Consider the following 144,179-nt stretch of genomic DNA (forward strand, 5'->3'; position numbering starts at 1 on the left):
ATTATGATAGACACCATGATAGTACTTAAGGGTTAAAGCATGTGTCTTGTATACTGTGTGAGGACTATGTTTGTATACAGGTATGTGTGTGTATACACAGTATGTTATAATAATGTGTGAGTGTATGTATATAGGTAAGTATATATAGTATTCATATATGTGTATATATGGCTTATATATGAATGTGTATATATGCTATAATAATGTATATGAGTGAGCCGCTTATATGTAGCGAACTCATGGTGGCTATGATCCACCGCACTCCTTACGCCATCGGACCCCCTCCCTATTTACGGCTTGCCCCCCACGCACCAGCGCTCTCCCCCCCCCCCCATACATGCGCTTCAGCACCCATGCGCCTTTCCCCGCCCTTACGTCTGCCTGTGCCCATGTCCCGCCTTCCCTTGCGGTGCTCGTCGATAGACAAGTACTGGGGGGGGGGGAGCATTCCTCACCACTCAGCTTCATGGCTGGGCGGTAAGGAAAGCCCCCTCTCAGAGTACAGCGCAATAGACGCTACTGTGAGGAAGGGGCGTTCCTGACTGTCAGAAACGCCCTTCTGACGCTGAATAGCTACAGTAATGGCACCGATAGCTCTTCACCGGTGGCACAGAATGGGAAAGCTGAATTGAGTGCACTGTCGGCTTTCTAGCGGTGTATTAATCCGCCTGTGCCCCAAATGGTGAAAGGTCCTCTTTAAGGATTAGGTGCAACAGTGAGACGCAGTGTTTTTCATTGAGCTTTTGTCCCCAGCGCCCCGTTATCCTCCTGCCTGTGTCTGTTCAGTCTCATGGCCTTATTTCTGGAAATCCTGTATCTGATTGGTTTCAGTGGTCACATGAGGTGCAGGACTCCCAGCAAGGAGGCGGCGGCATGAGACTAAATGGACACTGGCGGCAGACAATGGAGCAATGGGGACAGGTGAAGGCGCTTTTTATTGATTTATTTTTTATTTTACACCTCCCTCCCAGCACATGAGTTGCTCCAATTCCTGGACAAATCTTTAAAGGATTTATCCAACTTTATAATATTGATGGTCTGTCCTTAGGATAGGCCATCAATATTACATCTGTGATGATACAACAGCCAGGACCTCTGCAGATCAGCTCTTCCAGGACAGTGTGGCTACAGGTAATGGTAACATTTCTAGGAGCCATGCTGATCACTTTCCATACAGTGCGTAGCAGTGGGTTTAGGTAGTATGTTGTTGCACATTGTATGGCAGGTGAGCTGCATGGCTCCCGACATGTTATTACCTTTAACCACCCTGTCTCAGTATCGTTGGTCTGCAGGGGTCCTGATGGTGGGCCCCTAGAAACAATTCCACTGGTGGGCCCTAGACACCCCAGTCCGACCCTGCCTTCTTGTTATTATGCTGATCTTCCTTCTAATTGGTAATTATATCTTTATTTTAAAGACTCGTTCTCCAAAAGAAAAAGCTTCCCAGCCCAGTACACAGCCCGAAACAGGAGTGCTTCTGGCTCAGCCTTCATTATCGGTAAGACTTCCATTTGTGCTTTGTTGTTTTCATCTAATTGCTATTATTTTTTTCAATTAGTTAAGTTTATTTATCACATATCATTTTGCTATCACTTTTATTTTGTAGAGCTCAAGATCACCTATTTTATCTATCGCAATGTCCCCCAATATGACATTTTCAGATATGAAGCAGTCAGACTTCAGAGAAGAAAACGAAGCTTTGTGTGGCTCTCCTAAACCGGTATTTTTTTAAAAATTATTATTATTATTTCATTTTTAAAGCTCAGGAGCTTTAGGGGGCTCATAAGCACTGGTATCAGTATGAAGGTTGCAGTTCCATCTGGCCCATAAGCCAAGGAGTCCCACAGATTACTCTAACTACACTGTGAGGGAGGACAGATTGGTCAGGGAGAGAAGTGAATGTATAGTATCTGCACCAATATCTCTATAGCGCCTTATGGGCAAATTCTTTTGTCTCCGCCTGCAATTATTTATTTTTCAATATAGTGAATGCACTCTGTATACTTTTTATTATCTATGAATATTAAAGGTTAAGTTTTAGTTCAATTTTTTTCCTCCTGATACTTTATGTGACCACATGTGAAGTATAAGAGTAGTGGTAGTGTGCTAGGACCATATGTGAAGTATTATTATTATCACCGTATATACTCGAGTATAAGCCGACCTTTTCAGCACATTTTTCATGCTGAAAAAGCTCTCCTCGGCTTATACACGAATCAGGGTCCACAGAGCACAGAAAACTGGAAAGACCTGGAAGGGGGAGGTCCATTAGTGCTACTGCTCTGTGATTGGTTTATCATGAGGTCACGTGACTGTGATGTCATCAAAGGTCCTGTAGCCACTGGTATGTAACATCTGCAGATAAGGTTGATGTCTAAATCCTAGTAGCTCCGCCCACACCAGAGTCTGATCACATGGTCATGACTAGAGATGAGCGAGTACTGTTTGGAACAGCACGCTCCATAGAAATTAATGGATGCACCTGGTACTTCCGCTTTGACGGCGGCCGGCCGCTTAACCCCTCGCGTGCCGGCTACGTCCATTCATTTGTATGCGAGCGTGCTGTTCGGATTGGCTGATCCGAACAGTACTCGCTCATCTCTAGTCATGACGTCATCAGAGGTCCTTTAGCACACTAGGATTTAGCATCTACCATGCAGATGAGTGGCCAGGATTCATTGTGTCTCATGGAAGATGTCTGTTGTATGGAGGAGAGGAAGCTACAGTAAAGTGACACACATGGGTGCCTTCCTTTAGTTACTCTGCCTATTAATGTCAGGCATTTAGGGTTATTCATTTAGTTTCTGTAACTCCATTTGCCTTACATTACTAATAGTTAACCCCATCATGTCCCTCATAGTAACCCCTGTGTGCCCCATATAAGGCTTACCAATATGCGAGACACATGAGGGTACTAATGAAGGACCTTAATTATGAAGATACCCAATTATTATTAATAATTTATTTTAAAGGGAGTCTCTATAATTGACCCTGATTCCCCATTAACAGTCTGTAATTCAATGTCACAATCTTCTCCGCAGTCTATCTGAATATAAGGAGTCAGGTGTTTCTTTTTCCATGGACCATCACCTTTGTGATAGGGGACATTTTTTGCGCTAAGGTTTCATGAGGCGTAATGGGCATGCAATACAGTACATTGTATCAATGTGGCCTATAGTCCAGTTGATCATTTTTTTGTTATTTGACCACTAGATTGGTTGGACTACGGGCCTAAGGCATCGGTCGTAATTAGCCTACTCCTTAATTAATGTCTTAGTTCCCTCTTTGTGGTCAGAGGCTATAAATGATCCCTATAGACATATTTTTTGGGGTTACGGATTTTTCACTCCATTTTATTTACATAGCTTTTTTTTTCTTCAATAAAAAGGTGTATTGAGTGCTGAGATTGTGAGTAGTTAACTAGACATTATTAGTTGCAATACGATTTTTCAGTGTACCTCCTGATCCAAGACACCATTGTATCATTTGGTTCATGGTAATAGGGGGGTACAGGCTAATTGCACTGGGCATACAATTCAATTCACTAGTGCACTAAGGGGCTAATGTCTGTTGCAGTCTCCCAACACAGGATGCGATCAATGGACATTAAACTGTCACAGAGATCGATTACAAACTGATTCTTTGTCAATGGGAACTGAGACAGAATCAGTCTGTGACAATTCTCTGTGACCGTTTAATGTCCATTGCTGTCATTCTCTGACTGAAGACAGCAATAGACATTAGCAATGATAGTGTGAATGCCCCTAACACTCGGATAAGCTATTCTTAACCAGTTGTTTGTATAACCGCCTACTTAGTTGACATACCTATGTTGTATCAACTTATTATTAATGGTTACATTTTATATTTACAGTCCTATGAAAAAGTTTGGGCACCCCTATTAATCTTAATCATTTTTAGTTCTAAATATTTTGGTGTTTGCAACAGCCATTTCAGTTTGATATATCTAATAACAGATGGACACAGTAATATTTCAGGATTGAAATGAGGTTTATTGTACTAACAGAAAATGTGCAACATGCATTAAACCGAAATTTGACTGGTGCAAAAGTATGGGCACCTCAACAGAAAAGTGACATTAATATTTAGTAGATCCTCCTTTTGCAAAGATAACAGCCTCTAGTCGCTTCCTGTAGCTTTTAATCAGTTCCTGGATCCTGGATGAAGGTATTTTGGTCCATTCCTCTTTACAAAACAATTCAAGTTCAGTTAAGTTTGATGGTCGCCGAGCATGGACAGCCCGCTCTCAAATGATCTGAAAACAAAGATTGTTCAACATAGTTGTTCAGGGGAAGGATACAAAAAGTTGTCTCAGAGATTTAACCTGTCAGTTTCCACTGTGAGGAACATAGTAAGGAAATGGAAGACCACAGGGACAGTTCTTGTTAAGCCCAGAAGTGGCAGGCCAAGAAAAATATCAGAAAGGCAGAGAAGAAGAATGGTGAGAACAGTCAAGGACAATCCACAGACCACCTCCAAAGAGCTGCAGCATCATCTTGCTGCAGATGGTGTCACTGTGCATCAGTCAACAATACAGCACACTTTGCACAAGGAGAAGCTGTATGGGAGAGTGATGAGAAAGAAGCCATTTCTGCAAGCACACCACAAACAGAGTCTCCTGAGGTATGCAAAAGCACATTTGGACAAGCCAGCTTCATTTTGGAAGAAGGTCCTGTGGACTGATGAAACAAAGATTGAGTTGTTTGGTCATACAAAAAGGCGTTTTGCATGGCGTCCAAAAAAAAGAGCATTCCAAGAAAAACACTTGCTACCCACTGTAAAATTTGGTGGAGGTTCCATCATGCTTTGGGGCTCTGTGTCCAATGCCGGCATCGGGAATCTTGTTAAAGTTGAGGGTCGCATGGATTCCACTCAGTATCAGCAGATTCTTGAGAATAATGTTCAAGAATCAGTGACAAAGTTGAAGTTACGCCAGGGATGGATATTTCAGCAAGACAATGATCCAAAACACCGCTCCAAATCGACTCAGGCATTCATGCAGAGGAACAATTACAATGTTCTGGAATGGCCATCCCAGTCCCCAGACCTGAATATCATTGAACATCTGTGGGATGATTTGAAGCGGGCTGTCCATGCTCGGTGACCATCAAACTTAACGGAACTTGAATTGTTTTGTAAAGAGGAATGGTCCAAAATACCTTCATCCAGGATCCAGGAACTGATTAAAAGCTACAGGAAGTGACTAGAGGCTGTTATCTTTCCAAAAGGAGGATCTACTAAATATTAATGTCACTTTTCTGTTGAGGTGCCCATACTTTTGCACTGGTCAAATTTCGGTTTAATGCATATTGCACATTTTCTGTTAGTACAATAAACCTCATTTCAATCCTGAAATATTACTGTGTCCATCAGTTATTAGATATATCAAACTGAAATGGCTGCTGCAAACACCAAAATATTTAGAACTAAAAATGATTAAGATTAATAGGGGTGCCCAAACTTTTTCATAGGACTGTATATTATCGAGTCAGGCCTTTTTTTTCTGTGACATTACACTTTCTAGCTATTAGTAAATCTGGGCCAGGATGTTATTAAAGATGCTCCAGAATTGTTATTTCACGCGGAGTACAAGTATTTACTACAACAAACATGGCAGGAGAGCTACATGGTGTACTATTTCTTTACTAGTCCTAATACAAAATGGATTTCTCCTTCTGTGTTTGCATAAAAGTCACATTAATATCTTTTTATTCACTTTCTTAATAGGATCAACAACTCAACAGAATGCAAGCAAATGATTTTTTTACCAGTTTTATTCAGAATTTAGGTAAGTTAATTCCTCCTGTTAAATTTTAAACAAAAATGTTGTCATGCTAAAGGGACGATAAATGAATATTTTCTGTTTTAACTGTTGTTGCTTCTTTTTTTGTTATTATAAGGTTATTTTTATCTCTATTACTTTGTGCTACTGATTCCTTAGTTTAAAATAAATGAAGTAGAATCTCTCCAAAAGACCATCTCTCTATCCAGATCTGCTCTCCTGTGACAGATTTTATTGTACTTTAAGTTTGAATTTGACCTGACATGACATTCTCTGACATAAATACATCATTATATGCTTCCATTGCATCCCTGTTACAGAGGAGATTTCCTGATGGTGGGTTGGGCTAAAGGCTAAATTTTGATATTTTACAGGCGGTTTAATTTGTTTTTCTATAATTACTTTTTGATTACTATTTTATTTGAATAAGTGGGATGACCCAACCTGTGTTATCCCAATGTACCTGTGTACACAAGTTTCAGATGATTGTTACTGATCATTAGTTCCCTATACAGTAGCAGTGATCTGCGTACCAATGATGGGAATCTTGCAGTAGCGCATGTGCCTATATATATATCCTTTCCCCAATGCTACAGGAAAAAAAGAAAAAAAAAACTTGTTACCTAAGCATTTAAATGTCCAGGGAAAGAATCCCATAGTTTCTTGGGTGGCTTGCATGTTCCAAAGTGTGTCATTTTGGCATACGTTTTTAGATGTTTATCTAAGTTTAAGATTTTTCTAGTTTTTAACAAACTTTATTTGGTTGACAGATCTGACCACAGATTGTAAAGAAAGTCAAATGCCAAGTGTTAAACAAACATCTCGGGTCCATCCACTCGTAAATGAGGTGCGGCAAAATGAGTTACACCTACCTTCTACTACTATACCAGACAGACTAGAAGATTTTCTGGAGGCTTCAAAAGGTACAAAGATACTTCAGGGGGATGAAGATGGTACAACGGCTATGCCACTTATTGATGATCTGCACAGTCAAATGCTGAGCAGTTTAGCAATCCTGGATCATCCTACCTCATCGATGGACACATCCGAATTGAACTTCTCTCCAGAAGGAGACCCATTAGGACTGGACACATCTGGGCCTCATCTTGATAGCATGGATTGGCTTGAGCTATCTGAGCATCCAGCTATGAATCTGACTCCACTCAGTACAGCAACACCAAGTGTCTTTTCTACAGAGTTTTTGGACAGCCATGACTTACAACTACAGTGGGACTCTGGTTTGTAATCTACTGTTGTGGATGTTAAGATTTAAGAAACAGACTGCACTTTTCCTACATTTCTTCTAAATTTCTCTGCCAAGTTAAGTGTCAGTTAAACACACTGCATCAAGTGACAATAGTACAGGATGTCAAGCAATACAGTACTTAGCTACCATATCAGAAACCAGTCTCAAATAACATCATATTCAGCAGAATGAGAACAGTGTCACTGAATGTCTTAAAGAATTTCTGGATTTTATTCTTAGGTATGGTTTAATTTTTTTCATAACCTACCATTTATTAGGTCACCAATAGAAATGAGTAGGAAAATTCCTTTAGGCTAAGACCCCACGTAGTGGATGGCTGTGGGAAAGACATTGGATTTTTTTTTTTTTGCAGTATTTTTCGCAGAAAGTCCACAGTTTCCTCTGCAGACTTTCTGCTTCTATTATACCTATATGGAAGACTCCAGTGATTCCATAGGTATAAGTGACTTACTGCAATTTGCAAAAACATTTACTCTGCAAATTTTTTTTACTGCAATATGTGGATGGGACTAGCAAGAATGTAAAATGCAGCATTTTAAAAAAATTAAAAAAAATGACTGACCCTAAAAGTCACCAATAGCAAAGGAAAAAGCTGTAAAAATGCATATTTTATAATGAATTTTGTATTTAACTATTGAGATTAAGCTAACATTTGCCCCAGCATTAAAAAGGCCAGGAAAAGTGCTGAAAAAAACACTGCAATTTCCTGTGTGTGAAAACGCAAAAAAACTTGACAGTACGGCTAACATTTATGGAAACTATTTGGTCACCAGAAAGTCTTTCTTCACTTGATAAATAATATATAGAGGAGCTGATAATGTCTAGTTTTCCAGGCATCTGATGACAATATACAAATATTTTGCTTCAGTGCCATTCAGAGTTGTCCCCCCAAAATCCATATATTCATGGCAGGTATAAGAAAATTATGACTGGTTATAATTAGTCATTTAATGTACGTATTCCATTGCCAAACATACTATATATGTTTCCTGGTATTCCAAGTACTGCTAATAAGTGTTTAATTATTATTTTTCATGTTGATGCCAAATTACTTTTCTTTTGCCAAAGACCTTTACCTACATGGACTACTTGTTTTATAGCCATATTATCACACTTATAATTGCCCAATTGGACAGGATGGCTTACACTAGATTCACACTAGCATTGGGGTTTACATTCTTCGGGTCTGCTTTGGGAACCAAAAAAAAATAATGTTACATAGACTATATTGGGGTCCTCCTGGTTTCTGCCCGAAAAATGAAGAGAGAAAAGTCCTGCTTGTAGGACTTTTATCTCCCTATTTTTCAAGCAGGATAAGGGACGGCATCCAGGTCACTCAACGCATGTGTGACTGAAGCCTTACTCATGCCACATTATATTCTTATTCTGCTAATACTGACCGTTATCAGTCTGGTTGAGATGCAGGATAACTATTAATTTTTTTCCATGCTACATGTATATGGATATATTTGCTTGGCACCATTACAAATGCTGAGTATCTGGAATTTTTCATTCCTGTAATAAATGCATTAAATAAATGGTTCAGAAGGGGTAATGTGTCTCATAAGTGAGAGACGGTACAGGGACTTAGACGACCATGAATGTTCTGCTATGAATTATGAGTAAGAAATACAAATAAAACCTTATTGAAGAAAAAGAGGAATTTGCTCCTAATGCACCGTTTGGAAGGAAGCTCTCTATAGATGAATATGTTGTCTTCAAAGAAACCAAGGGCATAATATGAAAATCTGAGCCAAGCCAAAATAACCTCCAAAAGGAAGAGGGTCCCATCCACAGGCAGCTATTTTGATGTTCTTGCCTCTCATGAGTGTAGAGCAGGGGACTGGATGTCTGTGTGAGAGGTCTCAATATAGTCAGAAGGAGTAATGTGTCTCATTAGGGAGAGACTGGTACAAGGACTTATAAGACCATGAATTGACCTGCTAAGAATTCTGGGTAAGGAATATACAAATTCACCCTCATTAGTGAAAAGGATAGTTGTTCTAGCTTGGTTATTATTTCAAAATGATACCTTTTAGGTTTCATAAAGAAAAAAAACAAACAAAAACATTCATTAATCTATAACTATATTATGTTCCAAAAGGTGGCACAGGAATGAATTTCCTCTTTTTCTAACATTAGGAATTTTATTAGAATAAGTCCTACAAAGTATCAACAATGAAGAGTGAACATGGCAAAGGGAAGGACAGTTAATGGATGGGGTGGCAGGGAGAACAAGAAATGGCAGGTGGGAACAGGGAGTATCCTAGGAGAAGGAGAGAAACAAAAGCTCTGTCACAGCAGAGTCAAATACGTAATGCAGAAACAAGAATACCTCATGTCATGTTGAAAGAGAAGAAAGAATGGTAACAAGAGAAACAGAGGAAAGAAAAAATCAAGAGGACACAGAGGGGAAAACTGACTAAAATTCAGCAGAATAGTAAAAGTAGGTCCATGCTGCGTATGCATAAGACCTCCTGAAGCCAAGACAGCAGAGAGGGGAGTAACAGGGATTTCCACAGTCTAGTGGTAACGGATCTTGCCGCTACTAATAAGCCTAATAGGTACAATTTGGGGTACACTTCCAGGTGTGTTTCTTAAACTGACGCTGGAAGATATAGAGGAGCAGGGTCATTTTCCAAAACCATGCCAGTGACCATCTGAATAATATGACGGACACCTGACCAAAAAGGGCATAGGAGTATAGCCCCACCAGACGTGTGTCATAGTGCCCCAGTCGATGTGACATCCCCAGCATCAGTCCAAAGTGGAGGGATAGATCTCATGAAGGACAGAGGGGACTCTGCACCATCTAGAGAGGATCTTATAATTTGTCTCCTGCACTTTGCAAGATATAGAGAACTTATGACATGCTTGGAAAGCCGAAGACCACACGTCTGGGGGGAACAAGACCCCCAAATACCCTGAATGCTGGTAAGCAGTTGGCGGAATCCTCCATGAGCATGCCATAGATAAGCAAGACTCTACGGATTGGAGCACTAGATGAGGCACAAACACCCTATGAAGATTGTGAGAGGTAGAATCTAAGGGTGGGTTGATCCACAGTGTGAAAGAGAAGTGAAGTGCGGTCAGGAAGTCTGGGCTGCCTGAGAGTGGAGTTGTAGGGCCATCATTACAAAAGGCGTGTCTGGCGTGTGATATAAGGGAGCACATGAGTCTTACTGTCTGACCAAAGGCGTTTATGAAGCCATGGAAGAGCAGTGAGAGGGAGTGGGCTCAGGGACCCCTCCAGGGTACTCCAGAGTTTAGAGTGTGCTGAGTGGTGCCAATCAAGAATGCGAGCTGTGACTGCGGCCAGGAAGTAGTGAGAGCAATCTGGGACCTACAAACCCCCTTGCCATTTAGACCTAACAAGAGTAGTTTACGCGATTTGTGGGGGCTTTGATATAGGAGAGATACCGGAAGCTGTTCTGTACAGTTGATAGGTCTGAGGGCCGACTGTTGGTCCCCCACCCATCAGGTATTTAATGCCTATCCTGAGATAGGCCATAAAATACTTAACCCTAGACAACTCCTGTTAAATGCTGGTTTGCTTACAGTTCTTGGCATACAAATGTGCAGGATGTGTCTAGCATGGGTAGTTCCTAAACGATTAGATTAAAATGAATTGATCTTCACACGGAACTAACATGTGGTTCACAATCCTAACAAAGAGGAGTTCTTCATAAACTAAAGCAAGTGCGAGGAGGGAAAGACGCATCACTACAGTCTTCCCTGCAAACATGCTTTTATTTCCTAATGCTGGAAAAACAAAGTAGACAAACATGTGAGTGAAAGAGAGTGTGTTGAACTTAATGCAAGTTATCTGTTTTTGTGATTAAAATCACCATCTGGTTAGTTCAGAGGTCCATTCTACTCTGTCAAATATGCTTTTCAGCTCATGTCATGGACACTCCATGAGTCTGTACCATTAAACTACAATACGTGTCACTGCTGTGCTCAGCCATATGGATATCATGCAACTAGGCCTGTGATGGCAAACCTTTTAGGGACCGAGTGCCCAAACTGCAACCCAAAACCCACTAAATTATCGCAAAGTGCCAACACGGCAATTTAACCTTAATAGTGTGTGGATCCACAATTGCGGACAGTTACGGATCCACAAATTGCATTCATGTAAATGGAGCTTTACAGAGCTTTCAATAATAAAAACAACTTTGTACTGAAAGGTAAAGGTCTCTGCATTTGGTACTTTTGAACAATTAATGTTCACTATTTAAATCGCACAGATCTGTATTATAGTGACCTTGCAATGTTATTATAGCATGTACTATTATCACATGTCTGCTATAAAACAGACACTGTATGATATAAATAGTGAGGGGACCCCAGACTGTACAGTCTGCCCTACAGTGGCCTTTAGACAGTACAATCTGCCCCACAGTGACACCCCCCCCCCCAGATAGAATTATATGCTCTACAGTAGTAACTGTAAGTCTGTTGCAGTAAAGGAAATAATTATTTGATCCGTTGCTGATTTTGTAAGTTTGCCCACTGACAAAGACATGAACAGTCTATCATTTTAAGGCTAGATTAATTGTAACAGTGAGAGAATATCAAAAAATAAAATCCAGAAAATCACATTGTATACATTTTATGAATTTTTTTGCATTTTGCATAGAGAAATAAGTATTTGATCCCCTACCAACCATTAAGGGAGCTTGCACACGGAGTTTACGCTCACTCATTCTGAACGTAAAACTCGTTCAGAGTGAGTGGCGTAAAAAAAAAAGATCGCATTGACTTGAATGGGTGCCGGCATACGCACGCTCCCCATTGAAATCAATGAGAGGCTTTTTTTTTTAATCTATTGCTTTCAATGTGATACGCGTGTATGTCACAGACTTAACCTCTCCCTGTTGCCACTACAGCGCCGTAATGATATCATGCCACCACGGCACCCACAACTACGTAACGGTAGCTTCCGGTGGCTACCATTCAGTACTCACACCTACCACCGAGGTGTGGGAAAAAGCGGTTTTCACTGCTGTTATCAAGGAAATGGGCGGTTGTATTAATATCTGACGAGCTATACAGCAATAGTCTCCTGAGGAGCTCTGCCAATGCAAAGCGAAACGCGTTGAGACGTAGTTGTGGGTGCCGTGGTGGCATGATATCATTATGGCGCTGTAGTGGCAACAGGGAGAGGTTAAGTCTATGACACCCCTGTGTATATGTCCTCTGGTCTATTTAACTGCATGACCATAGCAGCATCTAGTTGGGTCAAGTGATAGTTTGTTGCAGAGGGCGTCTCTAGTTCATCAATAGAGGGTCCATCTGTGATTATGTTGCAACAGGCTTTCTAATACAACTCAACATTCATTGAGTTGGTTTACAGCTGCGAGATAAGTAGCAGCTACGGTGTTACAGTGTTTTTTGCATCAATGTAATGGGCTAGAAGTCATCTCTTTGCCATTTGAAATACAGCCAGCTATTGGTGCAATATTAGTCATCTCTCCTAGGGCAAACTTTAGGACTGAGGAATACCAAAGATTTGGGATCCCAGGTATATGTTGCTTTTGGGTTTTGGAGGTCTTTTTAGAATGGGAATGGTAGAATAGTATGTCATTCCGAACATCGACCAAAAAAGACACCAATACACTATCTGGAGAGAATATTTTAGTAAATTTAATATATTTATACCCAGGATATACATTTTTTTAACGCATATCAATAAAAAATAATTATTTTATTATTTTTGCCATTTTTTCACATAGAATTGGATTACTTAAGGGTTCATTCACACAGAGAAAAATTGAGCTCTTTGGCATTAACTCAACTCACCGTGTTTGGAGGAAAAGAAATGCTGCCTATGACCCAAAGAACAACTCTGACCATTCTTGACTGGCCCAGCCAGAGCCCTGACCTAAACCCAATTCAGCATCTCTGGAGAGACCTGAAAATGGCTGTCCACCAATGTTCACCATACAACCTGATGAAACTGGAGAGGATCTGCAAGGAAGAATGACAGAGGATCCCCAAATCCAGATGTGAAAAACTTGTTGCATCATTCCCAAGACGACTCATGGTTATACTAGCTCAAAAGGGTGCAAATACTCAATACTGAGCAAAGGGTCTGATTATTTAGGACCATGTGATATTTCAGTTTTTCTTTTTTTTAATAAATTTGCAAAAATATCTACATTTGTTTTTCAAGATGGGGTGTTGAGTGTACATTAATGAGAAATAAAATGTACTTTTTTGATTTTAGCAAATGGCTGCAATGAAACAGAGTTAAAATATAAAGGGGTCTGAATACTTTCCGTACCTACTGTACATGTACGTGATTAGGCGTGAGGAGGTGTATGGAAAGTGCTCAGGAGCTGATGCTGGCTATATAATACAGCTAGCTAAGGCGGCGTGCACACTACCATCAGTGTCCGACAGGTAGTGTCTGCTGCTAATGTCCGTTCAAAATCTTGCACGGACATTAGCAGCAGACACTACCTGTGTCCGTGACATTTTGGATTCATTTAAATGGAGATCGGGTGCGTTGTTTTACACTCCGTGCCTGTCCTTAAAGGGATTCTACCATTAAACTATTTTTTTTTCTAATGAACACGTCGGAATAGCCTTAAGAAAGGCTATTCGTCTCCTACCTTTAGACGTGGTCTCCGCCGTTCCGTTCCGTAGAAATACCGGTTTTAACTGGTATGCAAAAGAGCTCTCCGCAGCAATGAGGGCAGGTCCCAGTGCTGAAAGGCCGATGAGCGCATCCCCATTGCTGCCCGAGAGCTCTTTCCTGCGCCGCCTCCTTCTTCTGCAGCAACTCCGCCTCTTCTGGCTTCTCTTGCTCTTGTAGTTCTATAGAGGAGCATAGAGAGGCCACCCCAAAATGGCTGCCGGCCGGCTCCTGTATTGAACTGCAAGAGCAGCTACCCAAAAATGGAGAGCTCTTTTGCATACCGGTTAAAACCGGTATTTCTACGGAACGGTGCGGCAGAGACCACATCTAAAGGTAGGAGACAAATAGCCTTTCTTAAGGCTATTCCGACGTGTTCATTAGAAAAAAAAGTAGTTTAATGGTAGAATTCCTTTAAGTGTCCGTTCCTAAAGATGTCCGACTTTTCAAACGGACTGCAAAACCCGACATGTAGGTTTTTTCTGTCCGCTTGAAAAGTCGGACATCTTTAGGAACGGACACTTAAGGACGGGCACGGAGTGTAAAACAACGCACCCGATCTCCATTTAAATGAATCCAAAATGTCACAGACACAGCTAGTGTCCGCTGCTAATGTCCGTGCAAGATTTTGAATGGACATTAGCAGCAGACACTTCCTGTCGGACACCGACAGTAGTGTGAACGCCCCCTAACAGCTATGATCGGTGCTGACACCGATTGAAGCTATTATCACTTAATATGCCGTGGTTAAACGCAACCGCAGCATCTAATGTGCGCAGGCACCATCTTTAACCAGTTGCTACCCTCCGGAACGTCATTTGAGGTTGGCAATTGGTTGCCAAGACAGTTTGGTATGTATGACTTTTTGATTACTTTTAAGAATGTGGCTATTTATAGGTACCATACCTATGAACTATTGGCTATTTTTAGGTCGTACCTATGAACTATTGGCTATTTTTAAGTCGTACCTATGAACTACTGGCTATTTTTAGGTGCCGTCCGTACCTCTAAACTACTGGTTATCTATAGGTAGTACCATGCCTATAAACTTAAATGAACTGCAGATGTATCATATTTATCCCAGTAAATTTTCACTTTATTAAGACATTTATGTTACAATGAATATGGCTAGTCTTCCTCGCATTGCGGACATCCACTCTATAACAATCTTAATGTAGTGTGGAACAACAAGAAAACCAAGTTGTCAATTTTTTAGACTTTTCCCCAAATCAAAGTGGCAAATCAGACATTTCTCCATTTCCTTGCACACACAGCTCTGCTCTACTGCCAACCATCCCTCCAGCTACTCTTCCTGTCACACACACAGCTCTGCGCTACTGCCAACCATCCCTCCAGCTACTCCTCCTGTCACACACACAGCTCTGCTCTACTACCAACCATCCCTCCAGCTACTCCTCCTGTCACACACACAGCCCTGCGCTACTGCCAACCATCCCTCCAGCTACTCCTCCTGTCACACACACAGCTCTGCTCTACTGCCAACCATCCCTCCAGCTACTCCTCCTGTCACACACACAGCCCTGCGCTACTGCCAACCATCCCTCCAGCTACTCCTCCTGTCACACACACAGCTCTGCTCTACTGCCAACCATCCCTCCAGCTACTCCTCCTGTCACACACACAGCTCTGCGCTACTGCCAACCATCCCTCCAGCTACTCCTCCTGTCACACACACAGCTCTGCGCTACTGCCAACCATCCCTCCAGCTACTCCTCCTGTCACACACACAGCTCTGCGCTACTGCCAACCATCCCTCCAGCTACTCCTCCTGTCACACACACAGCCCTGCGCTACTGCCAACCATCCCTCCAGCTACTCCTCCTGTCACACACACAGCCCTGCGCTACTGCCAACCATCCCTCCAGCTACTCCTCCTGTCACACACACAGCTCTGCTCTACTGCCAACCATCCCTCCAGCTACTCCTCCTGTCACACACACAGCTCTGCGCTACTGCCAACCATCCCTCCAGCTACTCCTCCTGTCACACACACAGCTCTGCGCTACTGCCAACCATCCCTTCAGCTACTTCTCCTGTCACACACACAGCTCTGCTCTACTGCCAACCATCTCTCCAGCTACTCCTCCTGTTACACACACAGCCCTGCGCTACTGCCAACCATCCCTCCAGCTACTCCTCCTACACTGGCCAATCAACGCTAGTCAATGCATTCCTATGAGAAAAAGTCAGCTTGCGCATATCGCAAGCTAACAGGGATCCCAACAAGATAGAGCCCCAAAGAGCTGGATGAGTATCATTCCCTCCTAAATAAAGGTAATCCCTAGCTAACCCTGCCTGTAGATCTGTTCCTGTCTCACAGTCACATAGTTCACAGTCCCAAATTAATCGAATGTTAAATCCACCATACGTCTAAATTGGAGGTCACCTGATTTTGGCAGCCAATGTACTGCCTCCATTGTCGCAGTTCCTGTCCCACCTCCCGTGCGCAGTTAATGGTGCAAAAAACGCGCCAGGGAAGGTGGAAGGGGATACAAATTTTTACTGCCTTTGCGGCCTTGTATTCGATTGTAATCGAATACCTCGAACGGCCTGATATTCGATCAAATATGTATTCGACCGAACGGTGTTCACTCATCTCTAGTAACTATAAATAGCCACATCCTACTTTTAATGCTATTTTTATGAGGAAGAGAGGTGACCAAAATTCTCTAATCTGGATATTGTGGCATATATTCTTTGCAGCGTTCACTAGTTTTGGATAGTGTGGACTTAACACACATAATGACACCTTATGTGTTTGTTTACATTATGTGTGTTTTAAATTAAAATGTGGAGTTTTTTTGAACTGTAATTTTTATTGAAAGGATTTTTTTTATAAAATACAATACTGTATAACAAAAGAGTTGAAAACATAAAAAACAAGAACATGAAGCAATGCACATAACGTTAATTAGACTGAGAAAGTATACACATCACAAAAAACCTGAGAGTGGAAATGAGGGGGTGGGGGAGGAAGGGAAGGGGAAGGAGTCAGAGACCATTCAAAATACAGTATGCGTCCCAAGATGACCATATAGCCTGGAACGCCTCAACAGTATGGTTAAGTGTGGCCGTCAAGTTCTCCATACTACGGACATCCTTAAATCGGGCTACAAGATCAGAACCAGAGGGAGGAGAGGCACTCTTCCATCGAAGAGCGATGAGCGTTTTGGCTGCGGTACAGAGATATAGAAACAATTTAGAGGTCTGTTTACCCAGATAAGCAGGGGGGAGATTAAGGAGATAGATGAGGGGGTCTAAAGGGACACCTTGGATAAATAGAGCGTCCGTAAGTGACTGCCAGCCAGAAAGGGTGGATCCCTGGACAGTCCCAAAAAATATGATACAGAGTACCTGCCCGGCAACGCCAACACAGGGAAGAGATGTTAGGGTTAAGGGAGTGGAGCAAGGCTGGGGTATGGTACCAGTGCATAAGTAGCTTGTGCTGGGTCTCCCGGAAAGTAACACAGGTGGATGATTTAGCTGCACGGGACCAGATAATTTGCCATTGGTTCAGGGAGATCTGCCTGTTCAAGGCCCCAGACCACCTCTCCATACATTTATGCAATATGGGGCCCTGATGTCCAGAGGAGGAAAGGATACCATAAATACTAGAGATAAGGCCTGCAGAAGAGGTGCACGCACGACAGAGTTTTTCAAAGACAGTCGGTGGGGACACCTTCAGAGAGCTGAACTGAGTAAAAACAAAATGGACAATCTGCTGATAATACAACCATTCAGTGGCGGGTAGATGCAGTTCTGAAACAAAATACTCAAAGGGCCTAAGCACCAACGTCAGCGGGTCTATTAAGTCAGCGACACGGAAAAGGCCTAGCCTACTCCATGGTCGCACCAAAGCTGACGTAAGTCCATCCGGTAGGAGGGGGTTGTACAAAAAGGAAATCATGGACGAACACTGGGAGGGCCAGGGGAAAGATTTTAGAGCAGGTAATCCAAATGGCCCTAGTGAAGCGTATAGGACCCAAAAGGGGAATGGATGGAAGGGGGAGGAACGGGACCACAGAATCGCATTGGGATGTATCGGAGCCAACCAGAGTTTCTCTATCTCAACCCATTTGGTATAAGCCTGCGGGGCTGTCCAAAATGGCAGGCAGCGCAAGTGAGCAGCCCAATAATAATGCAATATGTGTGGAACCGCCAATCCCCCCTCCTCCCTACCAGACAGCATCAACGAACGAGGTATGCGGTGATGCTTGCCATTCCTTGGCGGTACCACACATATTGCATTATTATTGGGCTGCTCACTTTAAAGATGGAATTTTGAAGGGAGCGCAATTCAGAGTGAGGGACTGTGACCGGAAGAGTTTCAAAATAGTAGAGGAGCTTTGGGAGGAGGGACATTTTGACCGCATTAATACAACCTATAAGCGAAATATGGAGGGGGCGCCATTTGTCCAAGAGGCTTCTCAGTTCATTAAATAGGCTAGGGTAATTAACTGAATAGAGGGTGGAGTAAGAAGAGAAAAGCTGGATCCCAAGATATCGGAGAGAGCATTCCCGCCATTGAAAGTCAAAGTTGGAACGAAACAGTTGTAAATCAGCAGTAGGAATATTAAGGGGGAGGGCTTCAGTTTTGGTGGGGTTACTTTATAACCGGAGAAATCTCCATAAATCTTAAGGACCTGGAGAAGGTTAGGGAGAGAAATATGGGGATTTGTAAGGGTTAGGAGGCCTAAGCTCAGTGTCCTAGCTGTCATGGAAATCCCTCAGACCTGGAGATCTCATTGTGGGGGATCCGAGGGGTGGCAGGGGACGTGATCTGGTCGCTGAACCACCTAGTTGTCAACTGTGTCTTGGCTGTATTACATAGACCTAGAAGTATTCCTACAGGAAAACCGCATGGTGAATACCATAAAAACAAAATCTGGAATAAAACTGTAATTGTCATCTTTTTTTCCAGATTCCCAATATGGTGCCATTGTGTAGTACATTATGAATATTAAATTAGTTTGTACATTATGAAGAACAATTTGGCACCCATAAGTTATGCTATCCTAATGATACCCAAAGGGTGCTGTATATGTGAGAAAGGACCTTTCATATTCTCTAACAATGTGCATGTTATATACTCATGCTCAACGATTTGCCATGCTTTATATGTATTTGCAAGGAACAAGGGGTGACACAAGGAACAAGGTGACACACAGAAAGCAGCAAATCGTGTATGGTTACCATGGCTCAGACTTGAAGAGTCTTTTATAACTTCTAATATCGAATGTGTCATATGATGATCTGTCAGCTTTCACAGTATCTGCCCCAGTTTCAGAATTCTGTTAGTTTCAGTACTAATTAGAGATGTGCGAACAGTGTTCTATCGAACACATGTTCGATCGGATATCACGCTGTTCGCCATGTTCGAATCGAATCGAACACCGCGTGGTAAAGTGCGCCATAACTCGATTCCCCTCCCACCCTCCCTGGCGCCTTTTTTCCACCAATAACAGCGCAGGGGAGGTGAGACAAGAACTACGACAACGGTGACATTGAAAAAAATAGTAAAAACCCATTGGCTGCCGAAAACATGTGACCTCTGATTTAAAAGAACAGCGCCGCCCAGCTTCGAGTCAGAGAGAGCTTGCAATTCACCGGAGACGGAGGTTTCCGTCCATGTAGCTAGGGATTAGATTCTGGTAGGCAGGGATAGAATAGGATAGGAAGGAGAAGACAACCAACAGCTCTTTTAAGAGCTAAATTCCAGGGAGAAGCTTGTCAGTGTAACGTGGCACTGACGGGCTCAATCGCCGCAACCCAGCTTTCCACAGTATTGAGGATCCTGAATGGAATACACTGAAAGTGTATTCCCGTATACCCTATGTACCCCCGATCCATGTTCCAACGGTGTTCCCCCTCACCTCCACCCCAGAAACTAACTTGAATACACTGTAAGTCCCCTAACAATAGAATTGGGGCTACATACACCCTCAATTCTTGCTACAGCCATATAGTGCCAGGGTCTGACTGGGAATTCAAAGAATATATTGGGGCTACATACACCCTCAATTCTTGCTACTGCCATATAGTGCCAGGGTCTGACTGGGAATTCAAAGAATATATTGGGGCTACATACACCCTCAATTCTTGCTACTGCCATATAGTGCCAGGGTCTGACTTGGAATTCAAATAATATATTGGGGCTACATACACCCTCAATCCTTGCTACTGCCATATAGTGCCAGGCAGGGCCGGCTCCAGGTTTTTATGGGCCCTTGGGCGACAGAGCCTCAGTGGGCCCCCTTGTAAAGGAGGCAGGGAAGTCGAGACACTGTGCGTTACAGATGAAGCAAGTGACGTCACCAATGTCATACCTCCCAACTTTTAAAGAATAGAAAGAGGGGAAAAATGTGCGGCGCGCTCTGCGCGCAGCGGCAAATTTGGCTCCACCCACTCATTCATTTATCATGTGCTCCCACAGAGTATAATCCTCCTACTGTCACCCGTAAATGACATGCCCCCCCTCCATCTCTCCCCCAGTTTCATATACACCTTTCCTCTGCCCCAGTTTCATGTCCCCCCCCTCCACCTCTGTCCCGCGTTTCATCACATTCTCCCCCTTCATCTGCCCACAGTTTCACGTCCCCCGTCTCTGCCCCAGTGTCATGCTGTTCCACCCCCCCCCCATCTGCCCCAGTGTCATGCCATTCCCCCTCCCCTTCATTTGCCCCCCAGTTTCATTGGGCCCCCTCCTTCTCTGTCCCCAGTTTCATGCCGTTCTCTCCCCTTCATTTGCCCCCCAGTTTCATGGGCCCCCTTCATTATGTTCCACCTTAACATAATACAAAACAAACACTTACACTCACACTCACCTTCCATCGCTCCCCCGACGCTCCTCTCTCCGCTCTCTCACTCCAGTCACATAGCGATTAAAGCAGGAACTGTGAACACCAGAGGCTCTGTGGTGCCAGGGTCTGACTTGGAATTCATAGAATATATTGGGGCTACATACACCCTCAATCCTTGCTACTGCCATATAGTGCCAGGGTCTGACTTGGAATTCAAAGAATATATTGGGGCTACATACACCCTCAATTCTTGCTACTGCCATATAGTGCCAGTTTCTGAGTGGAAATTCAAAAAAAGATATAGGGGCCTGCTTTCCAACCTCAATTCTTTCTACTGCCATATAGTGCCAGGGTCTGACTTGGAATTCAAAGAATATATTGGGGCTACATACACCCTCAATTCTTGCTACTGCCATATAGTGCCAGTTTCTGAGTGGAAATTCAAAAAAGATATAGGGGCCTGCTTTCCACCCTCAATTCTTTCTACTGCCATATAGTGCCAGGGTCTTACTGGGAATTCAAAGAATATATTGGGGCTACATACACCCTCAATCCTTGCTACTGCCATATAGTGCCAGGGTCTGACTTGGAATTCAAAAAATATATTGGGGCTACATACACCCTCAATTCTTGCTACTGCCATATAGTGCCAGTTTCTGAGTGGAAATTCAAAAAAGATATAGGGGCTTGCTTTCCACCCTCAATTCTTGCTATTGCCATATAGTGCCAGGGTCTGACTTGGAATTCAAAGAATATATTGGGGCTACATACACCCTCAATCCTTGCTACTGCCATATAGTGCCAGGGTCTGACTTGGAATTCAAAGAATATATTGGGGCTACATACACCCTCAATTCCTTCTATTGGCATATAGTGTCAGGGTCTGACTGGTAATAGAAAAAAGATATTGGGGCTTTCATACCATCCTCAATTCTTGCTATTGGCATATAGTGCCACTTTCTGACTGTTAATTCCCAAAATATATTGGGGCCTTCATACAACCCTAAATTGTTGCTATAGGCATATAGTGCCAGTTTTGGAGTGTGAATTCCCCTAATATATTGGGGACTGCATCCCCCCCTTAAGTTGTTGATATTCGCATAAAGACCCAGGTTCTGAGTGTTAATCCCACCAAATAAATTGGGACCTGCATACACCCTCAATTTATTGGTATTGGCATATACATCCAGGTTCTGAGTGTGTTTAAGCAAGGAAAGCATATTAAAATGCACAAGGCTCCCGGAAAGGGACGTGGACGAGGCCGCGGGCGAGGTCGGGGGAATGGTTCTGGGGAGCAAGTTAGTGGTGAAGCCACAGGGCGTCCCGTGCCTACTCCTGTGGGGCAGCAAGCATTGCGCCGCTCCACAGTGCCAGGGTTGCTTGCCACATTAACTAAGCTGCAGGGTACAAACCTTAGTAGGCCCGAGAACCAGGAACAGGTCTTGCAATGGCTGTCGGATAACGCTTACAGCACATTGTCCACCAGCCAGTCAGCCTCTGCCTCCTCTCCTCCTCTTACCCAACAGTCTTGTCCTCCTTCCTCCCAAAATTCCCAATCTTCCCAGAACAATAACCCAAACTGTCCCTGCTCCCCAGAGCTGTTCTCCCTTCCTTTGACTGTACCGCAACCTGCTCCTCCATTTCATGATTCCACGGACCTAACAGATGAGTATCTGTGTCCAGATGCTCAAACACTGATGTCTCCTCCATCTCCGTTCGATTTGGTGGCGGATGACCAGCAACCCACCCTCATCGACGATGATGAGACGCAGTTGCCATCAGGGCAGCCAGTTGACATGCGCATTGTGCAGGAGGAGGAGATGAGACAAGAATTGGAAGAGGAGGTGGTGGACGATGAGGACACTGACCCCACCTGGACAGGGCGGATGTCAAGCGGGGAAAGTAGTGTGGATGTTGAGGCAGGTGCAGCACCAAAAAGGGTAGCTAGAGGCAGAGGTCAGCAGCTTAGGCAAACCCAGGCCACACCCGGATTCTCCCAAGATGTTCCAGTTTGTACCCAGCCCCGAAAAACTCCCACCTCGAGGGCACGTTTCTGGAAGGTGTGGAGTTTTTTCAAGGAATGCGCCGAGGACAGATATAGTGTTGTCTGCACAATTTGCCTCTCGAAATTGAGTAGGGGCTCTGAGAAGAGCAACCTGTCCACCACTTCAATGCGCCGTCATTTGGAATCCAAGCACTGGAATCAGTGGCAGGCAGCAACGGCAGGACAAACGTCGCCCGCCGTTCACGCCACTGCCTCTGCCTCTGCTCAAAGTGCTGGCGATGCACTCGAGAGGACGAACCAGGACACCACTTCATCTGCCTCCGCCTCTTTGTTAACTTCTCCCTCATCCTTCCCTGTTCCTGTCTTATCTCCTTCTCCTGCACCATCAAAGGCACCATCAGGCGCTTCTTTACAACAACCCACCATCTCTCAGACATTGGAGCGGTGGCAGAAATACACCGCTAACCACCCACACGGGCAAGCCTTGAACGCCAACATCGCTAAACTGCTGGCCCAGGAGATGTTGGCGTTTCGGCTTGTTGAAACTCCCGCCTTCCTGGACCTGATGGCAACTGCGGCACCTCGCTATGCCGTCCCTAGCCATCACTACTTCCCCGGTGTACCGTCCCCGCCTTGCACCAGCACGTGTCACTCAACATCAGGCGGGCCCTTAGTACCGTGCTTTGCACTAAGGTCCACTTGACCACCGACACGTGGACAAGTGCATGCGGACAGGGACGCTACATTTCACTGACGGCACACTGGGTGAATGTAGTTGAGGCTGGGACTGCTTCCCAAACTGGCCCGGTGTACCTCGTCTCCCCGCCTAACATTCCTGGCAGGGACACGGGAAGAACACCCTCCTCCTCCTCCTCCATCTCCACCGCCTCCTCCTCCGCTGTTAGATTGACCCCAGCTACGAGTTGGAAATGTTGCAGCACTGGCGTTGGTAGACGTCAGCAGGCCGTGCTGAAGCTGATCAGCTTGGGGGACAGACAACACACTGCCTCCGAGGTGAGGGATGCCCTCCTCGATGAGACGGCAATATGGTTTGAGCCGCTGCACCTGGGCCCAGGCATGGTCGTTTGTGATAAGGGCCGGAACCTGGTAGCAGCTCTGGAGCTTGCTGGACTCCAACTTGTTCCATGCCTGGCCCACGTCTTCAACCTAGTGGTGCAACGTTTCCTAAAGAGCTACCCAAATGTTCCGGAGCTACTAGTGAAAGTGCGGCGCATGTGCGCCCACTTTCGCAAGTCGACAGTAGCCGCTGCTAGCTTAAAATCACTCCAGCAACACCTGCATGTGCCACAACACCGGCTTTTGTGCGACGTCCCCCACACGCTGGAACGCAACGTTTCAGATGTTGAGTAGAGTGGTTGAGCAGCAGAGATTTGATGGAATACCAGCTACAAAACCTTAGGGTGCCACAAAGTCAGCTGCCTCAGTTTCTCATCCATGAGTGGCCATGGATGAGAGACCTTTGTGACATCCTACAGGTGTTTGAGGAGTACACAAGGAGGGTGAGCTCTGAAGATGCAATGGTGAGCCTTACAATCCCGCTCTTGTGTGTGCTGAGAGAATCCCTCATTGACATCAGGGATAACTCAGATCACACAGAGGAATCAGGGATAGCATCCGATCTGTCACAGCTGGAGAGTAGGTCTACACATCTGTCCGCTTCATCGCGTTTAATGGAGGAAGAGGAGGAGGAGGAACAGCTGTCCGATGATGTGATGGTGATACAGGAGGCTTCCGGGCAACTTCGATTCATCCCATTATTGCAGCACGGATGGGTAGAAAGGGAGGATGAGGAGGAAAAGGAGATTGAACTTTCCGGTATGGCCAGAGGAGTCATGCCAACTAAAACTGGTGCAGACATGGCTGAGTTCATGTTGGGGTGCTTTACAACTGACAAGCGTATTGTCAAAATCATGGAGGACAACCAGTACTGGATCTTTGCTATCCTTGACCCCCGGGATAAAAACAACATCTCCTCTTTTATTCCGGTAGAGGGGAGCGCCAATCGCATCAATGCTTGTCACAAGCAATTGGTGCAGAATATGATGGAGGTGTTTCCAGCATGTGACGTTGATGTGATGTCCCTCTCCCTCCATCTCTGCCCCCAGCCTTGACATTGCCCCTTCCTCTATCTCTGCCCCCAGCGTTGATATTCCCCCCTGCCTCCATTTCTGCCCCCAGCGTTGACATTCCCCCCTCCCTCCATCTCTGCCCCCAGCATTGGCATTCACCCTCCCTCCATCTCTGCCCCCAGTATTGACATTCCCCCCTCCCTCCATCTCTGCCCCAGCATTGACATTCCCCCCTCCCTCCATCTCTGCCCCCAGCATAGACATTCCCCCTCCCTCCATCTCTGAGCCCAATATTGACGTTTCCCCTCCCTCCATCTCTGCTCCCAGCCATGACATTCCCCCCTACCTCCATCTCTGCCCCCAGCATTGACATCCCCCCTCCATTTCTGCCCCCAGCGTTGACGTTCCCCCTCCCTCCATTTATGCACCCAGCGTTGACATTCTTCCTCTCTCCATCTCTACTTCCAGTCTTGACATTCCTCCGTCCCTCCATCTCTGCCCCCAGCGTTGACATTCCCCCTCCCTCCATTTCTGCCCCCAGTGTTGACATTCCCCCTCCCTCCAGCTCTGCCCCCAGCCATGACATTCCCCCTCCCTCCATCTCTTCCCCCAGTATTGACATTTCCCCCCTCCCTCCATTTCTGCCCCCAGCATTGATATTCCCCCCTCCCTCCAACTCTGCCCCCAGCGTTGACATTCCCCTTTCCCTCCATCTCTGCCCTTAGCATTGACATTCCCCCATCCCTCCATCTCTGCCCCCAGTATTGACATTCCCTACTTCCTCCATCTCTGCCCCCAGCATTGACATTCCCCCCTCCCTCCATCTCTGCCCACAGCATTGACATTCCCCCCTCCCTCCATCTCTGCCCCCATTTTTGACATTCCCCCCTCCCTCCATGTCTGCCCCCAATATTGACATTCCCCCTCCCTCCATCTCTGCCCCCAGCCATGACATTCCCCCCTCCCTCCATCTCTGCCCCCAATATTGACATTCCCCCCTCCCTCCATCCGTGCCCCTAGTCTTGACATTCCTCCCTTCCTCCTTCTTTTCCCCCAGTATTGACATTCCCCCTCCCTCCAACTCTTCCCCCAGCGTTGACATTTCCCCCTCCCTCCATCTCTGACCCCAGTATTGACATTCCCTCCTCCCTCCTTCTCTGCCCCAAGCGTTGACATTCCCCCCTCCCTCCATCTCTGCCCCCAGTATTGACATTCCCCCTCCCTCCATCTCTGACCCCAGTATTGACATTCCCCCCTCCCTTTATCTCTGCCCCCAGTATTGACATTCCCCTTTCCCTCCATCTCTGCCCTTAGTGTTGACTTTCCCTCTTCCCTCCATCTCTGCCCCCAGTATTGTCATTCCCCCCTCCCTCCATCTCTGACCCCAGTATTGAAATTCCCCCCTCCCTCCATCTCTGCCCCCAGAATTGACATTCCCCCCTCTCTCCATCTCTGCCCCCAGCATTGACATTCCCCCTCTCTCCATTTCTGCCCCCAGCGTTGACATCACCCCTCCCTCCATCTCTGCCCCCAGTATTGACATTCCCCCCTCCATCCATCTCTGCTCCAGTGTTGACATTCCCCCCCTCCATTTCTGCCCCCAGTGTTGACATTCCCCCTCCCTCCATTTCTGCCCCCAGTATTGACATTCCCCCCCTCCATCTCTGCCCCTGTCTTGAAATTCCCCCTTCCCTTAATCTGTCTCCAGCGTTGACATTCCCCCCAGCATCTCTGCCCTCAGCGTTGACATTTCCTCTCCCTCCATTTCTGCCCCCAGTATGACATTCCCCCTCCCTACATCTCTGCCCCCAGCATTGACATTTCCCCCTCCCTCCATCTCTGCCACCAGCATTGACATTTCCCCCTCCCTCCATCTCTGCCCCCAGCATTGAGATTTCCCCCTTCCTCCATCTCTGCCCCCAGTATTGACATTCCCCCCTCCCTCCATCTCTGCCCCCAATATTGACATTCCCCATCCCTCTATCTCTGCCCCCAGCCATGACATTCCCCCCCTCCCTCCATCTCTGCTACCAGCGTTAACATTCCCCCCTCCCTCCATTTCTGCCCCCAGTATTGACATTCCCCCCCTCCATCTCTGCCCCTGTCTTGAAATTCCCCCTTCCCTTAATCTGTCTCCAGCGTTGACATTCCCCCCAGCATCTCTGCCCTCAGCGTTGACATTTCCTCTCCCTCCATTTCTGCCCCCAGTATGACATTCCCCCTCCCTACATCTCTGCCCCCAGCATTGACATTTCCCCCTCCCTCCATCTCTGCCACCAGCATTGACATTTCCCCCTCCCTCCATCTCTGCCCCCAGCATTGAGATTTCCCCCTTCCTTCATCTCTGCCCCCAGTATTGACATTCCCCCCTCCCTCCATCTCTGCCCCCAATATTGACATTCCCCATCCCTCTATCTCTGCCCCCAGCCATGACATTCCCCCCTCCCTCCATCTCTGCTACCAGCGTTAACATTCCCCCCTCCCTCCATTTCTGCCCCCAGCATTGACATTCCCCCCTTCCTCCAACTTTGCCCCCAGCGTTGACATTCCCCTTTCCTTCCATCTCTGCCCTTAGCGTTGACATTTCCCCTTCCCTCCATCTCTGCCCCTGTACTAACATTCCCCCCTTCCTCCATCTCTAACCCCAGCATTGACATCACCCCTCCCTCCATCTCTGCCCCCAGCATTGACATTCCCCCTCCCTCCATCTGTGCTCCCAGTCTTGACATTCCACCCTCCCTTCAGTTCTGCCCCCAATATTGACATTCCCCCTCACTCCATCTGTGCCCCCAGTCTTGACATTCCCCCCTCCCTCCATCTCTGCCCCCAGCATTGACATCCCCCCTCCCTCCATCTCTACCCCCACCGTTGACATTCCCCCCTCCCTCCATCTCTGCCCCCAATATAAACATTCACCCTCCCTTTATCTATGCCCCCAGCCATGACATTATCCAATCCCTCCATCTCTGCCCCCAGCATTGACATTCCCCCCTCCCTCCATTTCTGCCCCCAGCATTGACATTCCCCTCCCTCCAACTCTGCCCCCAGAGTTGACATTCCCCTTTCCCTCCATCTCTACCCCCACTGTTGACATACCCCCCTCCCTCCATCTCTGCCCCCAATATCGACATTCCCCCTCCCTTTATCTATGCCCCCAGCCATGACATTCCCCCCTCCCTCCATCTCTGCCCCCATCATTGACATTCCCCCCGCCCACCATTTCTGCCCCCAGCACTGACATTCCCCCCTCCCTCCATCTCTGCCCCCAGTATTGACATTCCCCCTCCCTCCATCTCTGACCCCAGCATTGACATTCCCCCCTCCCTCCATCTCTGCCTCCAGCGCTGACATTTCCCACTCCCTCCATCTCTGCCCCCAGCATTGACATTCCCCCTCTCTCCATTTCTGCCCCAAGCGTTGACATTACCCCTCCCTCCATCTCTGCCCCAGTATTGACATTTCCCCCTCCCTCCATCTCTGCCCCAGTATTGATATTCCGCCCTCCATCTCTGCCCCCAGCGTTGACATTCCCCCTCCCTCCATCTCTGCCCCAGCATTAACATTCCCCCTCCTTCCATCTCTGCCCCAGCGTTGACATTCCCTCTTCCTCCATCTCTGCCCCCAGTATTGACATTTCCCCCTCCCTCCATCTCTGTCCCAGTATTGATATCCCCCCTCCATCTCTGCCCCCAGCATTGACATTCCCCCCTCCATCCATCTCTGCCCACAGTATTGACATTCCCCTCCTCCCTCCATCTCTGACCCCAGTATTTACATTCCCTACTTCCTCCATCTCTGCCCCCAGCATTGACATTCCCCCCTCCATCCATCTCTGCCCACCGCATTGACATTCCCCCCTCCCACCATCTCTGTCCCCATTTTTGACATTCCCCCTCCCTCCATCTCTGCCCCCAATATTGACATTCCCCCTCCCTCCATCTCTGCCCCCAGCCATGACATTCCCCCCCTCCCTCCATCTCTGCCCCCAGCGTTGACATTCCCCCCTCCCTCCATTTCTGCCCCCAGCATTGACATTCCCCCCTCCTTCCAACTCTTCCCCCAGCGTTGACATTCCCCCCTCCCTCCAACTCTTCCCCCAGTGTTGACATTCCCCCCTCCCTTCATCTCTGACCCCAGTATTGACATTCCCTCCTCCCTCCTTCTCTGCCCCCAGCGTTGACATTCCCCCCTCCCTCCATCTCTTCCCCCAGTATTGACATTCCCCCTCACTCCATCTCTGACCCCAGTATTGACATTCCCCCCTCCCTTTATCTCTGCCCCCAGTATTGACATTCCCCTTTCCCTCCATCTCTGCCCTTAGTGTTGACTTTCCCTCTTCCCTCCATCTCTGCCCTCAGTATTGACATTCCCCCCTCCCTCCATCTCTGACCCCAGTATTGAAATTCCCCCCTCCCTCCATCTCTGCCCCAGCGTTGACATTCCCCCCTCTCTCCATCTCTGCCCCCAGCATTGACATTCCCCCTCTCTCCATTTCTGCCCCCAGCGTTGACATCACCCCTCCCCCCATCTCTGCCCCCAGTATTGAGATTCCCCCCTCCATCCATCTCTGCTCCAGCGTTGACATTCCCCCCCTCCATTTCTGCCCCCAGTGTTGACATTCCCCCTCCCTCCATTTCTGCCCCCAGTATTGACATCCCCCCCCTCCATCTCTGCCCCAGTCTTGAAATTCCCCCTTCCCTTAATCTCTGTCCCCAGCGTTGACATTCCCCCCAGCATCTCTGCCCTCAGCATTGACAATTCCTCTCCCTCCATTTCTGCCCCCAGTATGACATTCCCCCTCCCTACATCTCTGCCCCCAGCATTGACATTCCCCCCTCCCTCCATCTCTGCCACCAGCATTGACATTCCCCCCTCCCTCCATCTCTGCCCCCAGCATTGACATTCCCCCCTTCCTCCATCTCTGCCCCCAGTATTGACATTCCCCCCTCCCTCCATCTCTGCCCCCAATATTGACATTCCCCCTCCCTCCATCTCTGCCCCAGCATTGACATTCCCACCTCCCTCCATCTCTGCCCCCAGTCTTGACATTCCCCCCTCCCTCTATCTGTGCTCCCAGTCTTGAAATTCCCTCTGCCCTCCATTTCTGCCCCCAATATTGACATTCCCCCCTCCCTCCATCTGTGCCCCTAGTCTTGACATTCCTCCCTTTCTCCTTCTTTTCCCCCAGTATTGACATTCCCCCTCCCTCCATCTCTGCTAACAGTATTGAAATTCCCCCCTCCCTCTCTGACCCCCTTGACATTCCCCCCTCCCTCCATTTCTGCCCCCAGCGTTGACATTCCCCCCTCCCTGCATCTCTGCCCGCAGCATTGACAGTCCCCCTCCCTCCATTTCTGCCCCCAGCATTGACATTCCCCCTCCCTCCATCTTTGCCCCCATTATTGACATTCCCCCTCCCTCCATCTCTGCCCCAGTAATGACATTCCCCCCTCCCTCCATCTCTGCCCCCAGCATTTACTTTCCCCCCTCCCTCCATCTCTGCCCCAGTCTTGAATTCCCCCCTCCCTCCATCTGTGCCCCCAGTCTTGACATTCCCCCCACCCTCCATTTCTGCCTTCATTATTGACATTCCCCCCTTTCTTCATCTCTGCCCCAGCATTGACATTCCCCCCTCCCTCCATCTCAACCCCCACTGTTGACATTCCCCCCTCCTTCCATCTCTGCCCCCAGCTTTGACATTCCCCCATCACTGCATCTCTGCCCCCATTGTTGACATTCCCCCCTCTCTCCATCTCTGCCCCCAATTTTGAAATTCCCCATCCCTCCATTTCTGCCCCCAGTCTTGACATTCCCCCCTCCCTCCATCTCTGCCCCCAGCATTGACATCCCCCCTCCCTCCATCTCTACCCCCACCGTTGACATTCACCCCTCCCTCCATCTCTGCCCCCAGCATTGACATCCCCCCTCCCTCCATCTCTACCCCCACCGTTGACATTCCCCCCTCCCTCCATCTCTGCCCCCAATATCGACATTTCCCCTCCCTTTATCTATGCCCCCAGCCATGACATTCCCCCCTCCCTCCATCTCTGCCCCCAGCATTGACATTCCCCCCTCTCTCCATTTCTGCCCCCAGCATTGACATTCCTCCCTCCCTCCAACTCTGCCCCCAGCGTTGACATTCCCCTTACCCTCCATCTCTACCCCTACCGTTGACATTCCCCCCTCCCTCCATCTCTGCCCCCAATATCGACATTCCCTCTCCCTTTATCTATGCCCCCAGCTTTGACATTCCCCCATCACTCCATCTCTGCCCCGTGTTGACATTCCCCCCTCTTTCCATCTCTGCCCCCAATTTTGACGTTCCCCATCCCTCCATCTCTGCTCCCAGCCATGACATTCCCCCCTCCCTCCATCTCTGCTACCAGCGTAAACATTCCCCCCTCCCTCCATTTCTGCCCCCAGCATTGACATTCCCCCCTTCCTCCAACTCTGCCCCCAGCGTTGACATTCCCCTTTCCTTCCATCTCTGCCCCAGTACTAACATTCCCCCCTTCCTCCATCTCTGACCCCAGTATTGAAATTCCCCCCTCCTTCCATCTCTGCCCCTATCATTGATATTCCCCACTCTCTCCATATCTGCCCCAGCATTGACATTCCCCCTCTCTCCATTTCTGCCCCCAGCATTGACATCACCCCTCCCTCCATCTCTGCCCCCAGTCTTGACATTCCCCCTCCCTCCATCTGTGCTCCCAGTCTTGACATTCCACCCTCCCTTCAGTTCTGCCCCCAATATTGACATTCCTCCTCACTCCATCTGTGCCCCCAGTCTTGACATTCCCCCCTCCCTCCATCTCTGCCCCCAGCTTTGACATCACCCCTCCCTCCATCTCTACCCCCACCGTTGACATTCCCCCCTCCCTCCATCTCTGCCCCAACATCGACATTCCCCCTCCCTTTATCTATGCCCCCAGCCATGACATTTCCCCCTCCCTCCATCTCTGCCCCCAGCATTGACATTCCCCCCTCCCTCCATTTCTGCCCCCAGCATTGACATTCCTCCCTCCGTCCAACTCTTCCCCCAGAGTTGACATTCCCCTTTCCCTCCATCTCTACCCCCACTGTTGACATCCCCCTCCCTCCATCTCTGCCCCCAGCTTTGACATCACCCCTCCCTCCATCTCTACCCCCACCGTTGACATTCCCCCCTCCCTCCATCTCTGCCCCCAACATCGACATTCCCCCTCCCTTTATCTATGCCCCCAGCCATGACATTCCCCCGTCCCTCCATCTCTGCCCCCATCATTGACATTCCCTCCTCCTTCCATTTCTGCCCCCAGCACTGAAATTCCCCCCTCCCTCCAACTCTGCCCCCAGAGTTGACATTCCCCTTTCCCTCCATCTCTACCCCCACTGTTGACATCCCCCCTCCCTCCATCTCATCCCCCAATATCGACATTCCCCCTCCCTTTATCTATGCCCCCAGCCATGACATTCCCCCCTCCCTCCATCTCTACCCCCACCGTTGACATTCCCCCCTCCCTTTATCTCTGCCCCCAATATAAACATTCCCCCTCCCTTTATCTATGCCCCCAGCCATGACATTACCCCCTCACTCCATCTCTGCCCCATCATTGACATTCCCCCCTCCCACCATTTCTGCCCCCAGCACTGACATTCCCCCCTCCCTCCATCTCTGCCCCCAGTATTGACATTCCCCCTCCCTCCATCTCTGACCCCAGCATTGACATTCCCCCCTCCCTCCATCTCTGCCTCATACGCTGACATTTCCCACTCCCTCCATCTCTGCCCCCAGCATTGACATTCCCCCTCTCTCCATTTCTGCCCCAAGCGTTGACATTCCACCTCCCTCCATCTCTGCCCCAGTATTGAAATTTCCCCCTCCCTCCATCTCTGCCCCAGTATTGATATTCCGCCCTCCATCTCTGCCCCCAGCGTTGACATTCCCCCTCCCTCCATCTCTGCCCCCAGCATTAACATTCCCCCTCCCTCCATCTCTGCCCCAGCGTTGACATTCCCTCTCCCTCCATCTCTGCCCCCTGTATTGACATTTCCCCCTCCCTCCATCTCTGTCCCAGTATTGATATCCCCCTCCATCTCTGCCCCCAGCATTGACATTCCCCCCTCCCTCCATCTCTGCCCCCAGTATTGACATTCCCCCCCTCCCTCCATCTCTAACCCCAGTATTGACATTCCCTACTTCCTCCATCTCTGCCCCCAGCATTGACATTCCCCCCTCCCTCCATCTCTGCCCACAGCATTGAAATTCCCCCCTCCCACCATCTCTGTCCCAATTTTTGACATTCTCCCCTCCCTCCATCTCTGCCCCCAATATTGACATTTTCCCTCCCTCCATCTCTGCCCCCAGCCATGACATTCCCCCCTCCCTCCATCTCTGCCCCCAGCGTTGACATTCCCCCCTCCCTCCATTTCTGCCCCCAGCATTGACATTCCCCACTCCTTCCAACTCTTCCCCCAGCGTTGACATTCCCCCCTCCCTTCATCTCTGACCCCAGTATTGACATTCCCTCCTCCCTCCTTCTCTGTCCCCAGCGTTGACATTCCCCCCTCCCTCCATCTCTGCCCCCAGTATTGACATTCCCCCTCCCTCCATCTCTGACCCCAGTATTGACATTCCCCCCTCCCTTTATCTCTACCCCCAGTATTGACATTCCCCATTCCCTCCAGTTCTGCCCTTAGCGTTGACTTTCCCTCTTCCCTCCATCTCTGCCCTCAGTATTGACATTCCCCCTCCCTCCATCTCTGACCCCAGTATTGAAATTCCCCCCTCCCTCCATCTCTGCCCCCAGCGTTGACATTCCCCCCTCTCTCCATCTCTGCCCCCAGCATTGACATTCCCCCTCTCTCCATTTCTGCCCCCAGCGTTGACTTCACCGCTTCCTCCATCTCTGCCCCCAGTATTGACATTCCCCCCTCCATCCATCTCTGCTACAGCGTTGACATTCCCCCCTCCATTTCTGCCCCCAGTGTTGACATTCCCCCTCCCTCCATTTCTGCCCCCAGTATTGACATCCCCCCCTCCATCTCTGCCCCAGTCTTAAAATTCCCCCTTCCCTTAATCTCTGTCCCCAGCGTTGACATTCCCCCCAGCATCTCTGCCCTCAGCGTTGACATTTCCTCTCCCTCCATTTCTGCCCCCAGTATGACATTCCCCCTTCCTACATCTCTGCCCCCAGCATTGACATTCCCCCCTTCCTCCATCTCTGCCACCAGCATTGACATTCCCCCCTCCCTCCATCTCTGCCCCCAGCATTGACATTCCCCCCTTCCTCCATCTCTGCCCCCAGTATTGACATTCCCCCCTCCCTCCATCTCTGCCCCAATATTGACATTCCCCCTCCCTCCATCTCTGCCCCAGCATTGACATTCCCACCTCTCTCCATCTCTGCCCCCAGTCTTGACATTCCCCCCTCCCTCTATCTGTGCTCCCAGTCTTGAAATTCCCTTTGCCCTCCATTTCTGCCCCCAATATTGACATTGCCCCCTCCCTCCATCTGTGCCCCTAGTCTTGACATTCCTCCCTTCCTCCTTCTTTTCCCCCAGTATTGACATTCCCCCTCCCTCCATCTCTGCTACCAGCATTGACATTCCCCCCTCCCTCTCTGACCCCCTTGACATTCCTGCCTCCCTCCATTTCTGCCCCCAGCGTTGACATTCCCCCCTCCCTGCATCTCTGCCCGCAGCATTGACAGTCCCCCTCCCTCCATTTCTGCCCCCAGCATTGACATTCCCCCTCCCTCCATCTTTGCCCCCATTATTGACATTCCCCCTCCCTCCATCTCTGCCCCCAGTAATGACATTCCCCCCTCCCTCCATCTCTGCCCAAACGTTTACTTTCCCCCCTCCCTCCATCTCTGCCCCAGTCTTGAATTCCCCCCTCCCTCCATCTGTGCCCCCAGTCTTGACATTCCCCCCACCCTCCATTTCTGCCTTCATTATTGACATTCCCCCCTTTCTTCATCTCTGCCCCAGCATTGACATTCCCCCCTCCCTCCATCTCTACCCCCACCGTTGACATTCCCCACTCCCTCCATCTCTGCCCCCAGCTTTGACATTCCCCCATCACTGCATCTCTGCCCCCATTGTTGACATTCCCCCCTCTCTCCATCTCTGCCCCCAATTTTGAAATTCCCCATCCCTCCATCTCTGCCCCAGTCTTGACATTCCCCCCTCCCTCCATCTCTGCCCCCAGCATTGACATCCCCCCTCCCTCCATCTCTACCCCCACCGTTGACATTCACCCCTCCCTCCATCTCTGCCCCCGGCATTGACATCCCCCCTCCCTCCATCTCTAACCCCACCGTTGACATTCCACCTCCCTCCATCTCTGCCCCAGTATTGAAATTTCCCCCTCCCTCCATCTCTGCCCCAGTATTGATATTCCGCCCTCCATCTCTGCCCCCAGCGTTGACATTCCCCCTCCCTCCATCTCTGCCCCCAGCATTAACATTCCCCCTCCCTCCATCTCTGCCCCAGCGTTGACATTCCCTCTCCCTCCATCTCTGCCCCCTGTATTGACATTTCCCCCTCCCTCCATCTCTGTCCCAGTATTGATATCCCCCTCCATCTCTGCCCCCAGCATTGACATTCCCCCCTCCCTCCATCTCTGCCCCCAGTATTGACATTCCCCCCCTCCCTCCATCTCTAACCCCAGTATTGACATTCCCTACTTCCTCCATCTCTGCCCCCAGCATTGACATTCCCCCCTCCCTCCATCTCTGCCCACAGCATTGAAATTCCCCCCTCCCACCATCTCTGTCCCAATTTTTGACATTCTCCCCTCCCTCCATCTCTGCCCCCAATATTGACATTTTCCCTCCCTCCATCTCTGCCCCCAGCCATGACATTCCCCCCTCCCTCCATCTCTGCCCCCAGCGTTGACATTCCCCCCTCCCTCCATTTCTGCCCCCAGCATTGACATTCCCCACTCCTTCCAACTCTTCCCCCAGCGTTGACATTCCCCCCTCCCTTCATCTCTGACCCCAGTATTGACATTCCCTCCTCCCTCCTTCTCTGTCCCCAGCGTTGACATTCCCCCCTCCCTCCATCTCTGCCCCCAGTATTGACATTCCCCCTCCCTCCATCTCTGACCCCAGTATTGACATTCCCCCCTCCCTTTATCTCTACCCCCAGTATTGACATTCCCCATTCCCTCCAGTTCTGCCCTTAGCGTTGACTTTCCCTCTTCCCTCCATCTCTGCCCTCAGTATTGACATTCCCCCTCCCTCCATCTCTGACCCCAGTATTGAAATTCCCCCCTCCCTCCATCTCTGCCCCCAGCGTTGACATTCCCCCCTCTCTCCATCTCTGCCCCCAGCATTGACATTCCCCCTCTCTCCATTTCTGCCCCCAGCGTTGACTTCACCGCTTCCTCCATCTCTGCCCCCAGTATTGACATTCCCCCCTCCATCCATCTCTGCTACAGCGTTGACATTCCCCCCTCCATTTCTGCCCCCAGTGTTGACATTCCCCCTCCCTCCATTTCTGCCCCCAGTATTGACATCCCCCCCTCCATCTCTGCCCCAGTCTTAAAATTCCCCCTTCCCTTAATCTCTGTCCCCAGCGTTGACATTCCCCCCAGCATCTCTGCCCTCAGCGTTGACATTTCCTCTCCCTCCATTTCTGCCCCCAGTATGACATTCCCCCTTCCTACATCTCTGCCCCCAGCATTGACATTCCCCCCTTCCTCCATCTCTGCCACCAGCATTGACATTCCCCCCTCCCTCCATCTCTGCCCCCAGCATTGACATTCCCCCCTTCCTCCATCTCTGCCCCCAGTATTGACATTCCCCCCTCCCTCCATCTCTGCCCCAATATTGACATTCCCCCTCCCTCCATCTCTGCCCCAGCATTGACATTCCCACCTCTCTCCATCTCTGCCCCCAGTCTTGACATTCCCCCCTCCCTCTATCTGTGCTCCCAGTCTTGAAATTCCCTTTGCCCTCCATTTCTGCCCCCAATATTGACATTGCCCCCTCCCTCCATCTGTGCCCCTAGTCTTGACATTCCTCCCTTCCTCCTTCTTTTCCCCCAGTATTGACATTCCCCCTCCCTCCATCTCTGCTACCAGCATTGACATTCCCCCCTCCCTCTCTGACCCCCTTGACATTCCTGCCTCCCTCCATTTCTGCCCCCAGCGTTGACATTCCCCCCTCCCTGCATCTCTGCCCGCAGCATTGACAGTCCCCCTCCCTCCATTTCTGCCCCCAGCATTGACATTCCCCCTCCCTCCATCTTTGCCCCCATTATTGACATTCCCCCTCCCTCCATCTCTGCCCCCAGTAATGACATTCCCCCCTCCCTCCATCTCTGCCCAAACGTTTACTTTCCCCCCTCCCTCCATCTCTGCCCCAGTCTTGAATTCCCCCCTCCCTCCATCTGTGCCCCCAGTCTTGACATTCCCCCCACCCTCCATTTCTGCCTTCATTATTGACATTCCCCCCTTTCTTCATCTCTGCCCCAGCATTGACATTCCCCCCTCCCTCCATCTCTACCCCCACCGTTGACATTCCCCACTCCCTCCATCTCTGCCCCCAGCTTTGACATTCCCCCATCACTGCATCTCTGCCCCCATTGTTGACATTCCCCCCTCTCTCCATCTCTGCCCCCAATTTTGAAATTCCCCATCCCTCCATCTCTGCCCCAGTCTTGACATTCCCCCCTCCCTCCATCTCTGCCCCCAGCATTGACATCCCCCCTCCCTCCATCTCTACCCCCACCGTTGACATTCACCCCTCCCTCCATCTCTGCCCCCGGCATTGACATCCCCCCTCCCTCCATCTCTAACCCCACCGTTGACATTCCCCCCTCCCTCCATCTCTGCCCCCAATATTGACATTTCCCCTCCCTTTATCTATGCCCCCAGCCATGACATTCCCCCCTCCCTCCATCTCTGCCCCCAGCATTGACATTCCCCCCTCTCTCTATTTCTGCCCCCAGCATTGACTTTCCTCCCTCCCTCCAACTCTGCCCCCAGCGTTGACATTCCCCTTTCCCTCCATCTCTACCCCCACCGTTGACATTCTCCCCTCCCTCCATCTCTGCCCCCAATATCGACATTCCCTCTCCCTTTATCTATGCCCCCAGCTTTGACATTCCCCCATCACTCCATCTCTGCCCCGTGTTGACATTCCCCCCTCTTTCCATCTCTGCCCCCAATTTTGACGTTCCCCATCCCTCCATCTCTGCCCCCAGCCATGACATTCCCCCCTCCCTCCATCTCTGCTACCAGCGTTAACATTCCCCCCTCCCTCCATTTCTGCCCCCAGCATTGACATTCCCCCCTTCCTCCAACTCTGCCCCAGCGTTGACATTCCCCTTTCCTTCCATCTCTGCCCTTAGCGTTGACATTTCCCCTTCCCTCCATCTCTGCCCCAGTACTAACATTCCCCCCTTCCTCCATCTCTGACCCCAGTATTGACATTCCCCCCTCCTTCCATCTCTGCCCCCATCATTGATATTCCCCACTCTCTCCATATCTGCCCCAGCATTGACATTCCCCCTCTCTCCATTTCTGCCCCCAGCATTGACATCACCCCTCCCTCCATCTCTGCCCCCAGTCTTGACATTCCCCCTCCCTCCATCTGTGCTCCCAGTCTTGACATTCCACCCTCCCTTCAGTTCTGCCCCCAATATTGACATTCCCCCCTCACTCCATCTGTGCCCCCAGTCTTGACATTCCCCCCTCCCTCCATCTCTGCCCCCAGCATTGACATCCACCCTCCCTCCATCTCTGCCCCAGTACTAACATTCCCCCCTTCCTCCATCTCTGACCCCAGTATTGACATTCCCCCCTCCTTCCATCTCTGCCCCCATCATTGATATTCCCCACTCCCTCCATCTCTGCCCCCAATATCGACATTCCCCCTTCCTTTATCTATGCCCACAGCCATGACATTTCCCCCTCCCTCCATCTCTGCCCCCAGCATTGACATTCCCCCCTCCCTCCATTTAAGCCCCCAGCATTGACATTCCTCCCTCCCTCCAACTCTGCCCCCAGAGTTGACATTCCCCTTTCCCTCCATCTCTACTCCCACTGTTGACATCCCCCCTCCCTCCATCTCTGCCCCCAATATCGACATTCCCCCTCCCTTTATCTATGCCCCCAGCCATGAAATTCCCCCCTCCCTCCATCTCTGCCCCCATCATTGACATTCCCTCCTCCCTCCATTTCTGACCCCAGCACTGACATTCCCCCCTCCCTCCCTGCCCCCAGTATTGACATTCCCCCTCCCTCCATCTCTGACCCCAGCATTGACATTCCCCCCTCCCTCCATCTCTGCCTCCAGCGCTGACATTTCCCACTCCAGTATTGACATTTCCCCCTCCCTCCATCTCTGCCCCCAGTATTGACATTCCTCCCTCCCTCCATCTCTGCCCCCAATATTGACATTTCCCCCTCCCTCCATCTCTGCCCCCAGCATTGACATTCCCCCTCCCTCCATCTCTGCCCCAGCGTTGACATTTCCTATCCCTCCATCTCTGCCCCCAGTATTGACATTCCCCCCTCCCTCCATCTCTGCCCCAGCGTTGACATTCCCCTCTCTCTCCATCTCTGCCGCCAATATTAACATTCCCCTCCCTCCATTTCTGCCCCCAGCGTTGACATTCCCCCTCCCTCCATCTCTGCCCCCAGTCTTGACATTTCCCCCTCCCTCCATCCGTGCTCCCAGTCTTGACATTCCACCCTCCCTCCACTTATGCCCCCAATATTGACATTCCCCCCTCCCTCCATCTTTGCCCCCAGTCTTGACATTCCACCCTCCCTCCATCTCTGCCCCCAACCTTGACATTCCTCCCTCCCTCCCTGTCCCCAGCGTTGACATTCCCCCCTCCCTCCATTTCTGCCCCCAGCGTTGATATTCCCCCCTCCCTCCATCTGTGCCCCCAGCGTTGACATTCCCCCTCCCTCCATCTCTGCCCCCAGTATTGACATTCCTCCCTCCCTCCATCTGTGCTCCCAGTCTTCACATTCCCCCCTACCTTCATTTCTGCCCCCAATACTGACATTCCCCCCTCTCTCCATCTTTGCCCCCAGTCTTGACATTCCCCCCTCCCTCCATCTCTGCCCCCACCATTGACATTAACCCCCTCCCTCCATCTCTGCCCCCAATATTAACATTCCCCCTCCCTCCATCTCTGCCCCCAGCCATGAAATTTCCCCCTCCCTCCATCTCTTCCCCCAGCATTGACATTCCCCCCTCCCTCCATTTCTGCCCCCAGCATTGATATTCCCCCCTCCCTCCAACTCTGCCCCCAGCGTTGACATTCCCCTTTCCCTACATCTCTGCCCTTAGCGTTGACATTCCCCCATCCCTCCATCTCTGCCCCAAGTATTGACATTCCCCCCCTTCCTCCATCTCTGACCCCAGTATTGACATTCCCTACTTCCTCCATCTCTGCCCCCAGCATAGACATTCCCCCCTCCCTCCATCTCTGCCCATAGCATTGACATTCCCCCCTCCCTTCATCTCTGCCCCCATTTTTTACATTCCCCCTCCTTCCATCTCTGCCCCCAATATTGACATTCCCCCTCCCTCCATCTCTGCCCCCAGCCATGACATTCCCCCCTCCCTCCATCTCTGCCCCCAGCGTTGACATTCCCCCCTCCCTCCATTTCTGCCCCCAGCGTTGACATTCCCCCCACCCTCCAAGTCTTCCCCCAGCGTTGACATTCCCCCCTCCCTCCAACTCTTCCCCCAGCGTTGACATTCCCCCCTCCCTCCATCTCTGACCCCAGTATTGACATTCCCTCCCCCCTCCATCTCTGCCCCCAGCGTTGACATTCCCCCCTCCCTCCATCTCTGCCCCAAGTTTTGACATTCCCCCTCCCTCCATCTCTGACTCCAGTATTGACATTCCCCCCTCCCTTTATCTCTGCCCCCAGTATTGACATTCCCCTTTCCCTCCATCTCTGCCCTTAGCGTTGACTTTCCTTCTTCCCTCCATCTCTGCCCCCAGTATTGACATTCCCTCCTCCCTCCATCTCTGACCCCAGCATTGAAATTCCCCCCTCCCTCCATCCCTGCCCCCAGCGTTGACATTCCCCCCTCTCTCCATCTCTGCCCCCAGCATTGACATTCCCCTCTCTCCATTTCTGCCCCCAGCGTTGACATTCCCCCTCTCCATTTCTGCCCCCAGTGTTGACATTCCCCCTCCCTCCATCTCTGACCCCAATATTGACATTCCCTCCTCCCTCCATCTCTGCCCCCAGCGTTGACATTCCACCCTCAATCCATCTCTGCCCCAGTATTGACATTCCCCTTCCCTCCATCTCTGACCCCAGTATTGACATTCCCCCCTCCCTTTATCTCTGCCCCCAGTATTGACATTCCCCTTTCCCTCCATCTCTGCCCTTAGCGTTGACTTTCCTTCTTCCCTCCATCTCTGCCCCCAGTATTGACATTCCCCCTTCCCTCCATTTTTGACCCCAGCATTGAAATTCCCCCCTCCCTCCATCTCTGCCCCAGTATTGACATTTCCCCCTCCCTCCATCTCTGCCCCAGTATTGATATTCCGCCCTCCATCTCTGCCCCCAGCATTGACATTCCCCCTCCCTCCATCTCTGCCCCCAGCATTAACATTCCCCCTCCCTCCATCTCTGCCCCAGCGTTGACATTCCCTCTCCCTCCATCTCTGCCCCCAGTATTGACATTTCCCCCTCCCTCCATCTCTGTCCCAATATTGATATCCCCCCTCCATCTCTGCCCCCAACATTGACATTCCCCCCTCCCTCCATCTCTGCCCCCAGTATTGACATTCCCCCCCTCCCTCCATCTCTGACCCCAGTATTGACATTCTCTACTTCCTCCATCTCTGCCCCCAGCATTGACATTCCCCCCTCCATCTCTGCCCACAGCATTGACATTCCCCCCTCCCAACATCTCTGTCCCCATTTTTGACATTCTCCCCTCCCTCCATCTCTGCCCCCAATATTGACATTCCCCCTCCCTCCATCTCTGCCCCCAGCCATGACATTCCCCCCTCCCTCTATCTCTGCCCCCAGCGTTGACATTCCCCCCTCCCTCCATTTCTGCCCCCAGCATTGACATTCCCCCCTCCTTCCAACTCTTCCCCCAGCGTTGACATTCCCCCCTCCCTCCAACTCTTCACCCAGCGTTGACATTCCCCCCTCCCTTCATCTCTGACCCCAGTATTGACATTCCCTCCTCCCTCCTTCTCTGCCCCCAGCGTTGACATTCCCCCCTCCCTCCATCTCTGCCCCCAGTTATTGACATTTCCCCTCCCTCCATCTCTGACCCCAGTATTGACATTCCCCCCTCCCTTTATCTCTGCCCCCAGTATTGACATTCCCCTTTCCCTCCATCTCTACCCCCACCGTTGACATTCCCCCCTCCCTCCATCTCTGCCCCCAATATCGACATTCCCGCTCCCTTTATCTATGCCCCCAGCTTTGACATTCCCCCATCACTCCATCTCTGCCCCGTGTTGACATTCCACCCTCTTTCCATCTCTGCCCCCAATTTTGACGTTCCCCATCCCTCCATCTCTGCCCCCAGCCATGACATTCCCCCCTCCCTCCATCTCTGCTACCAGCGTTAACATTCCCCCCTCCCTCCATTTCTGCCCCCAGCATTGACATCCCCCCCTTCCTCCAACTCTGCCCCCAGCGTTGACATTCCCCTTTCCTTCCATCTCTGCCCTTAGCGTTGACATTTCCCCTTCCCTCCATCTCTGCCCCAGTACTAACATTCCCCCCTGCCTCCATCTCTGACCCCAGTATTGACATTCCCCCCTCCTTCCATCTCTGCCCCCATCATTGATATTCCCCACTCTCTCCATATCTGCCCCAGCATTGACATTCCCCCTCTCTCCATTTCTGCCCCGAGCATTGACATCACCCCTCCCTCCATCTCTGCCCCCAGTCTTGACATTCCCCCTTCCTCCATCTGTGCTCCCAGTCTTGACATTCCACCCTCCCTTCAGTTCTGCCCCCAATATTGACATTCCCCCTCACTCCATCTGTGCCCCCAGTCTTGACATTCCCCCCTCCCTCCATCTCTGCCCCCAGCATTGACATCCCCCTCCCTCCATCTCTACCCCCACCGTTGACATTTCCCCCTCCCTCCATCTCTGCCCCCAATATCGACATTGCCCCTCCCTTTATCTATGCCCCCAGCCATGACATTTCCCCCTCCCTCCATCTCTGCCCCCAGCATTGACATTCCCCCCTCCCTCCATTTATGCCCCCAGCATTGACATTCCTCCCTCCCTCCAACTCTGCCCCCAGAGTTGACATTCCCCTTTCCCTCCATCTCTACCCCCACTGTTGACATCCCCCCTCCCTCCATCTCTGCCCCCAATATCGACATTCCCCCTCCCTTTATCTATGCCCCCAGCCATGACATTCCCCCCTCCCTCCATCTCTGCCCCATCATTGACATTCCCTCCTCCATCCATTTCTGCCCCCAGCACTGACATTCCCCCCTCCCTCCATCTCTGCCCCCAGCATTGACATTCCCCCCTTTCCTCCATCTCTTCCTCCAGCGCTGACATTTCCCACTCCCTCCATCTCTGCCCCCAGCATTGACATTCCCCCTCTCTCCATTTCTGCCCCCAGCGTTGACATTCCCCCTCCCTCCATCTCTGCCCCAGTATTGACATTTCCCCCTCCCTCCATCTCTTCCCCAGTATTGATATTCCACCCTCCATCTCTGCCCCCAGCGTTGACATTCCCCCTCCCTCCATCTCTGCCCCCAGCATTGACATTCCCCCTCCCATCTCTGCCCCAGCGTTGACATTCCCTCTCCCTCCATCTCTGCCCCCAGTATTGACATTTCCCCCTCCCTCGTTCTCTGTCCCAGTATTGATATCCCCCCTCCATCTCTGCCCCCAGCATTGACATTCCCCCCTCCCTCCATCTCTACCCCCAGTATTGACATTCCTCCCTCCCTCCATCTCTGCCCCCAATATTGACATTCCCCCCTCCCTCCATCTCTGCCCCCAGCATTGACATTCCCCCTCCCTCCATCTCTGCCCCACCGTTGACATTTCCTCTCCCTCCATCTCTGCCCCCAGTATTGACATTTCCCCCTCCCTCCATCTCTGTCCCAGTATTGATATCCCCCCTCCATCTCTGCCCCCAGCATTGACATTCCCCCCTCCCTCCATCTCTGCCCCCAGTATTGACATTCCTCCCTCCCTCCATCTCTGCCCACAATATTGACATTCCCCCCTCCCTCCATCTCTGCCCCAGCGTTGACATTCCCCTCTCTCTCCATCTCTGCCGCCAATATTAACATTCCCCTCCCTCCATTTCTGCCCCCAGCGTTGACATTCCCCCTCCCTCCATCTCTGCCCCCAGTCTTGACATTTCCCCCTCCCTCCATCCGTGCTCCCAGTCGACATTCCACCCTCCCTCCATTTATGCCCCCAATATTGACATTCCCCCCTCCCTCCATCTGTGCCCCCAGTCTTGACATTCCCCCCTCCCTTTATCTCTGCCCCCAGTATTGACATTCCCCTTTCCATCCATCTCTACCCCCACCGTTGACATTCCCCCCTCCCTCCATCTCTGCCCCCAATATCGACATTCCCGCTCCCTTTATCTATGCCCCCAGCTTTGACATTCCCCCATCACTCCATCTCTGCCCCGTGTTGACATTCCCCCCTCTTTCCATCTCTGCCCCCAATTTTGACGTTCCCCATCCCTCCATCTCTGCCCCCAGCCATGACATTCCCCCCTCCCTCCATCTCTGCTACCAGCGTTAACATTCCCCCCTCCCTCCATTTCTGCCCCCAGCATTGACATCCCCCTTCCTCCAACTCTGCCCCCAGCGTTGACATTCCCCTTTCCTTCCATCTCTGCCCTCAGCGTTGACATTTCCCCTTCCCTCCATCTCTGCCCCAGTACTAACATTCCCCCCTTCCTCCATCTCTGACAACAGTATTGATATTCCCCCCTCCTTCCATCTCTGCCCCCATCATTGATATTCCCCACTCTCTCCATATCTGCCCCAGCATTGACATTCCCCCTCTCTCCATTTCTGCCCCCAGCATTGACATCACCCCTCCCTCCATCTCTGCCCCCAGTCTTGACATTCCCCCCTCCCTCCATCTGTGCTCCCAGTCTTGACATTCCACCCTCCCTTCAGTTCTGCCCCCAGTCTTGACATTCCCCCCTCCCTCCATCTCTGCCCCCAGCATTGACATCCCCCCTCCCTCCATCTCTACCCCCACCGTTGACATTCCCCCTCCCTCCATCTCTTCCCCCAATATCGACATTGCCCCTCCCTTTATCTATGCCCCCAGCCATGACATTTCCCCCTCCCTCCATCTCTGCCCCCAGCATTGACATTCCCCCCTCCCTCCATTTATGCCCCCAGCATTGACATTCCTCCCTACCTCCAACTCTGCCCCCAGAGTTGACATTCCCCTTTCCCTCCATCTCTACCCCCACTGTTGACATCCCCCCTCCCTCCATCTCTGCCCCCAATATCGACATTCCCCCTCCCTTTATCTATGCCCCTAGCCATGACATTCCCCCCTCCCTCCATCTCTGCCCCATCATTGACATTCCCTCCTCCATCCATTTCTGCCCCCAGCACTGACATTCCCCCCTCCCTCCATCTCTGCCCCCAGCATTGACATTCCCCCCTCCCTCCATCTCTGCCTCCAGCGCTGACATTTCCCACTCCCTCCATCTCTGCCCCCAGCATTGACATTCCCCCTCTCTCCATTTCTGCCCCCAGCGTTGACATTCCCCCTCCCTCCATCTCTGCCCCAGTATTGACATTTCCCCCTCCCTCCATCTCTGCCCCAGTATTGATATTCCACCCTCCATCTCTGCCCCCAGCGTTGACATTCCCCCTCCCTCCATCTCTGCCCCCAGCATTGACATTCCCCCTCCCTCCATCTCTGCCCCAGCGTTGACATTCCCTTTCCCTCCATCTCTGCCCCCAGTATTGACATTTCCCCCTCCCTCCATTTCTGCCTCCAGCGTTGACATTCCCCCCTCCCTCCATCTCTGCCCCAGTATTGACATATCCCCTCCCTCCATTTCTGCCCCCAGCGTTGACATTCCACCCTCCCTCCATCTCTGCCCCCAGTGTTGACATTCCCCCCTTCCTCCATTTCTGCCCCCAGTATTGACATTACCCCCTCCCTCCATCTCTGCCCCAGTATTGACATCCCCCCTCCCTCCATTTCTGCCCCCAGCGTTGACATTGCACCCTCCCTCCATCTCTGCCCCCAGTGTTGACATTCCCCCCTTCCTCCATTTCTGCCCCCAGTATTGACATTCCCCCTCCCTCCATCTCTGCACTAGTATTGACATTCCCCCCTTCCTCTATCTCTGCCCCAGCGTTGACATTCCCCCCTCCCTCCATCTCTGCCCCCAGTCTTGAAATACCCCCCTCCATCTCTGCCCCCAGCATTGATATTCCCCCCTCCCTCCATTTCTGCCCCAGTCTTTAATTTCTCGCCTCCCTCCATCTGTGCCCCCAGTCTTGACATTCCCCCCTCCCTCCATTTCTGCCCCAAATATTGACATTCCCCCTCCCTCCATCTATGCCCCCAATATTGACATTCCCCCCTCTCTCCATCTTTGCCCCAACCGTTGACATTCCCCCTCCCTCCTTCTCTGCCCCCAGCATTGAAATTCCCCTCTCCCTCCATCTCTGCTACCAGCATTGACATTCCCCCCTCCCTCCATCTCTGCCCCCAGCGTTGACATTCCCCCTCCCTCCATATCTGCCCCCCAGCGTTGACATTCCCCCTCCCTCTATTTCTGCCCCCAGTCTTGACATTCCGCCCCTCCCTCCATCTGTGCTCCCAGTCTTGACATTTCCCCTCCCTCCATTTCTGCCCCCAGTCTTGACATTCCCCCCTCCCTCCATCTCTGCCCCCAGTATTGACATCCCCCCTCCCTCCATTTCTGCCCCCAGCGTTGACATTCCACCTCCCTCCATTTCTGCCCCCAGTGTTGGCATTCCCCCTCCCTGCATCTCTGCCCACAGTAGTGACATTCCCCCCTCGCACCATCTCTGCTCCCAGTATTGACATTCCCCCCTCCCTCCCTGCCCCAAATATTGACATTCCCTCTCCCTCCATCTCTGCCGCCAGCCTTGACATTCCCCCTCCCTCCATCTCTGCCCCCAGTATTGACATTCCTTCCCCTCCATCTCCGCCCCTAGTCTTGACATTCCCCCCTCCCTCCATCTGTGCTCCCAATCTTGACATTCCCCCCTCCCTCCATCTCTGCCCCCAGCGTTGACATTCCCCCTCCCTCCATTTCTGCCCCCAGCGTTGACATTCCCCCTCCCTCCATTTCTGCCCCCAATATTGACATTCCCCCCTCCCTCCATCTGTACCACCAGTCTTGACATTCCCCCTCCTTCCATCCGTGCTCCCAGTCTTGACATTCCCCCCTCCCTCCATTTCTACCCCCAATATTGACATTCCCCCTCCCTCAATTTCTGCCCCCAGCATTGACATTCCCCCTGCCTCCATCTGTTCTCCCAGTCTTGACAATACCCCCTCCCTCCATTTCTGCCCCCAGTCTTAAAATTACCCCCTCCCTCCATCTCTGCCCCCAGAATTGATATTCCCCCCTCCCTCCATTTCTGCCCCAGTCTTTAATTTCTCGCCTCCCTCCATCTGTGCCCCCAGTCTTGACATTCCCCCCTCCCTCCATTTCTGCCCCAAATATTGACAATCCCCCTCCCTCCATCTCTGCCCCCAATATTGACATTCCCCCCTCTCTCCATCTTTGCCCCAAGCGTTGACATTCCCCCTCCCTCCTTCTCTGCCCCCAGCATTGACATTCCCCTCTCCCTCCATCTCTGCTACCAGCATTGACATTCCCCCCTCCCTCCATCTCTGCCCCCAGCGTTGACATTCCCCCTCCCTCCATATCTGCCCCCCAGCGTTGACATTCCCCCTCCCTCTATTTCTGCCCCCAGTCTTGACATTCCCCCCCTCCATCCATCTGTGCTCCCAGTCTTGACATTTCCCCTCCCTCCATTTCTGCCCCCAGTCTTGACATTCCCCCCTCCCTCCATCTCTGCCCCAGTATTGACATCCCCCCTCCCTCCATTTCTGCCCCCAGCGTTGACATTCCCCCTCCCTCCATTTCTGCCCCCAGTGTTGGCATTCCCCCTCCCTGCATCTCTGCCCACAGTAGTGACATTCCCCCCTCGCACCATCTCTGCTCCCAGTATTGATATTCCCCCCTCCCTCCATCTCTGCCCCAAATATTGACATTCCCTCTCCCTCCATCTCTGCCGCCAGCCTTGATATTCCCCCCTCCCTTCATTTCTGCCCCCAGCGTTGACATTCCCCCCTCCCTCCATCTCTGCCCCCAGCGTTGATATCCTCCCTCCCTCCATTTCTGCCCCCCAGCGTTGACATTCCCCCTCCCTCTATTTCTGCCCCCAGTGTTGACATTCCCCCTCCCTCCATCTCTGCCCCCAGTATTGACATTCCCCCCTCCCTCCATCTCTGCCCCCAGCGTTGACATTCCCCCCTCCATCTCTGCCCCCAGCGTTGACATTCCACCCTCCCTCCATCTCTGCCCCCAGCGTTGACATTCCCCCCTCCCTCCATTTCTGCCCCCAGAATTGACATTCCCCCCTCCTTCCAACTCTTCCCCCAGCGTTGACATTCCCCCCTCCCTCCAACTCTTCCCCCAGCGTTGACATTCCCCCCTCCGTTCATCTCTGACCCCAGTATTGACATTCCCTCCTCCCTCCTTCTCTGCCCCCAGCGTTGACATTCCCCCCTCCCTCCATCTCTGCCCCCAGTTATTGACATTCCCCCTCCCTCCATCTCTGACCCCAGTATTGACATTCCCCCCTCCCTTTATCTCTGCCCCCAGTATTGACATTCCCCTTTCCCTCCATCTCTACCCCCACCGTTGACATTCCCCCCTCCCTCCATCTCTGCCCCCAATATCGACATTCCCGCTCCCTTTATCTATGCCCCCAGCTTTGACATTCCCCCATCACTCCATCTCTGCCCCGTGTTGACATTCCCCCCTCTTTCCATCTCTGCCCCCAATTTTGACGTTCCCCATCCCTCCATCTCTGCCCCCAGCCATGACATTCCCCCCTCCCTCCATCTCTGCTACCAGCGTTAACATTCCCCCCTCCCTCCATTTCTGCCCCCAGCATTGACATCCCCCCTTCCTCCAACTCTGCCCCCAGCGTTGACATTCCCCTTTCCTTCCATCTCTGCCCTCAGCGTTGACATTTCCCCTTCCCTCCATCTCTGCCCCAGTACTAACATTCCCCCCTTCCTCCATCTCTGACAACAGTATTGATATTCCCCCCTCCTTCCATCTCTGCCCCCATCATTGATATTCCCCACTCTCTCCATATCTGCCCCAGCATTGACATTCCCCCTCTCTCCACTTCTGCCCCCAGCATTGACATCACCCCTCCATCCATCTCTGCCCCCAGTCTTGACATTCCCCCCTCCCTCCATCTGTGCTCCCAGTCTTGACATTCCACCCTCCCTTCAGTTCTGCCCCCAGTCTTGACATTCCCCCCTCCCTCCATCTCTGCCCCCAGCATTGACATCCCCCCTCCCTCCATCTCTACCCCCACCGTTGACATTCCCCCTCCCTCCATCTCTGCCCCCAATATCGACATTGCCCCTCCCTTTATCTATGCCCCCAGCCATGACATTTCCCCCTCCCTCCATCTCTGCCCCCAGCATTGACATTCCCCCCTCCCTCCATTTATGCCCCCAGCATTGACATTCCTCCCTACCTCCAACTCTGCCCCCAGAGTTGACATTCCCCTTTCCCTCCATCTCTACCCCCACTGTTGACATCCCCCCTCCCTCCATCTCTGCCCCCAATATCGACATTCCCCCTCCCTTTATCTATGCCCCCAGCCATGACATTCCCCCCTCCCTCCATCTCTGCCCCATCATTGACATTCCCTCCTCCATCCATTTCTGCCCCCAGCACTGACATTCCCCCCTCCCTCCATCTCTGCCCCCAGCATTGACATTCCCCCCTCCCTCCATCTCTGCCTCCAGCGCTGACATTTCCCACTCCCTCCATCTCTGCCCCCAGCATTGACATTCCCCCTCTCTCCATTTCTGCCCCCAGCGTTGACATTCCCCCTCCCTCCATCTCTGCCCCAGTATTGACATTTCCCCCTCCCTCCATCTCTGCCCCAGTATTGATATTCCACCCTCCATCTCTGCCCCCAGCGTTGACATTCCCCCTCCCTCCATTTCTGCCCCCAGCATTGACATTCCCCCTCCCTCCATCTCTGCCCCAGCGTTGACATTCCCTTTCCCTCCATCTCTGCCCCCAGTATTGACATTTCCCCCTCCCTCCATTTCTGCCTCCAGCGTTGACATTCCCCCCTCCCTCCATCTCTGCCCCAGTATTGACATCCCCCCTCCCTCCATTTCTGCCCCCAGCGTTGACATTCCACCCTCCCTCCATCTCTGCCCCCAGTGTTGACATTCCCCCCTTCCTCCATCTCTGCTCCCAGTATTGACATTCCCCCCTCCCTCCATCTCTGCCCCAAATATTGACATTCCCTCTCCCTCCATCTCTGCCGCCAGCCTTGATATTCCCCCCTCCCTTCATTTCTGCCCCCAGCGTTGACATTCCCCCCTCCCTCCATCTCTGCCTCCAGCGTTGATATTCTCCCTCCCTCCATTTCTGCCCCCCAGCGTTGACATTCCCCCTCCCTCTATTTCTGCCCCCAGTGTTGACATTCCCCCTCCCTCCATCTCTGCCCCCAGTATTGACATTCCCCCCTCCCTCCATCTCTGCCCCCAGCGTTGACATTCCCCCCTCCATCTCTGCCCCCAGCGTTGACATTCCACCCTCCCTCCATCTCTGCCCCCAGCGTTGACATTCCACCCTCCCTCCATCTCTGCCCCCAGCGTTGACATTCCACCCTCCCTCCATCTCTGCCCCCAGTGTTGACATTCCCCCCTTCCTCCATTTCTGCCCCCAGTATTGACATTCCCCCTCCCTCCATCTCTGCACTAGTATTGACATTCCCCCCTTCCTCTATCTCTGCCCCAGCGTTGACATTCCCCCCTCCCTCCATCTCTGCCCCCAGTCTTGAAATACCCCCCTCCATCTCTGCCCCCAATATTGACATTCCCCCCTCCCTTCATCTCTGCCCCCAGCGTTGACATTCCCCCCTCCCTCCATCTCTGCCCCCAGTATTGACATCCCCCCTCCCTCCATTTCTGCCCCCAGCGTTGACATTCCCCCTCCCTCCATTTCTGCCCCCAGTGTTGGCATTCCCCCTCCCTGCATCTCTGCCCACAGTAGTGACATTCCCCCCTCGCTCCATCTCTGCTCCCAGTATTGACATTCCCCCCTCCCTTCATCTCTGCCCCCAGCGTTGACATTCCCCCCTCCCTCCATCTCTGCCCCCAGTATTGACATCCCCCCTCCCTCCATTTCTGCCCCCAGCGTTGACATTCCCCCTCCCTCCATTTCTGCCCCCAGTGTTGGCATTCCCCCTCCCTGCATCTCTGCCCACAGTAGTGACATTCCCCCCTCGCTCCATCTCTGCTCCCAGTATTGACATTCCCCCCTCCCTCCATCTCTGCCCCAAATATTGACATTCCCTCTCCCTCTATCTCTGCCGCCAGCCTTGATATTCCCCCCTCCCTTCATTTCTGCCCCCAGCGTTGACATTCCCCCCTCCCTCCATCTCTGCCCCCAGCGTTGACATTCCACCCTCCCTCCATCTCTGCCCCCAGCGTTGACATTCCACCCTCCCTCCATCTCTGCCCCCAGCGTTGACATTCTCCCTCCCTCCGTTTCTGCCCCCCAGCATTGACATTCCCCCTCCCTCTATTTCTGCCCCCAGTGTTGACATTCCCCCTCCCTCCATCTCTGCCCCCAGTATTGACATTCCCCCCTCCCTCCATCTCTGCCCCCAGCGTTGACATTCCCCCCTCCATCTCTGCCCCCAGCGTTGACATTCCATCCTCCCTCCATCTCTGCCCCCAGCGTTGACATTCCACCCTCCCTCCATCTCTGCCCCCAGTGTTGACATTCCACCCTCCCTCCATCTCTGCCCCCAGTGTTGACATTCCCCCCTTCCTCCATTTCTGCCCCCAGTATTGACATTCTTCCCTCCCTCCATCTCTGCACTAGTATTGACGTGTCCCCCTTCCTCTATCTCTGCCCCAGCGTTGACATTCCCCCCTCCCTCCATCTCTGCCCCCAGTCTTGAAATACCCCCCTCCATCTCTGCCCCCAATATTGACATTCCCCCCTCCCTCCATCTCTGCCCCCAGCGTTGACATTCCCCCCTCCCTCCATCTCTGCCCCCAGCGTTGACATTCCCTCTTCCCCCCATCTCTGCCCCCAGTATTGATATCGTTCCCATCATCTCTGCCCCCAATATTGACATTCCCCCCTCCATCTCTGCCCCCAGCGTTGACATTCCCCCCTCCCTCCATCTCTGCCCCCAATGTTGACATTGCCCCCTCCCTCCATTTCTGCCCCAGTATTGACATAACCCCTCCCTCCATCTCTGCCCCAAGTAATGACATTCCCCCCTCCTTCCATCTCTGCCCCCAGTATTGACATTCCCCCCTCTTTCCATCTCTGCCCCCAATATTGACATTCCCCCCTCCCTCCATCTCTGCCCCCAGCATTGACATTCCCCCTTCCCTCCATCTCTGCCCCCAGCATTGACATTCCCCCCTCTCTGCCCCTGGCATTGACATTCCCTCCTCCCTCCATCTCTGCCCCCAATATTGACATTCCCCCCTCCCTCCATCTCTGCCCCCAGCATTGACATTCCCCCCCTCCCTCCATCTCTGCCCCCAGTTTTGACATTCCCCCCTCCCTCCATCTCTGCCTCCAGGATTACCTTCTCCCTCCATCTCTGCCCCCAGTATGACATTCCCCCTCCATCTCTTCCCCCAGTATAACATTCCCCCTCCATCTGCCCCCAGTATAACATTCCCCCTCCATCTCTGTCCCCAGTATAACATTCCCCCTCCATCTCTGCCCCCAGTATAACATTCCCCTTCCATCTCTGCCTCTAGGTTACTGAGACACACACACTCTCTACCCTGCATCTCACATCCCCCTCCTTCCCCTCTCAGTACCTTAGGACACACACCACAGGTCGCCATCTTCTTGCACTGTCCTGCTGGCACTAATACACGCCTCCCTAGTCAAGCTATGAGGGTCTAACTGAGTCAGTCAGGGGGCCGAATATGGCCCGCGGGTGGTACATTGCCCAGTTCTGGTCTAAGGCCTGGTTCACATCTGCCTCGGTAATCCGTTCAGGGGAGTCCACATGGGGACCCCCCCGAACGGACTACTGAACACATTGGCAAGCGGTGTGCAGTGAAAGCACACAGACCTCTTAGGCTGTATTCACACAGAGTAACGCCAGGCGTTTTTTGTGTGTTTTTTGCACATAGCGCCGCGTTTACGCCGCGTAGCGCCGCGTTAACGCCGCGTATACGCCGCGCTATTTAGCGGTGGCGTTGCCCGGCGTTAACGCGGCGTATACGCGGCGTTAACGCGGCGCTACGCGGCGTAAACGCGGCGCTATGTGCAAAAAACACACAAAAAACGCCTGGCGTTACTCTGTGTGAATACAGCCTTAGACTGTAATGGGGACTGTGTGCTTTCTACACGGTCTCCGCACGAGTCATGTGGACAGGAAAGTAGATCATGAACTACTTTTCTCACCCCATGTTCTGTGTGGAGACCGTGCGGAATTATAGTCTATGGGGTCCGTGTCATTTCACTGCACACTGCTTACCAATGACTGTCCTGTTTTTAAACTAAGGAAGGATAAAGCTGTGCATGCAGGACTTTTTCATTTGCCAATTTCTGTCAGACATTATAATGGAGTCTACTTCAGGTATTCCAACAGAAAAGTGAATGCTGCGGTCCATTCACACGGTGAAAAATAGTGAGGAATTTGGTGTGGAATTTCAGCGCCAAAAAAAAAGCCTCTTATTTCTAGGAGAAAAAGGAACTCATTGAAGTCAATGGGAGGCTTTTATTCAGCACTGAAATTTCTCACCAAATTCCTAACCATTTTCCTCCGTGTGAATGGACTCTTAGATAAATATGGGTTGTTCAATCAGTAACTATTCCTCTCAAACCCCATACACATTGCCAGACAACACTAGCAGCTGAGAACGGTAGAGGTTGGAGTTCAGTTCACACCTACACCAAAGTCTTAGTTTCTCCCCACAGAAACCTGTATGGCGGACCTTTCTCTCTGACGGTTTCAGTATAACAATGGCGGACACTATTATGTATTATGTATGGCGTACCTTTCTCTCTGACGGCTTCAGTATAACAACGGCGGACACTATTGTAGTCTATGGCGGTCTGCCGCTGTCCATGGGTAACTGCTCTTCTGGTGGTAGGGCTTTGCTGTCATTCGGGACCCGTCTGAACTATAGAGATCCTATCGCAGTGACTCTGCCCTGAACGTGTCTGACTTCTCTGTATCCTGACATCTGCCGCTGCACACTGGATCCTTAGCCAGCCCAGCTGTAAACCCGGCTATCACCTTGATTTTTAGAAGCTCATTTTTTCGCGGTTTGCTGCGCAACCTTCGGATGAACTGTGCTGCACCAGTACAAACTGCGCGGACACAGCGCGTGCAAGACAAAACAGTCAGACACGAACCACAGAACCGAAGCTTCACGCACACGAGCCTCTCTCCGCTGAACCGGAATGCAGCCCCCTAGAACCCAGAAGTCATGAGAGATGACTTGTAATGCAGATGCCATCAAAAGTAATGGAGGAAGCAAAAGAGAACCAAATCCTGGCAGTGTCTGATTTACAGTCCGTCATGAACTCCATTCTGTCGTACAACAACTTAGTTCATGCTGTGTCTGGAGCGGTAGTAAGTGAAGTCTTTAGGTTTGAGTGATAAGATGTGGATATTTATTGGAGGGGGTTTAAACTTTTCTGTACAGAACAGACGTTCTTCAAGACACACCTGTAGTGAACGGTGAAGATTGCAGCCTGTCATTTCAGTGCAAGTGACTGTACTATACAGCTATAAGTAGGAAACTCAGGTCATGTTCAGATAAGGCAAATCTGACATGTAGAGGATGGATCTGTGGCAGAAAAACTTTGCAAAGTCTTATTCAAAGTGCAGGTGAAGGAATTACAAAAACCATGTCCAAATACACGATTGGGAATTTATTATCCTAGCTGCACCAATTTTCTGGCACAGATGGGTGACAATGTGGTGCATCTTTGGTGCAAGATTAACACTAGTGTTGGGTTTCTGTATTTTGGTTCCACATCGGGACCTGAAAGATAGATATCTTATCCGCTTTAAAAAGCAGTGACCTGTTATCTATAAATTCAGAAGAGGGAAAAGTAATTTTTGCTGGACGTTTCTCTCCGTCGATTTAAGCGGAATCTTTGATGGAGAACAGCAAACGTTAGTGTGAACCTAGCGTAAGCTTACAATACTCAAATGTATATCTTTGGCCCAGACATTATTGCTCTGTCATTCAGTGTCTAGCAGTTGTCACCTCCTTCCTGTCCATCCACATCCTAAAACTCAACCTGGATAAAACAATGTCATCTTTACCCAACCTCCTGTAGCCCCCCTTCCTGACCCATCAGTAACAGTTGATGGCTCCAGTCTCACAAGTCTGATACCTCAAGATAACCATTGACTTTGCGCTGTCACACATTTAAACTCTTACTACTTCTTGCCACCAAAAACATCTTCAAAAACATATTTCTTATCTGCTCATTCCTCACTGGAGTCCATACTCTTATCACCTCCAGTCTAAACTACTGAAACATCCTTCTCTGTGGCCTCTCAGCTAATTATTATAACAAAAACCAAACCAGATGTTTCTCACCACTTGAACCAAAAAATCTTCTATATATGAACAGCTACCAGTCAGATGCACAGAGAAAACTCAGTGGACTCTCAAGAATGAGTAATTTGTAAGCAAAAAATAACAATAAAATTCCAGCATCATGAAAAATAAAATATAACCTTTAATCCATGTTCTAAAAGAAGGTTAAAACATCCACAATGTCAAGGATCCAAGAAAAAAGTTAGCTACGCGCTTTGGGGTAAAAGCAGTAACTAACGCATTACTCAGGTGAGTAAAGGGTTAGTTACTGCTTTTCCCCAGAAACGCATAGCTAACTCATTTCTTGGATCCTTAACATTGTGGATGTTTTAACCTTCTTTTAAAACATGGATTAAAGGTTATATTTTATTTATTTTTCATGATGCTGGAATTTTATTTTTATTTTTTGATTATAAGCTAATTATTATGCAGTTCCCAAGCTGTAGATTAATGTTGGCTGAACCTACTGCTTTCAACAAGTTCAGCTGACCATTTAAGTTGGTTGGATTCCCTCCAATGGCAAACAATTGGAAAGATGAGGATCAAGCACTTGGTTTTAACCTTTTCCCGCTCTGTGCTGTACTATTAAGTCGCGCTGAGCATATAAATAATGCTCAGTTCCACGCTGAGTATGGCGCTGTAATGCCACAAGTAAAGGAGTTGTACCATCAGCATTACTTCTGGCTCTCAGCTGTGTTACACAGCTGAGGCCTGAGACCAGCCGCCAGAGTCAGATTAACCCCCTGGATGTTTTGCTCAATAGCGATCACATGATCCAGGCAAAATTTCAACCACCACCAACCTCCCCGTTGCCCCTCAGACCATCCTGCAATAAAATCAATAATACAATCACGCATTCTGAGTTGTTTTGCATGGCAGCACAGACTGCAGTACATTGCACTGGGGATGTGTGATCAAGTCCCCTTGTGGGACATGAAAAAAAAAAAAACTGAAAAAAAAACAAAACCAATGACCGGGCCAATTTTCATTTCTTCATTTCCATTTTTCCCTTCCCAAATTTCAAGTGCTATAAAAAAATCACTGAGCGTTAATGTGCAAACTACCCTGCATCCTGAGGCTAAGGCCCACATTGCGGAAACGCAGCTTTTTTTTGTTGCAGATTTTGTGGCTTTTTTTGAGCCAAAGTCAAGAATGGCTACAAATGAAACGGGAAATATATAGTAAAACCGCAAAAACATCTGCAACAAAAAAAGCTGCATTTCTGCAACGTGGGGCTTTAGCCTTAAAGGGTTAAGTATGCTTGATACTTTATCATATAAGCAGATTGGCCCCCAAACCTGTTGACAGTTTTAAAAGATGCATTCATAAGTTTTAATAGCCATCCATTTAGCTGATCTCTAAACAGGCATTTGTTTGCACTGTGATCAGTGGGGTCAATTGTTTTAATTTTCAGTCCTAACGTTCAATTACACTTTGAAAAGTTTGACTGTAAAATAAACTTGTATGCCTTTTAATTCCTGCAATTCTTTTCATAGGGTAGCATGACTGCTATGTCGATCTTCTATCCATTAGACACTGCCCGGCTCAGATTGCAAGGTAATGTATAAAGTCATTATGTGTGGATTTTGCCAGGCCTCACTATTTCTTGTCAAGCCTATCTTGTACTTAACCCCTTAAGGACACAGCCTAAAACCACCACCTTATTTTTCAAATCTTGTAAAAAAAAAGAGAAAGAGACACTGAGCAATACTATATTGTAGATCAGTTTAGGAAATGAAAGCAAATAGAGAGATATAAACCAGACCAGTTGGCCTCTCATCTTTGGGTGTTGTAGGTCACAACAATAATAATGTGTAGGGGCAACACGGTGGCTCAGTGGTTAGCACTGCAGCCTTGCAGCACTGGAGTCCTGAGTTCGACTCCAGCCAAGGGTAAAACAGCTGTAAGGAGTTTGTATGTTCTTCCCATGTTGTGTTTTCCTCTCTTTCTCCAAAGACATACTGATAGGGAAAAATGTACATTGTGAGCCCTATATGGGGCTCACAATCTACATTAAAAAAAAAACAAAAAAAAAAAACAATAATGTGTGTAAATCAACCAAAGGCAAGTGTGGCAGCGGTGATCACTAAGTAACATTGGTGGACTGGGCAGTAGCAGGTTGAAGGAGAGCCGCGAAGGGAAAACCGCGCTCACTGGTCCAGACTCAATTTGACAACCGAAGAGTTTCACTCAGACTCTTCATTGATACAACATCACAATGCATTTTGGGCTCTAAACAGCCCTTTCTCAAGTGCAAATAACTGAGCCAGTCAGGCCAGATGCGTGCACTTGAGACAGGGCTGTTTAGAGCCCAAATGCGTTGTGCTGTTGTATCAATAAAGAGTCTGAGGGAAACCCTTTGGATGTCTCTTTGTGTCTGGACCAGTGAGTGCAGTTTTCCCTTCGAGCCCTTGTGATCCTCTTTCAACCTATTTTTCATATCTGACATGTATCACTGCAGTAATAATTTTGAAGCACTTTTTTGTTACACATTGTACTTCATATTGGTGGAAACATTTGGGCGATATGTTTTTTATTTAACTATGAAAAAAAGGAAATCTTGGAGAAAAAGGCTATTTTCAAAATATTTAAAATCATCTGCCTTTCACGAAAATGGTTATACTACCCAAATTACTTAATAAATCTAATTTATCATGTCTCTGCTTTATGTTGGCATCAAACCTTAAACACTCTTTATTTTTTTCATCGATTTTACAAATTTTCAAGAATTTTTCCAAAACCCATTTTTCAAGGGACTATTACCTTTGTAAATCACCCCATTCTCAAAGCTGAAGTCCTGAAATAATTTAAAACAGGAATGAAAACAAAACAGTAGTGAAATTTACACCCTTCAAGTTCTGTCACTTACACAATACAGGGCATTTAGTTCTAGAGTCACAAGGGGGTTAAAGGAGGGGTTTTTTTTTGTTATTTGTTCAATGCTCAAAGCAAAAATTAGGGGAGAAAGAGGGCAGCCCTGTCTGGTGCCATTATGAATAGGAAAGGAGGGCGAGGAGGCATGGAGGAGTTTAACCACCGCCGAGGGTGGGAGTAGAGTGCCTGGATTGCTGAGAAGAAGGGCCCAGAAAATCCAAGGGCCCTCAGTCTGGCTTGCATGAAAGACCAGTCAAGATGGTCAAAGGCCTTCTCGGCGTCCGGGCTTAAAAGGAGAGCCGGGATAGAGTAATAGTTGACTACCTCCACCAAGTCCACGGTCCTTCTGGTGTTATCAAAGCCCTGAGGGCAGAGGACGAAATCCACCTGGTCCTTGTGGACGAGGAGGGGGAGCCAAGCATTCAGTCTGTTAGCCAAAAGTTTAGTGAAGAGTTTTAGGTCCGTATTTAACAAAGCTATTGGGTGATAATTAGCACAGTCCTGGGGATCCTTACTGCAGCCATATATCTTATGTGCATTTTAGCTCTTTACTAATATAACGCATTTTAGCCTTAAAGGGGTTGTCCCATCTCAAGGATCCTATCTATACTGGTAGCTTATGTAAATTGAAGCCTTTTTCTAAATATATTACTTTAGAAATTCTGCTTTGTTTGCCTTTAATGTGACCTTATTCCCTATTGTTTACACAACGTTGCTATAACCACAGACCTGGGAGATAGGACAAGTGATCTCACTCACTCAGTGCTGGCAGGACAATACGTTCAGCTAATTGCACTTTCTGATAAAGCCTGGTCTGTTTTCTCTCTATGTAAATGCGCAGATAACATGGAGTCTGTTCTGTACAAGAATCTGCAGAATAGCTGACCTGCAGAAGTGTTGTTTGTCCCGTTCAGCAGGAGGAAAGGGGGAGGGAGGAAAATACAGGAAGTGAAAAGCAGACACTGTATACAGCGTAGCTGAAAGGCTGAGATCAGAGAACCCCTTTAAACAGTAATATATTTTAATCTCTCTGTATTCCAGTTTTCATAACTTCTTAATTTTTATTTCAATGTAGCTGTACAAGACATTGTACTTTGTGGGTACATTTTTTATTTTTTATCAATGTTATTACTTTTTGTTTTGGGGAGGTGAGATCAACAGAAAACATCATTTCTGGCATCTGAATTGTAAATTATTAATTAAAGAGACAGAAAGGAGGAGTTTATATTTAATTGAATGCTCCTAAGAGAATATTTTTAGTATAAAAACAATTACATACAATACATACAATTTGTCTTTTTTTTATTTTTTATTTACCATATTGGATGAAAAAAGGAAGTCTCGTAGCACGCCAGCTGTATTGATGGAAATTATTAAAGAAGAAGGACTGTAAGTAAAAACACATTTTGGGCTCAGCTAGTCCGATAGCTTCTGTTTCTAAAAGAGATATAATGGTTATATCAGATCTTTATTTAAACTGATAACAGTGAATCCTGGTACATCCCTTCAACTTATAATTGGGTCTGTTACAGATTCAGCATTTTTGACAACTAGTATAGCTGAATAATTGAATTAATGATTGTTTGGACTTGAAAAAAAAAGGCAATATTCTAAGACTTTTCAGCTATTGTTTACATTAGAAGACATTACCTATAAATCCAGAATGTAACTAATGTAAAGCCATGTCCAGTGGACGGGATATGCACAGGAGCGGTTTCTCAGAGGAGGAAGATGAGAATTGGTTGTATCCTAAAATATTTACTGTATGTGTGTAAATGGCCAACACATAACAATTTCAAGATCTGTAAGATTAGTTTAATTGGTTAGATATTTGTATGTATGTCAGGCTTTATGCACACTGTTTACACAAAGCTCTATTAGGACTGACAAGTGAACGGGCCTCTACTGTAACCTCCAACTGTCTGATTTTATGGTTTTTGTTTTGTTTTTGTCCTTTTTTTGATTTCTTTCAAATTTGTCAGAGGTGCAACAAGTTACATCCCCCTACATGCTCTACAGAGTCAATTTGTACACGAGTATTCTCTCCAAGAACCACTGATGTACATACAACTCCCAATGCAGCCTAGATGAAAGTGAATGGATACACTGCTGCTCTGTACTAGGTAGCAAAGTCTAACACTGCAGAACATATCATCTTACCTCATTGATGGACACATTTGACTTAAACTTCTCTCCAGAAGGAGAGACCATAAGACTAGACACATCTGGCCCTCTACTTGATGGCCTGGACAGACTTGAGCTAACAGAGCCTGCAAGTATGAATATGACTCCACTCAGTAAAGCAACAATGAATGGGTGTTAATAAATCAAGCAAATAATAAGGGGCAACACGGTGGCTCAGTGATTAGCACTGCAGCCTTGCAGCACCAGAGTCCTGGGTTTGAATCCTGCCAAGGGCAACATCTGCAAGGAGTTTGTATGTTCTCCCCGTGTTTGTGTGGATTTCCTCCCATATTCTAAAGACATACTGATAGGGGGAAAAATGTACATTGTGAGCACTACATGGGGCTCACAATCTACATAAAAATAAATAAATCAAATAATACAAAACCAATAATGTAAGACTTGCGCTGTCTCTTTGGTGAAGTATGTAGTAGTTTACATGGAATAATTTGTACTCTCTTTTGTTGTACATTAATACATTTGGTTGCTGCATCTCTAAAAACATACCAAATAATAAGCCATTTAGCATTTTGTAACTCTGCTGTAATTTTACCTTTTTATTTTTGTAGGTTATCAAAATGTTTATCTAAGTTTAAGATTTTTCTAGTTTTTAACAAACTTTGTTATTTGGTTGACAGATCTGACTACAGATTGTAAAGAAAGTCAAATGCCAAGTGTTAAACAAACATCTCGGGTCCATCCACTCGTAAATGAGGTGCGGCAAAATGAGTTACATCTACCTTCTACTACCATACCAGACAGACTAGAAGATTTTCTGGAGGCTTCAACAGGTACAAAGATACTTCAGGGGGATGAAGATGGTACAACAGCTATGCCACTTATTGATGATCTGCACAGTCAAATGCTGAGCAGTTTAGCAATCCTGGATCATCCTACCTCATCGATGGACACATCCGACTTGAACTTCTCTCCAGAAGGAGACCCATTAGGACTGGACACATCTGGGCCTCATCTTGATAGCATGGATTGGCTTGAGCTATCTGAGCCTCCAGCTATGAATCTGACTCCACTCAGTACAGCAACACCAAGTGTCTTTTCTACAGAGTTTTTGGACAGCCATGACTTACAACTACAGTGGGACTCTGGTTTGTAACCTACTGTTGTGGATGTTAAGATTTAAGAAACAGACTGCACTTTTCCTACATTTCTTCTAAATTCTCTGCCAAGTTAAGTGTCAGTTAAACACACTGCATCAAGTGACAATATTAAGGGGATATTGTCACTCCTTAGGGAGAGACCACCATATAGGTGTGTGGAGACTCATTAAGCCTTTAGAAAGCCACTTTGCAAAGGACCATGGGAAGAATATGCAAATCTGTCTTCCATGATGTAATTAGGAAGTCAGATGCTGCCTCTGTATTGCAAAACAATAGAGGGCGCTCAATGGAATGTGCAAGCCTATCTTCCCTGATGTAGTTGGGAAGACAGAATTCCAGTGAAATAACCCAATAGAGGTTGCTCCCTTTTGCGTCATGCCCGACCTTCCAAGAGGCCTTTGTTTTGCAATGACCCTGGGATTATTACCAGGTATAGTCTCTCAATCGAGGACAGCTGTTTTGATGTACTTGCATCTCTTCAGCTCGATGTAGAGAGGACTATAACCTGGTAGAGGTGAGAGGCTTGTATTTATAGTTTGGCAATGGAATACGTACATTAAATGACTAATTATAACCAGTCATAACTATAAATACAAAACTATATATGTTTCCTGGTATTCGAAGTACTGCTAATAAGTGTTTAATTATTATTTTTCATGTTGATGCCAAATTACTTTTCTTTTGCCAAAGACCTTTACCTACATGGACTACTTGTTTTTATAGCCATATTATGACACTTATAATTACCCAATTGGACAGGATGGCTTACACTAGATTCACACTATTATTGGGGTTTGCGTTCTTCGGGTCTGCTTTGGGAACCAAAAATTAAAAAAAAAACAAAAAAAAAACAAACAAACAGTTACATAGACTATAATGGGGTCCTCCTGGTTTCTGCCCGGAAAATGAATAGAGAAAAGTCCTGCTTGTAGGACTTTTATCTCCCTATTTTTCAAGCGGGATAAGGGACAGCATCCAGGTCACCCAACGCATGTGTGACTGAAGCCTTACTCATGCCACATTGTATTCTTATTCTGCTAATACTGACCCTTATCAGTCAGGATAACTATTAATTTTTTCATGCTACATGTATATGGATATATTTGCTTGGCACCATTACAAATGCTGGGTATCTGGAATTTTTCATCCCTGTAATAAATGCATTAAATAAATGGTTCAGAAGGGGTAATGTGTCTCATAAGTGAGAGACGGTACAGGGACTTAGATGACCATGAATGTTCTGCTATGAATTCTGAGTAAGAAATACAAATAAAACCTTATTGAAGAAAAAGAGGAACTTGCTCCTAATGCACCTTTTGGAAGGACGCTCTCTATAGATGAATATGTTGTCTTCAAAGAAACCAAGGGCATAATATGAAAATCTGAGCCAAGCCAAAATAACTCCTCCAAAAGGAAGAGGGTCCCATCCACAGGCAGCTATTTTGATGTTCTTGCCTCTCATGAGTGTAGAGCAGGGGACTGGATGTCTGTGTGAGAGGTCTCAATATGGTCAGAAGGAGTAATGTGTCTCATTAGGGAGAGACTGGTACAAGGACTTATAAGACCATGAATTGACCTGCTAAGAATTCTGGGTAAAGAATATACAAATTCACCCTCACTAGTGAAAAGGATAGTTGTTCTAGCTTGGTTATTATTTCAAAATGATACCTTTTTAGGTTTCTTAAAGAAAAAAAAACAAAACCATTCATTAATCTATATTTATATTATGTTCCAAAAGGTGGCCCAGGAATGAATTTCCTCTTTTTCTAATATTAGGAATTTTATTGGAATTTTTGTTATATCACAAAGAACAAGTCATACAAAGTATCAACAATGAAGAGTGAACATGGCAAAGGGAAGGTCAGGTAACGGATGGGGTGGCAGGGAGAACAAGAAATGTCAGGTGGGGAACAGGGAGTATCCTAGGAGAAGGAGAGAAACTAAAGCTCTGTTGCAGCAGAGTCAAATACGTAATACAGAAAAAAGAATACCTCATGTCATGTTGAAAGAGAAGAAAGAATGGCAACAAGGAACAGAGGAAAGGAAAAATCAAGAGGACACAGAGGGGAAAACAGACTAGAATTCAGCAGAATAGTAAAAGGAGGTCCATGCTGCGTATGCATAAGACCTCCTGAAGCCAAGACAACAGAGATGGGAGCAACAGGGATTTTTACAGTCATGGGGTAACGGATCTTGCCGCTACTAATAAGCCTAATAGGTACAATTTGGGGTACACTTCCAGGTGTGTTTCTTAAACTGACGCTCGAAGATAGAGAGGAGCAGGGTCATTTTCCAAAACCATGCCAGTGACCATCTGAATAATATGACGGACACCTGACCAAAAAGGGCATAGGAGTATAGCCCCACCAGACGTGTGTCATAGTGCCCCAGTTGATGTGACATCTCCAGCATCGGTCCAAAGTGGAGGGATAGAAGTCATGAAGGACAGAGGGGACTCTGCACCATCTGGAGAGGATCTTATAATTTGTCTCCTGCACTTTGCAAGATGTAGTGAACTTATGACATGCTTGGAAAGCCGAAGACCACACGTCGGCGGGGAACAAGACCCCCAACTCCCTTTCCCAACTACCCTGAATGCTGGTAAACAGTTGGCGGAATCCTCCATGAGCATGCCATAGATAAGCAAGACAGTATGGATTGGAGCACTAGATGAGGCACAAACACCCTATGAAGATCGTGAGAGGTCTTAAAAAATAGTATGAAAATGGGAAAGCTGGGCATACTACCAGTGAGAGGCAACGGAGTCAGGGTTTGGGGTCGCAGCAAGTAATTCAAAGCAGGGGAGGAGACCGACATAACCATGTAGAATCTAAGGGTGGGTTGATCCACAGTGTGAAAGAGGAGTGAAGTGCAGTCAGGAAGTCTGGGCTGCCTGAGATTGGAGTCGTAGGGCCATCATTACAGGGTCTCCATACAGCGAGTGTCTGGCGTGGGACATAAGGAAGCACATGAGTCTTACTGTCTGACCAAAAGCGTTTATGAAGCCATGGGAGAGCCGTGAGAGGGAGTGGGCTCAGGGACCCCTCCTTGGCACTCCAGAGTTTAGAGTGTGCTGAGTGGTACCAATCAAGAATGCGAGCTGTGACTGCAGCCAGGAAGTAGCGAGAGCAATCTGGGACCTCCAAACCCCCTTGCCATTTAGACCTAATAGTTTACGCGATTTGTGGGGGCTTTAATGCCTAGATAAACCTAGTAAAGGCTTTCCGAATATTTCGTGTTTTTCACCTCTTTTCTTCCAATCAAGTTTGGAAAAAGCCTTAGGGAGCCTTCACACAGAGTAAAGGCACGTGTATTTTTGCAAAATACACGTGTAAAAATAAGACTCCCATTGACTTCAATGACATTTTACAGGCGTATTTTTACACGTGTAAAAAATATCATTGAAGTCAATGGGAGTCTTATTTTTACACGTGTATTTTGCAAAAATACACACGCGTTTACTCCGTGTCAAGGCTCCCTTAAAAGAGTGTAGAAAGGGTGAATAAATGCAGTAATTGTACTGTACCTTTAATGGACAAACATACCTCTGTCATCCAGTTTAAGAACCTAATTTTCATTTAAATCACACTTTTTCATATGCAAATGAGGAAGAAAGCTAGCACTAAAGCTCGTATATAGGAGAGGTACCGGGAGCTGTTCTGTACAGTTGATAGGTCTGAGGGCTGACTGTTGGTCCCCCACCCATCAGGTATTTAATGCCTATCCTGAGGATAGGCCATAAAAAACTTAACCATAGACAACTCCTGTTAAATGCTGGTTTGCTTACAGTTCTTGGCATACAAATGTGCGGGATGTGTCTAGCATGGGTAGTTCCTGAACGATTAGATTAAAATGAATTTTCACACAGAACTAACATGTGGTTCACAATCCTAACAAAGAGGAGTTCTTCATAAACTAAAGCAAGTGCGAGGAGGGAAAGACGCATCACTACAGTCTTCCCTGCAAACAAGCGTTTTTTTTCCTAATGCTGGAAAAACAAAGTAGACAAACATGTGAGTGAAAGAGAGTGTGTTGAACTTAATGCAAGTTATCTGTTTTTGTGATTAAAATCACCATCTGGTTAGTTCAGAGGTCCATTCTACTCTGTTAAATATGCTTTTCAGCTCATGTCATGGACACTCCATGAGTCTGTACCATTAAACTACAATACGTGTCACTGCTGTGCTCAGCCATATGGATATCATGCAACTAGGCCTGTGATGGCAAACCTTTTAGGGACCGAGTGCCCAAACTGCAACCCAAAACCCACTAAATTATCGCAAAGTGCCAACACGGCAATTTAACCTTAATAGTGTGTGGATCCACAATTGCGGACAGTTACGGATCCACAAATTACATTCATGTAAATGGAGCTTTACAGAGGTTTCAATAATACAAACAACTTTGTACTGAAAGGTAAAGGTCTCTGCATTTGGTACTTTTGAACAATTAATATTCACTATTTAAATCGCACAGATCTGTATTATAGTGACCTTGCAATGTTATTATAGCCTGTACTAATATCACATGTATGCTATAAAACAGATACTGTGTAATATAAATAGTGAGGGGACACCAGACTGTACAGTCTGCTCTACAGTGGCCTTCAGACAGTACAATCTGCCCCACAGTGACACCCCCCCAGATAGAATTATACGCTCTACAGTAGTCCCCCCCACACAGGATTATATGCACCACTTCGGGCCCCCACACAGTATTATATGTTCCACAGTAGCCCCCACCCACAGTATTATATGCTCCACAGTATGCCCCCCCACAGTATTATATGCTCCACAGTATGCCCCCCTCCAAAGTATTATATGCTTCACAGTTGGCCCTCCCACAGTATTATATGCTCCAAAGTAGCCCCCCTCCAAAGTATTATATGCTTCACAGTTGGCCCTCCCACAGTATTATATGCTCCACAGTAGGCCCCCCCACACACAGTATTATATGCTCCACAGTACATCCCCCCAGACAGTATTATATGTTCCACAGTATGCCCCCCCCCACAGTATTATATGCTCCACAGTACACCCCCACAAACACACACACAATATTAGTAGCCCCCCTCCCCATACACACAGACACATAGTATTATACTTAGCTGAGGGCCCCTGAAGAGCAACCATCCTTCTTCTTCTGACTGCAGGTGCTGATGACTTACGTCATCGCGCCTGCATTGGGGCAGAGGTCACACTCTGCAGTCAGTGTAGGCTGCAGACCTGCAGCCTATACTGAAAGTTTTCAGCTGTATTTGCATTTGCACATACTGCTGAAAGTAGCGATTCAGGCGAAGGCGCACGTGCCAGCAGAGAGGACTCTGTGCCCTCTCTGGCATGTGCGCCATAGGGTCGCCATCACGGAACTAGACTAACATAATTTGTTTCTCGTTCAGCTGTTCATTCAGTTAGTTCACCAGTCACATGAGTCATTATCAGTCTGCTTAGGATACAGCTGAGTTTTGCATGACATACTGACTGTACTGTAGATCTGTTTACTCCACCAGGTATCTTCTGGTTCTTATTAAAATCTCCTGGTTTACTATCCTGTCTGTCACCAAACTGCTAGACAGTAATTCCAGGCAATTCATTACCTTGTTCTTGGTATGTCTTCAAATTTTGCTGTAAGGAAACATTCTAGCATTCTTTTGGAGCGCTTTTTTTTTCTACCTCCTATTCATTTCAAAGTGCTTTTAAAGGCAAACTCCGCATGAAGACAGATCATGATGCTTTTTTTTCCTGAGGCTGAAATAAATCGAAGGAAAAGGTCTGCTACTGAGTGAGTTGTGAGGCATTTTTTGAGGCAAATTCCACCTCAAAAATCTGCCTGTAAAAAAACTGTGTGGGTATTGGTAAGGACTGGAGGTTGCGGCGTGACGCACGGGTTTACGTGTTGTTAGTGGGAGGGAGGAAAAACAGCGCGAAATCGCGGACCGAGAGCGACAGCCTGCAATCTAGACCCGTGCCGTGCAATCCGCCTCCATCCTTCACCTGATGGCCGATACCAAGGAACCCCAAGAGGAGCATGAAACCTCAGTTGAAAACACAGATGAAGCCAATCACGATCCTCAGTTTGAACCCATTGTTTCTCTGCCGGAGCAAGAAATTAAGACTCTTGAAGAAGATGAAGAGGAGTTATTTAAAATGAGAGCGAAGTTGTTTCGATTTGCTTCTGAAAATGACCCTCCAGAGTGGAAAGAACGAGGTATTGGTGATGTTAAACTACTTAAACACAGGGAGAAGGGGACAATCCGCCTTTTGATGAGAAGAGACAAGACATTGAAAATCTGCGCTAATCATTATGTGACTCCATCAATGGAACTAAAACCCAACGCAGGTAGTGATAGAGCATGGGTCTGGAATACATATGCAGATTATGCAGATGAGGCACCAAAACCTGAACTACTGGCCATTCGGTTTTTAAATGCAGAGAATGCTCAAAAGTTCAAGGCAAAATTTGAAGAATGTAGAAATGAAGTAAAGGAGAAAGCAACTAAAGATGTGTCCAAAAATGATAGTGCTGATAAAGTGGCTGAGAAATTAGAAGAACTCACTGTAAAGGAGGAAAGCAAGGTTCAAGACAAAGAGGATGCCAAGCAAGAAAAAACTGAAGAAAAGCAATAAGTCAACTAGAGCCTTGTTCTTTTATTTTTTACAAGGGACTTATAACTAAGAAAAAAGAACTGAGTTTAAATATTCAGGTTGTTTTTTTTCTAAGCTTTTGTCCTTCAGCTGAATTCTTCAGAAACAAATCCATTCCCCAGTCATGAAAATGTACTGTGTTCATTTTCTTTTTCCATAGTGGAAACACTTATTTATAGTCATCCAAAGTAACAAATAAAACCATTTTGAAAATGTACTGGAATCTATAATGGTTATATCTTGGCTAGGATTGTTCATGGGTGCGGACCTTTGCAATTGGACATATAATACAGTCCAACATCACATTTCTTTAGAGAGGTGTTCCATTGAAAGGATTTGATGGGTTATTTTTTGTGTTGACCCTGCTAGGATGACTGTTGAATTGAATAAATTTGAACTGAGAATGAAAAAAAAAAAAAAACTGTGTGAACAAATCCTAATACTTATACAGTACAACAGACAAGCAGCAGCCTCTGTACTGTATACACAGCGATCACAAGTGGGCAGCTTCACTACATGTCACAGATCAATAGACCGCTAATAAAGGACCCAGAATAAAATAATAGCACCAACTCTAGAGAGGGGGTCTTGGGAGAATATAATACTGTGTGGGGGTCACTGCGGAGCATATAATGCTTATTTGGGGGCCACTGTGGAGCATATTAATGCTGTGCGGGGGCCACTGGGGAGCATATTAATGCTGTGCGGGGGCCACTGTGGAGTGGCGCTATTAACCGTATCAGGTTTTGTTCACACAGTGGAATCTGGCACTGATTTTGCACCTAAATCAGCAGCAGATTCCTCCCTCATTCTGCCTCCTATTAGAGCAGGAAGATGGAAAAATAGCATCCTGCTGAATTTTGCCACAGATTCTGCAGCTGATTCGGAGAACGTAGCTTGAGACTCCTCACTGGTTAGACCTATTTGGGCCTAATCCGTGATGGAAAACAGCAACAGAATGCGGATACCCCGAAATGTGAGCTGGGGGCAGAAAATAAAGAAGAATCTGAGGCAAATGTCTGCCTCAAATTCCTCTTTATTTTCTGATGTCTAAACAGGTTATATCTACTTCTACTGGATTGGACTGTAACACAGTCCATTCCATACATCTCCCTCAGCAAAAAAAACCTCAATTATGATTGTTTTTTTTGTTTTTTTTGCTGCAGTGTGCATGAGTTATTTCAAAAGGGGCCCACTGGGGCTCTGACGCCCAAGGGCCCACACAAACCTGGAGCCGGCCATGAAGGTAAGAAGTGACTGCTGACAACAGAGACTGGAGAGGGTTTGAGGAGAGAGGGTCACTACTGCAGGTAGTAGGGTGATAAAAAGAAAGGAGCTGGTTCAAAAGATGAGAATGAATAGGATGTGCGGTAGGTGAGGGGATCAATACCACCTGGGGATTGGGCAACTATTTCCAGATGGATCTTATCAAGTTTGTCATGGAAATAAGTGGCCAGGACTTCTGTACAGAGGTCTGTGAATGGCGCCTGCACCTTGGATGTGAGTAAGAAATGAAAAGTATCGAAGAGTCTTTTAGGGTTACAGGAGTGAGAAGAGATGAGAGAGGTGAAAAAGGCTTGTTTGGTGAGGTGAAGGACAGAGCATAAACTTGTAGTGGAGGAAATCTGCAGGTGTACGCGACTTTCTCTACAGATGTTCAGCACACCTAAAGCACTGCTGAAGAAAACGCATCTGTGGCGTGTGCCAGGGCTGTTGCCTCCTACGTCTACATTTTAGAGTGGAGGGGGGAGCCGCCTCATCCAGTCCACTTGTAAGAGTTTCAATAAGTGGCCGACATGGAAACTGACAGCACTTATTGAGGCCTTGCAGCTTAACGTGGAAGATTTTGAAACTATATTCCACAGAGCCAACATGAGAATTAAAGGTCTTCCGTAACCATTACTAATCTCAAAGACTATCACCACCCTGTTCAAGTCTGTCTTGTTGCAAACCCAGCAGGAGATGCTTCGATTTGACCGCATTCATCAGCCATTGACTAGACTACATACTGCTGATTTACCGACTCCAATAACCTGAAGTGAGGGACTCACTACTTAATGATATTCGCAACCTACCAACCTTACCAGGAATGTCTCCCCATGTCCATTTGTACTCAGATTTCACCTTATTCACACTTGAATGAGATTCATTATTATTTCTTTCCTGATGAGGGAAGATTAAATACAGGTGGGGTTTCCCTATTATGTAAATTTCCAAATAGGATCCAGTATCTACACTGTGAAGAACCTATAGGAAGATCAAGAGGCATTACAAAGAGAGGGGATTTGTATTGACCAAACTGCTACTCCTTTACCAAGACCATCACAACCATCCCACACCTGGACCACAGTATGAGCTTGCCCACACTGCCCTTCACCCTGACGAGATCTTATAGCATCATAGTGGTATTTTTGGACACAAGTTGCTGTATTATGGGACTCTCACTCAGCAAACACCTAGTTCCTAAGATTATGATATCCACACCTGGTTGTTCACCAGGACCTTATTGGTAACGTTATGCCCTATCTTACTCTGTGTATTTTATTTACAGTGGACTTCACCTCGTACAACTTTATAAGGCTCAACAAAAACAGGCCTTCTCATTTGCTGGACTACATAGAACATAGCTAGAATGTTGACCAGCTTTTTAATTCTCTTGAATCTTTCAGTTCTTTTTTTCACTACTTTTGTTATTCATAGGTATGTTACAGTTCGTGTACCTTTATATTACTCTCCACCCCTATTGTAGGGTTAGTTCTGTTCCCCTAAATGCTAGTTCATTCCATGCCATGCTGATTATTCATAATCATAGTGAAGAGGCTCCCCAAATAACTGTAAGGGTGCATTCACACTAAGTATATGCTGAGCTGATTCTGAACGTAAAACACGTTCAGAATCACCGCGTACAAAGCAGATCCCATTCATTTCAATGGGAGCCGGCATACGAGCGCTCCCCATTGAAATGAATGGGCTGCTTTTTTTCCCTATTGGTTTCAATGTGATACACGCGTATGTCATAGACTTAACCTCTCCCTGTTGCCACTACAGCGCCATAATGATATCATGCCACCACGGCACCCACAACTACATAACGGTAGCTTCCGGTGGCTACCATTCAGTACTCACACCTACCACCGAGGTGTGGGAAAAAGCGTTTTTCACTGCTGTTATCAGGGAAATGGGCTGTTGTATTAATATCTGACGAGCTATACAGCAATAGTCTCCTGAGGAGCTCTGCCAATGCAAAGCGAAACGCGTTGAGACGTAGTTGTGGGTGCCGTGGTGGCATGATATCATTACGGCGCTGTAGTGGCAACAGGAAGAGGTTAAGTCTATGACACCCCTGTATATACAGTCCTATGAAAAAGTCTGGGCACCCCTATTAATCTTAATCATTTTTAGTTCTAAATATTTTGGTGTTTGTAACAGCCATTTCAGTTTGATATATCTAATAACTGATGGACATAGTAATATTTCAGGATTGAAATGAGGTTTATTGTACTAACAGAAAATGTGCAATATGCATTAAACCAAAATTTGACCGATGCAAAAGTATGGGCACCTCAACAGAAAAATGACATTAATATTTAGTAGATCCTCCTTTTGCAAAGATAACAGCCTCTCGTCACTTCCTGTAGCTTTTAACCAAGGAGAAGGAAGAGTGCTCGGGCGGTGCATCACCTGTCTACTACACGGAGGGTCACCATAAGGACGGCTATGAAGGTCCTAGGATTGATGTCCGCCACCATAGAAGCAGTTCCTTGGGATTTATGGCACATGCCTTCACTACAGAACGAGATCTTGAGAGTCTGGAACCACAGTCCTACAGGATTACAGAAGCCTATCCAGTTAACCATCAGCACCTGGCAAACCCTGCCCTGGTGGACCCATCTGCGAGATGGGAAGTCCTCGGTCCAGCCCGCCTGGACCCTGTTGACTACAGATGCCTCCCTCACAGGCTGGGGAGCTCATCTGTGGGAGACCCCGGTACAGGGTACGTGGAATCAGCGGGAGAGGACGCGCTCATCCAATTGGCGCAAGCTTACCGCAGTTCATCGAGCCCTTCTATCGTTTGCACCAGTTCTGCAGGGAAAAGCGGTCAAGGTAAGGTCGGACAATCTGACGGCAGTCCATTACATCAACAAGCAGGGAGGAACCAGGTCCCCCTCGCTCCTACAAGTCACCAAAAAAATCTTCTCCTGGGCAGAACGGAACCTCTCCCAGCTGGCCGCAGTACACATCCAGGGCCGACTGAACATCCTAGCGGATCAGCTCAGCAGAGGCCGCCCAACCGCAGGCGAATGGTCCTTACATCAGGACATCTTCCACTACCTGACCAGGATGTGGGGTCTCCCCGAGGTGGATCTGATGGCCACCCAATACAACGCCAAAGTAGAAAGGTTTTGCTCCCTGTACCGGGAAGACAACCCTTTGGCGTTGGATGCCCTGTCAATACCATGGAGGTTCAAACTGGCATATGTTTTCCCTCCCATTCCGATGATTCCGAAGGTATTGGCGAAACTCAGGCAGGACCAGACCTCAGCAATAGTGATCATGCCGTTCTGGCCAAAGAGGGCATGGTTCACCGACCTTATCCTTATGAGTCGGGGGAACTACTGGAGGCTTCCACCAGTCAGGAACCTGGTGTCACTGAACAGTCGGCCTTGCCTGGGCCTAGACAAATTCAACCTCACTGCCTGGAGGTTAACCGCGCCATACGCGCAGACAGAGGATTGTCCCAGGGAGTGCTAAGTACCTTAGCCCATTCAAGAGCAGAAGCAACCAATCAGAGCTACCAGAGGATCGCCCGGATATTCTGAGATTGGTGTACAGGCAACCAGTGCGATCCAGACAGAGATGCAGTCCTAGAGTTCTTACAGAACGGCCTGGAGAGAGGACTAGCACCTGCCACCCTCAAAATCCAAGTGTCAGCTCTATCTGATCTCCTGGAGACACGGTTATCACAAGATCCTCTCGTCAAACAGTTCCTTAGGGGGGCTGCCAGGCTCCGCCCCCAGGTACGGCCCCCTGTCCCAAGGTGGGACCTGGCCACGGTTCTACAAGGGCTCTGTGCGCCCCCTTCGAACCCTTATCTGAAGTGGACTGGAAGTACCTGTCATTTAAAGTGACCTTCCTGCTGGCAATAATCTCCGCCAAGAGGGTTGGAGAACTACAGGCCCTAGCGGTCTCCGAACCCTTCATAACCTTCTTTCCAGACAGGGTGCAGCTGAGGTTCATCCCAGGATTCTTGCCAAAGGTACCCACACTTCAGAATACCAATCAGGTAATTGCCTTGCCGGCCTTCTTTCCCTCTCCCGCTTCAGAGCAGGAGGAGAAGCTCCACACACTGGCTCTGGTAAGAGCACTACGTATTTACCTAGACCGTACAGCACCGTTCCGAAGATCAGAGAATCTTCTAGTCAATGTGTTTGGCCACAATAGAGGCTCTAAAGTATCAAAGGCAACCCTGTCAAGATGGATCAGGGAAGCCATTAGCTGTTCCCTACGGGCCCAACATGTTCCTGTTCCAGAGTTTTTACGAGCCCATGCCACGCGAGAAGTGGCGACATCATGGGCAGGGACACGGTTCCTCTCTTTAGAGAAAATATGTGCAGCAGCCTCCTGGAGCTCACAGCTGACTTTTGCCAAACATTACAGACTGGACTGGCGTACGGCCCATGCTATAGCATTTGGGCACTCCGTCTTGGCATCTGCCTGCCAGGATGACCCGCCCTAGGGGAAGCGATACTTGCTAAATCCCCAGTTGTGCTGCTGTTGGCTGTAGGGGGAAAGAAAGATTATGAATGATAATCTGTTTTCCCTTAGCCCAAACAGCAGCACAAGGCTCCCTCCCTAGGAGGTACTGTTGTACAGATTTTATATGTGTGTGTATCACTTTTTGTAATTGCTCTCTGTATGCAATACTTGATACTAACACAAGGGAGGAGCAGGTCTTCCGGCCTCTTATAGGGGTCAAAGCTGTTAGATAATTAAAAATTCCACCTGTCCTAACAGCTCATAGGGGCAGGAATACCCCAGTTGTGCTGCTGTTTGGGCTAAGGGAAAACAGATTAACATTCATAATCTTTCTTTTCTGTTGAGGTGCCCATACTTTTGCATCGGTCAAATTTTGGTTTAATGCATATTGCACATTTTCTGTTAGTACAATAAACCTCATTTCAATCCTGAAATATTACTGTGTCCATCAGTTATTAGATATATCAAACTGAAATGGCTGCTGCAAACACCAAAATATTTAGAACTAAAAATGATTAAGATTAATAGGGGTGCCCAAACTTTTTCATAGGACTGTATGTCCTCTGGTCTATTTATCTGCATGACCATAGCAGCATCTAGTTGAGTCAAGTGATAGTTTGTTGCAGAGGGCGTCTTTAGTTCATCAATAGAGGGTCCATCTGTGATTATGTTGCAACAGGCTTTCTAATACAACTCAACATTCATTGAATTGGTTTACAGCTGCGAGATAAGTAGCAGCTACGGTGTTACTGCGTTTTTTGCATCAATGTAATGGGCTATAAGTCATCTCTTTGCCATTTGAAATACAGCCAGCCGTTGGTGCAATATTAGTCATCTCTCCTAGGGCAAACTGGGGAATACCAAAGATTTGGGATCCCAGGTATATGTTGCTTTTGGGTTTTGGAGGTCTTTTTGGAATGGGAATGGTAGAATAGCATGTCATTCCGAACATCAACCAAAAAAAGACACCAATAAACTATCTGGAGAGAATATTTTAGTAAATTTAATATATGTATACCCAGGATATACATTTTTTTAACGCATATCAATAAAAATTAATGATTTTAACTTTTTTTCCACATGGAGGAAAATGGTGAAGAATTTGGGGTGGAATTTTCCACGCTGAAAAAAAAAGCCTCCCATTGATTTCAATGGATTCTGCTAGCTTTTTTTTCCAATAGTGGAATTTTCCACTAGCGGGAAAAAAAAAAAGCTAGCAGAAACTATTGAAATCAATGGGAGGCTTTTAAAAAAAAAATATATAAAGAATACTATAATAATAAATAAATATAAAATAAAATATAAATATATAATAAAAATAATATATATAAAGAATACTTTCCGTACCCACTGTACATGTACGTGATTAGGCATGAGGAGGTGTATGGAAAGTGCTCAGGAGCTGGCGTTACAGCAGGGCTGCCGAACACTTCCCATTCATTTCTATGGGAGCCGGCATGCGAGCGCTCCCCATAGAAATGAATGGGCTGCTTCTTTCACTGCAAGCAGTCCCATTGAAGTGAATGGGAAGTGCCGGCGTATACGGCAAGATCTGCTCATGCCGAGCCGTACACGCCGGCACTTCCCAATCACTTCAATGGGACTGCTCGCAGTGAAAGAAGCAGCCCATTCATTTCTATGGGGAGCGCTCGTATGCCGGCTCCCATAGAAATGAATGAAGCTGCTTTATACGCCGCTTATTCTGAACGTGTTTTAAGTTCAGAATAAGCTTCAGTATACGTAGTGTGAATGCCCCCTAACAGCTATGATCGGTGCTGAAACCGATTGCAGCTATTATCACTTAATATGCCATGGTTAAACACGACCGCAGCATCTAAAGTGCGCAGGCGCCATCTTTAACCAGTTGCTACCCTCCGGAACGTCATTTGAGGTTGGCAATTGGTTGCTAAGACAGTTTGGTATGTATGACTTTTTGATTACTTTTAATGCTATTTTTATGAGGAAGAGAGGTGACCAAAATTCTCTGACGCTAGGTTCACACTAGCGTTCGGCTCTCCGTTCTGAGCTTTCCGTCTTCTGCCGGCAGAAGACGGAAAGCTATCAGACCGGGTCCGGCCGTGAGCGGTGGTGAGCGTTTTATGCTCTCCGCCGCGAAACCGTTTTTTTTAAAACCGGACACAGAGCAGCATGTCCGACTCTGTGTCCGATTTTTAAAAAAAACGGTTTCGCGGCGGAGAGCATAAAACACTCACCACCGCTCACGGCCGGACATCTTTCAAACCCATTCAAATGAATGGGTATGAAAGAGTCCTGCAGGTTTCCGTATCCTACCTCTGTTTTGTGCAGAAAACGGAAACCTGCAGAACGGAGACCGGGCGCAGATGTGAACGAGCCCTATTTTGGATATTGCAGCAAATACCCTTCTGCATGGACTCCCGGCAAACACCCTCGCCCCCCTCTAGTCCACCTTAAACTGTGCTGCTCGCTTAATCCACCTCACCCCCCGATCTTCATCGGCTGCTCCCCTCTGCCAGTCCCTCCACTGGTTACCCATAGCCCAGCGAATTGAGTTCAAGCTACTAACGCTAACATACAAAGCCATCCACAACCTGTCCCCTCCATATATCTCTGACCTCATCTCCCGCTACCTGCCCACACGTAACCTCAGATCCTCCAACGACCTCCTACTCCGCTCTGCCCTCATCCGCTCCTCACACAACCGTCTCCAAGACTTCTCCTGTGCATCCCCCATACTCTGGAACTCCTTACCACGACACATAAGACTGACCCCCACAATCACAGGCTTCAAGAAGGCCCTGAAGACTCACCTATTCAGGAAGGCCTACAACCTCCAATAACACTAGCACCGCACTGCCATCTGTAAGTCTCCCCCTCTCCTTCTGTCTCTATCCCCCTTCCCTCATAGATTGTAAGCCCTTGCGGGCAGGGCCCTCTACCCCACTGTGCCAGCCGATCACTGTTAGTATGATATGTACCTGTATATTTTGTGTATTGTATGTAACCCCCAAATGTAAAGCACCATGGAATTAATGGTGCTATATAAATAATAATAATAATAAAAATATTCTTTTGCAGTGTCCACTAGTTTTGGATAGTGTGGACTTAACGCACATAATGACACCTTACGTGATTGTTTACATTATGTATGTTTTAAATTAAAATGTGGGGATTTTTTGAACTGTAATTTTTATTGAAAGGATTTTTATAAAATACAATATAACAAAAGAGTTGAAAACATAAAAAACAAGAACGTGAAGCAATGCACATACCGTCAAGTAGACTGGGAATGTATACACATCACAAAAAACCTGAGAGTGGAAATGTGGGGGTGGGGGAGGAAGGGAAGGGGAAGGAGTCAGAGACCATTCAAAATACAGTATGCGTCCCAAGATGACCATATAGCCTGGAACGCTTTAACAGTATGTTTAAGTGTGGCCGTCAAGTTCTCCATACTACGGACATCCTTAACTCGGGCTACAAGATCAGAACCAGAGGGAGGAGAGGAACTCTTCCATCGCAGAGCGATGACAGTTTTGAGATAAAGAAATAATTTAGAGGTGTGCTTACCCAGATGAGCAGGGGGGAGATTGAGGAGATAGATGAGGGGGTCTAAAGGGACACCTTGAATAAATAGAGCGTCTGTAAGGGACTTGACCTCCAGCCAGAAAGGATGGATCCCTGAACAGTCCCAAAAAATATGAAACAGAGTACCCACTCCTGCCTGGCAACGCCAACACAGGGAAGAGATCTCCCGGAACGTAACACAGGTGGATGATTTAGCTGCACGGGACCAGATTTGCCATTGGTTCGGGGAGATCTGCCTGTTCAAGGCCCCAGACCACTTCTCCATATATTTATGCGATATTGGGCCCTGCCGTCCAGAGGAGGAGAGGATACCATAAATACCAGAGATAAGGCCAGCAGTAGAGGTGCCCGAACGACATAGTTTTTCAAAGACAGTCGGTGGGGACACCTTCAGAGAGCCGAACTGGGTAAAAACAAAATGGACAATCTGCTGGTAATGCAACCATTCAGTGGTGGGTAGATGCAGTTCTGAAACAAAATACTCAAAGGGCCTAAGCACCAACGTCAGCGGGTCTATTAAGTCAGCGACATGGAAAAGGCCTAGCCTACTCCATGGTCGCACCAAAGCTGACGTAAGTCCATCTGGTAGGAGGGGGTTGTACCAAAAGGAAATCATGGACGAACACTGGGAGGCCAGGGGAAAGATTTTAGAGCAGGTAATCCAAATGGCCCTAGTTAAGCGTATAGGACCCAAAAGGGGAATGGATGGAAGGGGGAGGAACGGGACCACAGAAACGCATTGGGATGTATCGGAGCCAACCAGAGTTTCTCTATCTCAACCCATTTGGTATAGGCCTGCGGGGCTGTCCAAAATGGCAGGCAGCGCAAGTGAGCAGCCCAATAATAATGCAATATGTGTGGTACCGCCAATCCCACCTCCTCCCTACCAGATAGCATCACCAAATGAGGTATGCGGGGACGCTTGCCATTCCAAATCAACTTAAAGATGGATTTTTGAAGGGAGCGCAATTCAGAGTGAGGGACTGCGACCGGAAGAGTTTCAAAATAGTAAAGGAGCTTTGGGAGGAGGGACATTTTGACCGCATTAATACAACCTATAAGCGAAATATGGAGGGGGCGCCATTTGTCCAAGAGGCTTCTCAGTTCATTAAATAGGCTAGGGTAATTAACTGAATAGAGGGTGGAGTAAGAAGAGGAAAGCTGGATCCCAAGATATCGGAGAGAGCATTCCCGCCATTGAAAGTCAAAGTTGGAACGAAACTGTTGTAAATCAGCAGTAGGAATATTAAGGGGGAAGGCTTCAGTTTTGGTGGGGTTAACTTTATAAACGGAGAAATCTCCATAAATCTTAAGGACCTGGAGAAGGTTGGGGAGAGAAATATGGGGATTTGTAAGGGTTAGGAGGACATCATCAGCAAACAAACTAATTTTAAAGGATTTATCTCTAACCAAAATACCCGAAATATCAGGTTTTAACCGAATCTGGGTAGCCAAGAGCTCAATGCATAAGGCAAAAATAAGAGGTGATAAAGGACAACCTTGCCGAGTCCCATTACGAATGGGAAACGGAGCAGAGACTGAGTTAGGGAGTTTCACCAACACCGAGGGGCAAGAATAGAGCCCCTCAATAGCGATGAGAAAGGCCCCAGACAAACCGAAGCTAAAATATGTTTTTTTTTACTTTTTATTTTTCCTGTTCTGCAAGGGGACTTGAGCCTGGGATCTGCTAATCCCCAGTGCAATGTACTGCAATACATTATATTTCAGAACATTACACACAGGCTCCCAATGTGTAATAGGGAAAGGCAGTCAGGAGGCCTAAGCTCAGTGTCCTAGCTGTCATGGGAATCCCTCAGACCTAGAGATCTCATTGTGGGGGGTCCGAGGGGTGGCAGGTGACTGTGATCTTGTCGCTGAACCACCTAGTTGTCAACTGTGTCTTGGCTGTATTACACAGACCTAGAAGTATTCCTACAGGAAGACTGCATGGTGAATACCATAAAAAACAAAATCTGGAAGAAAACTGTAATTGTCATCTTTTTTTTCAGATTCCCAATATGGTGCCATTGTGTAGTACATTATGAATATTAAATTAGTTTGTACATTATGAAGAACAATTTGCCACCCATAACTTATGCTATCCTAATGATACCCAAAGGGTGCTGTATATGTGAGAAAGGACCTTTCATGTTCTCTAACAATGTGCATGTTATATAGTCATGCTCAACTATTTGCCATGCTTTATATGTATTTGCCAAAAACAAGGGGTACAGGTGACACACAGAAAGCAGCAAATCGTATATGCTTACCATGGCTCAGACTTGAAGAGTCTTTCATAACTTCTAATATTGTGTGTGTCATATGATGATCTGTCAGCTTTCACAATATCTGCCCCAGTTTCAGAATTCTGTTAGTTTCAGTACTAATATCACTGCACCTCTCAGCGGCATTATAGTCTTGTACTTTGGGGAAAAGGTGTTCCTCACCGCCCAACAATGACGCTGAGCTGTGAGGCCAAGCTCTCTGACAGTGCAGTGCTATTAGGAACAAAGCTAGGAACTAATATCACTGTGACCAGGACAGATACTGGCAAAACTGAGAGTGTACTAAATTCAGTGCACTGTCGGATATGCAGCAGTATAGAACATGAACGATATTAGAGGACATGAAAGGTCCTCTGCAAGGGTGATTTTTGGTCAGGATTTTGAGGCCGTATCCAAAAAGACGGCTCCCATTGAAATCAATGAGATCCGCTCAGGAGTTTTTTCTGGGAGCAGTTTATTCCAGATCCTGGAAAAAAAAAAAAAAGCGAGGTGCTCATTCTTCAGGCTGTTTCACCTCACGATTCGGCCTGAAGACACTCCCCTCCTCTGGACTGGGCCCATTCATTGGGCCTAATCCGGAGTGGAGTGCGCGGCTGGATGCCGATACAGTGCACTGGCTTCAGTTGCGGCTACCTGGCTTTTGGACCGGAATCTGAGGAGGCCTCCGCCTCAGGTTCCAGTCCAAAAAAAACCAGTCTGAACCATTTTAACCGTGCACAGACTGCAGCAGTTTTCTATATGCCATCTGTGCTTACCCTTGTTCTCGGCCAACACAAATGAAGCACAGCAATTATAGGTAATGGCAAGAAGTACAGACAAACTAATAGTGTGGAACAGAGGTTGCAAGTCACATGAGTTTAATGGCATTAAGGCTATGTACAGACACAAGATGAAAAGAAGACTTTACAATTTTCAGTTTAGAAATACTTCCTAAGCTCATCCGCCTCTGCTTCCATCTCTTCCTCAGATCGCCACTTCTCTGATGCTGCCAGTTCTTCTTTGTCATGGTCTTGCAAAACTTCATAAATTGTGTCATTCTTTTGAAAATCCCCTTTTCTCCTGGGTAAAATGTGCACATGAACATGAGGAACAGTCTGGCCTGCCTCTGGACCATCTTGGATTGAGATGGTTAGGGAAGTGCCACCAAAATGTTTCTCCACCACATTAGATACTCTTTGTACTGTCCTAAAGAGGTCACTTATTTCTTCAGGCATCAAGTCTTTAAACCGTTTTACAGATCTTATTGGACAAACTAGCACATGCCCGGGTACCACTGGTTTCCTATTCACAAGGGCAAAAGACAATTCTGTCCTTAAGAAAGTAACTGTTGGCTTAATGAGATGTTTACCAAACCACAAAGACATGGTAGAAAAACCCACTAGAAATGATATTTATAATGTGATGCGGTAGGCAAGAATTTAAAGAACACTTTATATCTTAACAACTTACCAAATAATAATCTGTTAAATGGTAACTCAGGCTTTTCTGAACATAGGGAACTATAACTTTGAACTGTAAATTTGATTATTTCTGGTTTTAATACACAAACTGAAATAAAACTTTGATGCTTTGAAATCTTGAAAAACTGTCTTATATGATGTCACATAAAATCAAAGTCCAAGCTTTAATTCCAAAACCTGATACTGAACCAGAATGAATAGTAGCAGCTTCACACTGAAATTAAAAAAAAAAAAAAAAAAAAAAAAAGTTAGAAAGTTTATTCATTTAAGGAGAAAAGTTACACCTGCACTGTGGTAATACACAAACTACCAAGATTAGATTATAGCTGTGAGTCTGTCAAGCCCCAAAAGCCTCCCAAAACAACAACAGTGCCATGTAGGGGCCCTTAGGCTGCTCTTACAGGACCATAATGTAAGTTCGCAATTGAGGGTTTTCAATTGTAAACAGAGTCGGGATAAGGACATTTAATATATGAGATAAGGACATTTATTATATGTCCTTATCTCTACTCTGTTTACAATTTTCTACTTTTAATCCCCTTATCTGTCCACTAGGGGACGGACAGATAAGGGGATTAACCCCTTCCCGCCGATGGCATTTTTTGATTTTCGTTTTTCGTTTTTGACTCCCCTCCTTCAAAATCCCATAACTTTTTTATTTCTCCGCTCCCAGAGCCATATGAGGTCTTAATTTTTGCGGGACAAATTTTTCTTCATGATGCTACCATTAATTATTCTATATAATGTACTGGGAAGCAGGAAAAAAATTCAGAATGGGGTGGATTTGAAGAAAAAAATGCATTTCTGCGACTTTCTTACGGGCTTTGGTTTTACGGTGTTCACTGTGCAGCCAAAATGACATGTCCCCTGTATTCTGTGTTTCGGTACGATTCCGGGGATACCAAATTTATATGGTTTTATTTACATTTTGACCCCTAAAAAAAATTCCAAAACGGTGTTAAAAATTTTTTTTTCTAAAAGTCGCCATATTCCGACGGCCGTAACTTTTTTTATACGTAAGTGTACGGGGATGCATAGGGCGTCTTTTTTTGCAGGGCCGGGTGTACTTTTTAGTTCTACCATTTTCGGGAAATGTTATTGCTTTGATCACTTTTTATTCAAATTTTTATCAGAATCAAAACAGTGAAAAAACGGCGGTTTGGCACTTTCGATTATTTTTCCTGCTACGGCGTTTACCGAACAGGAAAAATATTTTTATAGATTTGTAGAGCGGGCGATTTCGGACGCGGGGATACCTAACATGTATATGTTTCACAGTTTTTAACTACTTTTATATGTGTTCTAGGGAAAGGGGGGTGATTTGAACTTTTAATTCTTTTTATATTTTTTTTATATTTTTTTAACTTTTTTTTTTTTTTCTGCATTTATTAGACCCCCTAGGGGTGTTGAACGCCAGGGGGTCTGATCACTAATGCAATGCATTACAATGCTAATGCATTGCAATGCATTGCAAAAAAGCATCCTTTCTTTTGCAGGCTGCATTGACCAGCCTGCAAAAGAGAGGATTTGCAGACAAGCCTGGCAGCCTGTACAAGGCTCCCGGCTGTCATGGCAACGGGACGTCAGCCCTGAAGCATGCTCCAGGAGCCAGCGATCCCGGCCAAAATGGCAGCGCCCATGCGCCGCCGGGAAAATGGCGCCTCCGGCGCCTTTGATCGCGGCGCCAGAGGGGTTAATGCCTCCGATCAGTCCGGGGACCGATCGGAGGCATTAGAGCCGGTTGTCTACTGCTTAAAGCAGTCGGGAAGGGGTTAACAGCGTTTGCTATGGGGGCGTTCACACTACCGTCGGTGTCCGACATGTAGTGTCCGCTCCTAGTGTCTGCTCAAAATCTGTCACGAACATTAGGAGCGGACACTAGCTGTGTCCGTGACACCGGTCATTCATCTCAATGGGCATCGGGTGCGTTCTTTTGCACTCCGTGCCTGTCCTTCCCTGTCCGCAAGTGAAGATGTCCGACTTCTCAAGCGGACAGAAAAACCCTCCCCCCTCCCTCTCATCTCTGCCCCCAGTCTAGAAATTCCCCCCTCCCTCCATCTCTGCCCCCAGTATTGACATTCCCCCTCCCTCCATCTCTGCCCCCAATCAGCGCCGCACCTCCCATGAGGCGACCTGAAGCGAGCGCTTCAGGCGGCGCTATGTCAGGACCCCAGGGAGGGCGGCATTTTTGATTATCTAAGCCAGTCCAGGACAAGCTGTCCTGGACTGGCTTAGCACCGAGCGATGGTTTGGGGAGGCTACTGAAGCAGCGCTGCAGCAGCAGCCTCCCCTCACGCTCAGGCAGGGAGCAGGTCTTCTCCGTGCCTGCTCTCTGCCTGCGAAAGGCGCTAAGCCCCGCCCCTTCACTCTGCCACGCCCCCTTCGCTCCGCCACACCCCCTACGCTCTGCCCCCTCCTCCCGGGGTGGGGGCGGCTTTCGGTAGTTCGCTTCGGGCGGCGAAAGCGGTAGGTTCACCCCTGCCCCCATATTGACATTCCCCCCTCAATCTATCTCTGCCCCCAGTATTGACATTCCCCCTCCATCTCTGCCCCCAGCATTGACATTCCTGCCTCCCTCCATCTCTGCCCCCAGCATTGACATTCCCCCCTCCCTCCATCTCTGCCCCAGGATTGACATTCCCCCCTTCCTCCATCTCTGCCCTCAGTATTGACATTCCACCCTCCCTCCATCTCTGCCCCCAGCATTGACATTCCCACCTCCCTCCATCTATCTCTGCCCCCAGCATTGACATTCCCACCTCCCTCCATCTATCTCTGCCCCCAGCATTGACATTCCCCCCTTCCTCCATCTCTGCCCTCAGTATTGACATTCCCCCCTCCCTCCATCTCTGCCCCCAGGATTGACATTCCCCCCTCCCTCCATCTCTGCCCCCAGCATTGACATTCCTCCCTCCCTCCATCTCTGCCCCCAGCATTGACATTCCTCCCTCCCTCCATCTCTGCCCCCAGCATTGACATTCCTCCCTCCCTCCATCTCTGCCCCCAGCATTGACATTCCCCCCTCCCTCCATCTCTGCCCCCAGCATTGACATTCCCCCCCCCTCCATCTCTGCCCCCAGCATTGACATTCCCCCCTCCCTCCATCTCTGCCCCCAGTATAACATTCCCCCTCCATCTCTGCCACAGTATAACGTTCCCCTTCCATCTCTGCCTCTAGATTACTGAGACACACAAACACACTCTCTACCCTGCATCTCACATCCCCCTCCTTCCCCTCTCAGTACCTTAGGACACACACCACAGGTCGTCATCTTCTTGCACCGTCCTGCTGGCACTAAGACACACCTCCCTAGTCAAGCTATGCGGGTCTGACTGAATCAGTCAGGGGGCCGAATATGGCCTGCGGGTGGTACATTGCCCAGGTCTGGTCTAAGGCCTGGTTCACATCTGTCTTGGTAATCTGTTCAGGGGAGTCCACATGGGGACCCCCCCGAACGGACTACTGAACACATTGGTAAGCGGTGTGCAGTGAAAGCACACAGACCCCATAGACTATAATGGGGTCTGTGTGCTTTCTGCACGGTCTCCGCTCAAGTCATGTGGACAGGAAAGTAGATCGTGAACTACTTTTTTCACCCCATGTTCTGTGTGGAGACTGTGCGGAAACACACAGACCCCATTATAGTCTATGGGGTCCGTGTCATTTCACTGCACACTGCTTACCAATGAGTGTCTTGTTTTTAAAGAGGACCTTTCATCAGATCGGGTACATGCAGTTTTATATACTGCTGGAAAGCTGACAGTGCGCTGAATTCAGCGCACTATCGGCTTTCCCGATCTGTGCCCAGTGTAAAGCGCGATCGGTCCCGGTTTCGTAGGGCTTTACAGTCAGAAGGGCGTTTCTGACAGTTAGCCAGGGACGCCCTTCTGCCCAGCAGCGCCTATTGCGCTGTGCTCTAAGACTGGGAAGGAACGCCTCCCTCCCCTCCTGATAACACTAGTCTATGGACGAGCTGTGTGAGCAGAGGGAGGGGGGAGTTCCTCCCCGCTCACACTGTACAGCGCGATAGGCGCTGCTGGGCAGAAGGGCCTCCCTGGCTGTCAGAAACGCCCTTCTGACACTAAAGCGCTACGGTACCGATAGCGCTTTACACCGGGCACAGATCGGGAAAGCCGATAGTGCGCTGAATTCAGCGCACTGTCAGCTTTCCAGCAGTATATAAAACTGCATGTCCCCGATCTGAAGAAAGGTCCTCTTTAAACTAAGGAAGGATAAAGCTATGCATGCAGGACTGTTTCATCTGCCAATTTCTGTCAGACATTATAACGGAGTCTACTTCAGGTATTCCAATAGAAAAGTGAATGCTGCCTTAGGCCGGGTGCACACGGATTATTCTGGCTCGTGATTTGGTACGTAGACGCCGCGGGATCTTTTGCGGGCCGTATACGCTCCCATTGTTTTCAATGGGAGCCGGTACCATATATGCAGAGCTATTTTGTGGCCGCCGCGTATACGGTACCGGCTCCCATTGAAAACAATGGGAGCGTATACGGCCCGCAAAAGATCCCGCGGCGTCTACGTACCAAACCACGAGCCAGAATACTCCATGTGCACCCGGCCTTAGGGTCCATTCACACAGTGAAAAATAGTGAGGAATTTGGTGTGGAATTTCAGCGCTGAAAAAAAGGCCTCTCATTTCTAGGAGAAAAAAGGACTCACTGAAGTCAATGGGAGGCTTTTATTCAGCACTGAAATTTCTCACCAAATTCCTAACCATTTTCCTCCATGTGAATGGACTCTTAGATAAATATGGGTTGTTCAGTCAGTAACTATTCCTCTCAAACCCCATACACATTGCCAGACAACAGTAGCAGCTGAGAACGGTAGAGGTTGGAGTTCAGTTCACACCTACACCAAAGTCTTAGTTTCTCTCCACAGAAACCTGTATGGCGGACCTTTCTTTCTGACGGTTTCAATATAACAATGGCGGACACTATTATGTATGGCGTACCTTTCTCTCTGACGGTTTCAGTATAACAATGGCGGACACTATTGTAGTCTATGGCGGTCTGCCGGTGTCCATGGGTAACTGCTCTTTTGGTGGTAGGGTTTTTCTGTCATTCGGGACCCGTCAAACCTGAACTACCTGAACTATAGAGATCCCATCGCAGTGACTCTGCCCTGAACGTGTCTGACTTCTCTGTATCCTGACATCTGCCGCTGCACACTGGATCCTTAGCCAGCCCAGCTGAAAACCCGGCTATCACCTTGATTTTTAGAAGCTCATTTTTTCAAGACAAACCAGTCAGACACGAACCACAGAACCGAAGCTTCACGCACACGAGCCTCACCTCCACTGAACCTGACAACGACTGCCGGAAGCAGAGGCACCGATCTCATAGCGAGGCTTGGAATGCAGCCCCCCTAGAACCCGGAAGTCATGAGAGATGACTTGTATTGCAGATGCCATCAAAAGTAATGGAGGAAGCGAAAGAGAATCAAATCCTGGCAGTGTCTGATTTACAGTCCGTCATGAACTCCATTCTGTCGTACAACAACTTAGTTCATGCTGTGTCTGGAGCGGTAGTAAGTGAAGTCTTTAGGTTTGAGTGATAAGATGTGGATATTTATTGGAGGGGGGTTTAAACTTTTCTGTACAGAACAGACGATCTTCAAGACACACCTGTAGTGAACGGTGAAGATTGCAGCCTGTCATTTCAGTGCAAGTGACTGTACTATACAGCTATAAGTAGGAAACTCAGGTCATGTTCAGATAAGGCAAATCTGACATGTAGAGGATGGATCTGTGGCAGAAAAACTTTGCAAAGTCTTATTCAAAGTGCAGGTGAAGGAATTACAAAAACCATGTCCAAATACACGAATGGGAATTTATTATCCTAGCTGCACCAATTTTCTGGCACAGATGGGCGACAATGTGGTGCATCTTTGGTGCAAAACTAAGGCTAGATTCACACTACTGTTGGGTTTCTGTACTTTGGGTCCACATCGGGACCTGAAAGATAGATATCTTATCCGCTTTAAAAAGCAGTGACCTGTGATCTATAAATTCCGAAGAGGGAAAAGTCATTTTTGCTGGACGTTTCTCTCCGTTGATTTAAGCGTAATTTTTGATAGAGAACAGCAAACGTTAGTGTGAACCTAGCGTAAACTTACAATACTCAATTGTATATCTTTGGCCCAGACATTATTGCTCTGTCATTCCGTGTCTAGCAGTTGTCACCTCCTTCCTGTCCATCCACATCCTAAAACTCAACCTGGATAAAACAATGTCATCCTTACCCAACCTCCTGTAGCCCCCCTTCCTGACCCATCAGTAACAGTTGATGGCTCCAGTCTCACAAGTCTGATACCTCAGGATAACCGTTGACTTTGCCCTGCCACACATTTAAACTCTTACTACTTCTTGGCACCAAAAACATCTTCAAAAACATCTTTCATATCTGCTCATTCCTCACTGGAGTCCATACTCTTATCACCTCCAGTCTAAACTACTGAAACATCCTTCTCTGTGGCCTCCCAGCTAATTATTATAACAAAAAGTAAACCAGATGTTTCTCACCGCTTGAACCAAAAAATCTTCTATTTATGGACAGCTACCAGTCAGATGCACAGAGAAAACTCAATGGACTCTCAAGAATGAGTAATTTGTAAGCAAAAAATAACAATAAAATTCCAGCATCATGAAAAATAAAATATAACCTTTAATCCACGTTCTAAAAGAAGGAGGTAAAACATCCACAATGTCAAGGATCCAAGAAAAAAGTTAGCTACGCGCTTTGGGGTAAAAGCTGTAACTAAACCATTACTCAGGTGAGTAAAGGGTTAGTTACTGCTTTTCCCCTGAAACGCATAGCTAACTCATTTCTTGGATCCTTGACATTGTGGATGTTTTAACCTTCTTTTAAAACATGGATTAAAGGTTTTATTTTATTTATTTTTCATGATGCTGGAGTTTTATTTTTATTTTTCGATTATAAGCTAATTATTATGCAGTTCCCAAGCTGTAGATTAATGTTGGCTGAACATACTGCTTTCAAGAAGTTCAGCTGACCATTTAAGTTGGTTGGATTCCCTCCAATGGCAAACAATTGGAAAGATGAGGATCAAGCACCTGGTTTTAACCCTTTCCCGCTCTGTGCTGTACTATTAAGTCGTGCTGAGCATATAAATAATGCTCAGTTCCACGCTGAGTATGGCGCTGTAATGCCACAAGTAATGGAGTTGTACTATCAGCATTACTTCTGGCTCTCAGCTGTGTTACACAGCTGAGACCAGCCGCCAGAATCAGATTAACCCCCTGGATGTTTTGCTCAATAGCGATCACATCATCCAGGGGTTTCAGGGGCAAGATTTCAACCACCACCAACCTCCCCGTTGCCCCTCAGACCATCCTGCAATGAAATCAATAATACAATCACGCGTTCTCAGTTGTTTTGCATGGCAGCCAGGACTGTAGTACATTGCACTGGGGATGTGTGATCAAGTCCCCTTGTGGGACGTGTAAAAAAAATAACAATGACCGGGCCGATTTTCGTTTTTTCATTTCCATTTATCCCTTCCCAAATTTTAAGAGCGATAACTTTAGCATTTTTCAGTTCACAGTCACATGATGACTTATTGTTTGCAAAACAAATTGTACTTTGTAATGGTACTAGTCAATATCCTGTACAATGTTCTGGGAAGATGGAAAAAAATTCAGAAAGAGATGGAATTAGAAAAAAAACTCATTTGCACCAATTTCATATGGGTTTGATTTTTACAGTGTTCAGTGTGGGGTAAAAATGGCATGTTACCCGTATTCTGTGGGTCAGTATGATCATGGAGTTACCAAATTTATATAGTATTTGTAATCTCTTGATGCCTTTTGCAAAATGATAAAAACAATTTTTAATTTATATTCACTTTTTTTTCGAGGCAAAGTATTGACAAATTGCCATTTGGCTATTTTGATTTTTTTTTGCCCCGCTACTTCATTCACCATATGGGATAAATATTCTAATAGTTTGGGCATTTTTTAACATGGGCATACCTAAAGTGTTTGTGTTTGTTTATTTATTTTTCTATGTGATCTAGAGAAAGGGGGGGGGGTTGATATAATCTTTGTGATATATATATATATATATATATATATTTATTTTAAATCTTTTACTTTTATGTTCAAACCCTTAGGCTGAGTTCACACGCAGTTTTTGGGTCATGATTTTAAGGTCGAATTTGCCTCAAAATCCTGACCAAAAAGAAAGGATTGCAGCCTCTCCGCCTGGAAACCATTTTTTCTTTTGCATGTACAACTTTGTGTCTGTGCAAAGTTGTAGAGGCTGCATACAGACATTGGTGGTTTGCTTTAAAAACCCATTCAAGTGAATGGGTTTAAAAGTTGACCACCAGCAAGCCATCAATATATCAATAAAATATAACAATAAAAATAATCAAAAAGTCAATGAAAGTGCAAATAAAAGTGCATCTCATCACACAAAGAATAAGCCCTCACATAGCTATATCGACAGAAAAATAAAAAAGTTAAGAATTTTGAAGGCAGGGAAGGAAAATATGAAAAAAGTCACCGAGCATTAATGAACAAACTACCCTGCGTCCTGAGGCTATGGCCCCACATTGCGGAAACGCAGCTTTTTTTGTTGCAGATTTTGTGGCATTTTTTGAGCCAAAGTCAAGAATGGCTACAAATGAAACGGGAAATATATAGTAAGCTCTTATACTTCTACCTTCGTCTCAATCCACTTCTGGCTTTGGCTCAAAAAAAACACAAAAAAATCTGCAACAAAAAAAGCTGCATTTCTGCAATGTGGGGCTTTAGCCTTAAAGGGTTAAGTATGCTTGATACTTTATCATATAAGCTGATTGGCCCCCAAACCTGTTGAAAGTTTTAAAAGATGCATTCATAAATTTTAATAGCCATCCATTTAGCTGATCTCTAAACAGGCATTTGTTTGCACTGAGATCAGTGGGGTCAATTGTTTTAATTTTCAGTCCTAACGTTCAATTACACTTTGAAAAGTTTGACTGTAAAATATACTTGTATGCCTTTTAATTCCTGCAATTCTTTTCATAGGGTAGCATGACTGCTATGTCGATCTTCTATCCATTAGACACTGCCCGGCTCAGATTGCAAGGTAATGTATAAAGTCATTATGTGTGGATTTTGCCAGGCCTCACTATTTCTTGTCAAGCCTATCTTGTACTTAACCCCTTAAGGACACAGCCTAAAACCACCACCTTATTTTTCAAATCTTGTAAAAAAAAGAGAAAGAGACACTGAGCAATACTATATTGTAGATCAGTTTAGGAAATGAAAGCAAATAGAGAGATATAAACCAGACCAGTTGGCTTCTCATCTTTGGGTGTTGTAGGTCACAACAATAATAACGTGTACGGGCAATACGGTGGCTCAGTGGTTAGCACTGCAGCCTTGCAGCACTGGAGTCCTGAGTTCGAATCCGGCCAAGGGTAAAACATCTGTAAGGAGTTTGTATGTTCTCCCCATGTTGTGTGGATTTCCTCCCTTTCTCCAAAGACATACTGATAGGGAAAAATGTACATTCTGAGCCCTATATGGGGCTCACAATTTACATAAAAAAACCAAAAAAACAATAATGTGTGTAAATCAACCAAAGGCAAGAGTGGCAGCGGTGATCACTAAGTAACATTGGTGGACTGGGCAGTAGCAGGTTGAAGGAGAGCCACAAAGGCGCAAAGGGAAAACAGCGCTCACTGGTCCAGACCCAATTTGACAATCGAAGAGTTTCACTCAGACTCTTTATTGATACAACATCACAACGCATTTTAGGCTCTAAACAGCCCTTTCTCAAGTGCAAATAACTGAGCCAGTCAGGCCAGATGCGTGCACTTGAGAAATGGCTGTTTAGAGCCCAAATGCGTTGTGCTGTTGTATCAATAAAGAGTCTGAGTGAAACCCTTTGGATGTCTCTTTGTGTCTGGACCAGTGAGTGCAGTTTTCCCTTCGAGCCCTTGTGATCCTCTTTCAACCTATTTTTCATATCTGACAGGTATCACTGCAGTAATAATTTTGAAGCACTTTTTTGTTACACATTGTACTTCATATTGGTGGAAACATTTGGGCGATATGTTTTTTATTTAACTATGAAAAAAAGGAAATCTTGGAGAAAAAGGCTATTTTCAAAATATTTAAAATCATCTGCCTTTCACGAAAATGGTTATACTACCCAAATTACTTAATAAATCTAATTTATCATGTCTCTGCTTTATGTTGGCATCAAACCTTAAACACTCTTTATTTTTTTCATCGATTTTACAAATTTTCAAGAATTTTTCCAAAACCCATTTTTCAAGGGACTATTACCTTTGTAAATCACCCCATTCTCAAAGCTGAACTCCTGAAATAATTTAAAACAGGAATGAAAACAAAACAGTAGTGAAATTTACACCCTTCAAGTTCTGTCACTTACACAATACAGGGCATTTAGTTCTAGAGTCACAAGGGGGTTAAAGGAGTTTTTTTTTTTGTTATTTGTTCAATGCTCAAAGCAAAAATTAGGGGAGAAAGAGGGCAGCCCTGTCTGGTGCCATTACGAATAGGAAAGGAGGGCGAGGAGGCATGGAGGAGTTTAACCACCGCCGAGGGTGGGAGTAGAGTGCCTGAATTGCTGAGAAGAAGGGCCCAGAAAACCCAAGGGCCCTCAGTCTGGCTTGCATGAAAGATCAGTCAAGATGGTCAAAGGCCTTCTCGGCGTCCGGGCTTAAAAGGAGAGCCGGGATAGAGTAATAGTTGACTACCTCCACCAAGTCCACGGTCCTTCTGGTGTTATCAAAGCCCTGAGGGCAGAGGACGAAATCCACCTGGTCCTTGTGGACGAGGAGAGAGGGAGCCAAGCATTCAGTCTGTTAGCCAAAAGTTTAGTGAAGAGTTTTAGGTCCGTATTTAACAAAGCTATTGGGCGATAATTAGCACAGTCCTGGGGATCCTTACCGCAGCCATATATCTTATGTGCATTTTAGCTCTTTATTAATATAACGCATTTTAGCCTTAAAGGGGTTGTCCCAACTCAAGGATCCTATCTATACTGGTAGCTTATGTAAATTGAAGCCTTTTTCTAAATATATTACTTTAGAAATTCTGCTTTGTTTGCCTTTAATGTGACCTTATTCCCCTATTGTTTACACAGCGTTGCTATAACCACAGACCTGGGAGATAGGACAAGTGACCTCACTCACTCAGTGCTGGCAGGACAATCCGTTCAGCTAATTGCACTTTCTGATAAAGCCTGGTCTGTTTTCTCTCTATGTAAACGCGCAGATAACATGGAGTCTGTTCTGTACAAGAATCTGCAGAATAGCTGACCTGCAGAAGTGTTGTTTGTCCCATTCAGCAGGAGGAAAGGGGGAGGGAGGAAAATACAGGAAGTGAAAAGCAGACACTGTATACAGCGTAGCTGAAAGGCTGAGATCAGAGAACCCCTTTAAAACAGTAATATATTTTAATCTCTCTGTAAGTTTTCATAACTTCTTAATTTTTATTTCAATGTAGCTGTACAAGACATTGTACTTTGTGGGTACATTTTTTATTTTTTTATCAATATTATTACTTTTTGTTTTTGGGAGGTGAGATCAACAGAAAACATCATTTCTGGCATCTGAATTGTAAATTATTAATTAAATAGACAGAAAGGAGTTTATATTTAATTGAATGCTCCTAAGAGAATATTTTTAGTATAAAAACAATTACATACAATACATACAATTTGTCTTTTTTTTTATTTTTTATTTACCATAGTGGATGAAAAAAGGAAGTCTCGTAGCACGCCAGCTGTATTGATGGAAATTATTAAAGAAGAAGGACTGTAAGTAAAAACACATTTTGGGCTCAGCTAGTCCGATAGCTTCTGTTTCTAAAAGAGATATAATGGTTATATCAGATCTTTATTTAAACTGATAACAGTGAATCCTGGTACATCCCTTCAACTTATAATTGGGTCTGTTACAGATTCAGCATTTTTGACAACTATGTATCACTGAGGGGTAATTACTCAAAGAAAATGTATTCACTGAAGGACCTCGGACCTGATTGCAAGCACGGCTGGACTATTCCTAGCATCCTAGCCATTAATGTTTTAGCAGAGAAAATAAAGTTCTGCTCCCAGCATATTCCCCAGCATATTCCCTGAGGGGAATATGCTGGGAGCAGAACTTTATTTTCTCTGCTAAAACATTAATGGCTAGGATGCTAGGAATAGTCCAGCCGTGCTTGCAATCAGGTCCGAGCTAAAACTAAGCTACTGACTATACAAGTTTAACCCCTGCTTGTATCTAGGGGTGTGTAGTGGTGCAACAGGGATAGTGGAGGCAATTATCAATAGTATGGCCCTTACTACATGGACATACCTCTAATCTACCTACCCCTGAGCACCATGAGTATACAGGTTGTGGGTGATTTTAGAATCCTATTTTAAACATCATTTTTGACAACTAGTATAGCTGAATAATTGAATTAATGATTGTTTGGACTTGAAAAAAAAAATAATAATAATTTTTTGGGGGGGATTTTCAAAAGTTTAGCCCAAAATAGGGAAAGAGATAGGGTTAGGCAAGTATGACCCAAATTAAAATTACCGTATTTTTCGGACTATAAGACGCACTTTTTTTCCCCCACATTTGGGGGGAAAAGAACGGTGCGTCTTATAATCCGAATGTGGCGCCTGGCATCCGCTGTAATAGAGAGGCGGGTGCCGGCAAGGGATAGATGCAGGTGCCGGGGCCTGAGACATCGCTGCGCTCCTCTGCCCTGCATGAAGCCAGCAGCGGGAGGAGTGATGCTATTCCGCTCCTCCGTCCCCCGGCCGCTGGCTTCATGCAGGGCAGAGGAGCGTAGCGATGTCTCAGGCCCCGGCACCTGTGCCGGCGTCTATCCCTCGCCGGCATCCGCCTCTCTAGTGCAGCGGATGCCGGGTCTGTAGTCTGTATTGGCGGCCCTTTCTCCCCCGGGGCCGGTCCCCACCGGCCCCGTACCTGTAAAGTTGCAGGCCTGCAGGAGCCGACCTGTTCGGGTGACAGCCGGGAGCCTAATGAAGGCTCCCAGGCCTGTCACTGCTATATTAGTATTGCGGCTGGGTCTATGACCAGCCGTAATACTAATAGACAGAATGTCCCATAGACGGCAATACAGTTGTATTGCCGTCTATGGGACTTGCAATCAAGCGACCGCAGGTTCAAGCCCCCGGGGAGGAATAAAATAGTAAAGAAAAAAAAAAAGCTTTAAAAATATATAATAAAAAATTTAATAAATAAAAGTTCTACATCACCTCCTTTCCCTAGAATATATATAACAGTAGAAAATCATATATCATAAACCGCCGGGTTTTTTTTCAATACAAGGTGATCTAAGCAATAGATATTCCCCAAAATGGTATAACTAAAAAGTACATCTGGCCCCGCAAAAAAAAAAAACACTCTATGCGTCCCCGTACAGCTGCAGGGTCACCTGTCAATGTGGCCTTGCAGCTGTTGCAAAACTACAACTCCCATATATTAAATATTTTACCATTTTTTGCTTCAAAATTTTTTTTCCCTATTTTCCTCCTCTAAACTCTAGGTGCGTCTTATAGTCCAATACGGTAATTAACTAACTTAATCAATTAATTGAACAATTTACCTTCATTACAATTAATCAATTCGGGTTTCGGTTCGTCACCTATCAGCAATCCTGATTGCATAGCGTACAGTTAGTGACATATCTTTTAGCCAATGGCAGTGATACAATGTGTGTCTCTTATGACACAGGCTGGGCACAACGTATTGGGAACTGAAATGTTATCTCTGGAAAAAATTACAATTTTAACTTTTCACTATCAACTGTGCTTTCATTTCTGGAAATTAAATTTAGTTATACAGAAGCTAAAGAATAGGTTATGTCATGTATATCCCAAATAAAAAGATCCCAAAACCAAATAATTATCAGCAGAGAGTTGATAAAATCGAGCCCCAATAAAAATAATATATGGAACAGTCTTAACACAATCCTAATATATATTCTGGTTCAAGGTATTGATAGTAGGGAAGGGTAGGCCTCTCACCGTATTGTTAACCCTATAATCAGCTGGGACTAGGGGATGACCTGTTTGGGACTTGCAAAGATACCCTTTGTTGGATTGAACTGTGAGCTCCATATATATCCCCTGAGAAGTATCAATATAATCTATATATGGGACATAACATGTTGGGAGGAGTAGCTTAATTTTGTTAGGGTGTTATAGGGAGAGTATCTTGGGGATTGGCCTTTTTAGGGCAGTAGCAATTTTGGGTGAGTATAGGGTTAACAATAGGCCTGCCATTCCCTACTAAAAATTCCTGCTTGGATCGGAACCCATGCCTATTCCTGAAATTCTCTTCCTGTGATCCATATTAGGATTGTGGTAAGACTGTTCCATATATCCTTTTTTATTGGGGTTTGATTTTATACACAGTAGTATTAAAATTAGGCTAAATAAGGCCTCAAATATGAATGGTGCTCTTTCATGTCTGAGCCCTGTTCTATTTCCAGGCAAAAAATTAGGGCCCCGTGTCAAGTGTTTCTAAAATCAGGAAACTTCATAAAAACTGAAGAGCTGATTTTCAAAGTGCCATAAACTGGACATATATATATCAAACACTGAAGTAGCATTTATCTAGAAAAATTTTTATTTTAATTTGCAGTATCCGCTGAGCATTTCTTTTTTAAAACCATCTATCTCTGGAGTCAAAATGATCACTATACCCATAGGTAAATATTTTGAGGAGTACAGTTTCCAAAATAAGGTCACTTTTTGTTACTTCCCATTGCACTGGCACCTTATGGGGTATTTCCATACTCTGGAGAAAAAAAGCATATCAAAATGTAGGGTGTTTTTTCTGCTTTAATCCCTTCCCTTCTAAGGCATTTTTTGATTTTTGTTTTTGACTCCCTCCCTTCCAAACCCCACAACTTTTTTTTTTTTTTTTTTCATTTTTCCTTTCACTGAGCCATATGAGGGCTTAATGTTTGCTAGACAAATTGTTCTTCAAAGTCATATCATTTATTATTCTGTACCATCTATAAGAATTATTAATACAATTAACTAATAATTAATTATTAGAAGCTTGAAAAAAAAACTGTTATGGGGTAGAATTGGAGAAAAAGTGCATTTGCGCGACATTTCTTACAAGCTTAATTTTTACAGCATTCTCAATGGTACAATTGTGGTACAATTCCTGATACCAAGCTTAGATAGTTTTATTTAAATTTTAACCCCTTAATAAAAATTCCAAAACTCTCCAAAAAAATTTTTTCTTAAAGTTGCCATATTCTAACACTCATAACTGGTTTTACATTTCCATGGACAGAGATGCATAGGGTGTTTTTTTTTTTTGGGGGGGGGGGCAGACTTAATTTTTAGTTATACCGTTTTGGGGAATTTTTGTTATTACTTTGATCACTTTTTATTAAAATTTTAGTAAACAGTAAAAAAAAAAAAAAATTCAGTTCAGCACTTTCGATTTAGTTTTTTTTGCCAGATATTGCATTAACCACACAGGAAAACATTTTTATAAGTTTGTAGACCGGACATTTTCAGATACAAGGATACATATTGTGTGTCTGTTTCACAGTAATTTTTTCATTTTATATGTATTCTAGGTAAAGGGAGATGATTTTAACTTTTAGTTTTTTGTTTTTTTTTAATCATTTTTATTTTTTACTATTTTATTAGCCCCATATGGGCTATTGTTTTAATTTGGAGGGTATTCTGATCGTGGACATTAGCTCCCACTTCTTGAGTGGTGTATTTTACAAAATGGGGCCATTTGGGAGGGGGCATTGTACTGGTACTTTAGCGGATTGGGAAATGAGACATGCCAACTGAAGACAATTCCAGAAAAATCGGCTCTTTCCTTTGGTGCGCTGCCGTTTGCACATGTGGAGTAATTTTGTGCTCAGGAGAAATTTCATAACAAATTGTGTTATGCATTTTCTCCTTTAGCCCCTTGTGAAGGTGTACATTTATAGGACTAAATGAACATATTATTGAAGGGGGGAAAAAAAAAAAATGAAGTGTCTAAATTTCACCTCCATATTGTTTTACTTCCCATGAAACACTTAAAGAGTTAACAAAGTTTACAAATGCTGTTTAGAATTATTTTTGGGGTACAGTTTTGAAAATAGATAATTTTTGTGGGGGTGTTTCTAATATATAGGCCTTTAAAATCCCCTTCAGAACTGAAGAAGGCCCTAAAAAATAGGTTTCGGAAGTTTTCTTGTATGCCTTCTAACATCCAATAGAAATTGAAGGATGATTAAAGATTATGCCAACATAAGTCAGGGATACAATACATAATATTTATTATTTAATTTGGGTGGTATGACTATATGCTATGTGTTCAAAAAAAAAAAAAGCAGAGCATTTCACATTTTGAAAATTTCGAATTTTTCTAAATTTCCACTAAATGTCATTTTTTTTAAAATAAATAAATGCAAACGATATCAAGCTAGCAGAAATAGGAACCAATTGAAGTCAATGGGAGGCTTTTTTCAGCACTGAAATTCCACACCAAATTCCTCACCATTTTCCTCCATGGGAATGGACCCTTGCTGTACATAAATTGGTATAAAGCCCAGTACCATGATGGACTACTGAAGAAAATCTACTGCTGAAAAAAAATCTGCAGATGCTAATGATTGGTTTTATTTTTACTTTTATTCATAGCTTTGCACCATACCGCGGTTGGTTTCCTGTCATCTCCAGTCTCTGCTGCTCCAACTTTATCTATTTCTACACATTTAACAGTCTCAAGACTTTATGGTTAAATGGGACTGCTTCAACCACCTCCAAGGATTTGACTATTGGCTTCGTTGCTGGTAATTAATCAGAACTTTATATAGTAGTGTATATACTGTAATGTAATAGGGATATTTGGTGTCACTAAACTTATCCCTTGATGGGAGAAGATATGAATCTTGTGATGTGGTGGACCAGGCAGCAGGACATGTCTGCCTGAGTTTTGGCAGTGGAGTTAGGCAACTATGGCAACACGTGCGGCAGGGCATAATATGATGGATCCGACCACAGGACATGTCTCCGCTGAGTGGTGGAAGCAATGGCAACCATGTGTGGTAGGGCAGCAGGGCATGATATGATGGACCAGACTGTAGAACATGATGGCGGTGGTGGTATTTATTTAGGCATAGCAGGCAGCAGCAGTACAGTTAATGGAAGATGATGATAAATGGAGACATGCCTGGCCTTTCAGCTAAAAAAAAAAAATCTGAAATGGAAAGGAATCAACATCTTGTTAGTAGACAATTGACTAAACTTTGAAAAAAAAATTGGGGTACAACATCAGTGTGCTTGTCATTTTAAAAAGTAATTAGAATTTAGTGTAGGAAACAGTCACACAAAAAGACTCCATCATGGGGTCTCTTGCAGCACCAAGCAATGTAGTCACTGAGTAACAATTGACATCATTTAAAAAAAAATTGGGGCACACTACCAGTGTAACTACTACCTAGTTTGCCAGCTGAAAAATCTGGACTATCTTCCAAAAGGATCATTGTGTCTGTCCCTTGTTTGCTACATGCAGTAGTTGTATGTATACCTCTACTCAAACTGCTGCTCCAGCAATAGTCCAGTGTGTAGTAACTGGATGAGGCTTATGGGTCCAATCTGGTGTTGAACTGTGCCTGCCCTTCACCCATGTAGTGACTAGACAGTACCGTTAAAGTACTGTTCCTAGCTGTGTTTCCAGACTGTGACCTCTGACGCTCGACACATTGAACCTTTGGACCATGACCGCTAATGTATGGTTCCCTGCCCATAATCAATGCTCCACACATTGATGACGGCTGCACCTTTCCAAACATGGACATTTACAAGAAGAGCCCCACATGGCAATCAAACCAGGACAACATTCCGCAAGAAATAATGCAGCTAGGTATTCTCTATTTGCACTGCCATCAGTTGGGGAATTGCAGTGGATTCCACAAAGTGGCACATCAACAAATGCACTGCCGGTAAACTTGGCCTAGTGGGAGTTACAGTTGCAGACCAGCTGGATGACTGGGTGCATATTTCTTGGAGAAGAAGCAGATGGAGATAATAATAATGTGATGATGAACACCAAATGCTAGGTGTGAGGTGCGGTATGGATGTGGTCTGCCTACAAAGACAATCATAGGAAGAAAGGAATAGGATGCTCTTGTTCACTTGGTACCAAATAAGCTGGTGACGCCAGTTCATGTAAGTACGGAGAGAGACCTAGTTCCTACATGTGTGCCTGCACACCCAAGGGAATTTTTCTGTTTGCAGATCTTGTACCTTGCCATCAATCTGTTATTTGGTAATGTACAAAAAACCCTCCTATACAGGAGGTGACCCTATATAGCTGCTGCCACCAAAACTAGAAACTTGTCTGCTAATGCCATCACCACCTCAGCCTTCCTTAGATTTACCCCAGCCTGGTCTTTTGGATGTTGGAGCTGCACATTGGGTGAAACTATTATAGCTGCGACCACTGTTTTCCCTTGATGTCACCCTGAACTGTTTGGCAGGTCTTCTCTGTAATAGAATCATTGAATATCATAATGTCATCGCCTTCCCCACATTTTTGTGGCTCACCTTGGCAATGGTTTTCCTATATGCCCTCACAATTCCTAACATTTTTCCCCCTAGTGCTGCTATCCACATTAACACCAGTAGCACACCCCTTGCTACTACTACCTCCTCCAACATTTGGGTCATCCACTATATTAAAAAGAAAAAAAAAGTGCCATTTCATATTCACCTCATCAAAAACAGCAGGAAAAAGAGAAAATCTTGGGATATGAGGAATATCTCTTTCAGTTGTTGCCACATGACTACTAGAGAATGGGATCTGTGTCAGGGAAGATAAAGAAGACGACATGAATGACAATACAGAAAGAGAGTATGGTAAATTACTTGTGAGGAGGAACACACAAAACCCTCACTCAGTAGTTATGGTTCACTGCTTTCAAAAATATCTTGGGACTGTCCAAGACCAAAAGTAGTGTTGCTATTACCATCCACATTCTTATTGTTAGCATTTGCACAAACTTTAACTCTCCTTTTGACTATCCCGCACCCTGTTTTTTCCAGTCATGTTACTGCACACTGTTTAGTGATTTGGCAGTAAAAATTATCAAAAAAATATTTGAAGAAAAAGTTCACTAAAAGGGTACTCCTTAAAGAGGTTGTCCCAGAAATATATATATATTTATTAAATTTAAAAAAAAAATTAGGCTGGCAGAAGTGAACAAAAAAAAAGGCCAAAACAAATTTGCTCTGGTACCTCCCAGCGCGGATAAGTCCTGATACTACAATGTTTTCCTTTTGACGGAAGTCCTCACCATCTGTGACATTCTGGTCCCTATATCTTAGGCCACTGACTGGCTTCGGCGGTCTGAGGAAAGCATCCAGGGACGTCACCACAGAAAAAAATAGACTCCGTAGTTAAAAAAAGGTAGAGGAGGAGAGGCTCTGTGTCCAACCTCCCCCCAGCCAATGGAGTATGAAGAATGGATCACACAGAAGCTTGGATAAGACATCCTGCCAAAAAGATGTAGAATGCCCCAAATACGGCCAAAGCTAAACCTAGAGAGGAGATCTCGAGGGAGTCATGTGGCAGAAGGCACCTGCATGGGGAATCGGACCCAAGATTTCCCACTTAGATTACCATCAAAGGAAGAGAGAGTAAATATTCCAATAGCAAATGTTGCATCCATTAGAAGATCCTTCAGAATATATAGAACACCTATTCAATAGCAGAAGGACAGTCGTGACGGCCGAAAAATAATCGGCTTGCAACAGGTCCCACCTAGAGAGCAATACACATATATGCTGTATTGTTACATGGGGGGCTTGGAATGGAATTTGGCTTTTGGAGTGCAGATTTTGCTGGAATAGTTTTCAAGTATTATGTTGCATTTGCAGAGCCCCTAAAGTACCAATAAAATGGAAACCTCCAAAAAGTAACCCCATTTTGGAAACTACACCCCTCACAGAACATATCAAAGGGTACAGTGAGGATTTTGACATCACAGTTATTGCACAGATTTTATCAGCATTGGGATGGGAAAGTGACAATGGATTTAGGAAGAAAAAGTTCACAGTTCCTTACACAATTTCTTCTGAACATGGCAATACAGTTGCAAACTGCTGTATGGGTACATGGCAGGACTTGGCATAGAAAGATCACAATTTGTATGCTGGAGGGCAGGTTGTTGATTTTGCAGAGCTCCTAAAGTACTAGTACAATGGAAACCCCAAAGGAACTCCATTTTAGACTCTGCGCTCCTCAAGGAAATTCTCAAGGGGTATTATCACTTTGAGTTCTTCCCAAAAATTAATGTATAAAGTGAAAATTGAAATTTTGATAGAAGTACGCCATTTCAGTGCCCAACATGTTGTGCCCAACTTATGTCATCAGAGGCATACATTCCTAAAACTTAAATAGGTTATCCTGGATGCAAAAAAGTTGTATACATGGTTCTCCCCTTACCAAAGCAGTGTGGGGGGGGGGGGGGGTCTGGGACTCCCTGGTCCCCGCAGATACTATGAGGCCTCCATGCTTCAGAGAGTACTGGATTGGTGCCGCCACTCCTCCTTCAAACAATGGATCTCCTTGGAAAGTGCCTTCTCTGGTTCTCCCCTCCACCTGCTCCCCTGGTTGGACTCCACGCCTCCTTGAGGTCTCACCCTACTATTGGGCCCACCCTTCGTGTGTGCAAACTGCTCTTCCACAAGGAGCAGATCTCCTCCTCTCCATCTCCCATGTTTCCTATTTTAGGTAATTCCACCTTCCTGGCAGGCCTCTCCCTGGGGCCTTTCCGGCAGTGGCGCAAGGCGGACAGGCAGAGAGCTATGCATTTCCGCTCTGCGAGCAATTGGCGTTCTCACAGGGAACTACTTCCAGTCCCCAATCTTCCTTCTTTGGGCCCATGGCGGGTCTTGCAGCTCTCCCATTTTCTCTCCTCGGTACCTAGCTCTGCAGGCTATGACAGGCCCCTCACAAGTTTCGAGAAGGCCTGTTCTGGTTCTGGGTTGTTCAGGCACTCCCTCTCGGACTTTTACCGGCTTCTAGTTTCCCCTCCTCCAGGCCACAGACCTCCTTCCTGTCTAAATGGGAGGCGGACCTGAATCTGTCCTTTTTGGACTCGCAATGTGCTAGAATTCTAGATTCAGGTTCTTCTCGTCCTCCTCTCTGTTGGCGCTGTGGCATGGAGGAGGGGACGCTCTTGCACATTTTCTGGAGCTGCTCTGCACTGAGAGACTTCTGGGATGGCGTTCATAGCATGCTTGTCCAGATCTTCCAGACTCCCCTTCCCTGCTCGCCGGCCCTATTCCTGCTTCATCTCTCGGACTTCTCTTTCCGTGCCTACCGCAGGTCATCACTGCAGCACATGATTAATGCTGGCAGGGCTTGTGTCCCCGGCGCTTTGGAAATCTTCTCACTTGCCTTCTTCACTTTACTCTTCATCATTGGATTCGTAAAGTGGAGGACATCCAGAGCATGAAGGATCTTACGGCATCCCTTAGAGACGCTCGAGGGGCCTTTATGGATGCTTGGACACCGTGGATTCTCTTCCAGGCTTTACAATCATATAGAGATCTGATAAAATGAGGCTGCATTGTCGGCCAGGTTCCCCCGCCTCTGGGGGTCAGATCTGCTCACTCCCTTCTTTCTTCCCCCCCCCCCTTTTTTTTTTTTGTCCTCGGGCTTCTATTTACCTTGCTGTACTTGACCTGTGCTGTATTGTTGTTGTTTGTTCTGACCTGTTCTGTTTACAGACCCCTCTGTATTCTTCAGTTCCTGCCACATTTCTGGTCTGTGTTATTTTATTGGATTTTTATTTGTTATAAATAAAGAATTTATTAAAAAAAAAGTTGTATACGTGGGTGTACACTGCTGTTTCGGCACATAGCAGGGCTCAGAAGAGAAGGAACACTGCGCTTTTTAGCTTTTGTAGTATAGATTTAGTAGGACTTTTTTGGATTCTATGCTATTTTTGCATAGTCTTGGAGGTACCAGTATTCCTAAGAAGTGACCCAGTTTTTAAAGGGACAATTTTAGGGTCTCTACAAACGTGATATAGCATCCAAAAATCAACAGTCTAAATCTGTGCTCCAAAAGTCACATATTGCTTTTTCATATCTGCGCCCTGCTGTGTGCCCAAACTGCAGTTTATGCCTACATGTATGACACTGTTGTACTCAGGCTAATGTACCAAGTGGCATAGAGAGCATTTTTATCCTTTGAGTGTTGCATTACTTGATGCGCAGCTGATATGAAAATTGCATTTTTCCAGAGATATGCCATTTCAGTGCCTGATATGTTTCATCCAGCTTGTATCAGCAGAGACACACACACTCCAAAAACTGTTCAGCGGGTATCCCGGGCACAATAGCCTTTGGAGCGTTTGTCTCGGATACAAACTGTACACAGCATATTGCGCACTGAAATTACGTATTCCTAGAAAAACTGCCAATTTCACTTCTCACCATCAGCTGTGTATTCATGTCTGGAAAATAAATTAATGCAACACGTAATTTAAAAATATTAGTTACACACCTGGTTAAATTCCTTCAGGGGTGTAGTTTCCAAAATGGGGTCAGACATCAGGGGATTCCTCTTCACTGTCATTTCAGGGGCTCTGCAAAAGTGGTATGATGTCCAAAAACCAAGCTGTCTAAATCGGCGCTCCAAAAATCCAAATAGCACTCCTTCCCTTCTGTGCCTGTCTGTACCCAAACAGCAGTTTATTCCCACATATAGCAATGTTAAGTATGTTAACAATGTTAGCACACAGCAGGGCACAGATGTGAAAGAAGACAATGTGGCTTTTGGCGTTTCATATTTAGAGGTTTAGTATTTGGACACCATGTCATGTTTGCAGAGCTTCTAATGTACCAGTAAAGCATTCTTATTTTCAGCATTTTCCCCCTCATATGCCTAAAACTTTTGCACAACACATTAAAAAATTGCAAAAAACCCTATAGATTAGCTATGTTACCTAGGGGATCGCCGTCTGAGATAGATGGGCACTTTTGGCGCAGGAATAAGAGTCTAAGCTAAGTATGGTGCAACTCTCTACAGCCAGTTGTATTTGTGTTTTTTCAGGCAAACAAAACAAACAACACAAAATTAAATCCTCAGCCGTTGGGCCACTACCTAAAACACAAGGAATTGGCCCCAATCACTAAAAATATCTAAAGTGGTCGAATGGATTAGAGACACATCCAACTCTTCCTACTCCAGCAGGCATTTAAAGGCATTCTTTCATTAGAATCCCTTTTTCTACCTTTTTAATTCTTATCCGCACCACTATTTTTGTGAATTTTCTTTTTTCTTCCATATGCAAATGTAACTTCAGAAAGAACAGGAGGCGAATCCCTTTAATCAAGAGCCTTGAGCAAGGAACAATGATTCTTGCTACAAGCTTTTCTAGTTGCTTCTAAAGCCAGTTGTACATGACCGTGTGCTAACTGGCTGCCGTAAATGAACGGCATGGGTGGCGCAGAGGGACACAAGGATGTCACTCGTGCCGCCCATGCACCAGTCATGCTTACGGGGCCCCTTTTACTCAATGAATAGGAGCTGCGGAAGCAGGGCTGCAAAATCGGACAGCAATAGGAAACTGTACCCATATTTTGCGGCCCGGACGGTCGGCCTGCACACATGACCATGGTCATGTGTATGGGCCCATTAGAAATGAATAGATCAGTGTGCTATTCGGGAAAATCCCAGACTGAACACTGGCCATTCATATGTTGTGTGCAAGGGGGCTCAAATATATAGGAATGGAAGCTAGGAGAAATGGATACTCCTTCAACAACTTTCTTTCTTGTCCTGTAATATATTCTAAAAATATATCTGCAAAAAAATTTATTTAGTTATTTAGGATTTATTAGTATTTTTATAGGACTTTGGGGGAATCACGTTAGGAAGTCTTATTAAAGGGACATTCTGGTGTTTTGTTTATATATATATTCTGTTTTGTTGGCTAATTATTTTGTCAGAAAGGTTACCTCCTCTGTATTAACAGTTTTCTGTTTCCTTCAAACCAAATAGCGCTCCTTCCCTTCCGTGCTCGGCTCAAAAAAGTCACATGATAACAAAGTGACATCCTATTTCGGTTGTACCTGTAGGTACTATTGAGAGCTTCCATGTGACTTCAGATTCATTAAAGTCCTGCCCCCCTGTTCTTCTGTCCTAAGTCTTCTGTGAAAATGTTTCATCTGTTTCTCAGATATTCTGCTCCCTTGAGCCCCCTCTCCCAAACTCACATAATATAAATATCTAGGATAGTAACATAACATTTGGAATTGATAACAGCGTTTTGCATTCGGAAATTGGTGTGAATTACTAACATAAATTTTACTTCCTAGGGGTAGTTAATGTACTGCTCACAACTCCTCTGTGGGTGGTAAACACAAGACTGAAACTTCAAGGCGCCAAGTTTAGAAACGATGATATAAAACCCACCACATATACTGGTATTTCAGGTAAGTTTCTGGAGATTATGTGCAAACCTTGGACTCACAGTTTTCACACTTATATAAGTAAACTTGCTTACTTTACAAAAAATGTATATTTACCCAGATCACCCCCAGGCATATTTTCTGTTGTCATTCCATTTCCTTGTTTCCGGGAAAAGGAACATCACCAATAGTAACCCCCACCCCAACATAAATACCTGTTCGGATCTTCTGGGCATGGAACATCACTTCCTTCTAGCTGGCCTGCTCCTCCTCTTCTGACTGTCTGCCAGCCTCCCATGCCTGCACATTACAGCCAGAGTGTCTGTCCACAGCACTCACCTTTGTATAATGCTCCACAGTGGCCCCACATCGTGTAATATTCTCCCCATAGTTCCCCTTCCCACCAGTATAATACTCCATAGTTGCCCCAGACAATATAATATTCTCCATAGAGGCCCCACGCAGTATAATAGGCTCTCGACAGCGCAGAAGAACAATTCTCACATTATAATAGGTTCCACACACTGCCCCTTCAGTATAATGCTTCACAGTGGCCCCAGACAATGTAAAATGCTCCACAGTGGTCCCACAATCTATCTATCTATCTATCTATCTATCTATCTATCTATCTATCTATCTATCTATGCTCTCCAGAGCCTAGAGCCGCCTCAGACGAACCCCACTAAATTTGTCTTGATTAATGTAGCCAGGCCTGACTCCAGGATCCATAGTCATCAGGCTCCAGATCCCAGGGGGCCCCTTTGGGGACGAGGGCCCTGGGCATTTGTCCAATTAGCCCCCCTTTCCCCTCCAATTCTGACCCTGGCCCCAGGTTTTTGGGATCTCTCCTATTAATGGTCGAAGGCATGAACTCTTGAAGAAGAGTCCTGTGTATGTACATCGAAACTAACACGTAAAATATTAGGATTCACTATTTGTGTATTACATCCTATTTTGTCATGGGACCATCAGGCATTAGAAGTAAATGATTGTACATACCAATCTCTAGTTTTCCCATTTCCATGTTTTCTTATCTGTACAACTCTGTCTTTTATCTTTATCTTTCTGCCCTGATAGCTTAGTGTTTGTGCTTATTTGTATCTACATAGCTCTGGCTCATCATGTGTCGTGGATTATTTGTTTAACAACCTAAATTAACCCTTGTTCTGAAGCCCAGTTTCCCTGAGATGCATTTTTAATGCAGGGATCATTTTAATGCAGACTCCATATTCTTCTAGCATTCATCATCCTAAGTGTATCATTACAAGTACACTGGCACTTAAACATGGTACGTAGGGCACAAAGCAGGTAAGCTATGTAAGAAAACCAAATAAACTTGCTCACAATAAAACCACCTTTTACAATTGGTTTGTAAGGTTTACATTCTCACTTTTTATCTTAGCTATTGTTCTTATGCAGAACTACCATCCATCTATACCATCTGCGCACTCTATCCACAGCAGTCCTTCTCTTCTCTCTGCCATATGCAGCTCTCACACACTTCACTATTTTTAACTACCTTAAAGGGGTATTCCTACATCGCATACTCACCAGTCTTCGTTGCTGTAAATTCTTCTTTATTCCTGCTTTGTTGCGTCATTGGTGGGAAGGGTTACATATGCAAAGTCAGCGGTCGCTTCTATGCCGCTGGCCCTGCGTGTGCGATCCCGATGCAGCTAGGCATCGGACGTACAGTCTTCACAATGCAATACAGACCCGGCATCCGCTGTAATAGAGAGGTGGATGCCGGGGAGGGTTAGACGCCGGCACAGGTGCCCACAACATTGCTACGCTCCTGCCCTGCATGAAGCCAGCAGCGGCAGGAGCGATGCTGCTATTCCGCTCCTCTGCCCCCTCCGGAATAGCAACATCGCTCCTGCTGCTGCTGGCTTCATGCAGGGCAGGAGCGTAGCGATGTTGTAGGCACCTGTGCCGGTGTCTAACCCTCCCCGGCATCCGCATCTCTCTTACAGCGGATGCCTGGTCTGTATTGGTGACCCCTTCCCCCCCCCCCCCAAAGTGTAAACTACCCCCCCCCCCCTTCCAGGCTCGCTCCCGTGCACTTAGCCCCTCCTCCCTCCCCCCTGAGAGCAGGCAGATACATCACTTGACTTTTGACCAGATAAGTCAAAGGATGTGTCAACAATGAATTGAATAAAGTAAGGTACTGGACAAACAAAGCAGTTTTGCTGAAGCAGTGTATTTAGGAAAAGTCTTACATTCACATTAACAAGCAGTATAGATCGGATCCTTGTGATGGGACAACCCCTTTAACACTGATATTTTTTGGCAGTGGACTTAACCAGAAACCTAACCCCATCATGGGCAACTTCAAGATCATCATTTACACCCCTGTTTCCCCAGCTAGCTATTGATTTATCTCACTAATTTTTGTTCTTTCACAATTTTACCCTTCTCCCACACACAAAGATTACAATACAATTGATCTGGTCTTCCTCCATGTATCTAAATTTTCAAACTTTTTTTCCCACTTTCTTTTTCTCTTTTCTTTTCTTCTCTCTCTCTCTCTCTCTCTCTCTCTCTATTTCCCCCCTCATCTCTGTCTACCACACAAACCGTACCCTCTGTTCGGCCAATGACCTAAGACTAACATCCTCTAATATCAGAACCTCCCACTCCTCTCTCCAAGATTTCTCCTGAGTTGCACAACTTCTGTGGAATGTGCTAACCTGGACAATCAGATGAACTCTCTTCTACAGCCTCTAGCACATTTTAAAGACACATCTCTTTAGACAGGCCTAAAACATTTACTAATCTAACACTTCTGCAGTCACATTCCCTAAAACTAACCGCCCTCTGTTCATACCCCCTGTAAGCCGATGGCTGGTCAGGTAATGGAGGGGGTGTACATCTCACCCAGACTACTCAGGTGGGTGAGATGAGAAAACTCCTGGAATGTTTGTGCTCAGCAGACCAACAAATTTTGCAGCATAATGTAGGGCCCAGTGTGAGAAAGCTGGGTCTCCCTCAGAGGTCATGGGTCTTCCAGCAGGACAATGACCCAAAACACACTTCAAAAACACTAGAAAATGGTTTGAGAGAAAGCACTGGAGACTTCTAAAGTGGCAGCAATGAGTCCAGACCTGAATCCCATAGAACACCTGTGGAGAGATCTCTTGATGGCAGTTTGGAGAAGGCACCCTTCACATCTCAGGGACCTGGAGCAGTTTGCCAAAGAAGAATGGTCTAAAATTCCAGCAGAGCATTGTAAGAAACTCATTGATGGTTACCAGAAGCGGTTGTTCGCAGTTATTTTGTCTAAAGGTTGTGCTACCAAGTATTAGGCTGAGGGGGCCAATACTTTTGTCTGGCCCATTTTTGGAGTTTTGTTTAAAATGATCAATGATTTGATTTTTTTTTTTTCATTCTCTTTTGTGTTTTTTCATTGCAAGCAAAATAAATGAAAATATTAATACCAAAGAGTTTGTGCTTGCAATCATTTTCTGGAAGAACATAAGTATTATCTGACAGAATTGCAGGGGGGCCAATACTTTTGGCCAACACTTTATAAATTAAATTAAATTGAGGTTTCTTGTTCCAAGAAGGATTCAAACATTGAAGTAATTCTAAATTAATTACTGTATATACTTGAGTATAAGCTGACCTGAATATAAGCCGAGGCCCCTAATTTTACCACAAATAACTGGGAAAACTTATTGACTCGAGTATAAGCCGAGGGGGGGGGGGGGGGGGAATGCAGCAGCTACTGGAAAACTTCAAAAAATAAAATGGTCTGAGTTTTTGGGTGCAGTAGTTGCTGGGAAAGGAGAGGGGATGTTTTGGTTGTCTGCCCCTTCCCTGAGCTTGAGGACTAGATTTTTTTTCCCCCACTTGGAATTCCATTGTAGATTTTGCTTTATGTGTTGGATCATTGTCTTGTTGGAAGATAAATCTGCGTCCCAGTCTCAGGTCTTTTGTAGACTCCAACAGGTTTTCTTCCAGAATGATCCTGTATTTGGCACCATCCATCTTCTACAGCCTGGTTGAATATATGGTATCTGCAGTGCTCCTATTAACCCCTTCCCTACAGAACGGGAGCACTGCAGATCCCCTATATTCAGATACAGGGATACCTAATGTGTAGGTGTTTCACAGTAATTTATTTCTTTTGTATGTATTCTAGGGAAAGGAGTGATTTAGAACTTTTATTTATTTATTTATTTATTTTTTAAAGCTTCTTTTTTCACTATTTTATGGGAGATTGTATACATTACTATTGCGGTTGGTCAAAATTTTTTATTTTTTTTTTGCTTGACTCGAGTATAAGCCGAGGGGGGCTTTTTCAGCACAAAAACTGTGCTGAAAAACTCAGCTTATACTCGAGTATATACAGTAACACCACCGTACTTCTTTTATCCAATCTATAAAATATCTGTTAAGAAAAGCCATGTTAGATGTTTTTAATATTAACAAAACTGTGCACTCCAGATATCCATATATCAAACTGAAATATCCAGCAGCAGTCTACCCTGGACATCTGCTACCTTTTCTCTAATTTAGCGTAATATATTCAGTCCCCTGTATTGTGGAATCATGGAACTAACCTTTGTATTATTGAGAGATCAGGTGCCCCTTGTATTGGCATGTTATATTATCCAGATATTCTCTCACACACACAGGCAATGCTCTCTTCATCCAAGCCTTCATGTCAGTTATTACAAGGACAGTGACGCTGGGTTCACACCTGCGTTCAATGTGTCCGTACTATGGTTTCCGTCTTCTGCATGGCAGAAGACGGAAACCATAGACCGGGTCCGGCCGTGCGCGGCGGTGAGCGTTTTAGGCTCTCCGCCGCGAAACCGGATTTTTTTATCCGGACACAGAGTACTGCATGTCCGACTCTGTGTCCGGATTATAAAACCCGGTTTCGCGGCGGAGAGCGCAAAACGCTCACTGCCGCGCACGGCCGGACAGCTTTCTCACCCATTCAAATGAATGGGTGAGAAAGTCTCCTGCAGGCTTCCGTCTCCTGCATCTGTTTTATGCAGGAAACGGAAACCTGCAATAAGGAAAGAAGAACGCAGATGTGAACGAGCCCTTAGAGGTATTAATCTCTTTACCTGTAAAAGTTTATATAGCCCCTAGTGGTAAAAATGAACTGACTTATTACATTTTCTATTTGGAGAACTGTCGCTCTTAGGGGCAGTTCACACGGAAGAAATTTTCCTTTCTGGAAATTCGGCTTCTGGAAAAATTCGGCTTCTGCAAAGGAATTTGAAGCTGAATTTTCCATTTGTCCAAATTCCACACCTGCCAGGCGGTATTTTCTGCTTCCTGTTCACTTCAATGGGAGTTATCAGACAGAATCTGCCTGAGGGTCGAACATGATGCTTATTTTTCCGCAAGCTGGGAAAATTGTCTTAAAGAGGACCTTTCATGACTTTGGGCACAGGCAGTTCTATATACTGCTCACAGTGCTCGTCCATAGACGAGTATTATCAGGAGGGGGGAGGCGTTCCTCCCTGCTCACACTGTACAGCGCGATAGGCGCTGCTGTGGAGAAGGACGTTCCTGACAGAGTGTCAGGAACGCCTTTCTGACTGTAAAGAGCTACGGTACCGGTACCAATAGCTCTTTACCAGGAGCACAGATTGGGAAAGCGACAGTGAGCTAAATTCAGCGCACTGTCGGCTTTCCAGCAGTATATAGAACTGCCTGTGACCAAAGTCATGAAAGGTCCTCTTTAAGGATAAATCCGCTAGAGGAAAAATCAGCATCTGACTCTCATTGAATTGAATGAAGGCTAGTTGTAGGCGGAATTCAGCGCCAAATTTCTCTGTGTTAATATACCTTTATTCTTGATATTTGGCATACACAAAATCTCCTCCTCCATGGATAGAATCCCAATTGATGCAATACATTATCCATTTCCTTTTTCTTTTTTTCACTTAGGGCTCATTCACACTACGTAAACGCCAGCTTATTCTGAACGTAAAACACGTTCAGAATCAGCGGCGTATAAAGCAGTTCCCATTCATTTCTATGGGAGCCGGCATACGAGCGCTCCCCATAGAAATGAATGGGCTGCTTTTTTCACTAAGAGCACTCCCATTAAAGTGAATGGGAAGTGCCCGCGTGTACGTTCAGAATAAGCTGCCGTTTACGTAGTGTGAACTCACCCTTATATTATTAATGATACTAGATGGACTTTGTCCCTTATTTTTTTAACAGTTGATGTTACTAGGTACATTTTTAGCTCTTCTAAAAATGTATTCAGGTTGTTTAGTTATTAATGAAGAATATGCCAATACTTATTTATGGGACGCCTAAACACACCTTCATCTGTATTACACCATATAATGAAAGGTATAGCAATCTGCTCTGATTGGTTTTAATGCATCCTCCCTATCTTTGAACAAATCAGTCCTAGATCAATCCCCTATATGTTTTTGTCCTCTATTTTATATGTTTCCTTTAAGAGGACCTTTCATCACCTCCACAAATTCCAGTTCTTACCACTGTTAACAGGCACTGCTCCACTGATTCCAGCACAGTTAGAATTTTTTCTCTAGCCCTCACCATTCCTGAGCAACAAGCACAGTTAGATTTGGTGCCGGATATGCTGTTTAGGCTTTGTAATGTCAGAAGAGTTGTGTCAGGCGGGGTGTGATTCAGAGATCCAATCCGAGGCATCCAGTGTCAGAGCTCAGAATCACATCCTTTCCCTGCTCCTGCCTGACACCACCCTCCTGACAGAACAGAAACTAAATAGAATATCAGGCAACATTGATTTCTTGCGAACGGTGGGAGCTAGAGAAATAGTTCCAACTTTGTCAAAATTATTGGAGCGTTGTCTATTAAATGTTATAAAGAGCTAGACTCTTTGGAGGTGGTGAAAGGTTCTCTACTTAAATTTGCTCTGGAGGTATTTGGGCTTCTAGTTCATAATCTTTTAGGTCAGTACAATTTATTCTCATCCTCATGAATTTGCCCTTTGAGATGTTATTCAATCATATAGTTGATCGACGGAATAAATCACCATCACCTATCACCATCTGTTGGCTTGTTTCTGTGCATTGTCTCCTGTTTCTATAATAATAGTAAACTCTAGAAAGTGACTACTTTCCTGACTAAAAGAGGGCGTGAAAAGGAAATAAATCATGTTTATTAATCTCATTTTAAAAATGTAGTAATTCAACCTGACCAGCTATTTATTTTTCCATCCATTTTATGTTATATTTTAGATGCTTTTCAAAAGATACTGCAACAGGAGGGAGTGCTAGCACTTTGGAACGGTACATTGCCATCTCTACTTCTGGTTTTCAACCCAGCCATCCAATTCATGTTCTATGAAGGATTAAAGCGGCAACTTCTACGACAGCAGACAGAAGTAAAATTTATTTATATTTTAGTTTTGGGAATACATTTGTTCACTGGTGGTAGTAGGGGCGGTATGTAAAGTTTGTGAATCTTAATTTTTGGATTCCATATATCGTATATGTACTGCGGAATTAAGGGGGCATTCACACTACCATTGGTGTCCGCTCAGCAGTGTCCGTGGCTATTGTCCGTACAAGGTTTTAGTAACGAACACTAGCTGGTCCATGTGCAATTTCCATTCATTTAATGGGATTTTATCTTGTGTCCTTTAGTGTCCGTTTACAACCATGTCAGTTTTTCAAGCTGACTAAAAAAAATCCTACATGCAGGACTTTTCTGTCCATTTGAAAAAACGTACAGTAAGTGTCCGTTTTTTTCTTTTAACATTGAGGTCTATGGGCAACGGACATATAATGGACAGTAACTGATAGCCATCAGTTGCTGTCCGTTTGTGTCCATTATGATAGGTGTCCAGTTTTTTGTTTTTGTTTTTTTTGTTTGTTTTTTTTAAAACTGACACCTGAGCGGACACCAACGGTAGTGTGAACCCTTCTTTACTGTAATGTGTATATGGCTGTTTCGGCTTTGTAGATATCCATACAGTATATAAAGCTACTACATTGTTTAAATGAGCTCTATCATTGAGAAAAGTCATTTTTAGCTAAGCACATACTTGCATAGCCTTTAGAAAGGCTATTCCACACCTACCTTTTGTATGTAAAGTGCCTCAGTAATTTTTGAATAAGTTTTTTTTAGTTGAATAAGTTTTTGAATTAACTTGCTCTCACATTATTGGTTTATAAAAATTATAGTTTTCTAATTGTAGGCTAAAGTATTTTAATCAAATGTGAAGCAGCAGAAGAAAATATCAAGACACAAAAAAACAAATCATATATAGCAATAAATTAAACAAGGCCTATATATCAGGGTAAAAAAAAAAAAAACTCTAGTAAAGACTCAAGGGGCATGTTTGCATACCTAGTAAAACTGCATCTCCATATAGTAAAAATCTAAAAATGACAAAACAACCAGATAGTTTTCAGATAAGTCAACTAATGTTCTAAGATCCAATGGGGTTTCCTGAAATTACCGTATATACTCAAGTATAAGCCGAGGCCCCTAATTTTACCAAAAAAAAACTGGAGAAACTTATTGACTCGAAATTTGGAAAATTTAAAATAGTTACCAATAAACTTACATTAACTGATCACCGATCTTTACATTAAAAATGAATAGATAGGGCTGCAAATGCAGACACATATAGGACAGGTATAGGACACATATAGGACCTGCTCCATAAGTTGCAGCTCTTCAATTTGGCCCAGACATACAGCCGCAAAAGCAAGGGCATCTATGTGAATGGGCCCATTGAAGTGTAATAGTCCATAATTTTATCCACCATTGCAGATAAAAAGTCTGGTCCTGTGCATTACAGTTTAGTAACTCCATGTGCCTCAGGTTAATAGCAGTTAACCCTATCATGTCCCTCACATTAACCCCCCGTGTGCCTCATACCTCAGAGACATGGAGGTAATAATTATTACATTAAACATTATTAAGGCACTTTATTATTACCTCCATATGTCTCACATATTAATAACCTTTATATAGGGCACACAGGGGTTAATGCGAGGGACATGATGGGGTTTACTGCTATTAATGTGAGGCACATGCCTCATGCCATATTCTGACACCTGTAACTTTATTTTTTTCGCAGAGTGGGTTGTACTTTTCCGTTTTACCATTTTGTGGAATCGTTATTGCTTTGATCACTTTTATTCAAAGTTTATCAGAGGCAAAACCGTGAAAAAATGGCGGTTTGGCACTTTTGACTTCATTTTCCCACTACAGCGTTTACTGTATGGGAAAAATATTTTTATAGTTTTGTATACCGGGCATTTTCGGACACAGGGATACCTAATGTGTATGTGTTTCACAGTATTTAAGTACTTTTACATGTGTTCTAGGGAAAGGGGGGGGTGATATAATTTTTTTTATACTTTTTTTGCATTTATTAGACCCCTAGGGGTCTTGACACCTAAGGGGTCTAATCACGGCACCGATGGGATGGGTAGGGTGACCGGAGTTTTTGGGTGCAGTAGGTGCTGAGGAAGGGGAGGGGGTGTTTTGGTTGTCTGTCTGCCCCTTCCCTGAGCATGAGGACTGTTTTTTTTTTCCCCACTTGGAATTCAGCCTGGCTGAATATAGAGTATAGCAGTGCTCCTATTAACCCCTTCCCAACGAAATAGGAGCACCGCAGATACCCTATATTCAGCCTGGCGTATCTAATACTACGGCATATGGTACTATATGCAGACGTGCGTTTCTAATCCTCTGGCAGTGGTACTATGTGAAGACATGCGTATCTAATCCTCCAGCGTGTTGAACTGTGTGCAGATGTGTGTATCTAATCCTCCCCTGTGTGGTATTGTGTAAAAAGGTGCGTATCTAATCCTCCCCGTGTGGTACTTTGTGCAGACACATGTATCTAATCCTTCAGCATGTGGAACTGTGTGCATACGCGCATATCTAATCCTCGGTCATGTGGTACTGTGTGCAGACGCACATATCTAATCCTCCCCTGTGTGGTATTGTGTGAAGAGGCAGGTATCTAATCCTACGGCATGTGGTACTGTGTGCAGACACACGTATCTAATCCTCTGGCGTGTGGCACTGTCTGCAGACGCGCGTATCTAATCCTCCCGCGTGTGGTACTGTGTTCTGAGACGCGTATCTAATTCTCTGGCTTGTGGTACTGTGTGCAGAGGCATGTATCTAATCCTCCAAAGTGTGGTACTGTGTGCTGACACACGTATCTAATCCTCCCCTGTGTGGTATTGTGTGAAGAGGCGCGTATCTAATCCTACGGTGTGTGCAACTGTGTGCAGACGCACATATTTAATCCTCTGTAGTGTGGAACTGTGTGTAGACACGCGTATCTAATCCTACGGCATGTGGTACTGTGTGCAGGCGTGCTTATCTTATGTTCTGGTGTGTGGAACTGTGTGCAGATGCGCGTATCCAATCCTTTGGCATGTGGTACTGTGTGCAGACGTGTATATCTAATCCTTCGGCATGTGGAACCATGTGCAGATGCACGTATCTAATCCTTCAGTGTGTAGAACTGTGTGCAGAAGCACGTATTTAATCCTCTGGTGTGTGGGACTGTGTGCAGACGTGTGTACCTAATCCTATGGCGTGTGATACTGTGTGCTGATCTGTGTATCTAATCCTCTGATGCGTGTATCTCAGTTCGGATATCAGTGTTGTATTGTGCATGTGGAGTGACGATGTGTATTGCAGTTGGAATATGAGTGAAAGACTTGCAGGTTTGTATTGGCTAAGGGGGGGAAGGGCATTGTGTTTGGAATGCTGTATCTCAGCAACGGTACGTCCGAGCGAGTTGGAGTCCCATCTTTGGGTGCATTCACACTACATAATGCCAGCGTGTATCACAGCCGTACACGCCGGCGTTACAGCAGGGCAACCGAACACTTCCCATTAATTTCTATGGGAGCCGGCATCATGCGAGCGCTCCCCATAGAAATGAATGGGCTGCTTCTTTCACTGCGAGCAGTCCCACTGAAGTGAATGGGAAGTGCCGGCGTGTACGGCACGGCATGAGCAGAGCTTGCCGTATACGCAGGCACTTCCCATTCACTTCAATGGGACTGCTCGCAGTGAAAGAAGCAGCCCATTCATTTCTATGGGGAGCGCTCGCATTCCGGCTCCCATAGAAATGAATGGGAAGTGTTCGGCAGCCCTGCTGTAACGCCAGCGTGTACGGCTGTGATACACGCTGGCGTTACGTAGTGTGAATGCACCCTTAAACCTTCCCGGATACCTGAAATATCTCTGTACCAAATTTGGTGAAGATCGGTTCAGTCGTTTGGTTTGCAATAGAGAACAGACAGACAGAAATTCATTTTTATAATATAGAGAGATTATTTCAATATTCAGCAAATGCTGTAACGGTCATTCTGATGCATATAGTTGCATGTATATACTTTAAACATACAGTATGTATTACGATTCGTCTAAGAATTGCTGCGCTTACCACCCACAGCTTCTGTTATATATGAGGAATATTTTGATAGACTCAAAATACAGTGATGCAAAGCATTTTTTAACAACAGTAAAATAACAAAATCTATATGACTTTGGTATCGCCAAAATCGTATTGGTGCTATTTTTTTTATTTTGCAGATGAAACAATAAAATGATCCTCCACCTATAAAACACTTTTCATAATTGAATAGTATAAGTGAATATAAGAAGCTTTGTAGTGTATCTTATTAAACAATTTCTTTCTCCACTTATGCATTCGATATGGGGCTGAGTTTGCAGCTCAATGCGCTCAGATAATGCTCGTACTGACTCAAAACTGGTTCTCTGTGCAGGGTTTATAGTCATGGAGTTCCTCTTTGATAAGGGAAGTAATTGCCAAAATTTAAAGTCATGTCCTCAGGCACATGTGGTTTTATATACCGCTAGAAAGTCGAATATAGCTATATAAAGATCTATCTCTATATTTTTTTCCAAGCAAAATTTACATTTTACATATTACAGAGGTTCTTATCATCAGCTGTACTTTTCTGTTCTGAAAGTTGTTTTATAATCAGAAGTATGCCTTAATTGTGTTTTACCTGTAAATTAAAAAAAAAATACAGCAAAAAAAAAAAATCACAGGCAATCTTAATGTGAGGAACATGTGGTTACTATATTTAACAACATTATGTGCCTCAATAGGCAGTAACCTCATCATATCTATAACACGATGCTCCTTCTCTGCCCGCATTGATGTGTTGTGTGTGTGCCGGCACACATTACGTCAGAGCAACACAGGCGCCCGGCGTAGAGAAGAACCTGTTCTAGAAGCCATGAAAAAACATACTCTTCTCTCACTCCTTGGACATGTACTGTGTGGGACCTGGTATCATTTTATGAGTTGAGTCCTGATGAGCGTGCTCACTGTGCACCCCTAGGCAACTGAGCAGTATTAAAATGAGCAGGAGGACTATGGAAGGTGCATTGTCGTGTAGCTGAGGAACATTCATAGGAAAATGGTTCAAACACTACCATATGTAAAATAGATGAATCTCAAGGAAAGCAAAATAATTCTATATTAAATTTAAAATGCTTCTGTCACTAGGAAAATGCACTACAGGCATCATGTTATGGAGCAGTAGGAGCTGAACAGATTATGTATGTAATATGTAGTTGCAGGTTAAAGAGGACCTTTCATCATCTGGGGCACATGCGGTTTTATACACAGCTAGAAAGCCGACAGTGTGCTGAATTTCACGTTCTGTGCCCCCACTGAAGAGCTATCGGTGCCGGTACCGTAGCACTTCACTATCAGAAGGACGTTTCTGACAGTCAGTCAGGAATGCCCTTCCTCACAGTAGTGTCTATAGCGCCGTACTGTGAGAGCGGGGAGGAAAGCATCCTTCCCCTCCTGAAAGTACTCATCCATAGACCAGAACTGGGGGGCCTTCCTAACTGCTCAGCGTCATCACTGGGCGGTAAGCAACGCCCCCTCTCACAGTACAGCGAAAGTACAGGAAAGATACAGCATAATTTATACTTTATTCTTTAAAGTATCTTTCCTTCTTTGCTACAAAGTCAAGGAGATGGTCCTATCTGTGGTTGACAGCCTTTGCACTGCGACTTTTCATACAGAGATGACTGTCAATCACGGATAGAACCGCCTTCTTGACTCCATACGAAATAGAGAGAAGAGATTTCAGTGACTCCTTATCAAATTATACTAAATCTTTTACCACAAAACAATTAGATCCTCCTGCTCATTAAAGTGGTGCAATTTCTTGGTAATAAGTTCCCTTTAAGTCCTCTGGGTAACAGAGGATAGTCAAAACTGTCCCAAGTAGGGCTCACACCTAAATCCCCCGTAAGTATGTCTTTGGAGTGTAGGAGGAAACCAGAGTACCTGGAGGAAAGCCATGGGGAGAACATACAAACTCCTTGCAGATGTTGTCCACTGAAAAAAAGGCATCCAAGTCTTTCTTGAATTCTTTCAATGAACTCACCATGACAACTTCCTCTGGCAGAGAGCTCTGTAGTCTCACTATTATTAAAATGAACCGTTTGCGGTTGAACATGTTTCAGTGGTTAGCACTGCAGCCTTACAGCGCTGGACTCCTGGGTTTGAATCCTGTAAAGGACAAAAGGAGTTTGTATGTTCTCCCCGTCAGGGGCGGATCCAGGGCCGGGCGAGCCGGGCGACCTAACAAAATGGTCCCGGTCGGCATGTCCCGATTCCAACTGAGCTCAGCGTTAAAGCAGGAGCTGACAGCTCCTGCTTTAAACACCTATGTATTCGGCTCATCGGCGGTAGGACGCCGATGAGCTGAATGCATAGGCGTTTAAAGCCGGAGCTGTCACAGCTCAGCTCCTGCTTTAACGCTGAGCTCCGGGCCTCCGGCATTTGTAGCCGCGATGTGATGACGTCATCACATCGCGGCTACAATATGTGTATGAGAGAGGAGAGAGCTGCGAGGGAACGAGGAATGGTGAGTGTGTGTGTGTGTGTGTGTGTGTGTGTGTGTGTGAGAACGGCATGGCACTGGGGCAGATGGAGGGGGGAAACCGGCATGGCACTGGGGCAGATGGAGGGGGGGAGAAAAGCATGACACTGGGGCAGATGGAGGGGGAGAACGGCATGACACTGGGGCAGATGAAGAGGGGGAGAGAACAGCATGACACTGGGGCAGATGGAGGGGGGAGAACGGCATGACACTGGGGCAGATGAAGGGGGGGAGAACAGCAGGACACTGGGGCAGATGGAGGAGGGAGAACGGCATGACACTGGGGCAGATGGAGGGGGGAGAACGGCATGGCACTGGGGCAGATGGAGGGGGGGAGAACAGCATGACACTGGGGCAGATGGAGGGGGAGAACGGCATGACACTGGGGCAGATGAAGAGGGGGAGAGAACAGCATGACACTGGGGCAGATGGAGGGGGGAGAACGGCATGACACTGGGGCAGATGAAGGGGGGAGAACAGCATGACACTGGGGCAGATGGAGGGGGGAGAACGGCATGACACTGGGGCAGATGGAGGGGGGAGAACAGCATGACACTGGGGCAGATGGAGGGGGGAGAACAGCATGACACTGGGGCAGATGGAGGGGGGGAGAACAGCATGACACTGGGGCAGATGGAGGGGGGGAGAACAGCATGACACTGGGGCAGATGAAGGGGGAGAATGGCATGACACTGGGGCAGATGAAGGGGGGAGAACGGCATTGCACTGGGACAGATAGAGGGGGAGAGAACAGCATGACACTGGGGCAGATGGAGGGGGGAGAACGGCATGACACTGGGGCAGATGAAGGGGGGGATGGCATGACACTGGGGCAGAGACGGGAGGGAAATGAAACTGTGGGCAGATAAAGGGGGAGAATGGCATGAAACTGGGGACAGAGATAGAGGGGGGACATGAAACTAGAGGTAGATGAAGGGTGTATATGAAAATGGGGGGGAGATATAATTTACGGGTGACTGTAGGAGGATTATACTGTGTGGAATCACATGAAAATTGAATGAGAATGGGTGGAGTCAACATAAAAGTGGGTGGGGCCTAATTTGTTGCGGCGCACTGCGCGCGCCGCACGTTTTGTTCCCTCTTTCTAGTCTTCAACAGTGGGGAAGTACAGGTTAGAAGTGCAAGACCCCCAGTAAGTAGGGCCCCGCCAAAGTCAATTGCCCAGGGCCCCGCAAACCCCGGATCCGCCACTGCTCCCCGTGTTCGCGTGGGTTTCCTCTGGTTACCTCCCACACACTATAAGACATACTGATAGGGAGTGTAGATTGGGATATAGATAAACTTATTTGGGAATTCTATATAATTGAAAGGCGGCTCTGTATCCTATTGGGCAACCTCTCTAGCCTGGATAAAAAATTAGAAATCTTGGTATCTTGCAGCACACTTTTTTATACTGAAAGCAGCAGAGAGAAACGTCCTCTTTGCAGTTTTCTCTCAGACAGTTTCATACTGATTCTGCGGTGGAGTCGCCTATGGAGAGCAATGATAAGGCTATTGATGGCTCCCAGGCTTGTCTGGCATACACCGCTATTACAGGCTGCTCTATGCAATGGAAATGCTGGAATTATGCAATGCAAAACCCTAAGGTGTCTAAAAGTTTAAAAAAAAAAAAAACGCCAACACTTAATAAGTCAAAGTTATAAAAATATTTGTTGTGTAGTCAGCACTCCATCTCTATTGCTTCTCCGGCCTCCCATGCTTACACAGTAGAGGTGGAGTGCCGGCTACAGCGCAATGCTGGGACTATAATGCACTCACCCGCAGAACTCAAAGAAGAGGAGTAGCCTTCCCAACAGAAGGAAGTCATCTCTGGACAGGAAGTCCGGTACGTATGACTGGGGGAGGGCTGAGTTAGTTAATTGGGAAGGGCTAGTAGTGGGAAGGATAGCTAGGAAAACAGGGAGGGGGTGTGAGGGAGTGAGAGGGAGGTAGTGTGAGTCAACACCATGGGAGTTGTAGGATAAAGCACAGGAAGCTAGACCACGCAAACAAATGCAGTGGATGCAAGGAGCTCCCAGAGAAACTCAGACATCTCTCCAAACACTACTAAAGGTATTCGGGTGCACTTATTTACCCATTAATAGCACTAACAGACCTTTTAAATATATATATAATTTTTTTTACCCAGAAAACCCCTTTAATATAACGCATGTAAAATATATAATATATATAATCAATATAATTCCATTCATGGTAATTGATGTTATGCATTTTTCAAAACTGTTTTGCCCATTGCTGGTATTGGTAATACTATGCACTATGTTAAACTGGTTCCTTCTCTTTTGTCAGCTTTCTTCTTTTCAAGTATTCATTATTGGAGCTATTGCCAAAGCTATTGCCACAACGGTCACCTATCCTTTACAGACTGTGCAGTCAGTACTGCGGGTAAGTGCTATTATAATATAGCTTTGCTGAATTATCAGCTGTATTTTCTTTGTAAACATACACAAGTCATTGCATATGACTACATAGAAAAATAGTATTTCGCTATACATGCCGTATTACATGGGAGTTCTCTCCTAGAACCAATTATTTATAAAAGTACCAGAGATGCCTAGGGAATCTCTGTTACAGGTCCATTGCTTCTTGGTTTGCTAATACACAGGATTCCCTGTCATTAGATTATTAGATGTCCAGTACAACAGGATCAAAGTGTGTAGATGAAAATGCAGTGTGCCTGGTTATGTATTACTATGTGTAGATTGGTTAATTTCATTGGTTTTATTTTACAGTATAAAAAAAATGGTTTAGAACTTTAATATATTTTAAACAGGTTATCCAGTTTCTAAGACTGATGTGCTATTCTTACGATAGGTCATCAATATTAGATGGGGAGAGGCTCCGACGCATGGAGCCCCTGCAGATCACCAGTATTGAGGCAGTGCAGGAGAGCTATGGAGCAGTGCTGCAGTACCTACATTCTCCACTACAGCTTGTATAGCTACCCTCAGCATAGGTCATCAGTCTTAGAAAGCAGATAACCTCTTTAATAAACTTAAATATATAGTTTCATTTTGAAATTTTACAAGTATTTCAAGCATTTTTTTTATGCTAGTGGATGAATTTTAATTGTGAATTAAATATTCATGATTGAATATTTTTATTGCAAGTATGATCATAATCGTTTTATATTTTAAGCAATTAATTTTTTTTTAGACAAGTTATTTTTTATTAGTGAAGGTAATTTTATATACATAACAGGAGAGAAGGGGTGGGGATAGGATGTAGGGAAGGCAGAGAGGTGCGATAGGAAGGGGTTAAAAATAGAGACTATTAATCATAATAATAATAATAATAGCCACCAGGACAGTATAATTTAGAGGAATAAATGGTTCTGCAGGTGACAACAAGATATGTAGTACAGTGAAGCCTATGTAGGATGTATATAGGTTACAAGTCGATTTGGACAGACTGAGTGTTTGAGTAGCCACTTGAGGTTCATTGTGGATAAGTGTGAGGTTATGCATCTGGGTAAAAATAATCTGCATACAACAGATGCCCTAAGGGGGGGGTAAAGCTGGGAAAGTCACTGGTGGAGATGGACCTGGGTGTACTTGTAGATCATAGATTAAGTAACAGCATACGATGTGTATCAGCTGCTTCTAAGGCCAGGAGAGTATTGTTATATATTAAAAGGGGTATGGACTCACTGGAGAGGGTTGTAATATTACCACTGCATTGGTGCAGCCTCTTCTAGGATGTCGTTCAGTTCTGGGCACCAGTTCATAAAAAAAGGTGTCCTACAGTTGGAGAAGGTACAACAGAGAGCCACAAAACTGATAAGGGGCATGGACGACTTTAGTTATGAGGAAAGATTAAAGGAGTTAAATCTGTTTAGTCTGGAGTCGAGGTATTTAAAGGGATTCTACCATTAAAAACGAATTTTTGCCGTTGACACGTAGGAATAGCCTTAAGAAAGGCTATTCTTCTCCTACCTTTAGATGTCTTCTACGGGCCGCCGTTCGGTAGAAATCCCGGTTTTCGTCGGTAAGCAAATGAGTTCTCTCGCAGCACTAGGGGCGTCCCCAATGCTGCGGGAGAACTCTCCAGCACTGCCTCCATCTTCTTCAGGAACGGCCTCTTCACGAGTCTTCTTCCGGCGCTCGGGGTCAAACTTCTAGGTCTCGGGCAGAGTCGACTGCGCATGCCCGCAGGCCACAAGAAAATGGCTGCTTATTTACTGTGTAAGAACTTATTTGCATACCGACGAAAACCGGGATTTCTAACGAACAGCAGCGTGGAGAAGACATCTAAAGGTAGGAGAAGAATCGCCTTTCTTAAGGCTATTCCTATCTGTCAACGGCAAAAAATTCGATTTGAAAGGTAGAATCCCTTTAAGGGGAGATATGATAAACTGGTATCCTATTAATATTATAAATGTGAAAGTTTGTGTGTTTGGATGTTTGATCCTCATTTGCCACAGACCTAGATATTCACTAGGAAGGAAACATAAGCTACTTTTTAGGTCCCACACTCACCCGCAATACTGACCACGACCAGTGAAAGTGCTCTCCGGCTCCGCTGCAGGACCTGAGATGACGTAATCACAGGTCTTTCAGCGGGGCTCCGATTGCTTGGCTGCAGTCTGGGGGTGGGGGCCGCAGGGGAAGCCAAGCGGCCTAATACGTTGGTGGGCTTGCGTGGGCGGCACCACTGAGAAAGTCTCTGCCCGAGAAAATGGCGGCTGCTCCTGGCTCGGAGCGACGACGCCATGCCAGCCGGCAGCATGGAGCGGGCATAGATTGCGGTTGCCTCACCCCACATTCTGCAGACAGCCGCACCAGCAGCAGTGATTTTCGGTCGGAACAAACAGGGCTGAAGGGCCTGAGCTGACGTCACCACGTCATGCGCAGGGCTCCGATTGGCCCAAGAACTGCGTGGCCGGAGATATAGACCCACAAGCCGGCGTGCACCCACTCACAGGAAGAAAATGCTGGCGTGCACCCACTCACAGGAAGAAAATGCTGGCGTGCATGCCAGCATCTGAGAGCCGCACCTGCCGGTATCGCTGGAGCCCGGTGCGTGATGTGGAGCGGTGAGTCCACCGGGGGTCGGAAGGGGTACAGGGAACTGTGCCGCACTCCCACAGATCGACGTCTACTTGTGCCGCGTGCCGTGCATGGCCGCAGCAGCTGCGCTGTCTGCCAACCCCATGCACCCCTGTAACCTCGGCGCACGGGGAGCCCGGGGTGGGGTGGAGCCGGGGTCGCATGTGCGGGTGGGGGGATGGTTAGAGATGGCAAAGACAGGGCACAGGGTGGGGGGGTTGTGTAGTAGAGGAAAGGGGGCACGGGGTGGGGTGGGAACTGGGCCCAGGGTCGTGGGTTGGGGAGGGAGAACGGAGCGAGGGAATGTTGGAGTGGATAGGGAAAAAAGTGGGGGTCCATGGGGGAAAGGAAGAGAAGGTGGCCAGCGGGGCGCAAGGTGGGGGTCCATGGGCGCACTGGGGTTGAAAGGGCCCACTGCGGCCACAAGGCAAAGGCGGGGGGCCCAGGTGACACTGCAGGTGGGGCACGCGGGGGGGTGGAGGGCCGCGGACGAAGTCGCGGGTAATGCTAGTAAATATATAAATGGCCCATACATGAAATGTGGGGAAAAGCTGTTCCATGTAAAATCTCCTCAAAAATCAAGGGGGTTCTCCAGAGTTGACAAGGCTTCTTCTCTTTAAGAGCTGCGAATCTATGGAATAGCCTAAACCAGGAGCTGGTCACAATAGCAACAACTGATAGCTTGAAAAAAAGGATTAGATGCCTTTTTACAGCAAAATAGCATTGATGGTTATGGAAAGGTGAAAATAGAGTGCGGATTTCCTTCACTCGCCCCTTCAGCCACAACGTTTTCCATCCCTTGGTTAGACTTTATGGACTTAAGTATTTTTTTTCCACTGTACTAACTATGCAACTGTAGTAATGAACTAAATCAATAACCAGTTTGCATTTAGATAGCCAGAGTCCATATTAGGATCCCAACAACAAAACTTCTCCGGTCCTACTGAAAGTCCTCCTAGCGGTCTATAAATAAATACAGTTAGAAGGGATCGAAAAATAAAGGGGAGGAGGCATTAAAAGGGTGGGTGGGAGAGAGCTTCGTGCAGACTTGATCCATTTCCATTTAGGCACCATTAAACGAAAAAAAAAAAAAATCACAAGGGATGTGTCTGGAATTCATGGATCTGTCTGTATAAGGAGAATTACAGGGGCGCATTGCTGGTTCCGGGAACCAACTGGTTAGTCTAAAACCATCTCTAATTCTCTGTTAGAGGGCAGGGATTAACTAAATGATTGGAATCCAGGCAGTGAAAAAGTACCTAACCTGGCAGTTGTTTCTCACAGAAAACATTGGTGTGACATCGGGATGTCATTTTGATTATTCATAAAGCCAAATTTTCATAGTGTAGGTGGTGAAAGATGTAATTACTAGCAATAAGGCCCGTGAACAGGGTCGGGGTTCTGATTCTGTGTCAGATGGAATCATTCCAGTCTTGGTCCAGAATTGTGTAGAGGACACTGGTAAATAATTCTGGGCTTGCAAGTAGTGGAAGGAGCAAGCAATTGCAAACAAAGGAACAGAGATCTGATGAAGGGGTGGTACACGTGAAGTACTAGAAAACCCCGAAACGCGTTATCTTTAATAAATTACTGTATAAAAATACCAAGGACAATTCTTTATTTTTCACCGTGAAGAGCGCGAAGTAGGTCTTTCAATCTGAGGGTATATCCCCCAGTTTTAACTTTCAAGTAAAAGAGGAGAAAGGGAGAATAAACTGACAGCACTTTTCCATCTGAGTAAAAAAAAGAACTGTACAGTCATGGCCAAAAGTTTTGAGAATGACACAAATATTATATTTTCACATGATCTGCTGCCCTCTGGTTTTTATGTGTGTTTGTCAGATGTTTTTATCACATACAGAAATATAATTGCAATCATATTATGAGTAACAAAAGCTTATATTGACAGTTAGAATGAGTTAATGCAGCAAGTCAATATTTGCAGTGTTGACCCTTCTTCTTCAGGACCTCTGCAATTCTCCCTGGCATGCTCTCAATCAACTTCTGGACCAAATCCTGACTGATAGCAGTCCATTCTTGCACAATCAATGCTTGCATTTTGTCAGAATTTGTAGGTTTTCGTTTGTCCACCCGTCTCTTGATGATTGACCACAAGTTCTCAATGGGATTAAGGGGAGTTTCCAGGCCATGGACCCAAAATCTCTATGTTTTGTTCCCTGAGCCATTTAGTTATCACCTTTGCTTTATGGCAAGGTGCTCCATCATGCTGGAAAAGGCATTGTTGATCGCCAAACTGCTCTTGGACGGTTGGGAGAAGTTGATGTTGGAGGACATTCTGGTACCATTCTTTATTCATGGCTGTGTTTTTAGTTCATTTTCTAGGCAAATATTGACTTTGCAAGTAATTGCTGTTAAGCTGATCACTCTTTATAACATTCTGGAGTATATGCAAATTGCCATTAGGAAAACTGAAGCAGTAGACTTTGTAAAAATTAATATTTGTATCATTCTCAAAACTTTTGGCCATGACTGTATGGGTTAACGTGTAAAATGTCACCGATGGATTTTAAAGAGGAGAAACAGTGGCTAGTGGGTAGCATGCATAATAACCAGGAATTATACATATACTCAAGGTGGTTAAGGTCATAAATATTTTAAATAATTAATCACATTAATGTATTATTATGAATAATATCCAGAATCCTCCTGTTAGTGTGATAAATGTCGCACTTATGCAGGTTTGAACCTGTCTGTGTGCAAGTTTCAGTGCCAGGCACAAAAACAGATGAGGCTAATGTCTGAATCGAAGTTTCCAAGAGGCAAGATTGGACATAGTGTAAAAATTACGGGTTCCTGATGTCGACAGGGTTAGAAGGGACTCCAGGAACATTCTAAAGGTCATTCTGCAGATGGCAAGTTGTATGAGATTGGCACTAAAAGACCCTAGAGTATAATAATTGATTATGGGTGTCCACAGTGGGACATAATACTGTGTGCAGGGGCCACTATTCGGGATAATACTGTGAGCAGGGGCCACTATGGGGGATAATACTGTGTGCAGGGGCCACTATGGGGGATAATAGAGCGCGCAGGAATGCATAGGAGGGAGTCGGTCAAGGTCTTCGGCGTCGGTCGGGGGGGGGGGGGGGCCATGTCAAAAGTTCACCACGGGGCCCCGCCATTTCTAGTTATGCCACACACACACATATATATGTTTAGGGCACAGTTTATGTAGTTCTCTAAAACAGTGTACATATCATTCTGTACACTCTGGATATGATATAAGACTGCTAAGTCCCCAAGTGATCATGGGCGCAGAGGCCCTTGAGTGCTCCTTGTGAATGGAGTGGTGGTCTGCATGGCCATGATTCACATCAATTCAGACATAGATCAATGAGCATATTCTTTCATTCACATGGAGAATTTAGGGGCCACTGCTTTTGCTGATTGATCACAAGGGACCCAGCAGTCAGACCTACAGAAAATTTATACATAGTGCCATATCCTTTGGACAGGGAATGTTATCTATATTAGGTATGTAATCTATATGTATGTGAGAACGATGTTGTTATTGGAATGTGTATATGTGCATACAGTAGCTGTGAAAAACAGTTTGTCCGTTTACAGATTACTGCTATTTTTGCCATACTTAACTCTTTCAGATTATCAAATAAATCTGATATTGACAAATGTCCAAAAACAAACAAACAATCTCTAAGGGGCAAATACTTTTTCACAGCACTGTACAATGAGTGTATTTAATGTATATATCTGTATATGTAATATACACTCACCGGCCACTTTATTAGGTACACCATGCTAGTAACGGGTTGGACCCCCTTTTGCTTTCAGAACTGCCTCAATTCTTCGTGGCATAGATTCAACAAGGTGCTGGAAGCATTCCTCAGAGATTTTGGTCCATATTGACATGATGGCATCACACAGTTGCCGCAGATTTGTCGGCTGCACATCCATGATGCGAATCTCCCGTTCCACCACATCCCAAAGATGCTCTATTGGATTGAGATCTGGTGACTGTGGAGGCCATTGGAGTACAGTGAACTCATTGTCATGTTCAAGAAACCAGTCTGAGATGATTCCAGCTTCATGACATGGCGCATTATCCTGCTGAAAGTAGCCATCAGATGTTGGGTACATTGTGGTCATAAAGGGATGGACATGGTCAGCAACAATACTCAGGTAGGCTTTGGCGTTGCAACGATGCTCAATTGGTACCAAGGGGCCCAAAGAGTGCCAAGAAAATATTCCCCACACCATGACACCACCACCACCAGCCTGAACCGTTGATACACGGCAGGATGGATCCATGGTTTCATGTTGTTGACGCCAAATTCTGACCCTACCATCCGAATGTCGCAGCAGAAATCGAGACTCATCAGACCAGGCAACGTATTTCCAATCTTCAATTGTCCAATTTCGATGAGCTTGTGCAAATTGTAGCCTCAGTTTCCTGTTCTTAGCTGAAAGGAGTGGCACCCGGTGTGGTCTTCTGCTGCTGTAGCCCATCTGCCTCAAAGTTCGACGTACTATGCGTTCAGAGATGCTCTTCTGGTTACCTTGCTTGTAACGGGTGGCTATTTGAGTCACTGTTGCCTTTCTATCAGCTCGAACCAGTCTGGCCATTCTCCTCTGACCTCTGGCATCAACAACGCATTTCCGCCCACAGAACTGCCGCTCACAGGATGTTTTTTCTTTTTCGGACCTTTCTCTGTAAACCCTAGAGATGGTTGTGCGTGAAAATCCCAGTAGATCAGCAGTTTCTGAAATACTCAGACCAGCCCTTCTGGCACCCACAACCATGCCACGTTCAAAGGCACTCAAATCACCTTTCTTCCCCATACTGATGCTCGGTTTGAACTGCAGGAGATTGTCTTGACCATGTCTACATGCCTAAATGCACTGAGTTGCCGCCATGTGATTGGCTGATTAGAAATTAAGTGTTAACGAGCAGTTGGACAGGTGTACCTAATAAAGTGGCCGGTGAGTGTATATATACGGTGTATGTGTATTTTTATAGCAGCACTATTTATGTGCATTCTTTGCGGCACTACTTATGTGCACTATTTATACGTGTACGGATTGGGCTCTGTTAACATGGAATAGTATGGTCTACTACACTATCCCATAACAAAGGTTGGTTTGCCATGCCAAACGTATTTGTATTCTCTGTATATGTTGTGTATTTGGTACTGCGTGTATTGGACCATTATCTGCACACTACGGTTTTATTTTTGCAGCATGTGACCCCTTTAGTTTCACACTTTTGTTATACCTTCAGCAGTATTCTTTTTCTCTGCTGCTTGTATATTTCAGGCCCCATAATCATACTGATTCTATATAAAAACAGTAACCAGGTGACCAGTGTATTTCTGCTTGTTATACCTTATGGAAATATCTGAGCAGCATTAAAGGACAACAGCACTTCAGGGAGCATCAAGACAGGAACATGGGTTATTATTGTGTACATTGAAGATGGGTCCGCAGAATCAGTTAGAAAAGGGTGCCCAGATTTCAGTGTTATCGCATTGCCATTGAGAGGTAATTGCGGAATTCACTACTACAGAGAAGCTGAAAGTGTGACTGGTAACCAGGTATAGAGGGTAAGATATTAGCTGTCAAGAGACTGAAAGTCAATAGCCGAGATATTAATACTGGTTGATAGTCAGAAAGTGTAAACTTGGACTCTCTGAAAATACCATGTAGTATTCACATATCGATAAGTTTTAATTTTGTAAAACATTTGTAAGAACATTCTGTATTAAAATTTTCCTACTTTTGCCATTTTCAATTTGTTCTCTAGTTTGGGCATGAGAAACTTAATCCAGAGAAAAGGACATTTGGAAGTTTTTTTAGTGTCATTCATCTTCTCAAGCAACGGATTAGGTATGCTTTCCCTTTTTTTTTGTTTTAATGTTGCTTTAACAATTAAACTAAAATGAGTAAATTGTTGGAGAGAGAATTGTCTGAGTGACAAAGATTTTACATGTTTAAAATCACCTCTTTTTCCCTAGATCAGATATAAAAATAAAGTATAACACATACACATAAGTCTAGAAGTACCCAGTCTACATATTTCTGAGAACATTTTTCCCCGTACAATGAATGCCGTAGCAGGAAGAGAAAAAAAACAAAAGTGCCATTTTTTTCAGTTATGTGTGTCTAATAAAATGAATAAAATAAAAAAAAAAAATACAAATCTTCCTCAAAATGCTATAAATTAAAAGTACTTCTGGCCCTGCAAAATAAAAATAAATCAGCCTTATGCAGCCCCCATACACTGAAACATAAAAAAATTACAGAATATGTTGAATCCAAGATTATTTTTTTTTCTTTTCTTTTGAAATGTTTGGATTTTTGTTTTAACGTTATTTATTTATTTTTTAAAAACACTATATAAACTTGGGTTAGTAATCATACTTACTAGAGATGAGCGAATAGTATTCGAAACTGCAGTTTCGAATACCTCGCTCCATAGGAATGAATGGGAGCGGCTGCGCGCCGATGAAATACAGTCAATCAGTGGCTGAGCAGTGATGATCCAGTCATATGGAACCTCTTACCTACCGATTGGCTGACATACTCATATGTGGGCAATGTGTTAACAAATGCCAGGGATCCAAACGAAGACTCTTGGAGAAGTGAGAATACAGTGTTTGTTCTTTTAAGTTTCTACAGGGTTTAAAATATTTTGCAAAGCTTTGTTTGTTATTCTTGTGTTATCACATTATCCCGTGTTTTTATCATATGTTTTTCTCCTTCCAGGCGTTTAGGATTTTTTGGTCTTTACAAAGGTCTAGAAGCAAAGCTGCTTCAAACTGTCTTAACAGCTGCACTTATGTTCCTTGTATATGAGAAACTGGCTAACCTGACATTCCGAATTATGGCTCTAAAAGAATAAAACAGTCTATTGTAATTTGAAGCTGTGCGCACCTCTACTCAGAAGATCATTTTCCACGTTGAACACTGCAGTCCATAGATGGGGAGAAAAGGGTTTTCATAAATTAATAAAATTGTCTTTTTACATCTTGATACATGCTTCTCATGGTTCTTCTTTTAAATTTTCTACATACAAACTTATAAAGGAAACCCATTACTAGGTACAGGGCTCCAAAACCCAGAATGCAGCTGGGGGTTTGTTTTCTGAATCTGGCAATGTCAAAAGGGTCTATTTCAACATTGTTTAGTAAAATAACTTGTTAATCCATGAGATGAATCTGGGACTCCTAAGCACCTAACTTGAGTATTGCCAAGATTTTCTCCCACAACAAAGCAATGGCCAGATGTACTAACATCAGCTACATCAACCCAATTATAGTATACCCAATTATAGAAATCTTTTAATGCTAAAATAACACTATTCAATTCGTATAGAGTTATTTATCATTGCACTTTTTTTTTTTATCCAGTTTTAGGGTGCATTCAGACTACGTAACGCCGGGCGTGTATGAGAGCCGTACACGCCGGCATTACGGCAGACTGCCGAACACTTCCCATTCACTTCAATGGGAGCGCTCGTAACAGCGGCGTTTACGAGCGCTCCCATTGAAGTGAATGGGAAGTGTTCGGCAGTCTGCCGTAATGCCGGCGTGTACGGCTCTCATACACGCCCGGCGTTACGTAGTCTGAATGCACCCTTAGGCTGTGAAAACACAGCATTGTATATTACCCGCAAAGTGGATAGGATTCTGGCTAATCCCATCCACATACTGCAGAAGAAAAAAAAATTCCTCAGCGGAAATGTTTTGATTTCAAAAAGCAATTTTGCAAATCTCAGCAAGTCGGTTATACCTACAGAAATGCTGACCTTTTCCGTATAGTTATAACAGAAGCAGTACATCAGCAGAGGAAAACTCTTTGGACTTTCTATGAAAAACACTGCAGAGAAAAAAAACAGCCAACATTAGCTCTGCGTCCTCCCAGGGTGGCACTTCAGTAGCAGAGGACGGAGCTAAAACGTCCTCCCTACTAATGCCGATATCTCTGGACTGCATGAACATATCTGGATGCTTTAAGATCCATTTTAAAGATGAGAATCTCATCTTTAGGGTGCATTCACACTGAGTAAACGCTAGCTTATTCTGAACGTAAAACACGTTCAGAATAAGCGGCGTCTAAAGCAGCTCCATTCATTTCTATGGGAGCGGGGATACGAGCGCTCCCCATAGAAATGAATGGGCTGCTTCTTTCACTCCGTGCAGTCCCATTGAAGTGAATGGGGAGTGCCGGCGTATACGGCAAGCTCTGCTCATGCCGGAGCGTACACGCCGGCACTCCCCATTCACTTCAATGGGACTGCTCGCAGTGAAAGAAGCAGCCCATTCATTTCTATGGGGAGCGCTCGTATCCCCGCTCCCATAGAAATGAATGGAGCTGCTTTAGACGCCGCTTATTCTGAACGTGTTTTACGTTCAGAATAAGCTAGCGTTTACTCAGTGTGAATGCACCCTTAAAATGATACCAAGGTCTTCATGATAGAATTTAGACTTTTGGAGCAATTCACTGTTGAAAACGCTATTTGGCATTGAGATCCAACTGCAGATCTCAATTCCCGACAGTGTTTCAACAGTGAATCGCTCCAAAACTATAAGTTCTATCACGAAAACTTTTGTATAATTTTAAAGATGAGATTCTCATCTTTAAAATGAATTTTAAAGCATCAAGATATCTTCATGCAGTCCTGAGGTATAGGTCTCTAAACTGTCCCCCCCCCCCCCCCCCCGTCTAAGGAAGCATCTTACGAACTGTAGTAGGAAGGGGAGGGGGGAGGAGCAGCCCTGCATCGTGCACAGTGATAATGAATGATCATCATTATCTGTGCATAACCTGTATGTGACACCAGGAGGGGGTGGCATGGGCTCTTTTGTCCCTAATAACCCCTCTAATGCCAATCAGAAATCATACTATACTATACTATATATATATATATATATATATATATATATATATATATATATATATATAGTTTAGGGGTTGACTTACTTTTCATGGTAAGTCATACTTTAACATTTCCAGCTTCAAAGCAGATTTTTTTTCCTTCCAGTTCTAGTGATTTTCTGAAGACACATGCATGCAGGTGTAGGCCGTAGTGATAAGAATTAACTCTGCACATGTTGAACTTTTATTTTTAGGAGGTTTGGTGCATATAATTTTTTGTTTGGTTTCCGCTTTTAGCAACTAGTATACATTTATTTGCATTTTTTCATAAAACAGTCACTTTAAATCAAAATTGCATGAAGGTGCCTGTTCATATACAGTACCAAGTGGCATTGAGACAATGCTGCAGGTGTCTACTTTAAGACAATATATAGGTATTGGATGCTTTTTTAGTGTTGTAATTTAGCTTTGATTTATCCATCTCAAAATTGCTATGGCTACTGGAGGTGCAAAATTTCCGGAGACCCTTGGCAGTGAAAGAGTTAAATGTGCACGTGTTGGTTTAAGTGCTCCATGATAAGCTATGTGTACTTTTCCCCTATTTGCTTTAAAAAATAGATAAAAAAAATTTGCCCCAATTTAATACTGTCTGACCTGATCATTACCTGCCTATATCTGCTCTTAAAAAAAAAAAAAAAAAAAAAGCCATTGTCGGAAGTGCAGTGAGAAAAGGACCTCCATTTAAGCAGTCTCTTTTTCCCAACAGAAAAGCAAAATTGTTGAGAGCAGTATTAACATCTGAGAAACAAAGGCACTTCATAAATAAAGCTCTGAGCAGAAAGAGACCACAAGTAGGCACAACACACAAAAAAAGGTGCTCGTAGCTTAATAAATGTGCCCCCATGTGGCTATTCTTTATCTTAGTTTTATTGGCCATTACCATACAAATGAAGTACATCTTAACATGTGCTGAAGTTAAAAACTGCATGCAGTTCTTCAGTAAGGGTGAATTCACACTGAGTAAACGCTAGCTTATTCTGAACGTAAAACACGTTCAGAATAAGCGGCGTCTAAAGCAGCTCCATTCATTTCTATGGGAGCGGGGATACGAGCGCTCCCCATAGAAATGAATGGGATGCTTCTTTCACTCCGTGCAGTCCCATTGAAGTGAATGGGGAGTGCCGGCGTGTACGCTCCGGCATGAGCAGAGCTTGCCGTATACGCCGGCACTCCCCATTCACTTCAATGGGACTGCACGGAGTGAAAGAAGCAGCCCATTCATTTCTATGGGGAGCGCTCGTATCCCCGCTCCCATAGAAATGAATGGAGCTGCTTTAGACGCCGCTTATTCTGAACATGTTTTACGTTCAGAATAAGCTAGCGTTTACTCTGTGTGAATGCACCCTAAGGGTGCATTCACACTGAGTAAACGCTAGCTTATTTTGTAGAGTAAAATTACACTTGTAAATTTTGCTATCCCATTGACTTCAATGACATTTTACAGGCGTATTTTTACAGGCGTATTTTTTACAGGCGTATTTTTTACTGGCGTATTTTTACACTTGTAAAAAAATATCATTGAAGTCAATGGGATAGCAAAATTTTCAAGTGTAATTTTACTCTACAAAATAAGCTAGCGTTTACTCAGTGTGAATGCACCCTTAGGGTGCATTCACACTGAGTAAACGCTAGCTTATTTTGTAAAGTAAAATTACACTTGTAAATTTTGCTATCCCATTGACTTCAATGACATTTTACAGGCGTATTTTTACAGGCGTATTTTTACAGGCGTATTTTTTACAGGCGTATTTTTACACTTGTAAAAAAATATCATTGAAGTCAATGGGATAGCAAAATTTACAAGTGTAATTTTACTCTACAAAATAAGCTAGCGTTTACTCAGTGTGAATGCACCCTTAGACTGAGTTTATATGTCACTGTTCTGTAATATCTAGCACGTTACTATACATCTCACCTGTATTCTAACCGGCAGTACACTAGAGATTTTCCATGTAATGGCTGTTTGCATACTGGTGAAATGGAAAAGTAACGTGCTAGGTATTATTACAGCAATTAAAACTTCATGCAGTTTTTCAGCAAAGATTGCGTAGCATAAACCCAGCCTAGGCATTAAAGCAGGGTTCACACTACCGTTAGATTCTGTTATGAAGGCGTCCGTTTAAAAAAAACTAGAGCAACAGACACTAACTATTATTATTATTATTGTTTATTTATATAGCACCATTAATTCCTTGGTGCTTTATATTTGGGGGTTACATACAATACACAAAATATACAGGTACATATCATACTAACAGTGATCGGCTGGCACAGTGGGGTAGAGGGCCCTGCCCGCGAGGGCTTACAATCTATGAGGGCTTACACACTAACTGATGTTAAATGTCAGGCTTTTTATTTTTTTTAACTAACCCATATAATCGACCAGTTAAAAAAGAAAAAAAACTAGCATCAGTCTTTTTTGTTTATTTTTTTATACTGTCCATTTTTTTTGTTTTGTTTCTGATGTCTGAGCAGGTGCAGAAAATAAAGGATAAAAAAAATAACGGACAGTAACTGATGGCTATCAATTACTGTCCGTTATAAGTCCGTTGCCCATAGACGGACACTTACCGTCCGTCAAGAATCCGTTTTTTTTTCTGAAGGACACTAGAGTCTTGCATGTAGGATTTTTTGTTAGCTGGGAATCTGATGCACAAATTGCTTTTAATTGCCTTTTCAGCAGCTGTCTTGTACTAGTCACTAAAGTTGAAAAATAAGATCCAGGCAGCAATTTAACTAGGTGATCCTTTAGGTTGGATTCACATTGGGCAGTTGTGTTGCATTTTTTGTGCGGTTGTGTTTCTTTTTTTTAGTCAAAGCATCTTAATAACTGCATGCTTTTTTAATTGCAGTCATAAGTAGCACGTTAGACTGCGGTCACACTAGCGTTGGGTGACTGTTCGGAGACTCTGTCCCCCATTCCACTTAAAATATGTGGAGAGAAAAGTCCCCACAAGTGGATTTATCTTTTCACTGATTTCAGCCAGAAACCTGGTGGACCCCACTATATTCTATGGGGTCTGCGGGTTTCTGCAGGTAATTGCTTTTTAAGCAGATAGGCTATCCATTTTTCAGGTCTATAATTGGACCAAAAGAATGGAGACACGAACACTAGTGTGAACTTAGCATCACTATGCATTTTACCTGTATGGTAACGACCATTAAATTAAACTACACAGTAAACATGTGATGCTCATAACTGCAATTAAAAACTGAGCATACTGTTCCTGTAAGCAGCCACTTTAAAACGGTGGAACAGACGTGCAGTCGGCTTGGACTGAAGCCAACTGCGTATGCGCCAGATTTACATCCCGAAGACAGGATCGCCGGAAGACGACAACGCAGAGGACGCAGCGGAGAGGTACAGCTGTAGAAGATGAAGGCGGCACTGGAGAGTTTTAAAGCAGCATGGGGAACGCCCCCAGTGCTGTCTGGAGACTCATTAGCATACCAAGAAAAACCAGGATATCTATGGAACGGCAGCATAGAGAAGAATTCTAAAGGTGGAGGAAGAATAGTCTGTCTTAAGGTTATTCCTATGTGGTATAAGTTAAATGGATTCTAATGATAGAATCCCTTTAATAAGTTAAAAAAAACTTTAAACACAAGTGATCTGTAGTCATAAGTGTAGTTTTTCCTAAAAACCTCAGCAATGCCATCCTGAAAAGAAAAAAAAATCTCTCCAAGGAAGGGAATCTCTCCTTGTAAACCTTCTACACAGGGGACTCTGCTGCATTTGGATAAAAGTTGACATGTTCCCTATCAAGCAGTCACGTGATTGCCCATAAGGGTCCTAGAGAGAATGGGACAGAAAAAGCAAAAATCTAAAACCTAACCTTTATTGTAAGTATATAATGTGTATAAATGTCTATACACACACGTCATTATACACATTCCCACTGAACCATATAGTGCGCCACAAATACCAATATCCCACACAGGATAATACACATGTCCCGTGCAGTCCTAGCAGGCTGTTCGGTAGTCACTGTGGATGTGCTTACCAGAGACAACACATTAGTACATATGGAGACTGCTATTAGGTCTGATAACGCAGAGCAACCTGCAGGAAGAACTTGACTTCTTCCCGCTACACCCATAACATCCCCGGCACTGAGACACTCCCAACTGTTGTGGTGAACGGGAGCGGGTTTATATAGAAACCCCGCTAATAACCACGCCCCTCCCTCGTGCGTTAACGCTAGTCCCACCAATTACGTTGTCCCACCAGTCGTCCCCTGCCGTCATGACGTCACAGAAGGGGCGGAGGAGTTATAGAGAAATTGAAAGTGTTCCCCTGGTGGGTAAGCACGTAGTGCCAGGCAAAGTGAATATACACATCGTATGATAAGACCCTCTGAAGGAGAATAGAAACAGCTGCTATTAGGGTCCAGATTCACGGGGGCGAACTTATGTCACCCGTCCGGAGGGGGCACTCAGAGCCGTCAGCCCAGCTAAGCTCCTTGATCGCTCGCCAGCGGAGAATCTGAGTCACCTGTCCCAAATCTCCGAGGCAGCGCTTCTTTCAGGTGGGTATGCAAATGTACGTCATACACCTGAAAACTGTCAGTCAGAGGATCGTGAACTCTGAGGCAGGTGCGATGACGTCATTTATCAGCTTCGCCTGCATTTCGGTGGAATAAGGAAGTCGCCTGGCTCTTTGTGAGAGTGCAGACAAGTACAGGAGCATATTATACTGTGGTGGCCCCTGTGAAGTACATTATGTTCCGTAGTGGCCCCAAACAGTATAATATACACCACAGTGGCCACTACGGAGTATATTCTATTGTGTGGGTTCCACTGTGGAGTACATTATACCCTGTGGGGCCAACTATAGAGTACATTATACCATGTAAGGGCCACTGTAGGAGTATATTATACTGTGTGGGGTTCACTGTGGAGTATGTTACGTTCTGTAGTGTCCACACACACAGAATAATGTACTCCACACAGTATAATGTACACCACAGTGGTGCCCACACAGCATAATGTACACCCAGTGGTGAACCTAGCCTTTCTGCTGCCTGAGGCGGACGACAGAAGGACTTCCCGCAAACCGCCGTAGTACTACGGTGGCTGCATGGTGCGCACTCAGAACCTGTGTGCGCGCCATGCCCTGCAAGTGTCAGCCGTATTTTACGGCTGACAAGGCCCTGTAACATCCGCGGTTGGAACCAGGTCCAATCGCGGGTGTTAACCCCTGAGGTGTCGGTGGTCAAACATGACCGCCGGCATCTCAGGGGTTTCAGTATATTATGGTGCTGATCAGCACCCCCCACGACGGTTTCGGGGGTCGCCGGTGTTGGTAATGGGCAGCCGGGGTCTGATCAGTGACCCCGGGTCGGCCCCACGCCGTTCCCTCCACGTACCTGGTGGATCCTGCCAAAAAGAAAGCTGACAGCTTTCTTTATATTGCAATACACGTATAACACGTGTATTGCAGATACATATAGTCAAGCAGTGATCAGCAGAAATTCTGAATTCAGCGCACTGTCGGCTTTCACGATCTGTGCCCCCGCTGAAGAGCTATCTGTGCCGGTACCGTAGCTCTTCACTGTCAGAAGGGCGTTCCTGACTGTCAGTCAGGAATGTCCTTCCTCACAGTAGCGCCTATAGCGCTGTGCTGTGAGAGGGGGAAGAATGCTCCCTCAGTACTCATCTATGGACGAGCAGGAGGGGAGGGGGTGTTCCTCCCCCTCTCACAGTACAGCGCTATAAGCGCTGCTGTGAGGAAGGGCATTCCTGACTGACTGTCAGGAATGCCCTTCTGACAGTGAAGAGCTACGGTACCGGCACAGATCGTGAAAGCTGTGTCGTCTTTCCAGCGGTGTATAAAAACGCATGTGCCCAACTGATGAAAGGTCCTTTTTAAATAGTGTGCCTCATTAATAATTCCCCCTTGTATTACTAATGCTCCTAATAGTCCCTATATAAAGTCGCCATATTCTGACACTTGTAACTTTTTTATACTTCCATGTACGATGCATAGTGCGTCTTTTTTTTTTCTTTTTTGTGGGGCAGAGTGTACTTTTCAGTTCTACCATTTTGAGGACTGTTTATTGCTTTGATCACTTTTTATTCAAATTTTTATTAGAGGCAAAACAGTAAAAAACCATCAGTTTGACACGTTTGACTTTTTTTTTTTTTCCTGCTACGGCGTTTACCGTACAGGAAAAATATTGTTATAGATTTGTAGAGCGGGCATTTTAGGACACAGGGGTACCTAACGTGTAGGTGTTTCACAGAAGTTACATACTTTTATGTGTTCTAGGGTCAGGGGGGTGATTTCAATTTTTAATACTTTTTATTTTTTTTATATTTTTTATTTAATTTTTGTACTTATTTGACCCCCTAGGGGTCTGATCACTAATACAATGCATTGCAAAAATCCGGCATTTCTATTGCAGGCTACATAGAACAGCCTGCAATAGAAAGTATAGAATGACAGGCTGGAGAGCCTTCACAAGGCTCCCGGCTGTCATAAAAATGGACGCAGGCCCCAAAGCTTGCTCCGGTTGCCTGCGATTGCCGGTAAAATGGTGCCTCAGTCAAAGCTGGGGGGTTAATGCTAAAACAGCAGACACCATTATTGTGTTGGGGTGCTGGGGAAGGGTTAGAGTGCTGGGAGGGGGCTTTGGGGTACTGGGAGAGGGGGGGCTTTTGTATGTCTGTCTGGCCCTTCCTTGGGCTTGAGGACTGTTTGTTTTTTTCCTCCCACTTGCAATTCTTGTGCAAGAATTACAAGTGGGTGGAAAAACAAACAGTCCTCAAGCCCAAGGAAGGGCCAGACAGACATCCAAAAGCCCCTTTCTCCCTTCTCCAGCACCCCCCATCCCAGCACTCCAAACCGCCCCATCATCCTCATCATCAATCTAATATTTATCCCCTATCCATAGGATAGGGGATAAATACTTGAAAAATCACTTCTTTTTTTTTCAGCAGAAGCTTACCTGCTTCTGCTCTTCAGCCTGTGAAGTGGTCTTGTGAGACCGCGTAGGAGTGCAGGCACACGTCGGGTGCGGGCGTGTGGAGTGGAGGAGGGCGTTAGAATGCAGAGAGCAGGCAGGGAGACCTGCTTTCTGCTAAGGATGAGGGGTGGCCTCTGGAGCAGCGCTGCTGCTAATAGGTGAGAGATAAAGCAGCGCTGCGTCCACAGTGCCGCCCCGCTCGCTTCCCCTGCCAGGCTGCCGTAACGCTAAGCCAGTCCAGGGCAGTTCGCACGCAGCTTGTCCTGGACTGGCTTAGGTTAGTAAGAATGCCGCCCCCTGGCATAGCGCCGCCTGAGGCAATTGCCTCACGTTGCCTCATTAGAGGTGCGGCGCTGTGTACACCACAGTGGCTTCCACAGGGTATAATATACACCACAGTCCATAACTGTCTACAATGTGGACAATTGTGGAGCTGCACAGTATTAGGGTAAGTTCACACATAGTTTTTTGGTTTGAGTTTTGGCATTGTCAAAACCGGACTGGAAAACACGTGAGACATTTTGTGAGGCATTTTTTGCCGTCTGAAGCGTTTCCTGAAGTGTTTTTTGAGGCTTTTTTCGAGGAGTTTCCTGATCCTTTTTCTCTTGGGATGTAGTAATGAATTATATTTTAAAAAACCGCCTGGCGTTTCCTGATCAGGTTTTTGCCCAAAATGCTTCAGGTTCCGCTTCAGGTTTCTGACCAAAAAATGTAAGCAGGAAAAACCGGCTCACATTGACTTGCATTGAAGCCGTTAAACTGGAAACCGCTCAGGCTTCAAAAAAGAATGAACAGCTTGCTTCTTTTTTGCCGATAGTGGAAAAAAATCGCTAGCGGAAAAGACTCAGAAGCATTTTGTATACTTTGAATGGTGGTTTTTTGGTTTTTTTTTGATTCAGGGTTTGGATGCGGATTTCTACTAAAACCCTGACCAAAAAAACTCAGTGTGAACTTAACCTTAAGGTTAAATTGTTGCTTTGGCACTTTGCAATAAATTTGTGGGTTTTGGGTTGCAGTTTAGGCACTCAATCTCTATGAAGGTCACCATGTCCCGGTCCCTTTCTCAGGGGTCAGGTGACTATGGACAAACCTGTCAACCAAGTTGCGAACTCGCTTGTAGGTTACCAATAGTACAAGAGTAATCTTGTCTATGAGGTCTACGTCGATTCTGAGCATACCACAATATGACCTTATTATTTCTGTGATTTCCTTAGATTTATGATCAAATGTACCAGTCAGGCAGATCTGACCATTGCTTACCCCCCCACAATCGTGGGGGGTAAGCAAATCAGATTTATTTTGAGATGATACAAAGTTATGGACATTCCTCAAGATTTTTTTTAGGACACTTTTTCTCAGCAGTTTCTGCATACTCATAGCAACTGTCCCTTGGGAATGCCCTGATTTAAAAGGAATGGGTGGTCACTGGTCACTATCCCAACAGAGTAGATAGTTGGTGGCTGTACTTTTTCTCAGTGGGGCATAGTTTGCTATGATCCCCGATTGTTATTTGCAAATTCAAGAAAGAGATAGTGTAAGGGTTAATTATCGTTATTAATATCATTAATGTTAAGGACAGGTACAAATTACCAAAATGATGATCAAATTCAGAGAATCAGTATGTCATCGATACACAATAAGCAGAGTAGAACTGATACTGTCCACACCTCATGATCCTCTAAGAACATGATATTCTCCTTCCATCAGCCTAAAATCAAATTGGCATATAAAATAAAATAATCCTTTAATAGTCTCGCCATGGGGAAATTTCAGTGTGTTACAGCAGCATAGTAATACAAATACAGGATAATAACAGTGATATATTACAGAAGGCTGAGGAAGATACTAGGAATCAATAGCAGCTAAAGAGAAAAGAAAGAAAGAAGACTTCAGAGTCATTTAGCTCTCTTCACTTGGTCTGATGTAGATTATGTAGCCTGACCGCGGTTGGGAGGAAGGGTCTCCGATAGCACTCTCTCACACTTGTGGTAAAGCAGTCAGTCACTTACAGTGCTGTCAAGTGCCGTCAAGATCTCATACATGGGGTGGGATTGATTCTCCAGCATGGAGCTCACCATGGACAGTGGCCTTCTGTCACCCACCACCTGTACTGGGTCCAGGGGGCTCCCCAGGTCAGAACTGGCCCTTCTGATCAGATATGTAGGAGCAGTAGGCCTCCCCCTATATCATGCCCTGCTGCTGTGGAAGAAGCATCCACTAAACAAGAAGTCATTCTTGTTAAGAACTGGCCTCAGAAGATTCAAAATCAGATGATTATTTGAGTTCCATTGTGTACTTCACTTGATCAGAAAATGGTGGACTGTCTCGCAGTCATTATGACATATGGAACTATATAAGGACTCAATGTCCAAACTTGACAGGAAGGTATTAGGGAGTAGATCAATGCCTTCCAAATACTAAGACTAAACTAATAACCCCAAATGCCTGACATTAATGAGAACAGTAATCCTATGTACCTGTGTGTTTTTCAGTTTCACTTTGCTTGCAGCTTCCTCTCCTCCTTGGGGAATGATGGCAGGATGCAGACCACTATAGCAGGCAGAGACCTGAGCAATTAAGCTCCACCCCCTGGGTTTCCTGCACCCCTCTCAAAGGGGAGTGTCCTTATGCTTGAGCTCTAGCAGAGCACTTAAGGGACTTCATTTAACTCTTGCAGGTCCTGTGCTGCTGGTGTGCCAGTGAAATATGGCAGGAGTGCCACTCTTGGCATGTGTGCCAGGGGTTGCTGACCTATGCTGTAGAGGGTAATATGAATTTTGTGGTTTGCTATGGTCCAAAGTGTGTGAGATTGCAGAAATAGTGATGTGAGTTTGGGTTTTGTGGGGGTCCTGGGAAAAACGTATGTGCGCTATTGTGACGAAAAGTAGCCTATTGCGCAATTGAGTGTAGTGACTATGTTTGTGGAAAATTTCAGCCAAATCGGTGGAGCGGGTTTTGTGTGATTGAGGAACAAACATCCAAACACACAAACATCCAAACTCACAAACTTTCACCTTTATAATATTAATAGGATTATTGTTACCAGAATTGTTAAAATGAATTTAATATATAATTTATAATACAAGGTACATGTCTTATGCCTAGTTCACATCTGCGTTCGGTATTCCGTTCGGGGAGTGTGCTTGAGGACCCCCTGAACGGAATACCAAACGCATTAAAAAGCAGTTAGCTAAGAAACCACATGGACCCCATAGATTATAATGGGGTCCTTGTGTTTTCCGTGTGTTGTCTGCACGAATCATGCAGACAGGAAAATATTGCAGGCAGCACTTTTCTTTCCGCATGATTTGTGCGGAAACCACATGGACCCCATTATAGTCTATGGGTTCTGTGTGATTTCTTAACTAACCGCTTTTTAATGCATGCACATTTCCGTTCGGAGGTCCCCAAGAGGACTTCCTGAACAGAATATCGAACGCAGATGTGAACCAGGCCTTAGAAAAGGAAGCCCAAACAACAACCCTATGGCCTCTAATGGCCACCCTGTATA

The 144,179-nt window shown here is 45.9% G+C and overlaps 4 protein-coding genes across 6 annotated transcripts; 3 read left to right on the forward strand and 1 right to left on the reverse strand.

The window, feature by feature from the left end:
* Positions 1 to 5,754: 5,754 nt before the first annotated feature.
* Positions 5,755 to 61,672, forward strand: LOC142217998 (myocardin-related transcription factor A-like). 2 transcript variants are annotated; one of them, XR_012717439.1, is made up of 2 exons: positions 5,755 to 5,809; positions 6,574 to 6,711. XR_012717439.1 is itself a non-coding variant. In XM_075286375.1 (2 exons), the coding sequence occupies exons 1-2, from the start codon at positions 5,767 to 5,769 to the stop codon at positions 61,627 to 61,629; spliced, it is 519 nt and encodes a 172-aa protein (XP_075142476.1). In that variant the 5' UTR covers positions 5,755 to 5,766; the 3' UTR covers positions 61,630 to 61,672. The 2 variants fall into 2 exon arrangements, 1 of the variants encoding a protein (XP_075142476.1); XM_075286375.1 differs by lacking the exon at positions 6,574 to 6,711 and adding an exon at positions 61,154 to 61,672.
* Positions 61,673 to 67,528: 5,856 nt separating this feature from the next.
* On the forward strand, positions 67,529 to 68,428 carry LOC142218024 (ran-specific GTPase-activating protein-like). The gene has a single exon (XM_075286409.1). It carries the CDS (start codon positions 67,630 to 67,632, stop codon positions 68,257 to 68,259), a length of 630 nt encoding a protein of 209 aa, XP_075142510.1. The 5' UTR covers positions 67,529 to 67,629; the 3' UTR covers positions 68,260 to 68,428.
* A 12,291-nt stretch (positions 68,429 to 80,719) lies between these two features.
* FHIT (fragile histidine triad diadenosine triphosphatase) lies at positions 80,720 to 86,675 on the reverse strand. Of its 2 annotated transcripts, none has more exons than XM_075287700.1 (2): positions 86,660 to 86,675; positions 80,720 to 81,560 (listed from the first exon to the last, which is right to left on the reverse strand). In XM_075287700.1, exon 2 carries the CDS (start codon positions 81,248 to 81,250, stop codon positions 80,804 to 80,806), a length of 447 nt encoding a protein of 148 aa, XP_075143801.1. In that variant the 5' UTR covers positions 81,251 to 81,560; positions 86,660 to 86,675; the 3' UTR covers positions 80,720 to 80,803. The 2 variants fall into 2 exon arrangements, with proteins under 2 accessions (XP_075143801.1, XP_075143800.1); XM_075287699.1 differs by having other exon boundaries at positions 86,320 to 86,664.
* Positions 86,676 to 86,760: 85 nt separating this feature from the next.
* SLC25A17 (solute carrier family 25 member 17) lies at positions 86,761 to 131,795 on the forward strand. The gene is made up of 9 exons (XM_075286358.1): positions 86,761 to 86,894; positions 90,400 to 90,460; positions 93,100 to 93,166; positions 98,039 to 98,190; positions 105,734 to 105,850; positions 113,032 to 113,177; positions 122,026 to 122,121; positions 130,567 to 130,649; positions 131,529 to 131,795. The coding sequence occupies exons 1-9, from the start codon at positions 86,772 to 86,774 to the stop codon at positions 131,662 to 131,664; spliced, it is 981 nt and encodes a 326-aa protein (XP_075142459.1). The 5' UTR covers positions 86,761 to 86,771; the 3' UTR covers positions 131,665 to 131,795.
* Positions 131,796 to 144,179: the final 12,384 nt, after the last annotated feature.

The sequence above is a fragment of the Leptodactylus fuscus genome, chromosome 9 (assembly GCF_031893055.1).
Source record: "Leptodactylus fuscus isolate aLepFus1 chromosome 9, aLepFus1.hap2, whole genome shotgun sequence".
In the NCBI taxonomy this organism is placed as follows: domain Eukaryota; kingdom Metazoa; phylum Chordata; class Amphibia; order Anura; family Leptodactylidae; genus Leptodactylus; species Leptodactylus fuscus.

What these genes read in the sequence shown, in the direction of transcription:
- LOC142217998 (XM_075286375.1), top strand. Translation starts at nt 5,767, where the DNA reads ATGCAAGCAAATGATTTTTTTACCAGTTTTATTCAGAATTTAG. An exon ending in CAGTTTTATTCAGAATTTAG is followed by an intron (nt 5,810 to 61,153) that starts GTAAGTTAATTC and finishes TTTGGTTGACAG; the next exon opens with ATCTGACTACAGATTGTAAA.
- LOC142218024 (XM_075286409.1), top strand. Translation starts at nt 67,630, where the DNA reads ATGGCCGATACCAAGGAACCCCAAGAGGAGCATGAAACCTCAGTTGAA.
- FHIT (XM_075287700.1), bottom strand. Translation starts at nt 81,250, where the DNA reads ATGTCTTTGTGGTTTGGTAAACATCTCATTAAGCCAACAGTTACTTTC.
- SLC25A17 (XM_075286358.1), top strand. Translation starts at nt 86,772, where the DNA reads ATGCCATCAAAAGTAATGGAGGAAGCGAAAGAGAATCAAATCCTGGCA. An exon ending in ATGCTGTGTCTGGAGCGGTA is followed by an intron (nt 86,895 to 90,399) that starts GTAAGTGAAGTC and finishes TTCTTTTCATAG; the next exon opens with GGTAGCATGACTGCTATGTC. An exon ending in CTTCTCAAGCAACGGATTAG is followed by an intron (nt 130,650 to 131,528) that starts GTATGCTTTCCC and finishes TTCTCCTTCCAG; the next exon opens with GCGTTTAGGATTTTTTGGTC.